The 144179-nt window shown below is 36.0% G+C and overlaps 1 long non-coding RNA gene across 2 annotated transcripts; it reads right to left on the bottom strand.

The window, feature by feature from the left end:
• Positions 1-47407: 47407 nt before the first annotated feature.
• LOC123379616 lies at positions 47408-113948 on the bottom strand. Of its 2 annotated transcripts, none has more exons than XR_006584298.1 (4): positions 113708-113948; positions 56606-56655; positions 48947-49064; positions 47408-47874 (listed from the first exon to the last, which is right to left on the bottom strand). It is a non-coding gene; the product is annotated as an uncharacterized LOC123379616 (long non-coding RNA). The 2 variants fall into 2 exon arrangements; XR_006584295.1 differs by lacking the exon at positions 113708-113948 and adding an exon at positions 70017-70816.
• Positions 113949-144179: the final 30231 nt, after the last annotated feature.

The raw sequence follows: 144179 nt of genomic DNA on the forward strand, positions 1-144179 counted from the left end.
AAAAAAAAAATTAAAAGAAAACCAACACTATCTAATAGTGTCTGTTTATATATTTATTACAGAATTATTTTGAGATCATTTTTCTTTATTGTTTGCTGTTGTTTCTCCTCTTTTCTATCTTGCAATAAGAGTAACCTTACAGCATCTCAAACTTCAAAAAATACAAACATACAATTCGGTCACTGCCAGACTTCAGGGCATCTACAGATAAAATTATTCTTTCCTTGTGGGTTTTTATTAAATAAGCAGTGTGCCCATGTTCTGCATTTTGAATTTCATTGGTGTCATTTTATCCAATGTTCTTTTAAGTTAATCCAATTGATCAAGTTCTGACAATGGATCTTGAAAATGAATTGTGGCCTGCATCTTTAGGTACTCTGTCCAGGAAATTTTCATACTACCATGGTCAAAATGCTGAAATTTTACAGGACGCATTTGGAGTCTTCACTAAATTTAAATTTGTAGGCCCCATCTCTGCTTGACTTCAGTCAGTAACATTTCTAGACTTTTTAATGGCTTAAAAAACAGTGTAAGGTGTTTTTTCATAGGGAATATTCTGACATAAGGTAAGTAAATCAAACTCTATCTCTCTTGAAAACATGTACACTATATAGATAGTCCTCATCCATGAATTCTTGTCCTTGGCCATTCAAACATGTCTTTGGGGCATTTTACAGCCCTCCTCTCATACTCTCTTTGGAAAAGATTCCAGTCATTCCTGATGTTAACTGATGTCATTAGTCAGAATCTTTTCCTGACCAACCTGTGACCAACCTAGATCTTTTTTTCCTCCAGTGACAATGACTTTTCTTCCTTTGAAAACATCAGGACAACTTCCTCCAAATGTACACAGTGTTTACTGGAAAGCACATATTTAACAACAAACAATACTTAAAAGAGTGAGGAATAGAACTTTCATACACTGTCTGTGGGAATGTAAAACAGTAACCCAGCAAAACCATTTCTAAGTATAAATCCAAGAGAAATAAAAACATGCATCCACCAAAATCATGTACTTGAGTGCATTATTTACAACACCCAAAAAAGTGGAAACAATCCAAATGTCCATTAACTGAGAATGAATAAATAAAATGTGGTCATATATTTGGCCATAAAGAGTAAATAAAGTATGGATACATGCTGTACCTGGAATGAAACTGGCAAATACTACACTAAGTGCAAGAAGCTGGTCACAACAGACAACATACTGTATGACTCCATTTATATGAAATATCCAGAGTAGGTAGATTTACAGAATCACAAAGTAGATTAGTGGTTCCCTAGGAAAGGGGGACTGAGAAGGGGTAGGAATGAGAAGTGACTGCTAATGGAAAGGGACTTTCTTTTTAGAGTGATGAAAATATCCTAAAATTGACTGTGGCAATGGCTGTGCAAGTCAGTGAAGATACTTTGAATTGTATACTTTAAAAATGAGTGAACTATATGATAATTAAATCATATGTCAAGCTGCTACATTTTTAAAAAAAGAGTATAATCATAGTATGAGATATATATGTACATATATACATACATATTCTATTACCTAAAATAACCAGCTTGAATATTTATTTATCCAACAAACATTAATCAAGTACATAGAAAAACCAGAGGAAATACTAAACATTAAATAATGGTAGAAATAATAAAGGAAATAATGAGATTTTAAAAAATGAAATAAATAAAATCCAAGTAAATCTAGAGAGTAGAAAGAGATATGGTGGATCTTAGGTCAAATTTTTTTCTATATCAGTTAATAGCATGGTAACCTCAAACTGGACACTTAACCTCCCTCAGCCAAAGGCCACCTGGCTCAGCTAATTCCCTTCAGCACAGCAAAAGCAGTTAGACTGTTCCAACCTGTCTTCCACTCTAGAACATTTGGGTAGTTTTTAATGTTTCTGACAATTATAGTTTTGAGACTAAAATAATAAAACTTTTAGAAATTAAATTTAACCCATTTCATTAGTCTATATATTTTTTAAATATAAAAAGAGAGAATATATAAACATATTTGCCATGCCTGTATACACTACAGTAGAAAAAAAAGAGTGTCTATAGCAGAAGAAGATATAGTGCCAAATTCACAAATTGCATTTCTAACTTTGTTCCTATCACTACTGTTTTAATTAAGATATTTTATTTCAGTCCTGATCAATAACAAATAATTCAAATTTGTTTTTTCCCAGGAGTGTTGAATTCAACAATTCTCTTTTTTTTTCTCTCTCTTATTTTTTTGATTTCAACCCACAAAGCAAACACACCAAGATAAACATTACTCTTCAGTTTGCAGGAAGCCATGCTCTGGAGTTTGACAGACCCAGCCCAAAGCCCAGGTCTGCCTTCCTGTCATTTGTCTTGTGACTCTGAAAAGTTACTTTACCTTAGTCAGTCTTGGTTTCAGTGGCAAATGCTGTAAGTTATCTTCTCAGTGTCTACTCTCCCCTTGTCCTTAGATATAAATGCCAATTCGTTTTGGGTATCAGTGTGCCTAATTAACACTCAACTTCAGCTTTAATCATTGAGAAATAAGAGGAAGTTTCTGTGTGGGACTTCCAAGAAAGCCTTCAAATAGGGGCAGAATCAGCCGGCATTCCATTTTGGTCCTCTGCTTTTCACCCTTCTCCTGTGTAGCTTATCTAGAATCTAGACACAATTCTTGGAGGAGCAGCAGCCCCACTGTGTATGAGGAAGCACATCACACACTAAGGATGGCAGGCAAAGCAGGAAGATGAAAGGATTTCTTACAACACGCAGCAAATGTACCAGCTCTGCACACATACTATAGACTACATCTCACTTGCTTATGCTCTCCTGTTTTCTAGGCTTTCCAATGCTTGCAGAGGAGCACATAGATAATAATTGTACCAATCCTTACGTTTTTTGATTACCACAATGCTTAGCATATGGTAAGTACTAAAAACTATAGACGATTAACGTTATTAGCAGGGATTCTATTATAAACCTTAATTGATAGACATCTCTGAGATACCTAATGTCTGAGGTAAGACATGAGTGGGACAGAGACATGTAATATATGAACCAAACACACAGATATATATTTTAAAATCTGACTGGTTTCTAGTTACACCTTCATTCAGCTAGGGAAGGCTTCTATAGTATACACTTAACCTTGGAGGTACTGCCATTTTCCCATGGTTGCAAAGAAGTCAATAAGTAATTGATAAATTTTCTGTCACTGTGAGCAATTAATAGGAGTTACACAGCATCAGTTACATCAATTTTCCTGTATCTGAGGAGCAAAAAATTGATTTCACAAACTTACTGGTGCATATTGATTCAATGCCTATCCCTAGGCCATTTCTATTTAACGCTTTTGTGCAGCCATTGAAAAAAGGCTCAGGACTGTCAAATAAAATCTAGTTCTGTGGAGTTTTTATCTATTACTCTGCTTTGCAAGTATATTTGGTATCAGTAATGCTTTCAAGCTGAGGGATGTGGATATTCTCTCTTTTAAATATTTTCACATCTTGAAAATAAAATAGGAAATAGCAAAAAAAAGTATTCATTTAAATCTGAACTCTCAAGTGACACATTCACAAAGGTATTAGAGTTTATGTTTTTTGGAAAATAATAGAATTTGTGGGTTTTAAGCCTCTCCTTTTGGTTTCAATAAGTGTGTTGAGATAAAGGAATACAAGTACATTTCCAACACTATTTTGGGGGTACTATACTTCTTCATCTTCCCAAGGAGACTTAGAATGACATCCTAAGAGAAGGAAGGTATGCAAACATATATCTAAATATATGTTAGATTCTGTAATAATAGATGCTAAAGATAGTCTGGAATTTTCTGTATTCAAATATTTCCCTGTGGAAGAAGTTTCCATTCTGTGTTAGGTATATTCTTGGGGACAATTGTGTGAACAAGACAGACAGAATTCCTGCCTTCACACAGCTTATGTTCAAGAAAAGTACAGATAGATGGAGAGGGGAAAGATGGAAAAAAATAAGTAAACAATATAACTTCAAATAGTGTTAATGCTGTGAGGAAAGGCAATGAAATCTAGCAATGGAAGAGAGAATAAGTGGTGGGAATTTTATATCTAAATAGAGTAGTAAAAAAAAAAAAGTCTTTTTTCAAAGGAGGATCTATTTGAGCTAAAACCTGAATGACTAGGACTGAGCTATAGAAGAAGTGGATGTAGAACATTCTAGAAAGACTAGCTTGTCCAAAGGCCTTAAGGAAGGAAAAAATTTGTGTTGTTCAGGACTGGGCAGAAAAGCTAATGGCTAAACGAGCAAGGGGTGAATGGTAGAGGGTAAAATGAGAGTTATCAATAGATGTCAGATGACGAAAATCTTCATACTTAGAGACGGTGATAAACACATGTCAATTATGTGATGTAGTTGCCACTACAGGGTACCAGGCACAGGAGTTACTGGACCTGACTCATATTTTGCTTTAATTCTAATGGCTTCATTAATCCTTTATTTCATAGGAACCATTTAAGATTACTTACAAATATAAAGGATATAATTGCTTGTTAATTCTCTCAAAATTCAAAAGCTGTTAACCTTTTTTGTAAACAGTGGTTTTCACCTGGGGGAGATTTTGTCCCCGAGGGCCATTTGGCAACATCTGGAGATATTTTGAGTTATTGCCATTTCAGGGTACTGGCAAGAGGAGGATAGAGGCCAGAGATGCTTCTAAACATCATACAATGCACAGCCACCCCCACAGAAATGCCTCATCTGGCCCAAATGCTAACAGTGCCAATGCTGAGAAACCCTGCTTATTGCAAATAACTAAAAAAACATTTACAGCATTTTTGTCTAAAAATAAGAAGTGCTGTTTGTTTGACTTGATATTGGCCTCACAGCTTTACTCAAAGTTCCAACACCTCTCTCACACACACACACACACACACACACACACACACACACACACAGAGAGAGAGAGAGAGAGAGAGAGAGAGAGAGAGAGAGAAATACAACAAAAGCAACCAATTCTTAGTGTTAAGGACTGAACTGTGTCCCTCCAAATTCATATTTTGAAGCTGTAACCCCCCAATATGACCAGATCAAAAGACAGAACATTTAGAAGGTAATTAAGTTTAAATAAGGTCATAAGAATGGAGTCTGAATTTGATAGGACTATGAAAGCACAGTCTGTTTCCCCTATGTGAAGGCACAGCAAGAAGGTAAGCCCTGAAAGAGAAAAACCTTGATATTGGACCTTTCATCCTTCAGTACTGTGAGAAAATACATTTCTGTTGCTTAATCTATACAGTCTGTGGTATTTTGTTATGACAGTCCAAGCCTGCTAAGATATTTGGATATGAGCTTTCCAAACAGTGATCAACGTAGAGAGAAGAGCTTAAGAAACACTAACCCCTGTGACACATTTCAAAGTCATAGTGACTTTCAACCCAATGCTTATCAAAACATTCAATTTGATAGATAGTCAAGAAATTGTTTTCCTAACTTTGCCCTAGGATAGAAAATCTACAGTGTATACAATCCTTGACTTATTCACAGCAGTACTGTCCTGAAACCAGTTATCTCCTTCATGATGAGGTAAACATTCAAACATATGGCTGCATTCAATAAAGTAACAGTCATGCTAGGTATATTTTCATTTTAGAACAATCAAATTTATAGTGTGGGATTTATTCTCTAATTGAAATTTACAATCATTTCTTCCTGAGACATTTTTTCCTAAAGATGTAAAAGCATTTTATGTTTCAGCAATTGCAATTTTATTCCTCATAATTAATAACAAAATCGCTGTGTATTTCTCATTTTGATGCATTACAAGAGATTTGACACTTGGAAGAGATTGCAAAATGTGTTATGTTGTGTTGCTTAACACCTTACTAGGAAAACTGTCTTGCCTCCAAGTTAGTTCCGTTTGCTACATTACAATGAAACTGTAAGTTACTTTGACAGGGAAACAGGAAAAGGAAGCCTATACTTATAAATATAAATAAGAGCCCAGACAAAAGAGAAAATGTAAAATTATTCCATAGCTGCATGATGATTGAGAATTCTGATCGGCGTAAACATAAAACTCAAACACAAGGCTATTTTCCTTTTCCTCTGATATCTTTATGAACATAATCAAGACTTTGATACAGTCCTTACTAGCGAATATTATAAACACTGTTAATGTTTGTGAATATACAAAACTCATTTTTGTTTTTAGCACTTACATATCCCAAAATGAAGTGCCCTATAATTATGCTCAACTTATATATTGTTAAGAATCTACCATAACCTGTTCTCCTCTGTAAGAATAACAAAATAAACTTATTTCATTGTTATGTGTGATTACTTTAGTGTAAAATATTCATAAAATTGATTGTAACATAGGACTCTCTTCTTCAACATGCAGTGTAAAAACATAAAGAAGATAGGGACAGGAAATTGTTGCTCACAATGGAAATTCATTATTAAACTGAAATAATGGAAAATTAAGCCAGGTATTTTCAGGGCAAGGGAAACAAAACATCCCACTTGCCTGATGAACTGTTACAGTATTGAAGTTAATCAATTTTGTTTGGTGAGTGTTCTTGCAGTACATGCAGAATAAACAATTAATCATCTTCACCCTTGAAAAAGAATCCTTGGTTTCTGCTTCTCCTTTCTCAACAGAAAAAAGAAAGAAGGAAAGGGGGGGAGGAAGGAGAAAAAAGAAATTGAGAAAGAGAGGGAGGGAAGAAAAGAGGGAAGGAAAAAGAAAAAGAGGGGGAAAAAGTAAAGAAAAAAGAAAAACTGAGAGAGCTGGGAAGAAGACTTTGGAGACAAGTTGTAAAAAAAAAGAAGCAAGTAAGTCAGGTTGCTCCCGGGGCAAGAAAAGAAATGAAAGAAATCGCAAAGTCAGACGGCAGTCACACCCTCCCTTTCAGTAATGACTACTGCATCCCATGGTCTGTCAAATCTCACAGCCCCTTGGAAACAATAATTGCATTAGCCATAATCAGATGCATGCCTTATGGGGCCAATCTGCCTGGGGACTTGATAAACTAGGTCTGGATACTCAGCTTCAGGGAGTTTGGATGGCAAAGTAAGATCTTGCTTGCTTACCTATAGTGCCTTTCGAGTATCTTGCATTCCAGCACACTGTGTCACTCTTTATAGATAAAGAAATACCTTCAAGCAATCGTCTTTCATCAATCATTTGGGTCTCCATAGAAATTAAGTTCAAGTCGCCAGTGCCTAGTGTGAATGTTCCTTTATAAACATCCCTGGCCTTCATGCTGCTTATGTGACTACTTACATAATTTATTGCCCCAACATTTGGCTGAGGATTGTAGGAAATCTCTGCCAATGTCTACATTTTGTTCTTTTATTTGCTGAGCATTTACTTTAAAGAGATAATCTTAATAATTCCATGTTTTCACTTTCTTTAAACTGCTTTTTTTGTGTAAGCAAACATTTAGTGCCAAAATAAAAAATAATAGGACTATTCCCCCCTCTCAACTCTTTGTACTTTACTCATCTTGTCATAGTCCCCAAGGTAGGCAAAAAGAAAAAAATTCACATATTCATGTTGCACATTGCTTCTTTTAACCACAGGCTGATTTTTGATCTTCATAGTACAGGACCCCTTAGAGAACAATATGTGTCTTTTTATAGGGAATTACATTCCACCTAACATCCCATGTGCACTTCTCGAATAATCTGTTCTCTTTTAAAAGTACTACGGCTCATTGCCAAACCATTAAGAATTAGAGGAGAAGCTCCAATACATAAAGTGGAGTAGGTTGAAAATTGAGGTGCTGCTAATGGATATGTTGCCTTAGTCCGAACTGCTATAACAAATTATGACAGCCTGGTTGGCTCAAACAACAATCATTTACTTCTCACATTCTGGAGGCTGGAATTCCAACATCCAGGTGCCAGCGTGGCTGGGTTCTCATGGGGGGTGCTCTTCCTGGTTTACAGGAAGTCTTCTTGCTGTGTCCTTATGTCAAAGAAAAAGAGCAAGGTAGCTCTTTGGCCTATGCTTAGAAGAGCACTAATTCCATTCATGAGAGTGGAGCCTCCAAAAGGTCCCATCTCCTGATAATGTCACATTGGACCAAGGTTTCAAAAGACAAATTCTGGAGACACACACACTTTTTGGATAGATGATAGATAGATAGTTAGATAGACAGATAGATAGATAGATAGATGATAGAGACAGACACCTTGATTCCAAGGGCAGTGAGGAATAAAGGCAAAATTATGAAATATCATTAATATGTTTAATATAAAATTTGTAGTCAGGGCCTTTGTGGGGGCTCTACCACTCCTGCCTTAAAGGAAATGTTCTGGTGTTTATTACTATTTTAATTGTATCCTAACAAAATACTTGAAAAAAAAGTAATTAATATCACAAATGAATATACTTCTAGTGGTAGAATTCCCAGTATGTATAAGATGATAGGAGAGAAGATAAAGTTTTTGTAATTCCATAAACTCTCAACTAAAAGTACATGATTTCAATATGCACTTGCCCCATCAATAAACACAATGCAGAATAAAGTTATTAACATGTACTTTTACATTTTATATACTCTTTATATAATTACAGACTTGCACACTGTTGAGATAGGTTAAAAAATTGCTGTTATGTGGCTACTGATATAACAACACATGTGTGTAACCACTAATGTGAGTTAATAGAAGAAACTGTCTTCTTAATATTGATTTTTCTGCTAAGATGTAAAAAATAATAAAGTACCTTAGAAATATAATATTCCATAAGTGCCAAATTGTTGGACTTCTCCAGACATCTGCCACCATGGCACCTTTTATAAAGATAGAAACAAAAATAACAGCAATGGCAAAAGCAAGCTTCCTAAAAACCATCCCTGCAAAAGAGCAAGACCTTATCATTCTCCTCCCAGGGAAAGAAAACATGACCACTGTGGCACGTTTCATCAAGACTCCAGGTAAGTGGTAAAACCAGTTCTAAATCCACAACTCCACTTCAGAACTTCTCATTTAGTATCCTCCTGAACAAACATGGCATATCATATGGTATCTTTCCACTTCCCCTGCTTAGTCCCTTTGAAGAGTTGCACTTGACATTCAGTGACAAATCACCTCCCTTAAGGCTCTTAACTCACCTATCACCTACTGCAGACTTGAAATTTAAGTCCCTAGTAGTGCTATTGCTAGGTCATAGGGTAGCTCTATTTTTAGTTTTTTGGGGAACCTCCACACTGTTTTCAAGAGTGACTGCACCAGTATGTGGTTCTTGAGAAAATGAACAGAAGTCCATGGAGGAAGGTAAGGGGGAAAAAATAGTTACAAACAGAGAGGGAGGGGGCAAACCACAAGAGACTCTTAAATACAGAGAACAAACTGAGGGTTGATGGGAGGGTGGGTGAGAGGGGAAAATGGATGAAGGGCACTGAGGAGGGCACTTGTTGGGATGAGCATTGGGTGTTGCATGTAAGCCAGTTTGACAATAAATTATATTAATAAAAAATATATTAACAATTATATTTTAATTACCAAGAAAATAAAGCAAAAGAAAAAAAGAAAAGGAAAGAAGAAAGAAAAGAAAAGAAGAAAAGAAAAGAAAAAAGAAAAGAAAAGATAAAAGAAAAAAGAAAAGAAACTTAAGTCCCGTGCAAGAATGTCACTCTCTACCAAGCCCAAAATGTGCTATCCAGGAATTCTCACCTCTGCCTCCAAACCTGAGCCCCCCTGCAACTGGCTATCTTGAGAGAGGTCTTTAAAATAAGCATACAATAGCTGTGTTTTCCACCCCAGACCCCAGCCCCATCTCACAGAAGAGTTCAGTATAGCATAGTCTTTAAACTATATTCACAAGGGTTTTCTCATAGAGGGAAAATATATATTAAAATATAAATTTACTATATGTTATTGTCCCTTACAGGAAATGAATTCAAATTAATTGAAACTACAGAAGTCTAACATTCTTTCTAGACAATCGAGGTAAAATTAAAACTCAAGGTGAATACATAGTTCTAGAAAAGAGAGTCATATCAGACACATATTTTGCACATGTAAAGTGGTGGAAGGAAAGGAAATGCTATAATGTAAACTTTTTCTCTGGGGCACCTGGATGGCTCAGTTGGTTGAAAGTCTGACTTTGGCTCAGGTCATGATCTGGTGGCTTGTGAGTTCGAGCTCAGCATCCAGCTCACTGCTGTCAGCGTGGAGCCTGCTTTGGATCTTCTGTCCCCACTTTCTCTTCCCTTTCCCTGCTTGTGTTCTTGTTCTCTCTCAAAATTAAAAAAAAAATCTTTAAAAAAATAAAATAAAATAAACTTCTTCCTCTAATTGCAATTTGAAATGTATAAGCAGTTAGTGGTGTGAATATAATATTTCTAGGGGTTTTGTTTTTGTTATTTTTATTAATGTTCCCCATATTCTTCATAGCATGTGGCTCAGTTAACTTTGTGCCTAAACAACTTCACATGAAAATATCCAATTAATCCAATTATTCCATTGGTAATGTAACACAGGTTGTATAATTTTGTAAGTACAGAAAAATGAACCAACTAAATAATTTAGGTCATAATAGGCATTTACAAAAAAAAAAAAAAATCCAGTGAGGGCCTTTGAAACATAACAGGAGTTTCTGATAGGACTTCTGTCGGCCCCACCTTCTAAATAGGCAAGACTAGGAAAACATTTGTATGATAGAGAGTTCCCAGTTTCTTCATTCGTCTTGCATTTACCACCTTGCTTGATCATCTGTTACAACTTTCCCAAACCAATCTCTTTCTTATTTGTATGTGGCAGGGAGGCATTCCCTAAGGATATATACAAAATTGAGGTATTTTATGGGTGCAGTCAGCATGTAACAGATGACTTATGGCAACCAGCTGAAATGTAGCAATTTTGCATTTTCTAAGTCCATTTACTATACCCCTGCTATACTCTTGAGACATAACCAAGACCCTAAATGTTTCATCATGTCTGGAAGACACTAAGAGATGAACTTTTTATAAAGTAATAAGTTTCCTTGGGCATATCTGTTGCTTCCAGGTAACCGTAACTATGATGGTTATCAATATAGTGGTTGGTGGAAATGTCTTGAATGTCTCAGTTGCAATTAAAATAAATAAAAGGATGCTAGGAGTTGCACATAATCCACCTTAGCCTTTAGGGTAAACTGCTGTCAAGATTTGTCTGGCATGCTTTCTGTCATATACACCTCAGTCTTTGGCAAGATAATTATATATAATAAAGACAGTTTTTAAAAAGAAATTGTTGTTAGCAAAATATAAAAACTTCACATGTATCTAATAGCAGGTAGCTGTAGCTACATTAAAATAATGAAATGTTATTTCAATAGTGTCCTAGCTATTTGTTGTACTTCTGATAACTTCTCTATTTGATTATTAAATTAATCTTCCTAATGCTTAGGATTTATCACCTCCTACTCAGAATCTAATGCTTCCTCACTAGACCCTGGATAAAGTCCAATCTTCTTGCTTAGAACACAAGATTTGACAAGTCAAGCCTACTTACCGCTCTAAATTTATCCTCCATTGCTACACTGGATAAGCTCTCTAAGTCAAATTCTGTACTTATTGTTGCAAGAACAAGATGTCACCGTCGTTTGGGAACTCTGCTTATGCCATTCTTCCTGTCTGTTCACTCCTCTCTTCTGCATTTAGAAGCATCACCCTTTCTTCAAGACTTCCACAGATAGTGTCAGAGTTTGGTGATGGTAATGATATCAGCCTCTCAATACATAGTTATTTTTCTTATTATCTACCAGATACTGTTCTTAGAATATCCTCATTATAGCAGAATCCTCATCCTCATTATTAAAACATCAAATTTTAAAAATAATTTTTAATTTTCATAAATTTCATTATTTTAATCCACATATCAAGCACCTACACTATGGGAATACAATACTGACAGAGGCTGATGTGGACCTTGCCCTCATGGAGGACATTGTGGCGCATGAAGAGGGCCAACAACTATAAAGCAGGCATCATTATTATTCAATGTCACAAGTGAACAAACTCAGGCTTAGAACAGATAAGTAACTTAGCTAATTCCACATACTAAGCAGAGTTGGATTTCATTGTCTATTTCTTCCACTTGTTCCTCATTTCTTTGCCTAACTCCTTTATCTAAAATGTTATCATGCTGTATACATACACCATTTATTCAGCACTTACTATATGTTATTTTGCATTGACATTTAAATTTCCATATGTACATCCCTTTTTCCTAAATAAAGTGTTAAATCTCTTGACAGTAATGACTCCATCATATATGTTTGATATCCTTGAGGCCCAGGGCATGTCTGATCTGAAAAGCAGATACTCAATATGCTTGATGATAATATGAACAGATTTTCATTTGTAGTTAATCTCAACAGATATTACAATGTTTACAATAGTGATATTTAACATGTAGCAAGCATAAAGAATGCCCCCCTAGATACACTGCCAGTTTCAGTCATGTTATTTTAAAGCCTATCAAATATGTTTTAAGACATATCAAATTATTAAAAGATGAAAAATAACAATGAAACAGGACTATTCTCCAACCCACAGACTTTATAGTGATTTTACCAATTATCTTTGTAATAATATTTACAGCAAAAGAATATCCAGGACTACACATTGCATTGTCATGTGACTTCAGTCTCCTTTAATCTGAGAGGTTATTGAGCCTTTATATTTCAAGCCCTTGATATTTTTAAAGAGTCCAATTATTGCAGAATGTCCCTCAATTTGGATTTGTGTGATGTTTTCTCATTCATATTATGGACTGCTGGCAGGAGCATCTCAGAGGTGACAAGGTGATGTAAAGTTCTTAGAACATCAGATCAGGAGGTATATGCTCCTGACTGGTCCCATAACAGGGATGAGTTGGTTAAAGTGGTATCTGAGGTAATTCTCTACTGCAAAGTTAGTTATTTTATCCTTTGTAATTGATAAGTCTCTTATGAGGAGATAAATGTATGTAATACATGTTAATACATTTATCTACATAAATATTGTATTACTCCTTTAACTTTCACCCATTGGTTTTTATATCTGTTAAGAATTCTTGTCTGAGCCAATTGTTATTATTACAATGTCCAAATGATAACTTGCTAATTGTGAGGAGATTCTTCTTTCATTTATTTATTTCTTTATTATCCTAAGTTTGGATTCATGGATTCATGTTATTCAACAGGTTAAAATCCTTTACTGTCATCTTCATTCTTTACGTTGATGCTCAAATTGTCCAAGATTTGGCTAGTAAGTGTCTCTTCAAACTTATACACATCTCTTTTGAAAATATCAATCACCGAGTACACCCTCACTTTCTGCTACATGATATTCCAGGTTCATCTTGTACTCTTTGTATCTGGAATCAGATATTTCTTTCTCTAAGGAGCCCTGGTTTGTTCCTTTTAGTGGAAAATGGTATTTAGAAACCAAGACAAGGCCTGTTTTCTTTTGAAATATCTACAGTTGAGCTTAACAAGAGATGCCATATTGGAAAATCAAATGGTCCTTCTAAATCTTCATCACATATACCCCAGAAGGAGCGTGTGACTGGATGATTCACTCATTTGAAATATGCTTCTTACTTGGCTTCCTAGACAACATTTTCTGAGTCTCTTTTGAGTTCACTGTGTTCCTTCTAGGTCTTGTTTGAAGGGTCTTCTTCATTTTACTGACCTTTGTTTCCTGGATTACCCTAAGAAAATTCTTTAGAGAATCTCACAGGGAAAGCATTACAGCATAATTGTGGAAGTCATTTTACCTGAATTTACATTACAACTGCACCACTTACTAAGTATAAGTGGATTATAGGGGAGAGACATAACCTCCTATGCCTCAACATCCTCATCTATAAAATGGAAATATTAATAATGCCTACCTTATAAGGTTGTTATGAGAATTAAAATTGTTCCTGGTCCACAGTAAACTCTATCATCATCAAGTCTCACATTTTAAATACCATCTTTGTACTTCTCTAGCATCAACCACCCTCATATTCAGAAATATTTTCATCAGCTGGTTATATTATAGTGACTGGCTATCTACCAAAATTTTTCATAAGTCACATATGCAGAACCAAACACTTAACTTTATTCACGATAGCTCACACATATTGCTCCCATAGTCTTCCCCATTTCAGAAAATAAGAGCCAGAGGGATTCATTTAAAAACATAAATCCATCATATTAACTCTCTAGTCAAAATACCCCTAAGGCCTACCTTATTATTAAAAATTAAAACTAAGCCCCTTACCACGATCTATGGGATCCATGTGGCTTTGCCTCATCTACCTCCACACAATCTCACATCACCACTTTGCCCCCTGACTCACTCAGGGCCTACACACTGTTTTCTCCCTGACTTCAGCTATCTTCCTGTCCAGATCCAAAAGTCACATTTGCTCACAGTCTCTGATAGTCAAGGTTCCCCAGAAAAACAGAACTAATAGGATGTATACATAATATGTACAAAATGCTGATTCAAAGACCCCGCAAGGGCCAATATTTCATTTGAGTCTGAAAGCAGGAAAAAAAAAAAAAAAAACATGTCTCAGATTAAAGGCAGTCAGGCATAAGGAGTTCCCCCTTACTTATAGGAAGGTCACCTTTTTGTCCTATTCAGGCCTTCAGTTGAATGAATGAGACCCACCAACATTAGGGAAGGCAATTTGTTTTATTCAAGCTACTAATTCAAATGTTAATCTCATCCAAAAACACTCTCACAGAAACACCCAAAATAATGTTTGCCCAAATATGTAGGCATCCCATGACCCAATCAAGCTGACACAGAAAATTAATCATCACTCCATCTTTCAAAGCTTTGCTGAAATATTATATCTGATAGGACATCTCTAACAATTTATATAAAGTCACAACCATATTCTCTATACCCTTTACTCTTCTTTTTCTTTCTAGCTCTTATCACCAACTGATTTACTGTATGTGTGTTCTCTGTTCATTGTCTCTTCCTTTCTAACCCTTACATTTGATTACAAGCTCCATGAAAGCATGGACTGTTTTATTCACTGCTTTATTCCTAATGCTTAGAACAAAGAGGTGATCATTAAACATTTGCTCTTTGAATGGATGAATACCTTCCTTACCTGCCATATTATTTAAAAGGTAAACTAGGTCATTCTTTTATCACAAATAGGAGTAATAACCATAGAATTTAGCCATCCATGTGTGATAACCTAGAGACAGCCTTCCATAAGGCAGCCATTGGTGACATGTAGAATTTGCTTTTTGTTTTAGAATATACATGTTATGTGGATTATCATCATCACTCAAAAAATAGATGTTTACTTCTCAGTATTCACCAAAGCAGTAGTAGCAAAACCTTCTGATGAGATTTTAAGAGATTAACAAATTCAGCATAATTGTCAGAATTATGGAAGTATTGATTTTTACCTAAAGGTTTTGCTCATTTAAAAAAATTAAATTTCTTAACTGCTCAAATAACAGTTTACACCAAATAGTTATCAATTGAAAAATTGTGATGACTAAATTTGAGTTACAATAAACTAGCACAGTGATCAGTTAACAAAGAGTATATATAATGTGCCTTCAACTCTGATTTCTTGTTGTTTATCCTGACAACCATCTCCATTCTGCTGCCTAGACTCATTTCATAGATAAAAGAAAAACATTTTTCTTTTCCATTTTCCTTCTCCCAGTTGCCCTCTTTCTCTTATTTGATCTCATTTCTATTTTTGACTTCTGTTAGGAGATGGAATTTTCTGCATTCAATCTATAATACCCTGTATCTTCGTCAATTTTGCTTCAATGATACACAAATCTAGAAACTGATAACTGCAGCCTGTCAGAAGGTATTTCTATAATAAGGCAAAAATGTCTATGATTCATTTTTATTGGAGTTTCCTAATGAATTTTTTAAGCATATATTTTTTTCATTCTTAGCATCAAAGTCTATTATTTTCATAAGCAGTTTTGGGAATGGTATATCCACATGTGAAACTTTGATAACATCCTTTATTATGTTCTTAACAAATGTAGAATTTGATTATTTCAAATCTGTTCAATTAATACTCTACTGCTTTTTCACGCTGGTCAGTCAGTCTTTTAAGCTCTTTGCAGAAATAACAGGAGCTTAAACCACATAATACTTGGTGTTTGAGGAGGGGATATGCTTTGAAAGGCTCAATTCTCTAAGCAAAGTAGTTCTGTGAAAACTGTTTTCATTTTCATGATGATAATCCATCAATTTCTACAGTCCTTAAAATAATATAAAGTAGTTAAGCCATGGGGTTTCAAGTCTTACCTACCACTGGAAGTAAGCTTAAGTCCTGTTTGGAAGGATGTAAAAACATTTTTATACAAAGAAAAATTAATAACTTCAAGCATTTGGATAAGGGCAAAATAATCCATATACTCTAATGTTTTGGTTTATTTGGGAAGCCTTCAAAAAGTGTCACAAGGGGAACAAAAACAAATATCTCAAAGATACCTTGAAAAGAAAATTCTAGAACTTAAATCTTTTCCCTCCAGTGACATGTGTATTCAATTATTGTAAAGACAGCTTCAAAGAATCAGAATCAAAATAGAGTGTCCCAGCACAATGATGCCAGCGAAAACTTCTTGGTTTGGTATCTGTAGAAATGATTCAAGAAGCTAGGAAAAAGAGACTGTGATTCTCTTATCCTTTCTTAGAAACTTCAACAAAGTGTGTTTTAAGGCAGCAATAATCATAAGCTTGTAGAGTTGTCAAAGATCAGCAAACTATAGTCCTGGATCAAATCCAGCTAAAGGCATGCTATGGAATGGTCATTACGTATTTAAAGAGTTGTTTAAAAAGAATAAAAAAGTAGGTAAAAGAAGAGGATTATGCAAAAGATACTGTATGTAGCCAGCAAACTCTAAAATGTTTATTACCAGGTGCTGTACAGAAAAAGTTTGCTGATCCCTGTTCTGAAGCATGACCTGAAAATTAAACTTAGTATTTCTCTTTTCTATACCAAGAAACCAACAAACTAGGACACAGAGACCTAGAACCAAGAGAGAGTGAAAATGCCATATCTACCACAGAAACTGTCCATGAATGCTGATTAAGTTGTGGTGATATGCTAGAGCTGGCTCACACTGTCTTCCGAGAACCAATTATTAGTTTTCAGGAAAGTTGAGAGTTAGTTGGTAAACTATCGATAGTTTTGAAATCAGCCATTTGGGAGAGTATTTACACCAAAGAAATTAGCAAGAACTACAAATAGGGCTTTTGGGTTTTCTGTGTATTTATTTCAGTCTCTCTCCCAGCATACCAGTGACTGGGATATCTTCTTTTAATGAATTTTATAGCAAGATTTCTGTCAAAGAATCTCAGAATTGAAAGTAATTTGTTCAACCCTCTATATATTTCCAGTGAAGTGGTCCTTTGCCTTCTGCATATACCTCTTTTGACTAAGAACTTGCTTTATGCAAGGTAGCCCATTTAGTTTGGGATTTATGTAACCATGACCATGGATTTTGACTTCTATAGTATGGTTGACTAAAAATTTTCAGTTATAAATTACAAAGAAATTCTAGAAAAAATATAACAAGCAGTCCTTCAAAAGCATACCTATGTGTATATGTTTTGTACCTGCCTTTGGATCTCCCAGGGACAAAAACTAAAAGAAAACTGGAAAGCAAAGGGACTGGCACATGAGCTGACTCCACAGAAGATGTATGGAGTGTTTCTGTTCTCATCACCAAGACCAAGGGACTGTGGATTTAATGATCATGATGATACAGAAGAAGAAATATTATTATATAGATTCTCAGAAGAAGGCAAGACATTTCAATAGTTACTATATCAGTAAAGTGCTATTAAATGTTACTATTCCACAAATGGAACAAGGAGGTAGAAACAAATTTAAGGTTGAATTATGATGGGAAAGAAAAAAAAAGTCTTCTTTGAAAATTCATAAGCCAGAGGTTCAGATTTAAACTATTTGCTTGATATAGACCCTACCTAGCTGAAATATTAACATTAGAAGGGCAATGATGATCATTACAGGTATTTGAGAGGTAAATAAATGCAAACCTCCTTAAAAGATGAATTATTACAGATAAGGCCTTCTAACATTAAGCCTACATGTAGAACACAAAAGTTGCAGGAAGCTCAAGGAAACAACAGATCATTAATAAAGTCAGCAGCCTCAACAAACACATGAAACTTCACATAATAAAGCTACAGACTTAAATATTTGTGTGTGTGTGTTTTCTTAATCTTTTTAATGTTTACTTATTCTTGAGAGAGAGAGAGAGAGAGAGAGAGAGAGAGAGAGAGAGAGCTAGTAGGGGAGGGGCAGAGAAAGAAAGGGAGACACAGAATCTGAAGCAGGCTCCAGGCTCCAAGCTGTCAGCACAGAGGCTTACGCGGGGCTTGAACTCATGAACCACAAGAGCATGATCTGAGCTGAAGTCAGACGCTTAACTGATGAGCCACCCAGGTGCCCCCAGACTTAAATATATTGAAATAATTATACTCATGACAAAAGAAAACTGAAGGTTTAAGTTACAGTTTTCAAAAAATAGTAAAACAAAACAAAACACCTGGTAAAATTGAAAAAGAAACAAGCTTCTGAAAATAAAATAAAATCACTGAAAACAGATTTAGTAAACCATATAGGTTAAAAAAAATACCTAGGAGTAAGCACACATAAATAGAAGAACATTTGGGGGGTGTCTGGGTGGCTCAGTCACTTAAGCATCAGACTTTGGCTCAGGTCATGATCTCACAGTTAGTGGGTTCAAGCCCTGCGTCAGGCTCTGTGCTGACAGCTCAGAGACTGGAGCCTGTTCTGGATTCTGTCTCTCCCTCTCTCTCTGCCCCTCCCCCACTTGCAGTCTGCCTCTCTCTCTCTCTCAAAAAAAAATAAACATTTTAAAAACTTAAAAAAAAATAGAAGAACATTTGGAAGAAAAGTTAAGAGATATAGAGGATAAAAATGAGAAGGTCTAATACATCTTTAATAGGAGTATACAAAGAATAGAATCCAAAAAAAAAAAAATGGGGAAAGGTGATATATCAAAGATTACAACTGAGAATTTCTCATAACCATAAATGAGTTATTATTACTAAATGTAATAATCTTTAGCCTGAGAAAACATACAAAATACAGTAGAAGAAAAGTAAAACAAAATCCACACTTGGATATACTGACTATAAAAACAAAGAATAAGTCTTAAAAGTGGCAAAAGAGAAAGAAACAGACTACTCTTTAAAAAAATGAGAATTATATCTTTAATAAAATTTTCAGTAGCAACAATTAAGTCCAAAATATATTTAAGTATTAAAATAAATTATGGACAATTTTTACTCTTAATTGTTTTTCTAGAATGAGGAAAAAAATGAAACAATTTTTAGTCAAAAATAAGAGAGAGAGAGCAGGAGAGAACAGTTTACTATAAGAACCATTACAGGATGTACTTCATGGAAGAGGAAGCTAAACTCAGAAGGAATCAGTAGCAGAAAAGGATGAAGAGAGAAGAAAGCCATGTGTGGATTGTTAAATCTAAAGAAGCACGGACTATAGGCATATCATAGAGACACTGTGTGTTTGGTACCAGGTCACCACAATAAAGTAAATATGACAACAAAATGAATTACATGAATTGTCCAGTTGCCCAATGCATATAAAATGTATGCCTACACTATACTGTAGTCCATTAAGTGTGTAATAGCCTTAGGTATAAAAAACAATGTACATACCTTAATTAGAAACATACTACATTGCTAAAAATGCTCCTTATCATCTGAACATTCAGAGAATCACAATCTTTTCGCTGGTGGAGGGTCTTGCCTTAATTTTGATGTCTGCTGACTAGTTAGGGTGGTGGTTGCTGAAGGATGGGTGACTGTGGCAATTTCTTAAAATAAGACAATTAAATTGGTCACATCAATTGACTCTTCCTTTCACAAACCAATTCTCTGTAGCATGCAAAACTGTTTGATAGTGTTTACCCACAGTAAAACTTCTTTCAAAATTGGAGTTCATTCTCTCAAACTGGTGTTGCTTTATCAACTAAGTTTATATAAACATTAATCTCACTGTACAACTCCATCAGAGCTCTTGGATGGCCTGGTGCATTGTCCATGAGCAGTTGTATTTTGAAAGAAATCTTTTCTTCTGAGCAGATCTCAAAAGCAGGTTTAAAATACTGAGTAAAACCATGTTGTCAATGGATATTCTGTTATTCAGGTTTGGTTGTTCCATGTATAGGACAGAGTAGATTTAGCATAATTCTTAAGGGTGCTAGAATTGTCAGAATGATAATGTGTACTGACTTCAACTTAAAGTCAATAGCTGCATTAGCACTTAACAAAAGAGTCAGTCTCATCTTTGAAGCTTTGAAGCCAGGCCTTGACCTCTCTCTAGCTATCAAAGTCCTAGATGTCATCTACTTCTAATAAAAGGCTGTTTGCATCTACATTGAAAATCTGTTGTTTAGTAGGAAAGATGGCGGCATAGGAAGATGCTGGGCTCACTGCATCTGGCTGATGGCTTAGATTCCACCCACATCTGCCTAAGTAACCCAGAAAACTGCCAGTAGACTAGCAGAACGGACTCTCCGGAACCAAGCATAAACAAGAGGCCAACAGATGAGGATAGGAAGGGCATAGAGGTGGTGCACACGACACGGACTGGTAGGAGGGAGCTGAGGCGGTGGAAGGGCAGCCTGCCTGGCAAGGCAGAGCCCCTGAGTCTGGCTCACAAAAATGGAGGGGCCGGACTCCAGGAGTTCTGACAGCCAGCGGGACTGTTAAAAGTCAACAGCTCTGCTCAGAGAATGGGAGGGCGAGAGGACACTGGGAGGGAGAGTTGTTGAGCCCCGGAAGACAGAGCTCAGCTTGGCAGGGGAAAAAAGGTGCTGGGAAGCGGCATCTCCCTCTCCCATCCCCCAGCCGAAATTCCAGAGGGAACCAGTTCTCATCACCGAACTTCCTTGCACTGCGCAAATACCCAAGGCTGTGCTTCTGTGGATCCATCCCTCCGATGGGTCTGCCTCCCTCCAGGTGCTGCAGGGCCCCTCCCACAGGGAACCATCAATGGCAAAGCAAGCTAAGCCTGCCCCTCCCACCCCTGTGCACCTTGCCGATCCACCCTGGCTAATACACCAGATCCCATTGAAGCAGCACCACAATCCTGGCAGTGGGGAAGTAGCCCAGACAGTGGCCACACGACTCCACAGTGAGTCCTACCCCTGGGAGAGGGGAAGGTAAGGTACACACAAGTCTGACTGTGGCCCAGCAGTGGGTTGGGGCAGACATCAGGTCTGACTGCAGCCCCGCCCATGAACACAAGTTACTCTGGACAGCACAGGGGAAGTACCCTGCAGTTTGGAACCACCCCAGGGACTACCCAAAATTACAAAACAGAAGAATTCTCCTCAAAAGAAACTCCAGGAAGTAGCAACAGCTAACGAATTGATCAAAAACGATTTAAGCAATAAAACAGAACAAGAATTTAGAATAATAGTCATAAAATTAATTGCTGGGCTTGAAAAAAGTATAGAGGACAGCAGAGAATCTATTGCTACAGAGATCAAGGGACTAAGAAATAGTCATGAGGAGCTAAAAAATGCTATAAATGAGGTGCAAAATAAAATGAGGCTGCCATAGCACAGATTGAAGAGGCCGAGGAGAGAATAGGTGAATTAGAAGATAAAATTATGGAAACAGAGGAAGCTGAGAAAAAAAGAGATTAAAAAAAATCCAGGAGTATGAGGGGAGAATTAGAGAACTAAGTGATGTAATCAAACAGAACAATATCCGTATAATACAAATTCCAGAAGAGGAAGAGAGAGAGAAAGGGGCTGAAGGTGTACTTGAACAATCAAAGCTGAGAACTTCCCTGATCTAGGGGAGGGAAAAGGCATTGAAATCCAAGAGGCACAGAGAACTCCCTTCAGATGTAACTTGAATCAATCTTCTGCATGACATATCATAGTGAAACTGGCAAAATACAAGGATAAAGAGAAAATTCTGAAAGCAGCTAGGGATAAACAGGCTCCAACCTACAAAGGGAAACCCATAAGACTAGTGGCAGACCTATCTACTGAAACTTGGCAGGCCAGAAAGGAATAGCAGGAAATCTTCAATGTGATGAACAGAAAAAAATATGCAGCTGAGAATCCTTTATCCAGCAAGTCTGTCATTCAGAATAGAAGGAGAAATAAAGGTCTTCCCAAACAAACAAAAACTGAAGGAATTCATCACCACTAAGCCAGCCCTACAAGAGATCCTAAGGGGATTCTGTGAGTGAAATGTTGCAAGGACCACAAAGTACCAGAGACGTCACTACAAGCATGAAACCTACAGACATCACAATGAGTCTAAACCCATATCTTTCAAAAACAACACTGAATGTAAATGGACTAAATGCTCCAACCAAAAGACATAGGGTATCAGAATGGATAAAAAAACAAGACCCATCTATTTGCTGTCTACAGGAGACCCATTTTAGACCTGAGGACATCTTCAGATTGAAAGAGAGGAGATGGAGACCTATCTATCATGCTACTGGAAGCCAAAAGAAAGCTGGAGTAGCCATACTTATATCAGACAAACTAGACTTTAAATTAAAGGCTGTAACAAGAGATGAAGAAGGGCATTATATAATAATTACAGGGCCTATCCATCAGGAAGAGCTAACAATTATAAAGGTCTATGCGCCAAATACAGAAGACTCCAAATATATAAAACAATCACAAATGTAAGCAACCTTATTGATAAGAATGTGGTAACTACAGGGGATTTTAATACTCCACTTACAACAATGGATAGATCATCTAGACACAGGATCAATAAAGAAACAAGGGCTCTGAATGATACATTGGATCAGATGGACTTGACAGATATATTTAGAACGCTGCATCCCAAAGCAACAGAATAGACTTTCTTCCTGAGTGCACATGGAACATTCTCCAAGATAGATCACATACTGGGTCACAAAATAGCCCTTCACAAGTATAAAACAATTGAGATCATACCATGTACACTTTCAGATCATAATGCTATGAAACTTGAAATCAACCACAGGAAAAAGTCTGGAAAAACTCCAAAAGCATGGAGGTTAAAGATCACCCTACTAAAGAATGAATGGGTCAACCAGGCAATTAGAGAAGAAATTAAAAAATACATGGAAACAAATTAAAATGAAAATACCACAATCCAATCACTTTGGGATCCAGTGAAGGAAGTCCTGAGAGGAAAATATATTGCAATCCAGGCCTATGTCAAGATACAAGAAAAATCCCAAGACAAAGTCAAACAGCACACCTAAAGGAAATAGAAGCAGAACAGCAAAGGCAGCCTAAACCCAGCAGAAGAAGAGAAATAATAAGATCAGAGCAGAAATAAACATTATAGAACCCAAAAAACTGTAGAGCAGATCAATGAAACCAAGAGTTGGTTTTTTGAAAAAATAAACAAAATTGATAAACCTCTAGCCAGGCTTCTCAAAAAGAAAAGGGGGATGACCCAAATAGATAAAATCATGAATGCAAATGGAATGATTACAACCAATCCTTCAGAAATACAAGCAAGTATCAGGGAATAGTATAAAAAATTATATGCCAACAAACTGGACAACCTGGAAGAAATGGGCAAATTCGTAAGCACCAACATACTTCCAAAACTCAAACAGGAAGAACTAGAAAACTTTAACAGACCCATAACCAGTGAAGAAATTGAATCAGTTATCAATAATCTCCTAATAAATAAGCGTCCAGAACCAGATGGCTTCCCTGGGTAATTCTATCAGACAGTTAAAGCACAGATAATACCTATCCTTCTCAAGCTGTTCCAAAAAATAGAAAGGGAAGGTAAACTTCCAGGCTTATTCTATGAAGCCAGTATTACTTTGATTCCTAAACCAGACAGAGACCCAGCAAAAACAGAGAACTACAGGCCAATATCCCTGATGAATATGGATGCAAAAATTCTCAATAAGATACTAGCAAATCGAATTCAGCAGCACATAAAAAGAATTATTCACCATGATCAAGTGGGATTCATTCCTGGGATGCAGGGATGGTTTAACATTCGCAAATCAATCAATGTGATACATCACATTAAGAAAAGAAAAGAACCATATGATCCTGTCAATTGATGCAGAAAAAGCATTTGACAAAATTCAGCATTCTTTCTTAATAAAAACCCTCGAGAAAGTCGGGATAGAAGGAACATACTTAAACATCATAAAAGCCATTTATGAAAAGCCCACAGCTAATATCATCCTCAATGGGGAAAAACTGAGAGCTTTCCCCCTGAGATCAGGAACACGACAGGGACGTCCACTCTCACTGCTGTTGTTTAACATAGTGTTGGAAGTTCTAGCATCAGCAGTCAGACAACAAAAGGAAATCAAAGGCATCAAAATTGGCAAAGATGAAGTTAAGCTTTCACTTTTTGCAGATGACATGATATTATACATGGAAAACCCAATAGACTCCACCAAAAGTCTGCCAGAACTGATACATGAATTCAGCAAAGCCGCAGGATACAAAATCAATGCACAGAAATCAGTTGCATTCTTATACACTAATAATGAAGAAACAGAAAGACAAATAAAGAAACTGATCCCAATCACAATTGCACCAAGAAGCATAAAATACCTAGGAATAAACCTAACCGAAGATGTAAAAGATCTGTATGCTAAAAACTATAGAAAGCTTATGAAGGAAATTGAAGAAGATATAAAGAAATGGAAAAACATTCCGTGCTCATGGATTGGAAGAATAAATATTGTTAAAATGTCAATACTACCCAAAGCTATCTACACATTCAATGCAATCCCAATCAAAATTGCACCAGCATTCTTCTTGAAGCTAGAACACGCAATCCTAAAATCTGTATGGAACCACAAAAGGCCCCGAATAGCCAAAGGAATTTTGAAGAAGAGTAAAGCAGGAGGCATCACAATCCCAGACTTTAGCCTCTACTACAAAGCTGTCATCATCAAGACAGCATGGTATTGGCACAAAAACAGACACATAGACCAATGGAATAGAATAGAGACTCCAGAACTGGACCCACATAGTATAGCCAACTAATCTTTGACAAAGCAAGAAAGAATATCCAATGGAAAAAAGACAGTCTCTTTAACAAATGGTGCTGGGAGAACTGGACAGCAACATGCAGAAGGTTGAAACTAGACCACTTTCTCACACCATTCACAAAAACAAACTCAAAATGAATAAAGGACCTGAATGTGAGACAGGAAACCATCAAAACCCTAGAGGAGAAAGCAGGAAAAAAACCTGACCTCAGCCTCAGCAATTTCTTACTTGACACATCTCCAAAGGCAAGGGAATTAAAAGCAAAAATGAACTATTGGGACCTTATGAAGATAAAAAGCTTCTGCACAGCAAAGAAAACAATCAACAAAACTAAAAAGCAACCAACGGAATGGGAAAAGATATTTGCAAATGGCATATCGGACAAAGGGCTAGTATCCAAAATCAATGAAGAACTCACCAAACTCCACACCCAAAAAACAAATAATCCAGTGAAGAAATGGGCAGAAAACACGAATGGACACTTTTCTAAAGAAGACTTCCCGATGGCCCACAGGCACATGAAAAGATGCTCAACATTGCTCCTCATCAGGGAAATATAAATCAAAACCGCACTCAGATACCACCTCAAAACAGTCAGAGCGTCTAAAATGAACAAATCAGGAGACTATAGATGCTGGAGAGGATGTGGAGAAACAGGAACCCCCTGGCACTGTTGGTGGGAATGCAAACTGGTACAGCCACTCTGGAAAACAGTGTGGAGGTTCCTCAAAAAATTAAAAATACATCTACCCTATGACCCAGCAATAGCACTACTAGGAATTTACCCAAGGGATACAGGAGTGTTGATGCATAGGGGCACTTGTACCCCAATGTTTATAGCAACACTCTCAACAATAGCCAAATTATGGAAAGAGCCTAAATGTCCATCAACTGATGAATGGATAAAGAAATTGTGGTTTATATACACAATGGAGTACTACGTAGCAATGAGAAAGAATGAAATCTGGCCTTTTGTAGCAATGTGGATGGAACTGGAGAGTGTCATGCTAAGTGAAATAAGTTATACAGAGAAGGACAGATACCATATGTTTCACTCTTATGTGGATCCTAAGAAATTTAACAGAAGACCATGGAGGAGGGGAAGGGAAAAAAAAAAGTTAGAGAGGGAGGGAGCCAAACCATAAGAGACTCTTAAAAACTGAGAATAAACCGAGGGTTGATAGGGGGGTGGAAGGGAGGGTAATGTGGGTGATGGGCATTGAGAATGGCACCTGTTGGGATGACCACTGGGTGTTGTATGGAAACCAATTTCACAATAATTTTCTTTTTTTTTTTTAACGTTTATTTATTTTTGGGACAGAGAGATACAGAGCATGAATGGGGCAGGGGCAGAGAGAGAGGGAGACACAGAATCAGAAGCAGGCTCCAGGCTCTGAGCCATCAGCCCAGAGCCCGACGCGGGGCTCGAACTCACGGACCATGAGATCGTGACCTGAGCTGAAGTCGGATGCTTAACCGACTGAGCCACCCAGGCGCCCCAATAATTTTCATATTAAAAAAAAGAAAATCTGTTTTTTATGTAGCCACTTTCATCAATTATCTTAGCCATGTCTTCTGGATAACTTGCTGCAGCTTCCACATCAGCACCTGCTTCTTAGCATTGCACTTTTATGTTATAGAACTGACTTCTTTAAATCTTACAATGCAACCTCTACTAGTTTCAAACTTTTCTTCTGCAGCCTCCTCAGCTGTCACATCCTTCACAGAATTGAAGACAGTTAGGTCCTTTCTCTCGATTAGGCTTTGGTCTAAGGGAATGTTGTGGCTGGTATGATGTTCCATCCAGACCTCTAAAACTTTCTTTATAACAGCAATAATAAAAAAGAAAACTGTTTTGCTTTCTTATAATTTGTTTGTTCACCAGAGTAGCTCTTTTAATTTCCTTCAAGAACTTTTCCTTTGCATTCACAACTTGGGAAGCTGGTACAAGAGGCCTTGCTTTTGACCTATCTCAGCTTTTGATAGGTGTCCCTCACTAAACTAAATCATGTCTGCTTCTGATTTAAACTGAGAGACATGCGACTCTTCCTTTCACTTCAACACTTAAGAGGTCACTGTAGGATTATCAACTGGCCTAATATCAATAATGTGTCCCATGGAATAGGAAGACCAGATGAAAGGAAGAAATATGGGAAAACAGCCGTGAGTGGAGCAGTAAATAGATGTTCACTGTCTTACATGGGTGTGGTGTGTGGCATCTCAAAACAATTACAATAGTAGCATCAAAGATCACTGATAAGGGATCACCATAGCAAATATAATAATAAAGAAAAATTCTGAAATATTGCTAGAATTACAAAAATGTGACCCAGAGACAAAAAGTGAGCAAATGCTGTTGGGAAAAGGGCACCAAAAGACTTGCCCGACATGATTACCACAAACATTCCCTTTGTAAAAACAAACAAACAAAAAAATAAAAAAAATAAATGCACTATCTACAAAGCACAATAAAATAAGGAATGCCAGTATATGCATTAGTCTGCTTAGGCTGCCCAAAAAAAATACCACAGACTAGGTGACTTAGACAACAGAAATTTATTTCTCATAGTTCTGAAGGTTGGAAGTCCATGATAAGGAGCTGCTGCATGGCTTTCTGATGAGATCTCTCCTTGGCTTGCAGAAGGCCATCCTCTTTCTGTGTCTTCACATGACCTTTCTCTGTGCGTACATACTAATGAATCAGACTTAGCCCAGAACACCCAATGGCATTCATAAAAGGGAAAACATGCAACCATATAAAGAAGATACTTGAAAAATTACAGAAAACAAGCCATCATAGAGAAAAACGTAATACAAAGTGGATGCACTTAAAGCAGTTTGGTACCAATACAATCTAGGGTTAGACAGAAAAATAAACACAAGAGAATTGAGTCCAATCATTAATTTAAATGCTAATGGAAATTTTTTCATGAGATATTTCATGTAATGAGAGAAAAGCTGAAGTTAATATGGTCCAGTGAGGCAATTGCGTAGTTTAGAAAAATGATTTCTAGAATGATGGAAAATGGTGGCTGAGATGTTTGTTCAGGAATACCTGGATGCTGACATTACTTCTCTTCTTTATGTGATAACATGGACCTAATGACATGGAGCATATACAGGAGGACTGGATGTTTCTATTTATTTCCATATATTGAAACGCCTAGTTGTGTGTTCTCATTTTATGGGAGGGTTCATAAAGGCAGAAAATCAAAAAGACCTAACTTGACAATAACTAAACTTCCCAAATCCAACTAACCCTAACTCTCTTCCCACCCCACTGCCCCCCACCCCCTACATATTCTCCAGTCCACATGATAAGCACATGCAGTTTAGTTTAGGTATTAAAAAATCAACTAGAGCAAGTGCCAGAAACATTTTCTGTAAAAAAGCCAGTAATAAATATTTTTAGGTCTTGTGAACCAAGAGTCAAAATCAAGAACATTAGGGGCACCTGGGTGGCTCAATCGGTTAAGCATCTGACTTTGGCTCAGGTCATAATCTCATGGACCAAGAGTACAAGCCCTGCATCAAGCTCTGTGCTGACAGCTTGAAGCCTGGACCCTGCTTCGGATTCTGTGTGTCTCTCTCTCTGCCCCTCCCCCGCTCATGCTCTGTCTCTCTCTGTCTCAAAAATAAATAAACATTAAAAAAAATTTTAAATATCAAGAACATTATGTGGGTAGTAATATAATAAGAGAAATTTTTTCATATTTTTTTACAAAATTCAAAACAGAAAAATTATTATGTATATTTTTTTATTAATAGAGATATACAAAAGGAAAGAATGGAATTCTTATGAGGGAGAGATAATGTTTCACTTAAAGGGTGTTCAAAGTTGGCATCTCTATAATAAAAATCAGTTGCAAATATTTATCTACTAATGCTGATCTGTAATGATATTTTACCGATTTCATCTTTAAAAATGTCTTTTTGCACAGATAGGTATTTTCAAATATCTATACTAATTCATGAGCATATAATTTTGAGGATATTTGTTATCTCAAAGACATTTATAAATTCTACTAGATACTTCTCTTGGTATTGTTTTTCAGCATGTCATGACAGTGCAGATTAGTCACTCCAATCAAATGTGAAACAGAAGCTCCTCAGTTGTCCATTTAAATGGATTTTGCAATATGGAAATTCTCTCTTCACTTGCAGTGAAGTCCAAAACCTGCTACTAGATGTTTGGTTTGGGCTTGAAAAGTCTATCTGTTGTAAATGTGTGTGGAATTGAATATCTTACTTCTTGTTTTGATTCTTCATAGTATAAGAAGTATATAAAGAGCTTGACATGTGACTCAATGTTAGTTACTGTCAAAATACCTTTATGGCAGTATATATTTCAAATGTTAGTGCTGCTTTGCTTTATAATTTTAGCTTTAATTCATTATACAAATTGTCAAGTCTTCACCAAAAGCAAATTAATTTCCAAAATGTGTAGGGTTCCCTAACAACTGAAGATGGTTCTCCTTATTTAAAAAAAACTCATTTTCAGTTTTAAGCTCAAGCAATTGCAATGAAACTTTACCCCTGATAAGTCACCAGACTTAACCTGCTGAGTGGTAGGGCAAACCAATTAAAAAAAAAAAAAAACTGATGATGAGTAAGAGTGAATAAAGTTCACCACTGATACTACCAGTTCAGTAACACATAATACATTAAAATATTTTTGGCAAAGTACCTGCCAATGAATAACATGATGAGTAACTATGGGCTTTAAACACTTCATATTTTTACAAGCTTTGCCCAACTAAACCTACTCCTACTATACACATATTTTTGTCACCTTCAGTTATAACACATCTTTGCAGATTCCACTTAAGGAGGTACTGAATTAAAGTCTTTGAAAAAATTCTTATCTATAAATAAATGTTCCATACTGACTAATTCTTCAGTCTCTTCAAACTTAGTGCTAGCTCCTCAAAGAAACAACTGAGCAATATGGTAACAGCTGTCAACTCACCAATAATCACAGAAGTTCATTCAAAATTATTTGTCTTGTTTTATAATTGACTATTTACATTGTTCCAAGTGTTCTCAACTCTTTAAGCAACAGTTCTTGCTGAAAAACTAACAGTCTTATACAAATTTTCTCTGAATACATTTCTTTGTTTCAATCAAACATAATTTACTTAACTCTCTATAAATAAGTGACTTTTCTTGCTTAGTTAACAAGTGGGCTATTCAAAATTTTATTTAGTTTGCAGCTTCTTGTTTAGTTATCACTGTTGTAAAGAATTTCTGATGAGATGAGATACACTCATAAATTTTTAAAATTTTCCTGCCCATAGCTTTCTTGTGCATTGGGGATATTGTGATGTGTGCTTATTCTGGTAATCTCACCATTTATTCTAACAGTCTTTTAGCAATCTATATTGTCACTGCATAATATAAACAATGTGGGGCATCTATTCAATAATAAAGTAACTCATACTCCACTGTGCTTTAAAAGTATGATATTCTGGGGGCACCTGGATGGCTCAGTTGGTTAAGTGCCCAGCTTTGGCTCAGGTCATGATCTCATGGTTCGTGAGTCAATGCCCTGCATCAGGCTCTCTGCTATCAGCACAGAGCCTGCATTCAATCTTCTGTTTTCCTCTCTCTGCCCCTCCCCACCTTTCTTTCAAAAATAAATAAAACCTTTTAAAATGTGCTATTCTAATACTCTGTTTTTTCTTCAGATCACATAAATCTTTCGCCTTTTTTAAAATGTGATATTCTATATTAGTTTCCTGTGGCCACTCTAACAAATCACCACAAATTAAGTGCCTTAAGACAACACAACTTACTCTCTTATAGTTCTGGAGGGAAAAAGCCTGAAATAAGTCTTACAAAGCACTAAAATCAAGATATCACCAGAGCCAGTTCTTTTTGGAAGCTTTGGGAAAGAATCCACTCCTTGCTTCTTCCAGCTTCCAGAGTTGGCTGGAATTTCTTGGCTTGTGACTTACAACATTCCAGTATCTCCTTCTGTCACTACATCACCTTCTATGTCTGACTATGTCTACATCATTCCTATAAGGACTCTCATAATTATACTGGACACACCCAGATAATCTAGGATAATCTCTCCATCTCAAACTTCTTAATGTGATCACATCTACAGAATTCTTTTTGCCACATGAGGTAACATACAGGTTTCGGAAATTAGGACATGACACCTTTGAGATATTCAACCTACTGCACAAAATCCATTTTTGCTTTCTCATTTTGATATAATGAGTATGCACTGATAATAAAAAAAAGTAAGTAAGACAGTATGTAATAATGTGCATTTTGAAATGCTGTCAAGTTATAACAGCCTCATTGCAAATTGTAGTAACTGAACATGATGATGAAATGGTCTTTCTTGCAAATACTCAACTCTGCTCTTGTAGCATAAAAGCAGCCAGTAACAATATGTAAACGAATAAGCATGGCTGTATCACACATTACAATTTAAATTTCATATAATTTTCACATCTGAAGTATTAATCTTCTTTTGATGTTTTCAACCATTAATAAAATGTAAAAAACACTCCTATCAGGACATGCATAATTAAATGGGAGGCTGGATTTGGCCCTTAAGCAAAATTTGCTGACTCCTGGAATAAACCAGTGGATAACACAACAACCAGATAAAATCTACAGAAATACTTTGGATCAAATGGTTAAAAAAATAATAATAATCTTACATTCAAACTTCAAATTCACATAAAAACTTTATTTTCTCTCTCCTCTTATAAAATCTGAAGATCTGGCAACACCAGGCCCATACGACAAAATTCCCACAATGAAATAATTTGCTACCTTAGATAGAATGTGGGCTCTCGGGGTGCCTGGGTGGTTCAGTCGGTTGAGCATCCGACTTTGGCTCAGGTCATGATCTCGCGGTTTGTGAGTTCGAGCCCTCTGTTGGGCTCTGTGCTGACAGCTCAGAGCCTGGAGTCTGCGTCTCCCTCTCTCTCTGCCCCTCCCCCGCTCATGCTCTGTCTCTGTCTCCGTCAAAAATAAATAAACATTAAAAAAAAATGTGGGCTCTCATTTGGTCTACTTCAATCTTACATTCCTTTAAGTATGAGACCTAGGTGTCTTATCCTCCTAAATTTCTTCTTAAATTCTTTTAACAATTCTTTCTGGGTTGTAATTTCTCAACCTTCTACCATCTCAACTCCTTTTACTTGTACTAGCTCCATTCTCTCCTAAAATATGGCATCCATTAGAAAATTTAATACTTAGCACAGACCCTAGTAGTAGGTGGTTCTTAATCCAGGCTATGCATTAAAATAAACTGAGAAGGGCGCTTGGGTGGCTGATGGCCCAGAGCCTGCTTTGGATCCTCTGTCTCCCTCTCTCTCTGCCCCTCCCTCATTTACACTCTCTCTGTCTCTCAAAAATAAACATTAAAAAAATAAATAAACTGGGAATATTTTGGGAGACAATTCCAATGCTTGGGTCCTACCTAAAACCAATTAAATCAGAATTGCTGGGACTAGGACCCAAGTGGAAGTATATAAAACACTCCAGATGATGTTTTTAAATGTTTACTTATTTATTTTTGAGAGACAGAGACTGAGTGCACAGGAGGTCCAGAGAGAGGGGGAGAGAGAGAATCCCAAGCAGGCTCCTCATTGTCAGTGCAGAGCCCAACTCGGGGTTCGAACTCACAACTGTGAGAACATGACCTAAGCCAAAATCAAGAGTTAGAAGCTTAAGTGACTGGGCCACCCAGGCACCCCACACTCCAGGTGATTTTAATGTTAAAAGCAAAATCCATACGTACTGAATTAGAGCAAAAACACAATCATTTTATCTTAATATGGGGTTTACGCATTCAAACCACTGTTGAGATTGTAATCTTAAAAACAAAGCAAGTAAACTTCTATTTATCTAGAATAGTTAGAAAGTATGGGCCATTTCTGTTTAATTTTTTCCATTGCAATCATTCTTTCATTCAACAAGAATTTATTAAGCACCTACAACTTTCTGCACAGTAGAAACTGTCTACCTTCATTAGACAGTTACAGTGAGTACAGGTTGGTAATTCTCATTTCAACTTGTTGACCTGAACTGAATTTAGACTACATTAAGAACTACCAACTTGCCCATGTGGCAGACTTGACACCAGGCACCTCTTGTGGATTTCTCAGTTTGCTCTCACAGCGACATACTGCTGTACACAGTATACTCTTACTATCTCCAAAAGACAAATATTGATTCTGAGACTTGATGGGATTAGAAACATTTCCATGGTTTCACAACTCATAATTTATGCACTCTGGAATCTGAACCAAGACTCTAGAACCAAACTGTCTACTACTCCACTAAACTCCATTACACGATGTGATAAACTGTACCACACACTAAATATAATGTAATAGTTTTAAGAATATAAAGTACTTCAGGGTCACTGCACTGCTGCAGGCTCAACTCTAAAAACTAATCATTATTTGTAGGGAGACCATACATTTTAGTTTGCCTGTGATACACCTGGTTTAGACCTATTTTTGGGGGGGGAAGGGACAAATATATTAATAGACCTACCTTAACCCTAAAAGGTATCCTAGTTTAGACAATAAAGTATATAGTCACCTAGTTTTATAAGACTATAGCCAAGTATAGTGCCAATAAACTCTAGGCACTCAAAATGTGTTGTTCAATATCTTAAAAATGATGGTGAAGCCAAGAACCCATGCCCTGCCTATAGCTTGACAAGTTTATGTTTAAGGAAAGTCACCCACAGCAATGTATATCATATGCTGCTCTGAAAAATTCAGTATAAGAACATTCTAAGTATTTGCACATTCAGAAAAATAAGGTTTTACAATTAAGAGTTACGTTAGTTACTATGATTGCTTCTGTCAATGAAATAAAAGTTATTGACTAGTACTACATTTTAAATACTGCTAGTTTTAGAAGCTTTTTGAACTCTGAGTACACTTATGCTGTTTCTAGAATTTCCCCATGTGAGAAAAGGGACTTAAGTACATGTCTCCTTTCCATGTAGCAGTCAAAGAGACAACTTAGTAGGAATGGGAGTTCTTCCACTTACAAGAGGCCTTCTGTCCTGGGCCATATCTAACATCTCCACTTTATGTATGTATGTATGTATGTATGTATGTATGTATGTATGTTTATTTGGTTTTGTTTTCCCTTTTTATATTTATTTATTTATTTATTTATTTATTTATTTATTTATTTATTTATTTTTTACTTAAATTCAAGTTAGTTAACACACAGAGTAGTAGTATCAGTTTTAGGACTAGTATTTAGTGGTTCATCACATCCATATAACACCCAGTGCTCACCCCAAAAAGTGCCCTCCTTAATGTCCATCACCCATTTAGACCATCTCCCCACCCACCTCCCCTCCAGCAAACCTCACTTTGTTCCCTCTATTTAAGAGTCTCTTATGGTTTGCCTCCCTCTCTGTTTTTATCTTATTTTGTTTTTTCATCCCTTTCCCTATGTTCATCTGTTTTGTTTCTTAAATTCCACACGAGTGAAATCATATGACACTTGTCTTTCTCTGATTGACTTATATCACTTAGTCTAGTACACTCTAGTTCCATCCACATTGTTGCAAATGGTAAGATTCCAATCTTTTTGATCACTGAGTAATATTCCATTAGTATGTTCCATTATATATATATATATATATATATATATATATATATATATATATATATATCTCACCTCTTCTTTATCCATTCATCAGGTGTTGGACATTTGGGTTCTTTCCATAATCTGGCTATTGTTGATAGCGTGGCTATAAACATTAGGGTGCATGTGCTCCTTCCAATCAGCATTTTTGTATCTTTTGGATAAAAGGTAGTGCAATTGCTGGGTTGTAAGGTAGTTCTATTTTTAAATTTTTGAAAAACCTCCATACTGTTTTCCAGAGTGGCTGCACAAGTTTGCATTCCCACCAAGAGTGTAATAGGGTTCCCCTTTCTCCGCATCCTTGCCAACATCTGTTGTTTTGTGAGTTGTTAATTTTAGCCATTCTGACAGGTGTGAGGTGGTATCTTATTATGGTGTTGATTTGTATCTCTCTGATGATGAGTGATGTTGAGCATCTTTTCATGTGTCTGTCAGCCTTCTCAATGTCTTCTTTGGAAAAGTATCTATTCATGTCTTCTGCGCATTTCCTCACTGGATTATTTGTCTTTTGGGTATTGCATTTGATAAGTTCTTTATAGATTTTGGATATTAGCCTTTTATCTGATATGTCATTTGCAAGTATCTTCTCCCATTTCCTTGGATGCCTTTTAGTTTTGTTCACTGTTTCCTTCAGAAGTTTTTATCTTGAGGAGTTCCCAATAATACATTTTTGCTTTTGTTTCCCCTGCCTCCAGAGACATGTCTAATAAGAAGTTGCTGTGGCCAAGGTCAAAGAGGTTGATACCTGTGTTCTCCTCTAGGATTTTGACAGTTTTCTGTCCCACATTTAGGTCTTTCATCCATTTTGAATTTATTTTTGTGTATGGTTTAAGAAAGTGGTCCAGTTTCATTCTTCTGCATGTCACTGTCCAGTTTTCCCAGCACCATTTGCTAAAGACACTGTCTTACTTCCATTGGATATTATTTCCTGCTTTGTCAAAGATTATGTGGCCAAATGTTTGTAGGTCCATTTGTGGGTCCTCTACTCTGTTTCATTGATTTATGTGTCTGTTTTTGTGCCCATACCATACTGTCTTAATGATTACAGCTTTGTAATACAGCTTGAAATCCAGAATTGAAATGCCTCCAGGTTTGGTTTTCTTTTTTCAGGATTGCTTTGGCTATTTGGGGTCTTTTCTGGTTCCATACAAATTTTAGAATTGTTTGTTCTAGCTCTATGAAGAATGCCAGTGTCATTTTTATTGGAATTGCACTGAATTTGTAGATTGCTTTGGGTAGTAACAACATTTTAACAATATTTGTTCTTCTAATCCATGAGTATGGAATGTTTTTCCACTTCTTTGTGTCTTCTTCAATTTCTTTCATAAGCATTCTATAGTCTTCAGCATACATATCTTTCACCTCTTTGGTTAGGTTTCTTCTTATGTATAGATCTTGGTGCAATTGTAAATGGAATCAGTTCCTTGATTTCTATTTCTGCTGCTTCATTATGGATCTATAGAAAGGCAACAGATTTATGTACATTGATTTTATATCCTGTGGCTTTGCTGATTTCATGGATCAGTTCTAGCAGTGTTTTGGTGGAGTCTCAAGTTTTCCATGTAGAATGTAGAATGTCATCTGCAAAGAGTGAATGTTTGACTCAGTCCTTGACAACTTTGATGCCTTTTATTTATTTTTCTTGTAATTGCTGATTCTAGAACTTCCAGTAACATGTTGAACAACAGTGGTGAGAGTGGATCTGGCTGTCACGTTCCTGACCTTAGAGGGAAAGCTCTCTCTCGGTCTTTCCCCATTGAGGATGATATTAGCTGTGGTTCTTTCATAGATAGCCTTTATGATGCTGAGGTATGTTCCTCCTATCCCTACTTTCTTAAGGGTTTTTTATCAAGAAAGGACACTGTATTCTATCAAATGCTTTTTCTGCATCTAGTGAGAGGATCATGTTGTTCTTATCCTTTCTTTTGTTAATGTGATGTATCACATTGACTGATTTGCAGATAGTGAACCACCTCTGCAGCCCACAAATAAATCCCACTTGATCATGGTGAATAATTCTTTTAATGTATTGTTAAATTTGATTTGCTAGTATCTTGTTGAGAATTTTGCATCCATGTTCATAAGGGAGACTGATCTGTAATCCTCCTTTTTAGTGGGTTTTTTTGTTTTGGAATCAAGGCAATGCTGCCTCATAAAATAAATTTGGAAGTATTCCTGCCATTTCCATTTTTTGGAACAGTGTCAAAAGAAAAGGTATTAACTCTTATTTAAATGTTTGTTAGAATTCCCCTTGGAAGCCATTTGGACGTGGACTCTTGTTTTTTGCCAGATTTTTTGGTTACCAATTCAGTTTCTTTACTGATTATGGGTCTATTCAATTTTTTTTTATTTCTTCCTGTTTCAGTTTTGGTAGTTTATATGTTTCTAGGAATTTGTCCATCTCTTCCAGATTGCCCAATTTGTTGGCATATAATTGCTCATAATATTCTCTTATTATTGTTTGTATCACTGTGTGTTGGTTGTTAGTTCTCTCTCATTCATGGTTTTATTTATTTGTGTCTTTTCCTTTTTCTTTTTGATAAATCTGGCTAGGGATGTGTCAATTTTGTTAATTCTTTCAAAGAACCAGCTTCCAGTTTCATTGATCTGTTCTTTTTTTTTTTTTTTTTTTTTGATATCATTGATTTCTGCTCTAATCTATATTATTTCCTTCTTCTGCTGGTTTGGGGCTTTATTTGCTGCTCTTTTTCCAGCTCTTTACATAACACCTCCATTTTAATGTGAGATGTGGTCCAGCCTAGGGGTGTAAGCTCACAACCGCAAGCTAAAGATATCTGCTATTGATTGCTTTAATTACTCCTAAATCATCCTACATGCTACTGGACCATTTATGAAGGCTGACAAAAAATCACTATCAGGTGTTTTTAAATTCATAAGGAGGTGAGAGAGGAGATGAATCTACCTATCAGTCTCCATTACTCATGTTGTAGATGTTTGTTATGTAATGAGATGGTGCACTTTTGCAGAATTCTAAGAATGCAATTGATGCAAATTTTTTTCTCACATTATATTTCTTTCCCCAAAACTGCCCATACTCTTATTTGACTTGTATTTTCTACTCTATGACTATAATTACATCATATATTAAAAAGTAATAAAAAAAATGTTCCCACTTGAAAAAAATACAGAAAGTTACGTTTCTCTAGTCACTTCTGATTAGCTCTAATCTGGCTCTCCAGAGGGAAAGGACACGACATTGAACATTGAGTTTCTCTATTCAGAAAGCCGATCCTTAATAGCACTGAGAAAAAAAAAAAGATTCTTTTGATCTTGTATTTTAATCTTAAATTTTAATTTGCACTATACAATTTTAATAACTGTCCTCTAGGTTTCAAAGTGAATAGAATTAAGTATTTTGCGCACGTTGCATATTACACATGTAACTTCAGATTCCTTTGTATCTGCAAGAGCTTTGAAGACTGCTTATTAAATTAGTAATGACCACCAGTCAAGGGCTGTCAACCTCTTTTGTACACTCATGAGCCTTGGCCACAAATCAAGAATAGATGTTGAACTCCTTTTTTGTTCCCAAGCATAATGTAATGATATGGCCTATGATTAATAAACTCATGTTTCACACAGGATTGTAAATAACCCTATCTTTTGCTTTTTCCAAGCCATGTTTAATACATACAAATGAATAAAGATATCAATCGATGCTTATACCACCCAAGAGTCTGATCATCAAACTCTAACATTAACAAAAATAGTACCACTTCTGAGCAGTATACTCCTATCCTTACCATCCTAAACTAAAGCAAAGTTAATGTTCTAACAATGCAAAGACAAAGTGGCTATTTCACTTTTCTGTTGTAGTTTCTTGTTTTGCTCTTGAAGATGAGACAGTGTTTAAAATTAAAGAATACATGTTTAAGAAATTACATCCTATACTCCTTGAATGCATGTGAGAGAATATGAGTCTAAGTTTATTTGGAAGCCAGCATTAAAAACACAAAGGTGTGCCATATGATTGACAAACATTTTATATTTTTCCAAGAAAGTATGTTTCCGTTCTTTAGTTCGCTAAAGGAAAATACACTGAAAACTCACTATATGTTATACACTGTACTAGGAGCTGAGGAGATACAACATTTTATAAAACAGTAAGTTTCGTGTAGTAATTCACTGTTCACTAGGAAGTGTCATAAGTGAAAGAAGAGCAGTAGACTAGAACAAAGGTGATTGGGCATTACCCTGAGGGGCAGAAAGCTTCAGTGAGGACAGAAAGCCTGACTTGGAGCTTAAAACATAAAGAGGAACTCACCAGACAGGTAAGTGGAGCAAGGGCATTCTAGGCTGCCCTCGAGTGAGGATAAGATACAGAGGCATGAAATTTAAGGCCTATTAAGGGCCTTTGAATTATTAGTATTACACGAGGACAAGAGAAGAAATAGGAGATGATGCTGGAGAGGAAATCAGGATTCTATTGTGTGTGTGTGTATGCGTGTGGGTGTGTTCATGCACATGAGTGTGGACATAGGTTAGAATTAAAGTGGCTAACTAAACCATGTGTATATCTAAAACATAATCCTGTATGAAAAGAGAATGATTGCCATTATGTTCCCCTCCAATAGTCAAGGCCTCAATGCACCCACTCCCAATATAAGGAAATGCAAAATGGTCCAGAATAAGGTATTCAATGAGTACAATCCATTTCTATTAATGATGGTAAAATACAAATTATAATAGGTTTATTATCATGATGATTAACACTAATGTCAACTCAACAAATTGTTTGATACACTTTGTTTATTGAGTTACAACTTACACATTGTAAAATCAGATCTTTTTAGTGTGAGGGTCTATGAGTTTGAAAAAAAGCTACAGTTGTATAACTATCCTGACAATCAAAATATGGTACAGCTCCACCACCCCTCCCAAAAAAAAATTTCCTTACAACCATTTTAATCACTTTCTTCCCTACGCTTCCACAGCCCCTAAATCAGAGCAACAACTAATCTGTTTTTGTCTCTTTAGTTTTACCTTTTCCAGAATGTAGTATGAATAGAATCACACAGATCGCAGTATTTTGAGTCTGGCTTCTTTCATTTAGCCTAATGCATGTGAGATTTGTTCACTTATGATGCACATGGACACATGCATCAGATCATTTGTTTTTGTTGCTGAGTAATTTTCCACTGTATGGATGCACCACACAGTTTGTTTATACACTCATCAGTTTAAAGATAGTGGTTTAGGTCCAGATTTTGTCAAATATTAATAAAGCCACTATAACCATTATATAAAGGTTTATGGGTGAACATAAGTTTTAATTCTTCTTAGGTAAATATTTTGGAGTAGGATTGCTGGGCCATATGTTTTTAACTATGTAAGTTACTGGCAGTTTTCCAAAGTGTTCCATTTTGCATTCCCACCAGTAATGTATCAGAAGTCCAATTGCTCTGATCCCCACCAGCACTGGGTTTTGTCATATATGATTTTTTAAAGCCATTTTAATAGGTATATAGTGTCACAACATAGTTTTATCTGCACTTCCCTAATAACTAATGATATTGAACATATTTTCATGTCCTTTTTCACATGCATTTATCTTCTTTGGTGAAGTGTCTGTGCAAAACCTCTGCCCATATTTTCAAATGGGCTGTTTTCTTACTATCATAATTTTAAAGTTCTTCATACATTCTGAATATATATCTTTTATCAGGTATGTGTTTTGCAAATATTCCTTTTAGCCCACAGATTTGCATTCTTTTAATAATGTCTTTCAAAGAGCAGACATTTTTAATTTTGAGGAAGTCCAAATTATTTTTTCTTTTTTATGGTTGTCATTAATGTCATATCTAGGAAATATTTGCCTATTCCAAAACCACAAAGATTTTATTCTATATTTTCTTCTAAATATTTTATAATTTTAGGTTTTAGGTTTAGGAAAATTTTTAAGGTAATTTGCATGAAAGATGCAATGTATAGGTCTAGATTCACTTTTTAGAAATGGATCTCCTATTTCCAACACAATATTTTTGAAAAAAACATTTCCTTCTCCACTGAATTTCCTTTGCACCTTTAACTAAAATTAATTGGCCACTCTAGAGAAGAGTATGGAGGTTTCTCAAAAAAAACTAAAAACAGAACTACTCTGAAATCCAGCAACTGCACTATTAGGTATTTTCCCAAAAGATACAAAAATACAGATTCAAAAGGATACATACACTCCAATGGTTATAGCAGCATTATCAACAATAGCCAAACTATGGAGGGAGACCAAATGTCCATCGATTGATGAATGGATAAAGAAGATACGGTATACATATACAATGGAGTATTACTCAACCACTAATAAGAATGAAATCTTGCCATTTGCAACAATGTGGATGGAGCTAGACTGTGTTATGCTAAGCAAGATAAGTCAATCAGAGAAAGACAAATACCAAATGATTTCACTTATATATGAAATTTAAGAAAAAAAAAACAGATGAACATACAAACCACAAAAGACTCTTAACAAATGAGAATAAATTGAGGGTTGATGGTGGCAGGTGGGTGGCAGATGGTCTAGATAATGATGGGGACTAAGTGGGGCACTCACTGTGTTTAGCATTGGGTATTGTATGTAAGTGATGAATCACTGAATTCTACTCCTGAAACCAATATTGCAGTGTATGTTGGGTAACTAAAATATAAATGAATGAATGAATAAATAAATAAATAAATTTAATTGTCCATATAGAAAGAGCTGTTTTGGAATTCTTTAATAATACTTTTTTAAATAAAACTCATAAAATGATGGAATTTACTACAGTTCTACTAAGCAAGCTACCTAAAATACACATGAAAAATGAGAAGCCCAAACAAATACATGAGGAGACGGGGAGAGAGAGGCTTGACAGAACACTGATGGCTCTACAAACCTGAGATGCCCTATATAGTAACACAGAGCCACTCTTCTTTGTTAAATGACTATTTCCACTGGGCCATTTTTCTTTATTAGAAATATCAGGTTGGACTCTTTTCCCATGAATTCACACACTTAAATCAAAGCTGACATATCACCCAGGAAAGCAGCAGAGACAACAATTTGACCCATGGTGGGTAAATTCATTAGGAACCAGCACATCTCAGTACCATAGGATGAGTAAAGAACAACTTTTCACAGCTGTGCACAGATCTTGCAAGATTTTTTTTTCTTTCTCCTGACTCACTTTACATACACTTGTAGCACAGTCTCTCAGAGAACATTCCAATGAAAGGAGACTTCTCAGATGCAAAGCCTTTGTTCTTAGGTAACAGTTAGTCATGTCTTAAGTATCCAAATCCAAATCCAAATCCAAATCCTCATCCAACATCTACTTGTATGCCATGCTCCTTTGTGTGATTAAAGGACATAATTCATACAAAAGTTATCTCTGTTTTACAGGCTGTAATTCTCACTTAATTAGAATATAATTAAAACCAAATAAGGAAACATGCAGATGAATAACTTTATAAGTTATTTTTTCTTTGATAATCAGCCTAAACTTGGAAAATGGTTTTGAGAATTTTGATAGTAAGCCACTGTTGTGTGTGTGTGTGTGTGTGTGTGTGTGTGTGTGTGTGTGTGTGTCTTCCCCTGAAAGGCACTCATACAGAGAGCATTTTAATTTTCCATGGTATTGCTATTTTGACCTCTGAGACCTTGCAAAGTAAAGTATTTATGATCCTGGGCTTTTTTATGGTATTGTTTCAATATTTTTGTAACATTTGTATTTCTTGCTGATGTTTTTGGCATTAAAAATCACTCAAGCTGTGCTGAAATATAATGGTATTCACTGAACCCTACCATGGAAGGATAATTCAGTTCAGTGAGGTTATTCTAGCTCATCATGTACACAAAGGATTGAAAGAAATTGTAGAAGATTCTCAGTTCTCTACATGGGCAGCATTGAGTGGTTTTTTTTTTCCCTCTAATAACTTGACATAGAAAAACCTTCACTTGAATATAAAAATATCCAGCTTTAAGTCTTTAGAGCAAACCAAAGGAACAATACAATGGCATAAGTATAAGGAAGCAAAGTACTGGTGAACAGTTGCTCTGGATCACTAATTTCATCTTAGTCAGACAAAAATCAAACCTCAACAAATGGCCTTCATTCCCAGTTTCAACACATCCCTATCAAGTCCCCTAAATGACTAGTCTCAAACTCCATTAGAGTGGTGGAATGTGCCGTTATAAGTATAAACCAGGATGTATACTTAAGTTGTTCCTAACTATAGATATTCATAATGCCTGAGTTTGACTGTTATGCTTATACCATTTTGTATCTACTTTGCAATTTCTATCCCAAGAATAGAGCAATGCTTTCTGTCTTTTGCCACTCAGCTTCAGATATCAATTACATATCACCCAATATTATTTGACTTTTTATATATTTTTCTCTTTTGATTGGTTCATCATTCAAGTTTGGCATTGATTATACAACATTAACTTCTAAGGGATAAATACAAAAGCTGACTGGTCAAAGCACTAATATTTGTATGTCTAAAGACAGAGAGATAGATAATCTTTAATAGACATATCTTTTTCTTCAATTACCCAAGACAAATACATTTTGAAATACAAATGAATGAGACCTTAAATTGAGTGTACATATCTGGTAGAAGCCATAAATTCCTACTGAAGATGAAAACCAGATCTTCCAAGGTTTACTCCCTGTAGGTAAGTAAAAGTAAATACCGTTGCAATATTCAAATACAGGAGACTGCTTAAACACATGGGCTCTTGGATCTGACAAAGCTAAGTTCAAGTGATGTCCTGCTATGTGTCTGCTTGGTGACTCTGGGCAAGTTTCTCAGTCCCTTTAAAGCTCAATTCTGTCATCTGTAAAATGGGTATAGTAATAGTTTGGTTTCTGGTTCAGTTGCTATAGCAGACTATAAAATAATACTGACTCAAACAAAATAAAAGTTTCTCTCAAATGACAAGCTAAGCATTACACGCTAATACAACAGCTTTATGGTGCCAGGGACAGGGCTCATTCTGTCATATGGCTCTGCCATCCTCAATATTTCAGCAAAAAAAAAAAATTGCTGCTTATGCTCTTATCATTTCCATGTATCAGCCAGTGAAAAGTGAATAAATAGGAGGTGGACTCCAAGGTGCATTTTTGTAGGTACACTACAAAAATAATCATCATTCTCCACTCTTCCCATATCTATGCCTCTTCACAAGGTGACTTTGTAGTAACTTCAGAAAGTAGTTTATTTTTCTACTCCTTGAATGCATGAGTGCCTTGAGTCTTACTTTATAACCAAAAGAATGCATCAAAAATGAGTTCTGGATCTAGATTTCAACAGGTCTCATTGCTCTCTTGGTGCCCTGACAGGCACTGTGTAAATGTGCCCAGATTAGCCTGGAATAAAGAAAGACATGTAGCCTCAGCTGATAGTCATTGCCTCAGGTGATGGGCAGCCTCACCTGATCTGATAGCTAATCACAGATGTGAACTCAGATAACACCACAATACTCCATTAGCTGAGCCCAGCCCAAATTGCCAACCTGCAGAATTATGAGTAACAGTAAATTATTGTTGTTTAAAGTCACTAAATTTGGAGGTGGCTTTTTTGGCAGCAAGTGATAAAAGAAAAAAAGAAAGCTTTCCTTTTAATGCTATGACTCAGAATCTGCACATATCACTTCTACTATTGTTAGTCAAATGGCCATAGTAGCTGCAAGGGAAGCTGAGAAATGCAGCTACAGCTAGGTTACTCTTACTAAAGGAAGAAAAGAGGAATGTAGAGAATTTATACTGGCAGACAACTAGTTCTTTAGCCCGTTAAGATAAAAATGCAATGTGAAATTAAGTGTAACAGTCTTGTCTCAATAACCAGAACCTAGAAAGGGTCCAATAAAGGTTTGATGTCATTTATATTCAGAATCGTAAATAATTGACATTTGTTTAAAGGGTCACAAAGAATAGTCAGGAATGTCAAATTGTCTGTACCTATATCTGGTTTCTCCATTATCTTCCAGCAACCCTTCTCTTGTTCCAAACTAAGTTCAAGAATCACAATGGAAGAAGATCCATAGAGAGAATATGAAGAGTGACGTTGAAACACTGCATCTACTACTGATGTGATATGGACAAAGTCTAGATGTCTATTAGAAAAGATTAGATAGAGCTTATGGCATAAAGCCAGGGGATAGGACTGAAGGAAGTCCTTTCAATTTCATCATCTGTCACTGTACAACAAATAGAGAATGTCACTGGGCAATTGTCAGAACTCAGAGTGAAAAGGGCTTTTCTGTTTTTCCTTTTTTTTTTTTTTTTTTGGCCGTTTTGCTTGCTGTTATTGGAGTTTTGTTAAATAAATTTTTTAAAAAGGTAGTGGGTGTGGTAGTAAACTATCTTGGCCTTGGGGAGAGAAATAAAATAGGTGTCCATTTCCTACATCCAATTTATGTGTCTTTTTACAGTTGTAATGGAAAAGAAATGAACGATAAGAGCAGAATGGGAGATGGGCTGTGAGAAACTGACAGAAAAGAAATCTAAAAATAAAGCCTTTGAAAGAGTTTGATGGATGTGTACAAACCCCACCCCCCATAAAAGATGATCACTTATTAACCAGCTACATGATTACCTAATGGTAAGTGTAGAACAAGTGAGAATACATTTAAAAAAAACTTTAGTTAAGAGCACATATTCACCTGTATTTTGAAATCCGATGTTTTGAGTTATCCCCCAGACTACTGGCTAACCTCACTGTTGGTAAACAGTTATTATTGTGTGAATCACCTCTCTCTCCTTCTAGAGTTTCTACAAATTCAGAATTTGCTATTTTAAGTCAAATGCTGAAACAACCTGAAAAAGTATAACTAAGGGACCCTAGATAGAAGAAAGATTAAATAATCAATAAGTAAAGTGACACATGCACAAAAGAATGAGACAGCAGTGAGATGCAGGGCATGCATGGGCCATCTTGTGAGTGGCAGTATTTACAGAATATGTCCAACTGAAACACAAGGAAGGGTTTAAGGTCAACAACTAGAAAAACAGAAAGCCAGAAGAAAGAAGGCTTTGTCAGGAGTCATATATGGATAAGGCCTAAAAGCTGAGAGTGGTGTGTTGAAAGGTGAGCCAGAGAATATAAAGGACATTCCAAAGAAGAATAACTTCAGAAATCGGAGAAGGATCATAGACCAAGACAACGGCAGAGAGAAAAGGAAGATGAATAGCTCCAAAGCACATCTTTAGGAATATTTGTTTTATTCACAATGATTAAGAAGCAAATACCTATGTCACCTACAGCAGTTGGTACTTTAAAATATGAGACACTGTTGGTATAACTATGAAAGGATTAGGAAGTTGTAATATACAGCATAAGAGGAACCCAATCAAAGATTAAAGCATGATACCCAAAAGATATAAGTCATCATTTCCAGAGAATATTCAAAGGATTACTAGTCTCTCCTGAGGGTAATAGATATTACATAAAAACAATATAAAACACATCCAGGTTATATGTGGTTCTAGAAGTGTCTTTCCTGCAGAGAATATTGAGAGCTAACATGCCTTGTGATACTCCAAAAGGGAAGTGTGTGGTAAATACCTGTTCTTTGTTCCTCATCATCACCTGGTCACTTTTCATTTGGGGAGCAAAATGGTTGCTTGCATTGGGATTTTCCATGGGAGTGCTCAGGTTACATCCCCTCTCCCAAACTAGTGGACACGTGACCAAGTCAAGGCTAATCAGGTTCTCCCTCCTAAAAATGTGCTGCTTTAACAGATGGACATAAGGATAAAAAATTGCCCTGAAGCATCATTGCTCTATTCCTACTAATGGACTCTCCCTTCTTTGCAAGGTCTAGTGATTCAGGTTTCCTTAGAGGTTCTGAGCTTTCCCAAATTCTTCTATGAATTCCACTCAGGCTTGACAGTCAGAGTTCTTTTTTTGAAACTAACTCACTCTGAGGGGAGCAGTTTGCAACACTTTACAGATACACTTGACTCCGGATTTTTTTTTCCTTTTTGGCAAAATAGCACACTACATGGGTTATCTTCAGAATACATAATGCTGTAGATAATAACAGAGGGCTTTTGGAACATATTAGGGGAAGATAAACTGTACTCCATGCTTATATTCATTCATCACCAAGCAAGGAGTACCAACACATCCCTCTCATCATATTCTTGCCACAGAAAGCTTTATTAAAATGGCGATAATTATGGTGAAATCATCACACAAAGATACTATATTGGCATCAGGATCATCAAAGGTCAGATGACTCCTAGTCTGAGGAGAAAGGTAATGTCCTCAGCTAAGTATAGGATTTACCAGGGTATGATATTTAAAAATGACTATAGAGGGAGCCCTGAGCTTACCACAAGGCAGGACCTTCCTAGAGAATAATAAGCCTAGGGGAAGTACCTCTCACAAGTCTCCTCCCAAAACCTAGTAATGTGGAAGAATTTCAGGAAAAAAAAAACCTTCTTAAGGATATTCACTTATGAAAAGCAAAATTTCCCTAATATAGGGCACAACAAAGAAATATTCCCCAGATAAGAAAATAGGGGGAAGAAGAGGGTCCAAATGGAAAGAAAGAATAAAAAGGTACCACAAGAATATACCCAAATCATATTAACGCTGTATTTCTACAAAAACATGTCTAGAAACAACAATAGTATTCATAATGTTCATGGCTATTGCAAATAATATGATTATTATTCATAATATGATTTTGGTTCTATTCCATTTATATTATAAGCCATTAACCCCATTATACAGATAAAAAAATGAGTTGCATTCTATTCTCTTTATACTACAAGCTATCATACCATTACAGAGATGAGAAAACTGAGACAGGAAGGTAGGCTAGCATTCTAAGGACCTACCTCTTTAACCCATTTAAACTTCCCCTCAGTAAATTCTCTTTCCCTAATTGTTTTCCTCTCTATCCCACAAAAAATGCAAATCATCCGTAGCAATAATGATGGTAAAAGGAAATTGTATATAGATATGTAGGCATAATATGCCTACACATATATACATACTCAAACTTATTCAAAAGAATGCCTGAGAAGAGTAGAGTGAGGCCCTGAAAGGGATAGGAAGAAGAAATGAAAAAATAGTCTTGAAGAGCACCAAGAAACATATCTTTCTCTGTCTGGATAACAGTAAAATTAGATATGTTTTGTGGTAGGTATTGAGAATTTTGAGGAAATGCAAGCTTGAAGAAGTTCTTGGAGAAGTACGCAGAGTCACTGGAAAGAAAAAAACAACAACATGTTTTCTGTTTACTGAGTCTTCTGACCTGGACTAGGATCCCCTTTTCTACTAACTCATCTTTTATCCATGTAGGATAGAGATATTTGTCTCTGATGGAAATGAAATGAATGCTCTTAGGGCAAATCAGTTATGTGCGGTTGCACTGTGTTCACATAAATTCTAACAACTCTTCCCAGCTCTCACAAGAATACTTTTTGCAATTTAAAATTTTTACAATTTTATCATGAACTTTCAGTTTGGTCAGGCTTTGTCAGGACTTCCAATGTCTTTATTTTACCTTTATTCTAAATTAATGAAGACTGTTTCAAAATTAGAAGTCGTCTTCATCAGGTACCTCAAACTCAGATGACACCAGAATCTAGGCAAATGGCATAAGTGAATGAAGCAATCTATGTGTGAAAAAAAAATTGTATGGTCATCTTGGTCTGCCTACCATTTGCCCACTTTTCAGAATGGCCTGGAGGCAGAAACCAATCTCCCAAAGAAATGTTACCACAAAAGTGCAATGATAATGACAAAAAACAACACTGGTCTTGATCTCAGAGAGATAATAAAGCATGGGTAGGTACTGTCACAAACTGACAAATACTTGATCATCTAAAGCTGGCAGCTGCTACCCAGCCTTACCTATATGTGCCATGCCTGAAGTGTAGATTCCAATACTGTCAGATGTTCTGAATTTTTAAGCAAAATGTGGTGGATACCAAAAATATCCCTGCTTCCTGTGTCTATGCCCTTTGGCTTATAACTATATAATGTCTTCATACTCGAACTATGGGATTTCCTATGTCCTTCTTTTGACCAACAGAATAAAGTACAAGTGACAGTAATGCCAGAGTTTCTAAACCTAGAGCTTAAAGTCTTACACATTTCTGCATACTCTTATTTTATTTTTACCATCAGCATGAGAACACATATTTAAGAGTCAAGGATACAGAGAAAAGACAAATTGCCCTAGCTGAAAGCCAGATGTGTGAGCCCACCAAGATCAAGGAAGCCACATAACTAAACCTCAATTTATCCTAGACACATGAGTAATAAACTTACTTTTTGCATGCCACCAAAGCTTTGTGGTTGTTTGCTCTGCAGCATTATCATGGTAGTAGATAACTGATACACAAATCCAGGTTCCTAGGTGAAATCTTCTGACTTTCACGATTTGTACCTGAAAGAAGTTCTTGAAAAACCATCATGCTGAGTTACCTGGGGGGGGGGGGGGGGGGGGGGGGATGTTTTCCATCTATTTATTACGTTTCTTGGCCTCCACTAGCTTTCCTTTTCTAACAACCTTTCCTTTATCCATGTAGGGTATAGGTATTTCGCCTATGATGAAAGTTTTTTTTTTTTTACATTAGCAACAAATTCATGGTTTTTAAACAATGCAACACAATTCAAACACAATGTTCTGTGAATTGAACCCAGACCACACACCATTATTTAGCGGTCTCTATTACAGTCTAATCCCTTCATTTTACAGTTAAGGAAAAGGCATCCCTATTTTGGAAAATATCTTTTCCAACATGAAGTAGCTGGACCTCAGATGAGTTGATTCACCTAATTTGATCACTTTTTAAAAAGCATCTTAGTGTCTTCCTTTGAGTGCATGGGTATTTCCAAAATCACTCAGGTCTTCCTTCCCCATCATTTCTGCAACTTTGTTTTTGTCCAGAGGCTAGATCCACATCAAGAATCTAAACTACAGTCATCTCTACAAACTTCATCTGAGCACTGTCAGCTACTATGTTCTGAGCAGGGGTTTGAATTCTCTTTTTTCCCAGGAAAGGTAATACTTCTAAAAATGTGCTTGAGGCCACAAACTTAGTATATTCTTTCAGCATTAAACTCACACCACCTCTCTCCACAATACAAATGAATAAATGATGCTTCTACTTTAAAATGGAATAATTTTTACACAATGCTGACTAAGGCAAAATTCCCATGAAATCTGGTTAATGCTGGTCTTGGCCAAGCAAAAAACAAACTTAGGATAAGAGCAGACAGGCAAATTGTAATAAGGTATGTGTCCATTCATTTAGAAAAAAGTTTCTCTTTTACAGAACTACTGAAGGAGAACCCAATTGAAAGTTGTTGATTATTGTTTTAGCCAGGATTCATAAAGAGACTGAACAGCTGCACACTTTATTAGATCTAATCTAAATACCTGCTCCTTGTATTTTGTGCTGGGAGATATTTATGTTATCAATTCAACTTTATACTAACCATCAGGAAGAATACTCCCCATAGCTCTGCCGACTCAAAATAATGACTTGTAAGGGAGCCCTAATGACAGAACAAGGGGCAATTATAGACCCAGCATGAGACTTAGAATAACTGTGTGATGTATTTTGTGCACTTGATTGACCTCATGTTCAAGTTCGTTTGTGCCTCACTGTTGTAGATACTGCCTATGCCTCAGGGTATATGCCTTGTTAATTTCAATATAAAAAGACAGAACAGATTAGATCAGATGGCTCAAACAAAAAACAAAGGGCACCAGTGCTTGGCGGAGGAAAAGTGATGGCACATTGGGGTCTACCAGAAAGAACCATCAAATATCTTTCAGGGAAGAATGAGAAGTTAGAATAATCAATATGGAATGTTAATTCATTTCCACTCTTGAGAGAACTAAAACAATGTACATCTTCTTGTGTCTACATAATTGTGGTGGCTCCGGGAGGACTTAAAATTTATTGTAAAATGAGAGGGATAGGAAAACAAAGAGAACAAGAATTCAATATAAAATAAGGTTACTGTGAGATGTCCGTAGATTATATTGCCTTACAGCAAAATCATTTGGCACTGTCTTCTGTATATGTTACTTTGAAATACATTCCTGCTGTGCTGTAATTCACTGAATGACAGAGTGAGGAAGGGAGTCTCTTTTCCCAAGGGGTTGTTTATAAACCTAATTCTAAACATGCTTACTTAAATGGGAGGAGGCATTAAAAGAAGAGATGCAGTAGAAACTGTTGTTTGTTTTATCAATGTTAGTGTTTAGACAAGAAGAAGAAGAAGAAGAAGAAGAAGAAGAAGAAGAAGAAGACGACGACGAGGAGGAAGAAAGAGGAGGAGGAGAAGGAGAAGAAGAAGAAATCCTCTTGATTTGTTGTGTACAAAATTATAGAGGGAGTTCAAGCACATAACGATATTACAGACTGACTTGAAAACAACATAGAATAACTGGCACTTATGCAATTTCTCAGAAACATAGCTTTGATTCTAAATTGGTTGAAAAGAGGCATTCCAAAATAGTCATTTCATCAGTCTTGGTTGTTTGTTAATAGTACCATCTAGCTAACTCCGCCTACCCTTTCAAAGTGGTTATTAGAAAAACCTTACAAAAGCCTTGGTGAAAACTTGAAATCAATGTTTTCTAAATGATACTGGGAACCACATCTTTTCTCTTCTATTGTTAGCCATTCAATCTTTGAGAAAATGCATAACTAATAAGTAATATTGAAGGAGGAAGCTCCTAACTCAGAATATACAAATAAACTGCCAACCTAGTGAGGAATACAGACACATACTGCCAAGTGATTACAAACTGGAACATGGGAATCTATTCCATATTTATCCAGCCTGAAAAATTTAGACTAGAAATGGTTTATAACTAAAACCATAGGAATTTGAGAGCTATTATAGAAAAAGACAATATGTTGATATTTCCCACACCTATTTTTACCTCAAATGTTAGGAAAAGAGTAGGAAATGTAGGTTCAAACATGCAGTACTTTTTTTAAAAGTTGATTTTCAATAGGCTGCCAAATTTTAAAAAACAAATATTAGTAAGCTCTCTTCAAAACAGTAGTCAGATAAAATATACTGATTTTAAATAGAATGTAGAATGGATTTTCAGATTTCCCTGAGAAAATAGATTTCTGACTGAAAGCTCTTGATTTAGGAAAGATATTTCTTCTCCACTGAGGCAATATCCTCTGTTAACACAGAGTAACTAATAAGATGCAGGCAATCCTAATAAAACAAACATAGCACATGTGACTGATTCATTAATTTTAGACCACTGCCTTTCAATTTTACTTTAACAACACTGGCACCACTATTCCCCCCAATTAAACCAAAGAGAAAACTCTCAGAAATAAGACAGATAATGATATTATTTTATAGTGGATGTCTTTAAAGAAATATAAATGCACTGATTTAAAGTCATTAAGTTAGAAAAATAAAGCTATTTTCATGATATCAACAATTAGAAAGTCCAAATGCAGACACAAGCCTTGTCATATAACAGCCTTTGATTTGCCCTCTTTCAGCATTTCATTCAACTAAAGTTGAAGAAAGTTGGATTAAAAAAAGTCTGTGATTTGGACATATTTTGGCCAGAAAGCATCTATTCATCATTCATCCAGTAAGGTGATTTTCCTCTGGAAGATGCCTCCCCAATTTCTAGTTCACACATTTGGGGATATTTGTAGTTCCACCCATGGCATGTGACTCAATTCTGGCCAATCAGACTTCTTTATTTTTCCTGGCAAGAATTGCTTCGAAACAGAGTATCTGACACAGTTGAGATTCACAAAAGAAGCAAATTCTGAACATTTTCTTGCGATTATTGGGAGAGTCACTGGATTTGAATCTGGAAGAATTTGGTCTGGAGCTAGTCGCAGCCATCTTAATATTATATAGAACCCTGAGAATGATTCCACCAAAATAGAAGACATCTCTATAAGATAAAGTGAAAATAAATTCTGATACATTCGTTTACTAATTTATTTATTCAGCAAATATTTATTGGACATTTATTATGGGCCATAAAAGTTACGGATAAGGTAAAAAATAAAATAACAAATACTCTTGCCCACATGATGGATGGCTTACTTTGTAGTGGGACTAATAGTAATTTAAAAAAAAAATAATAATTTCAGAGTGATGTGAGGCCCTGTAAGAAACAAAGCATAGTAAGAAAGCTCATGACGAAGTGGAAGTGCTATGTTGTCTAATGCCAACTACTACATGTCTTAGATCATATCTGTTCTTTACATTTTTTAAGGATTGTTAAAGAGATAGAGAATATACAACATTAGCAACATGTGGCTATAAAAGCCTAAAATATTTACTGTGTGGCCCTTCATGGAATAAGTTGCTAGTCTCTACGAAAGTAGTTCACAAGAATTCCTTTGGTCCCTCTACATGCCTGACACTGAATTCTATCAAAATGTAGAGTCTATTTTTCCCCTCTTTGTACCTTGGCTGAGCTTGTAAGTATTTTTGGCCAACAGAACGATGCAGAAGTAACATTCTGAGAAACTCCCAAGCCTCCGTCTTAAGAGGCCTTGTAGCTTTTCCTTTTAGTCTTGGAAATGAGACCCCACGTAAAGAAATCTAGACTATCCTGCTATAGAGAAAGGCCTTAAAGAGAGAGAGTATCTGAACAATGAGAGACCACATGAGAAAAAAAAAGCTATAGAGAGGAGAAATGAAGCCTCACAGGCCATACTAAGGCCCTCAACCAATTAGTGAAGCTATGTTTGATCCTCTGACCCCAATCAAGATACTCTGGCCAACAGCTACCATGCGAAAGGAACAGAGATAAACCATCCTCACGAAACCTTACTGGAATTCCTGACTCACAGAATCATGGATGAAAAAATAATTATTGATTTAAGCTGCTAAGTTTTGGAGTGCTTTGTTTTGCAGCAATAGTAAGGGAAACAGAAATTAGAACCAGAACTAGAGTGCTGCTTTGACAAAAACCTGGAACACACAGCATTGCCTTTGCAACTAGGTGACAGACAGAGGCTTGAAGAAAGCTGAGAACTACTAAGGAGATTTGAAAAGCATTGGAAAAATGCTATTAAGGACTGGGGACAGGATGACCTATGATCCACAAACGTGAAACATTTGGCAACACTTGTGACTCTAGCTAAGGTTTTTAGATGTAAGTCTGAAAGTGCCAATCAGTTTCCTGTTGTGTTATGCATGATCAAGTACAGCAGAGAGACAAACTAAAGAAGAATTGCTACATATATAAGCATAGTTTAGAGGAAATATAGAGGACCCAGGACAGTTTTTTCAGTCAGAAACATGTTCTCAAAGTAAGAAATGGCCTCCAGATGAAAATAAAATCAAGAGTGTAGCCATAAGATCCTTTGTTTAAAACTCAGAAGAATTAGAGTTATGTTTATTACACCCTTCAGTGAAATTAAAACAAGTATAAATAAGAATCTTAAGGCATTGCCCTAAATCAACCTGGTATGCCCAAAGTGGAGGGGAAAAAAAGTTATCAATGTGACTTTGGCACACAGAGTGAATCCCTATAAGATATATGAAAAGTCCACAAATATTCTAAGAGATCTATACTGGTAGGAGTACTACTATCTTGGATTGAATGGGATTGAGATAGATGAAAATGAAAGAGGCCTATGGGCCCTCAAATTTATGCAGATAGACAGCAGGAGGTGGGAGCTGTTAAACTGCAAACAGAAATTCTCAAGGCACAAAGCCATGCGTCAAGGAAAACTGCACTAGAGAACCCCTGTCAGGGAGCAGAAAAACTAGGCTCTACTAAAGAAACATTGTCTTGATTAGGGAAACAGGTGACATGTGACTAGATGGTTTTAGAATGGTTATGGACCAGTGACTGCTACGTGTCTTCCTTTCTCCCACTGTTGAATGGGAGTGTCTACCATAGTTAGCCTGCTCCTGTATTGCATTTGGTGTGGGAGAGGATATCTTGACTTTTAGTTCACAAAACTACCATCAAGAAGAACTACATTCATAGAGACTTTTCCTCTCCAGAGCAGTTGTATATTACAAGACACTGTATGTTGGGCCCGATGCTATATTTGGATAGGGGTTGGAGGTCTTGAGGGGATGAGGATATTTTACATGTGAAACAAATGAGAAAGGGTATAGCCATAAGGTGGACTGTGGTTGCTTATCTACAAAAATCATCACCAACAATTATCTAATCCCTGTACACATGACAGAACTCCGAACAAACAGGGAGTCTATTTTACCACCACTTGAATACATGGTAATCTTATGACTTGTTTTGACCCAACTACGAATGAGGTGAAAATGGCATTCTGGGACTTCTAATCAGCCCTTAAAGGCCTGATAGCTTCAGCTTTCACTCTTAGAAGAAAGCTATTATATAGCAAAGCCCCGTGAAGCCACATGGAAAGAGAAGTTCCAAAAGATGAGAGAATTTATGAGGAGAGAAGCCAAGTGGGGAAGATTTGAGGCACCTAATCTGACAGCCTACACCAAGGCTCCAGACTAGTGAGAGAAGGAATATTGGTTCTCTAGCTCCAAACAACCCACCCAGCCAACACTACATAGAGGGAAAGACAAGCTACTCACTGAGTCTTACTTGATTCTGACACAGAGAATCATGGGCAATTGATAGTTGTTTTAAGACACTAAGATTTATGGTAGTCTGTTATGAAGTAATAGATAAAAGACACATAGTCTATTTCATATGGGTTGGCCAAAGAAGTTCACTGAAGAAATGGCATTTCAACTGAGGTCAAAATGATATGAATAAGAAAACCAAAAGATCGAACATTCCAAGAAAACAGACAAACTATTCTAGAAACTTCATGAAGTTTACTGAAGCTAGAGTGGTGTAAAAAAACAAGGAGTAGAAAGAAATGAGATGAGTAAATGGGAAGAAACTAGAAAAAAAATCAGATATTGTTAGACATTTTAGTTCACAGAACAGAATTTGAAATTTATTCTAAACCCATGTTAGAGTTCCTGAATCAAGCATACTACTTTCAGAAATTTTAAGTTTAATAAACTAATAAGTTATTTTTTTCTGTCTTTCTAAATTTGTTGTATTTACATCTCAAGGAGTCTTAACTAAACAATTTGATTCACTGAGATGACTGACTGTATCGTAACAGTATTTTAAAATCTTATACTTAAATCTTAGGATAGTATTACCAACTATAAAAAGTAAGATACCTAATTTCTGCACAAAAATGAGATACCCTGAAAGTAACAACATACTACTGATCTCCAGTGTGTTCAGATTTGGCAGATTACTTATGCAGGTGCTTTCAGAATGTATTTTAATTAAGTTTTAAGACATACTTGTATTTACTTCTGTGGCTACCATTAACAAATTACCACAAACTATGCTGTTTAAAACAATAAAACTTTATCCTCTCACAGTCTTGGCAGCCAGAAGTCCCAAATTGGTTTTTTTGGTGGGGACACCATTCAACCCAATAAAATGCTAAAAAAATATTTTTTTAAGTCAATGGAAAAAAGTAAAACACTGTGGAATTCCTGAAGCACCAATGGAAGGAACCAAGTTTGAAAATCATGACTTTAATTTTAAACGCATATGGTACTTCATTTTATTTTTAATGTTACAATTTCATAGGATGATTAATTTAGTTTAAGAGGGACCAACAGTTGAAGAAATCATCTTATACTTTAGGTATTGCATACCCACAGAAGCAACCTACTTAAAACATTTGAAATTGAAAAAAATCATTTTGAGAGTCTCAATACTACAGATGCCGACCTCTATCTCCACACACAAGAAATACTTATTTTCATCTTACTTTCACTGGAACCATCCTCACTCCATTTACAATGTGAATTACAACTTATATTGCTACCCTCCACGCCTGAAAGTGACTCAGTAGGGAACAGAAAAGTGAATCACTGTAATATAGACAAGCTTGGTGATATCTGTGAAGCAAACAAAAAGAGCATCCTGTGAATACTTACTGTCTCCTTTTTTTAGGCTTCATCCAGTTGAACAGTTGAATCAAAAATTACTGTAGAGAAACAGAGATTAAAAATAACATTGAAAAGCAGTATGATATGATTATGCTAATTTAAAACTATATTTAATAGCAATTTCATTTCTGGCTACAAATACAAATAATGGGTCCATACTTCCAACACAAGGAATGTTGGCATATCCTTTATGTTTGCACATTTCTAATTCTCACGTCTAAGAATACAGAGTTGTTCAGAATGATTTCTGTTCCAAGTGACAGAAAATGCAACTCAAATTGGATTTGGGGGAAAAAAGCAAAAACAAAACAAACAACAAAAAAATGTAGTAACTTAATTAAAGAGTCCAGAGTTTCAATTATAGATGGAATTAGATCCCTAAATGATCAGGTCCCTAAATAACCTCCCTCCATATCTTAAATTTATTTTCCTATATATTGGCTTTATTCTCAAAAAAAGGCTCCTTCCATGATGTATTCCTGCAAATCGGGGTTACAGTCTTTCCGGTTCTCACTGTTAACTATGATGTTATTTGAACACTTCAGCAGAAGTCTTAGGTTTATTCTGGTAGGAACATGTGTCCAATCTTGAACCAATCCCTGGAGGTGCAAAGATAAAATGCTCTGATTGGTCGGGAGTAATATATATGCCAACCCTGGAAACTTCAGTAAAGTCAACCATCACTGGTGAAATTTAGGTTTTTCCCTTTCATTTTCATTATAATGAAAATGTCATTATCATCTTATTTTCATAATTTTCATCATATTTAATTCCTCTTCAAGGAATATCCTTTCTTATATATATCTCTGTATTGTTTTCTGATTATTTTGATAGAATAAATTCATAGAAATAGTAATGTTGTGTTAACATATATACATAAATTTTGAGACTTTTAAAAAATATATACAAAATTGCTTCACAGGAAGTTGTATCAATTTCAATGAGTAGTGTATGAATTTGCCTTCACATGGTCTTAATGTATTTGGATGTTATCATTTTTACTAATCTTTCCTACAATAGAAAATAAAATTAATTAATTCATATTTATACATCATTGAGCACACATATGTTTTTTGCTGAAACTTGTGAATTTGCAAATATGAAAACACTTTACCTCAACATACTTCACCAAATATCTTTTATATAACTACAATACCATAATCATAACCAAGAGATTTAATTTTGATATTATTTAATAAAAAGTCCACAAATATTTCCAATTGGCCCCAAATATCCTTTATAGCTTTAAAAAAATCAAGATTTCAGTTAAAATCACACCATAAGATATAATTACTCTTTATTTCTTCCTCCCCCAAACAGGTAACTTTTCTTTTTCTTGTATTGCATTAGCTAGGACTTCCAGTATTACATTGAAAAGAACTGGTAAGAGGAAACAGTCAAGAGAAAGCTTCTAGTTTCTCACTGTTAAGTATGATGTTAGCTGTAGGTTTTTACAGATGTTCTTTATCAAGTTGAGGAAGTTACCCTCTATAACTAGTTTACTGAGAATTTTTGTCATGAATGCATACTGGATTTTGCCAAATGCTTTCTCTGTATCTGTTCATAGGATTGTGTGATTTTTCTTCTTCAGCATGTTGATGGGACAGATTACATTAAACTGATTTCTGAATGTTGAGCCAGCCTTGCATATCTAAGAAAAATCTCACTTGGTCCTGATATATATCATTCTTTTTAAATGTTGTTAAATTTCTGTTTATGGATTGCTCAATTTGCTAATATTTTGTTGAGGATTCTTGCATCTATGTTGATGAAAGATATTACTCTGTAGTTTACTTTTCTTCTAATGTCTTTATATGGTTTGGGTTAAGTAATGCTGGCCTCCTTGAATGAGTTAGGAAGTATGTTCTCTGTTTCTATCTCCTGAAGGAGACTTTAGAGAATTGTTATAACTTCTGCCTTAAATGTTAGTAGAACAGGGAACCAATCTGGGCCTAGGGCCATTTGGAAAATTATTCATTATTGATTCAATTTCTTTATATACTAGAGAGAGAGACAGAGAGACAGAATTATTCACATTGTCTATTTCTTCTTCTGTGAGTTTTGGCTGATCATGTCTTTCAAGGAATTGGTCCATTTCATCTATGTCACTGAATTTGTGGGAAGAAAGTTGTTCATTATATTCCTTTAGTATCCTGTCAATGACCTTAAGATCTTTAGTAATTATATTATTTTAATACAATTTCTTTAATTTTTATTAAAGTCAATTTAATTTCTATTATTAGTGATTTGTGCTATTTCTTTTCTTAACCTTGCTAGAAGCTTATAAATTTTATTAGTCTTTTCAAAGAAACAGATTTTAGTTTTGTTAATTTTCTAAACAACTTTCTGCTTTCAATTTCATTGATCTAGTCTCTAATTTTTACTATGTCTTGTCTTCTGCTTTCTGTAGATTTAATTTGATATTCTTTTTCTAGTTTCCAAAGGTGGAGGCTTAGATTAATGATTCTTGATCTTTCATCTTTTCAATATATGCATTCAATGCTCTAAATTTCTCTCCAATGCAGTATTGCTTTTACTGCATCACACAAATTTTGATGTTGTATTTTCATTGCTTCAAATTTTTTTTTATTTTCACTTGAGATTTCTCTTTGACCTATGTCTTAAAAGTGTATTTTCATTTCCAAGTATTTTGGGATTTTCCAGCTATCTTTCTGTTATTGATTTCTACTTCAATTCCACTGCAGTCTGAAAAGAAACATAGATTTTCTACTTTTTTTAAATTTAAGGTGTGCTTTATGACACCGAATGTGGTCTTTCTTGGTTAATGTACTATAGGAGCTAAAGAAGAATGTGTATTCTGCTGCTGATGGATGAAATACTCAATACATGTCAATTATATTCAGTTAAATGATGGTACTGTTGAGTTCAACTATGCCCTTACTGATTTTCTGCCTGCTGGACCTGTCCATTTCTGATAGAAGGATGTTAAAGACTCCAACTATAATAGCAGCTTCATATACTTCTCCTTACAGTGATCTCAGTTTTTGCCTCATTTTGACACTCTATTGTTAGGTTCACACACACTAAGAATTATGTCTTCTTGGAGAATTATCCCATTATCATTATGTAATGCCTATCTTTATCCACAATAAATCTCCTTGTTCTGAAGTCTGCTTTGTCTGAAATTAATATAGCTCCTCTCTCTTTAATTAAAGTTAGCATAGTATATCTATCTTTCTCCATCCACTTACTTCTAATCTATTTGTGTATTTATTTTTAAAGTGGATTTATTTTATACAACACATATTTGCAACTTCCACACACACACACACACACACACACACACACAAAACATCTTGGGTTTTTTAATTTACTCTGACATTTGGTCCTGAATTTATTATTTTTTATTGAAGTGTGATTAACATACAGTATTATATTAGTTTCATGTATACAATATAATGATTCAACATTCCTATATATTACTCAGTGCTCATCATGATAAATTTACTCTTAATTCTCTTTATTATATCCACCTCTCCTTGGGAAGCCACCAGTTTTGCTCTTTGTATTTAAAGTCTGTGGGGCTTTTTATTGCTTTCTTTCTTTGTTTTGTTTCTTAAATTCCACACATGAGTGAAACCATATGGTATCTATCTTTTCTGACTTGTTTTACTTAGCATTATATCCTCTAGATGCATCCATGTTGTTGAAAAGAGCAGGATTTCTCACAGACTGTAAGTCTGAGTTCTCTCTTGTCCAGCAAGAGAATGGACCCAGAATTAAATACAAGAGAGGCTAATGTCTGGGAGGAGACAAGAGCACCAAACAGAGGTTTTGTCACCATATTTATTGAGTTTACAAGATAATACCCACATGTTGAACATGAAGAAAACAAGATCTTACATAGGTAAACATGGAGAAAACAATCAGACAGCTATCATTAACTTGTGTTTGTAAGAAGCAAAGGGTCTGGGGGGCAAGTGGAGTTCATAATCAAAGTAAAATAGTATATTGGTGTCAGATGGAAAGTAATTTTCTGCAGGTTATATAACAAGTTACTCGTGACCCCATTACAATACCTTGCTAGCTAACTCCATGTGCTCTCACCCTGTGGTGGCAGCTTTCACCTTAAACTTTTTTCTAATCCATTTATGTAAGTAGAACCTATTTCCACACAAGGATTCATTCATTTTATGGCTGAATAATATTCCTCTGTGTGTGTGTGTGTGTGTGTGTGTATGTACACACATCTTCTTTATCCACTTGTCTATTAATGGACACTTGGGTTGCCTCCATGTCTTGGCTATTATTGTAAATAATGCCGTAGTAAACAGAGTGATGCATATATCTTTTTGAATTAGTAAACATCCGGAAGTGGAATTACTGAATTATATGATAATTCCATTTTTAATTTTTGAAGGATATCCATACAATTTTCCAGAGGAGCTCCACCAATTTGCATTCCCATCAACAGTGCACAAGGGTTCCTTTTCACCCCCCCATAGTCTTACCATACTTGTTATTTCTTGTCCTTTTGAGTGTAGCCATTCTACAGATGTAAAGTGATACTCTGACAATCTATGGCTTTTAGTCCATGTATTCAGACTACTGATGTTCAAAGTGATTATTGATATAGTTTGATTAACATTTATCATATTGTTATTGTTTTCTATTCATTGTCCTTGTTCTCTGTTCCTATTTTTTTGTCCTCCACTCTTTTCTGCCTTTTGTCATTTTAACAGAGCATTGTATATGATTCCATTTTCTCTCCTTGTTAGCATATCAATTATATTTTTTAAACTTTTTAAAGCATTTCCTCTGGAGTTTCCAATACATATTTATGATAAATCCAAGTCCACTTTCAAATAACACTATACCTCTTCACAGGTTAGTGCAAGTACTTCATAATAATAAATGATCCTAATTTTTTCCTCCCACTATCCCTTGTATCATTGCTGTCATTCATTTTACTTACATATAAGGACACATGAGTAGATAATCAAATACACTGTTGCTATTACTACTTTGACAAATTATCTGGTAGATCAATTAAGAATAAGAAAAATAAGGAGGGGCCAAGATGGCACAACAGCATGGGAGGTTTTTTTTGCCCTTCTCATCCCTGAAAGGCAGCCAGATCGACACCAAACCATCTTACATACCTAGAAAACTGATTTGAGGATTAACAAAACAATCTGTACAACCTGAACCACAGAACTCAGCAGGTACATAGCAGAGAGGTGAACTGTGGGACAGAGAAGCCGCAGAGGGCAAGGAGCTATTTTTGCCTGTGGTGAGAGGATGGAGACAGGGAGAGAGTATGGGAAAAGCACCCCCCACCCCAAAAGCAGCTGGAGAAAAAGGGGAATAATGGAAACAGCTACAAGGGATTGAACAAAAAAAGGGATAAAGGAGAAAGGAGAGGGTTTAAATTCCATTAAGACTATAAACAGGGGGAGCACAGAGTCTGAAACTCTGCAGCTTAATATCTAGTAGTGCTCTGGTGGGAAAGGAGAATCCCCAGGAGCAGAGACTGAGGTTCAAAAGGTCAGGTCACAAGGGGAGAAGTGGTTCACCCCTGCTGGGAGGACATTTGGTAGAAGCTGTGTGGCCTCCCCACAAAGGTCCCAGCTGACTCCAAAGAGGAGCCACATTCGCTCGTGTTGGAACAAGGATGTCAAGGGTGAAGCCTGGTGCCAGATGTGTGTTGTGATTTAACATAATCCCTAAAACACTGCTGCTACATGATCACGTGAACTTTTTCTGGGGAGGGCTGGCACCCAACCACAGTCTCTGGGCATCTGCAGGAAAATGGTTGCAACAATGTTCCTGGGGGGTGGGCCAACACCCCCCAGCCATTGCTTGGTGATACTCTACCCCAAGGGTCTGAGCTGGTCAAAGCTGCAGTCCCTCAGAAGTGAGGGTTTGGGAAACACAGTCGCATCTGAGATAAAACTCAGGAGGGAGGAACCACTTGACAGTCTGACAGCTTGGTCTAAGACAGTGCAAAAGCAGGGAGAGGATGGAAGCAGGAGACAAATGAGGGGTGCTTGATTGCCTGTTGGAGAGAGCACAAAGTTCTGATACTTCAGACTGCATAGCTAGGTGATGCCATTTTCACCCCTCCCACATGTGTGCATAAATGCCTACAAGTACCACAACAATCCACCCCAGTAAGCTAATCAGTGCCATCTAGTAGAGAATGGAGCTGTTACACTATGCTCTGCCCAAGTGGGCCAACCATGCTCTTAAGGAACACCACAACTCTCTCCATCTGCTTAGTTTACAGACTATAAAGTACTTCATAGTTTGACTCCTAGAAGAAACTGGATATAATTTCAATCATATTTCATTCTGTTTGGTGATCTTTCTATTTAATTTTTGTTTCTTTTTCTTTTCTTATTCTTCAATACAGAAAAAAAAATACTTTTATTTTCCATTTCTATAAAACAGATTTTTAATTTTTCCTATTATATGTTTTACTTTTTTGTAAAATTTTACAATTCTATTTAACATTCATCATTTCATTTTATTCTATTTTATTGTATTCTTTTTTATCAAATATTCAAACATTTTCCTTTTCTTTTATTTCCCTTTTTTTCTCTAATCTATCAAGCTTCTTTCAACAACCAAACCAAAACACACTTAGGATCTAGCAACGTGTCTTTTCTTTTTGGTGTTGTTTTTAGTTTAATTTTTATGTTTTTTAGTTTATTAATTCATTTTCTTACTACAAAATGATGAAATGAAGGAATTTGCCCCAAAAGAAAGAACAGAAAGAAATGATAGCCAGAGACTTAACACAGATACAAGCAAGAAGCCTGAACCATAATTTAGAATAATGATAATAAGAACACTAGCTAGTTGAAAATAGCATAGAATGGCTTTCTACAGAGATAAAAGAAGTAAAAGCTAGTCAGGATGAAATTAAAAATGTTGTAACTGAGATGCAATCTTGAATGATGCCACGACAGCCAGGATGGATGAAGCAGAGCCGCAAATGAGTGATACAGTGGACAAACTTATGGAGAACAATGAAGCAGAAAAAAAGAATAAGACTATAAAAGAGCATGATATAAGAATTAGAGAACTCAGTGACTCATTACAAAGGAATAACATCCAAAACATAGGGGTCCCAGAAGATGAAGAGAGAGAAAAATGGGTAGAAGGGTTATGTGAGCAAATCATAGCAGAAAACTTTCCTAACCTGGGGAAAGACTCAGATATCAAAATCCAGGAAGCACAGAGAACTCCCATGAGATTCAACAAAAACCGACCACCAACAAGGCATATCATAGTCCAATTCACAAAATACTCAGGCAAGGAAAGAATCATGAAAGCAGCAAGGGGAAAAAAGTCCTTACCCTACAAGGGAAGACAGATCAGATCTGCAGCAGACCTATCCACAGAAACCTGGAATGTCAGAAAGGAGTGGCAGAATATATTCAATGTGTTGAATTGGAAAAATATGCAGCCAAGAATTTTTGATCCAGCAAAGCTGTCATTCAAAATAGAAGGAGTGATAAAAAGTTAACCAGACAAGAACTAAAGGAGTTCATGACCACTAAACCAGCCCTGCAAGAAATTTTAAGTGGGACTCTCTAAAGGGAGGAAAAAACGGGAAAAAAAAGAAGAAGAAGAAAAGCCACAAATACTAGAAAGGACCAGAGAACACCACCAGAAACTCCAACCCTACAGGCAACGTAATGGCAATAAATTCATATCTTTCAGTACTAACTCTAGATGTCAATGGACTAAATGCTCCAATCAAAAGACACAGGGTAATAAAATGTATAAGAAAACAAGATCCATCTATATGCTGTTTACAAGAAACCCATTTTATACCTAATGACACCTTCAGATTGAAAGTAAGGGAATGGAGAACCATCTATCATGCTATGGTCACCAAAAGAAAGCCAGAGTAGCCATACTTATATCATACAATCTAGATTTTAAAATAAAGACTGTAACAAGAGATGAAAAAGGGCATTATATCATAATTAAGGGTTCCATCCACCAAGATCTAACAATTGTAAACATTTATGCTCTAAATATGAGAGCACCCAAATATATAAATCAATTAATCACAAACATAAAGAAACTCATTGATAGTAATACCATAATAGTAGGGGACTTCAACACCCCACTTACAACATTGGACAGATCATCTAAACAGAAAATCAACAAGGAAACAATGACTTTGACACACTGAACTGGATGGACCTAACAGATATATTCAGAACATTTCATCGTAAAGCAGCAGAATACACATTCTTCTTGAGTGCACATGGAACATTCTCCAGAACAGATCACATGCAGGGACATAAATCAGCCCTCAGCACGTACAAAAACACTGAGATCATACTGTACATATTTTCAGACCACAATGCACTGAAACTCAAAATCAACCACAAGGATAAACTTGGAAAGACAACAAATACTTCAAGACTAAAGAACATCCTACTAAAGAATGAATGGGCTAACCAAGAAGTTAAAGAAGAAATTAAAAAGTACATGGAAGGCAATGAAAGTGAAAATACCACAGCCCAAAGCCTCTGAGATGCAACAAAGCATTTAGCAATCCAGTCCCTACTAAAGAAGGAAAAAAGGCCTCAGATACACAACCTAAGCTTACATCTTAATGAGCTGGAAAAAGAAGAGCAAATAAAGCCCCAAAACAGCAGAAGAGGGGAAATAATAAAGATTAGAGCAGAAATCAATGCTATCAAAACCAAAAACAATAGAACAGATCAATTAAACCAGGAGCTGGTTCTCTGAAAGAATTAACAAAATTGAAAAACCCCTAGGCAGTTTGATCAAAAAGAAAAAGGGAAAGACCCAAATAAGTAAAATCAAGAATGAAAGAGGAGACGTCACAACAAACACTGCAGAAATACAAGCCATAGTAAGAGAATATTATGAGTAATTATATATCAATAAATTGGGCAATCTGGAGAAACAAACAAATTCCTAGAAACACATAAACTTTCAAAACTGAAACCAGAAGAAATAGAAAATTTGAACAGTAAAGAAATTAGTAAAGAAATCAAATTTGTAATCAAACACCTACCAAAAAACAACAGTCCAGGGCTGGATGGCTTTCCAGGGGAGTTCTACCAAACATTTAAAGAGTTAACACCTATTCTTTTGAAACTGTTTCAAAAAATAGAAATGGAAGGAAAACTTACAAACTCATTCTATGAAGCCAGCATTACCTTGATTCCAATACCAGACAAAGACCCCACTACAAAGGAAAACTACAGACCAATTTCCCTGATGAGCACGGATGCAAAAATCCTCAACAAGATACTAGCCAACCAGATCCAACAATACATTAAAAGAATTATTCACTATGACCAAGTGGGTTTATACCTGGGATGCAGGACTGGTTCAACATCTGCAAAGCAGTCAATGTGATACATCACACCAATAAAAGAAAGGACAAGAACAACATGATCTTCTCAAAAGATGCAAGGAAAGCATTTGACAAAATATGATAAAAACCCTCAAGAAAGTAGGGATAGAAGGATCATACCTCAAGATCATAAAAGCCATATATGAAAGACCCACCACTAATATCATCCTTAATAGGGAAAAACAGAGAGGTTTCTCCCTAAGGTCAGGAACACAACAAGGACATCCACTCTTGCCAGTGTTATTCAACATACTATTGGAAGTCTTAGCCTCAAAAATCAGACAATACAAAGGAATAAAAGGCATCCAAATCGGCAAGGAGGAAGTCAAACTTTCACTCTTCACAAATGACATGATACTCTATATGAAAAATCCAAAAGATTCCACTGAAAAACTGCTAGACCTTATCCATAAAGTCAGCAAAGTTGCAGGATATAAAATCAATGCAAAGAAATTGGTTGCATTCCTATACACCAATAATGAAGCAACCGAAAGAGAAATCAAGGAATTAATCCCATTTACAATTGCACCGGGAACCATTTAGGTTTAGGAATAAACCTAACCAAAGAAGGAAAAACCTATACACTGAACACTACAGAAACCTTATGAAAGAAATTGAAGAAGACACAAAAAGTAGAAAATATTCCATGATCCTGAATTGGAAGAACAAATATTGTTAAAATGTCAATACTACCTAAAGGAATCTACACATTCAATGCAATCCCTGTCAAAATAACACCAGCATTCTTCACAGGGCTAGAAAAAACTATACTAAAATCTGTATGGAACTAGAAAAGATCCTGAATAGCCAAAGCCAAGTTGAAAAAGAAATCCAAAGCCAGAGACATCACAATTCTGGACTTCAAGCTGTCTTACAAAGCTGTAATCATGAAGACAGTATGGTACTCGCACAAAACAGATACATAGATCAATGAAACAGAATAGAGAACACAGAAATTGACCTACAAATGAATGGCCAATTAATCTTCAACAAAGCAGCAGCAAACAATATCCAATGGAAAGAAGACAGTCTCTTCAGCAAATGGTGTTGTGAAAACTGCACAGCAATATGCAGAAGAATGAATCTAGACCACTTTTCTAACACCATACACAAAAATAAACTGAAAATGGATGAAAGACAGGAAGCCGTCAAAATCCTAGTGGAGAAAACAAGCAACAACCTCTTTGATCTCGGCCACAGAAACTTTTTACTAGACTTGTCTCCGGAGGCAAGGGAAACAGAAACTATTATTCTCTATATTTGTCTGCCTGTCTCTCCAAATGTTGGGGGCAGAAGTTTGCCCTGTGACCTCATTTCTCTGGAAAATCTAAGAAAAGGTGCTGATTTTTCAGTTCATTCACCATTTTACTTGTTAGGACAAAGCTTGTTAGACTTGTTAGACTTCAAAGGTCTTTACATGTCAGACTGGAAATCACGAGTCCCCATTTTTTCCCTCTAGTTTACCAGTTCCTTCAATTCTAATATCATCCTGTGGCTCAAAGAAGATCCAGAATATGCTCAGCTGCTTCCATAATATGTCCCCCATTGGCACACAGCTCCTGAAACAATCCATGAGTTTGCTTACACTTATCTAACATCCACATATTAGAGTTCTCTTTTTGTTCTCTTATAACAGAGTACTTACCATAACTTTCAGCATTTTGGTGAAGTCTTTTCCATACATCACCAAAACTGATTAAATAATAGAAAATCTAAAAAGCAGTTGGATTATATAGTCTACCTATATTCAAATCAATAATCCTTTTAGCTAAATTTGTGTTCAAGGCAATATGGAGAATAAAGATAGTTTGTGGCCTGCTACTTTCCTTATAGCAGACGTGCCTTTACACATGACAGACATTTCTGTTTCTTCAATAATGTCTGCCTTGTTGCAAGTCCAGGATTTGCTGGTATTCTGGAAAGTTATCACCAATCTCTGATGAGAATCCATTCTCTTAGTTGTGGTGAGAAGCTTCAAGAACTATCATCCCCTATATGCTCTCCTCATATCGTCAGAGCATATTGGATCTCAGCTGTAGATAACAGAAAGCCTAAATCAAATGTTCTTATGCCAAAGGGAATTTATTGGCTCTTGTGAATGGAGAGCTTAGAATAGTAGCACTCATTTCAGAGACAGTCTGATAGTACACAATCTTCTGACCCATCTCTGCACTCTTCTGTGCTCTTGCTTTGTTCTCAAACCACTCTTTTTTGTGCGTGTTTCTATGAAGACTACTGCATCGAATGCAAACCTTCTCTTCTCAACCACCTCAAGTCCAGGAGGAAAGAATGACCTATCTTCCAGGATTTCCAGAAAGGTTTCATTGAATTATTGGTTCTTTATGGTTCTGAATAGGCAGAGGGCCCACCCCTGATCCAATCACAGTTGCCCAGGGAATGTGAGATGCTGGTTAGTTATGGCCCAAATCAGGTAATCAATCCACCCATGAACAAAGAATGAGCCAACTCCCCCAGAAACCCTTGGATAGAAACCTGGGGACGATAGGTAGCTCAGAGTAGAAAAGCAATACAATTAATAGAATATGGATGAATGGGTACCAAGCAGCCAGATCAACATCTATTGTCTAGCTTGGAAAATTAGACTTAATCTGTGGTTATTCACATCAGCAGGTCTTGGATGAACAACTCAAAAGTAAATTTTACAGTTTGTGGCAATTTACTTTTTCTCTTTTTCTTCAGATCATATTTACATGATTATAGTACTAAGATTTTGGTATTTATGATATTGTTACTTTATTGTTGGTACTTAATCTAATGTTTTGCTTATAATTTCACAATTAATTTAGTTACTTTGAAGGAGATTTTGATACCATGAACTAAAGATTATTTACTGGTAAAAAAATAAATAGCAGGAACTAAAAAGAGAAAATAAAGGTCCTGGTTCTGTGAAAATGTTCTTTCTACTTCATATAATAATGAGTGAGACTAAAAAATAAATTTTAAATATGATTTGTGATTTTTTTGGTATCATTATTTTTAAACACAAACACAAACACACACACACACACACACACACACACACACACACACACTCTTCTTCATCTCCCAATGGAGGATATGCACATGGTTGTCATAACAGTTAATGATAATTCATCAATGTTGAATTGCTATGAGTTTCATTTATACAATTATTATTATTATTAATGCAAAATAATAAATACGAAGTTGCTTTATATGTTTACAATTGTACAAGACAAATCACAGAGTTGATTAAATCAAAAGTAAATTTGACCAGTCATGTACTCTGTACATGTACATATACATGTAACTGTGGTGGTATGCACAAGGCAAAGACTAAAGACCATCAATTAGAATTCTGGTCAAAAGGGTGAGGGGCAATAAGCTCCATTAAAAGGCTTCTTACATTCAATATCACTGACATGCCTGTAAGTTACAGAAATGATAGAGTACAACAGAAACCATATCAGACAAAGGAAGTCCTGAGTAGGGGGTCATTAGTGTTAAATAAATATTCAACACTCACTTTCCACAGTACTGAAATGCTGGCAGGCTGAATCCCAAGGCCCCCACAGACCTAACTCTCACAGCAATGTGGTTTTGAATTAACAAACTTTGGAGCTCAGTAAACGTACTTTAGTCCTCATGCCCCGGAGCTATATGAGGAAAAGGGGGAGATATGCTGAAATGTAAAGTATTGTTCCTGTTCTCACACCACCCAACAAAGAAAGATGTAAAAATCACATGGTATCCTCTATAAGCCAATGAACTACGTGCACTTCACAAATATTTACCGAGCTCCTAATAAACGTCAGGTGCAATTTCCAAATGTGGTTTACAGATTGAATTCTCAGCTCACTGCAATCTCCAAGATCTTAGAATGAATCTCTGGATAATTCTCATTACAAGACATTAGCTTGACCACAGGGAAAGAAGGAAAGGGAAAAAAGCAGCTTTAGCTCTCGAGGGAAGTCTTCTCTAAATAACCAGAATCCCAGTGTATTGTACTGAAACAGAAAGACTGACATCTGAAATTAAGCAGACCTGAATATGTCTTGACACCCACCAATGGCAGACTGTGGACATTGGTCAACTTGCTGAATTTCTTTGAGCTTGAGTATAATCATCCATAAATGGGTAATCACTACAACTTCACAGGTTTGCTTAGAGCAAACACTCTTCATCTAAATTTTGGGGCGATTTCTTCATTGACCTGAAATTATGTAGAAAAAAGAAATCCGCGTATGTATTATTTTGTGTGGTTAGCTATAACATTAGTCTTATTAGTATACTACTGTCAAGCAGTGCCATACACTAGTGTATTTAATCTTGTATATTTTTAGATTTTATTTTATTTAAATTATGTATATATCTATCCCTCTGTTTTCAGAAAAGAAAAAGACCATAAATTTACTCTCACTAAGCTTTCAAAAAATTCCACATATCTCTGAGTTTCTCTATCCGTTACGGATTTCGAGCATAGGATTTCCAGGAAGCATCTTGCTTTACCTCAGCACCCAAGAGATTATTTTCACTATGTCTAAAATACCTTATCCAGTAAGGACGAGAGGGAAAAGAAACTTTTCCATTTAATTGCTTCTTTGATTTGTATCAGCTGCCTTAGCTTTGTTGCTGATGCCAAGCATACTTAGAAGAGTTGGAAGGTGAGAGATAACAGAAGAGTAGCTTCTGTGTGGCTTACAAATGCAAAGCAAAGCATCTTTATTGATATTCTGTTTAAAGAGTTCACTGAGGTGCAGCTCACAGTTGTCGAATGGAATGGAAAACAGAAATCCCTTTGAAAATAAGAGATAGAATTCAAGGTCAGTCTCCCACAAGCCAGTATTCCCTCTACCCTCACCTTTTTTGGAAACGGTAAATCATTTATCTGGGTTTGTTCACTGCATGCTGATGGTATCACACCTTATCACTGTCTAAAAGAACACTTCACTAGCATATTTTAAAAACAACAATTTATCTTCTCTTGTCCCCTAAGCTAATTTGAACCCCAAAAGTCTCACTGGAAAAAAAACTTGTAAGTTGCAATGCTTCTGATAAAAGTTAAAACTTTCTTAGATCTGTCATTCAAAGTTAATGAATAGTAGATATATCCTTAGCAGATACATCTTCTCTTAGATGGGCTCAATGTGTCTACTCTAATGACAAATTTCGGAAAACATTCACATCATTTAAGACAAAAGGAGAATTCTTATATTATTCTTTTGTGGATGACAATGTGTTTCTGGTCATCTTTTCGGCACTTCTTTTATTCTGGACCTCTCAAGAGAGAAAAGATTGGCAATGAGTCGCTGACAACATCATATTACCAAAGCAAAAGATACCTAAGCCAGAAGTACTCAAACTTGAGCTCCACCCACATTTCAGGAGGTCAGGGCTGAGGCTCAAGAATATGTATTTCTAAGTTTGCCAAGTGACACGCTGCTGGCCTGGGGACTGCACTATGACAATCATTGGCTTCAACCATAGCAAGATAAATTCACAATCATTAGCATTAGGACTTTAAAGTATTACTTGATTGCTGGTTAAGTGATTTCTAAAAACGTGAACTGTAAAAATGCTGAATAAAGACAGCGAAATCTGTATCACATCTATGACAAAATCAGTTTAGCAGGCATGATATTCTGAGACTACTAAAATACAGGTGTGCTACAAAATGTAAAATTATATTTTCTGCTAATGGACAAATAAGATGCAAATTATGTTCAGTCATGCAAAAATAAATTATGTTTTCCTACACACCTAAGTTATGAGGCATAAAACATTATTAAAAGGTAAACTGAGGCACGTTAAAGTGTTTTCTTTCCAAGAGTTTCTTTGAGCATACATGGATTGAAACTGGGCAGCACAAAACCCAAGGCGGTTAAAAGCATTCCACTGAGAGAAGCTCGGGGAACAGGTTTTATAAAGAAGATATGGAAGCAAAGCAAGAAAATTATTTGACTGGACACAGCTTAAGCAGTTGGCGTATTTGGGAGAGTGTAGTTGGCTATTTGTGATTGGTTGTTTTAAGTTTCATTTTCTCAGACTTGAGCGCACTCACTCTGGCTTAGGTTCTGGTTTACATAGGTAGGCTACCAAGGCATCAGAGCCATCCCAATCTAGTGGCCTCCTCATTAAATTACTTTTAACAACATTACAACTGTTTTATTCATTTTGAGGGGCCAGATATTTCCTGGTGCTTTCTTGCTGATGGCTGTGCCAAATTTAATTAGCATGTGAATTTTATATTTCCTTTGTCAAATATTGATCCAGGTATAAATTTTACATTTTCTACAACTTGAATGTTCATATTATTAGATAATTTTGAATGTTCCTCTGACAATAGAGACCAGAGTACATTTTTCTTCAAAGAATATATAAGAAACATGAAACTTCAAGCCAGGGCCAAAAGATAAACAACAACAAAAACAACAAAAAGAGCTCATGTTTAAGGAACATAGAAAGGCTCTGTATCATTGGTGTGCATGAACAAGCCACACTGGCAGTAAATAGTTCTCCTCCAAAAGGAAATGTCCTAAAGAACAACCAAGAAAAGAAAATGATTCCTCAGGATGTTTTTTGTTTGTTTGTTTGTTTGTTTATTTTTGAGACAGAGAGAGAGCAAGTGGGGAAGGAGCAGAGAGAGTGAGAGAGAGAGAAAGAGAGAGAGAGAGAGAGAGAGAGAGAGAGAGAGAGAGAGAGAGAGAGAATACCAAGCAGGCTCTGAGCTGTCAGTGCAGAGCCCAGTGTGGGGCTTGAGCTCACAAACTGTGAGATCATGACCTGAGCTGACACCAAGAGTCGGACACTTAACTGACTGAGCCTCCCAGGTGTCCCTGATTCCTCAGGATGTTTAAATTAAAATCAGGACAAAAAGAAATGATGAATATATCTTCTGCAGTAATACTTTAATATTTTGAGTCTTCTAAGCTTGCCTCTCCCCAAAATCTAGTATTATTCAAAAGTGCCCAAAGAACCTAAGAACACATAGAAAACACAAACTATAGACCTATAATTGAATTGCTCAATTTATTTAAACAAAACAAGAAGGGTAAAGCAGCTATCCTTCAACTTTGGTGAGTATAGCTTGTGAAAACTAAAGATCCTTGCACTTTACTCCCAAAGAATTTGATACATTAATTTGAGCGGGCCCAGGAATCTGTATTTACAAATGATTACGACAAAGACCAAGGTGGAAAACTCTGAAAGCAATGGTAATCCTTGAAGCATTCTTTCCTCTTCTATGCCTTGTTTCTTACCCTGCTGTGGTTCACTTCCCCACCCAGGATTGCCCACAAGGACTCACCAATAGTCACCAAACTTCAATTAGCTATGTTACCGAAATTAAATGTTACATTCTAATATACTTTTGTACACACTCTACCAATGCAAATAACTAAACATCAACTTCTTATTGAATAGTGTCTTTAAAAATAAGACATATAAAGACATAAACAGTTCAAAATGTCCCTTTCTTTGAAAACCTTAGCATTATGCCAAAGTTTGCCCAAGACTTTCCAGTTTAAACACTATAAACCCTATGGCCCAGGAACCCCTTAATCCTAGGAAAATCAGGCCAGTTGGTAAACCCACCAATTAATCTGTAATGGAATGTTCATGTTTCACTCCCATATGCCTATATAGTAGCCGAAGCAATGAAAACAAAGCAAAACAAAAACGAAACAAACAACAACAAAAAACCCACCTTTAATCTAGAGGTTTTTTCTTCTTTTTCAATTGCACTCTTGCTCCTATTATGCTGATACTCTTCACTTATTTTTCAGAACAAGAAACAAGACATCAAATAGCCATCCAATCCATGAATGACTTGAGGGCAAGTACAGCATCATATCCAACTTTTTATCCCCATTGTCTAATCTAGTGCCCGACACTTTGAAAGACATTCAATAAAGTTTTGGTGAATAAGAGAAGTTGGACTTCAAAATATTGCTTTCCATATGCAAGAAAGAAGTCTTTTACTTCTGTGAATATGCTCAAAGGCAGGTGTCGTCACCCCCAAGTACCAACAAATGCATGGTGCCATTTGCAAACCAGGAATATGCTCCATTTGCAAACTAGCCTTTTTCCTCCAAAAGCTTTTCAGAAAGTAGTGGCTCTCAAATTTATCTGTCAGAAGAACTGCTGAAGTGCCAGAGAAAAAATCTGTTATCTGTTGTGAAGTCTGCTTTAAGGAAATAAAGAAATGCATATATTTGTACAACCAAAGGCTAGGACATTCATCCCAGACCTTTTAATGTCCATCACTAAAGATGCCAGGAAAGTCAGATTAAGTTCAGATGCATTTCTCCTGATTCCTAGTGACAGCTGGGAGGCATCTGACAGCCATCTGACTGACAGTGGAAAAGTTTCTTCCTATGAGGGAGAAAATTGTAGGACCAACTATCAAACTAGGACACCAAAGTGAACACTTGAAAGCTTTCCAGAGATTCAATCAAGAGGCTTAGAAATTCTGACTCTTATTTGAAACATGTATCACAAAAACATCAGCAAAAATCAAAAATTCAGAAATCAATAAACCCACTATCATCATTTCACATCAACTGAAGTTATGAAGATTCCCAAATATCACAGAGACAGTCTGTGTGTGTGTGTGTGTGTGTGTGTGTGTGTGTGTATACACCTGACCAGGTGTGTGTAGGTCTGAGAAGAAAATATAACAGGACTGTGAAGAAGATACAGATTTCACACAAAGAACAAGTGATTTGGTAGCTGGCAGTTCACACTCATATAGCTAATTTGAAAACTCTGTATATAAATAACTTTTCTATCCAAATCTTAATCTTTACCTTTGCACTAATCACTTCTTTACACATTTCAGTCACCCATTAACAATCAAAAGCCCCTGAAAAACAACCTTTGACCCATAACCTTTCAACATGGTCTTTCAATATTCTCTTGTCTCTGACCACACCACTCATACTTTCCTATTACCTCTACCTGAAACAACAAGTTCAAGGCTTTTCCTCCCCGCCCCCTCCCACCTAAGCTCCATTATTTTGATGCCTTTCCTTTAGCATCCTAGCTCCTCTTACACTGACAAACAGACTGATGAAGGACAGAAGCACACAGCTTTTACAAAGTCTTTTCACTTAGGCAGTATAGGATGATGTGGCTCAGTCAAATTCTTCCAAAGAATTCAATAGGCACTGAGAATATTTGTTATTTCTTCCATTTCACACTCTTTCTCTCTGGGGTTTCTGTGCTGACAGCTGACTTTGACAGTATGTTCCATTCTGATGTCACCCCAGGCATGTAATAGTTAGGTCGAAGCTTTAACAAGAGTAATTCAATCCAGATGAAGAGGAAACACGTAGGTAATAAAATTGTGGGTGTATTTATCATAGCCTAAGATGACGGAGGCATTTATTTTTAAACCCAAACAATTATTTCCATAATGACTTCTACCATTAAGAGTTTTACATTTGTTTTATTTTGCTTGGTGTTGGGGGGGGAGGGTAGGTGGGGGGACTTCTAATTTTGTTTGGTTTCGCTTTGCTTTTGGCTTTAGCGCTTTTTTTTGCAATTTCTTTGGAGGATACTAACATGACCCACTAGAATTGCTCCATAGATTATTTCTAAAGTTTCTCCTGAAAAATATGCAATTTGACCTCTCTTGGGCATTCCCAAGGTGAATAGTTTGGGTTAAATAAATAAAGATTATATATATTCTGCAAAAGACACTGTACTTGTACATATTATTTAATGATAAGTCAATAATTCTTTACTGTTAGAAAGATAAAATCATCACAGAATAAGAAACAATCTTACTTATCACACATCTTATGTAGGTTATAGGCTTGTGTGAGTCATGAATTTTTATAGATTTAGGCATGAAACCTTTTATGCCTTCATGCAGACTGGTTTAGGAAAACAGAAAATGTCAGATCACATAAAGAAGTCATTGCCATGGGTGAAAGGAGATATAGAATTTTGGAATCTGCATGTTCAGTCCTTACCATTCCCCCTCTAACTCCTGTGCAAATTCAAGCTTCTTCACTCCTGGGTCAAGATGAAAAGTGACAAAGACTCTCCTTGGCCAAACTCTATCCAGGTTCCTCTAAGCTCTTTTTGACTAGGTCAAAATGACTGGGTCATTTAGGGAGGGAGAAAAGAAGGAAAATAGATGTAAGGAAATACTCACATATACTATAATTATAGTATAGAGTGACAGTATAGAGTGACAATGTTCATATATTTGAAGTACATATGCATATGTATGTAAATAAATATATACATACATATATACACACATATATATGAAATATACCCACACATGTATGCATGTGTGTGTGTGTCCCATTCAAAAAGTCATGAAACATGGGGGAATTAAAATGTATTATAAAAAGTCTTTTCTATCACACAAAAAATTTATGCATTATAACTTTTAAATGGTCTTTTTGCTGATTTTTTTAAGACTTTTATAAGTCCCCTATAATCTCTCTGTCATTAGGGAAAATGAAAGAAGAAGTCATGGTCCTTGATCTATTGAGTAGAAAAATATACACATATAAAATAATTGAAGAATAAAACAAGTTGAAGTTTCTATGATACAAAGCTCAGAAGTGTGCATAATTGTATTCCATAATGACCCCTCACTTTGTCAAAGTCATTATACAGAGGATTTGACTTGGCTGTCTAGAGGGCAGTCCAAGTAAGAGACACCATATATATAAAGGCACAGAAGAGGCAGAAGTAAGCGTGCACATTTCAATATACTATTGTATAGTATAGAAGCAGTATAATAAAGATGCAGAGGCCTGGTGAAGAAATAGTAAGAGAGAAAGCTGAGAAGGAAGGAGAATTGATATCTATATCTATATATTAAACATATTAAAACTAAAAATTAGGTTGAAATCTTTTCATAAATTTCTACCCAATTTAGAAGCATGCATATCAGTTTGTCATTTGTTTGCAGAATTTACCATTTCCAATTGTGATTTTGTTTTTCTATCTTCATTTAGCTTAATCTATGCTGAGGACCCCCAAACCAAAGAATGTGGTATATTCTTTCTTTGTTTTAATCATTTAACTGACAGCTAACATAATGCTCCCATTTCTAAAGAAATGAAAGAGCAAAGTTGTCTATGCTTGCTCTGATTCTACAGTCAAAAGCAGCTGGAGTTTATACAAAGGTTCGTTCAGACAGTTCAGACCCAATTGGAGCAGGTTATTTTCTTTTCCACTTCTGACTGTGAAAGACCTGGTGCCAGGTTATCATTTCCAGAAAACACCTATGCCAGAAAAACCTGCAGATAGAGACTTTTTTTTTCCTTTCTGAATTGTTAGCTGGTCTCGCAGCACATTTTGAATGTAACCTTTTTAATCCCTGCATTTGCAATTAGAGATTAAAATTCCATTCCAAGCGCCATTCGGCAGATGGCAAAGCATGAAAAAACTGAAGGTAGTTTAAAATTGTATTTATACAGAACACCAGATGAATTTGCCAGGCTGTTTCTTCCTGAGTTTATATATTCACTTGTGAAAATTGATTGTTTAAGATGTAGATTTCATTCGCAGGGATTTAGCATTTTTATAGGATTTTTAAAGCATCAATTAATCCATCTCTTTTGTTCAGCACAGTTGCTTTAAATATGGAAGTAAAATCTATATTTAAAGCAACTGCTTCTGAAAAAGATTAAGTCACCTGTACAGGGTCACCAAGGTAGGTTCAGAAAGGCCACATGATAATGAAATGGACAGGCCACTGAACCAAAGCATCTATTAAGTGGAAACCCCATTACATCTTAGGCCATGTAGGCAGTTTGATTCTTAATTAAGATTTTTTTCCTTTAAAATCCTCCAAAAGCTTTTTAAAAAATCCTTATAGCTTTTAAATGTTTACTGACATACAACAGATTCAGAAAAGTTCACACGTCATAAATATATAGCTTAAGGAATTTTTAACATGAGAATACCCACGTAAAAACCTCCCAGAACAAGAAATTAAAAATTACTCCCAACCCAGAAGTCACCCTTGTGCTCCTTCCCAAGTTATTTCTTCTCCGAAAAATCACTATTCTAATTCTAGCACCAAAGATTAAACTATATCTTAGTGAAATTCACATAAGTAGACACATACAGTATTTACTAATTTGTGTCTGGCTTCATTCACACATTTTATTTAAGACTCATCCATTCTACTGCATGCAGGGATATTTGTTCACTGTCACTGCTGCATGTAAGTATATTTTATAAATATTTCACAATTTATCCAATTTACAATTGATGAGCTTTTGGGATTTTTCCAGTTTGGAAGGATCACAAATAGTGCTTCTATGATCATTTTTAATATGTTGGTGAACATACGTGTGCATGTCCAAAAGAACTAGACCTATTTGTAGAATTGGTCACAGATCTCAACAGCACTGGACATTACTGGTCTTTTTCATGTTAGCAATCTGGTGAGGATATAGTTGCTTTGTATTGTAATTTTAATTTGCACCTTCCTGATAACTAATTGAGCACACTTCCATATTTATCAGTGATTTGTAAAGTGTTTGTTGAAGTCATTGGGCCATTACTAATTCATCTTTTTTACAAAATTTCCAGTGGATGCAAATCTCTCATGAGATAAATGTCTTGCGAATAATTTCTACCCTGGGGTTTGCTTTTCCACTCTCTGGGGTCCTTAACAGGTTCTTAATTTTGAAAAATTCAATTCAGCAATAATTTTTTTTCTGTATGCCTAGTGCTTTTTATGTTTTGTTTTATCAATCATTGCCTCTCTTAAATTCCCAAAGTGAACCATGCTATATTCTAAAATCTCTATTGTTTCAACTTTTAAATTGAGTCAACAGTCCAAATTTATTTTTGTACATTGTGCCAATAGGGATTAAAGTCATTATGTTCCATTTAGATATGCCATTGATCCAACACCTTTTATTGGAAAGACTACCCTTACCCCTTAACTATTGACGCACTGCAGTGACATCTTCTTCACAAATCAATTGATCATATATATGTGGTTCTATTTCTGGACCCTATATTCTACTTTTTGTCAATAGTATACCATTTATTGTGTAGCTTTGTAAGTCTCAATAGCGGGTGGAATAAGTCTTCCAATTTTGTTCTCAGTCAATAATTCCTTGACTATTTTGGTCCTCTGCCTTTCCAGATAAAGAATTATGAATTTCTATAAAAAAGTATAACCTACAGGGATTTTGACCAAAATTACATTGCAAATAGGTTATTTTGGTGAAAACTGACATTATTGTAATATTGGTTTTCATTGCATTATTATGATATATCCATCTATTTATTGATGACTCTAATTTCTCTAAATAACATTTTGTTATTTTCTGTGTAAATATACATAATTTAATAGTCTTATTTCTAATTATTTGCTTTGTTTTGGAATTATGCTATAGTTTCAAATTTTTATTTTCTGATTGTTTACTGCTGACATTTAAAAGTGTGTGTGTGTGTGTGTGTGTGTGTGTGTGTGTGTTGACTGATTTCAGAGAATTTGCTAAGCCTATTTATTAACTCTAATGGTTTGCCAGTAGATATTTATGGGTATTCCAAGTATAGAATCGTATTTGTAAATAATGACTTTTTTTTTCTTTCTTTCATAAATTGATACCTATTATTTCCTTTTCTTTCATTATTGCCACTGGCTAGAACTTCCAATAAAATGTTTGAGAGAAGTGGTCATTGGGGATATTTTTGTTTTATTTTGGATCTCAGGGGAAAATAGTTCAATAATTCATTCTAAATTAAGACATTTACCGTAGGCTTTTTTATATTCTATAAAATTGTGTTATTTCCCTTTTACTCCTTTTACTTATGTTGAGATTTTATCATGCCTATGTGTTTGCATTTATTAAATTCTGTATTTTTGTATTTATTGTGATAATCACATATTTGTTTTCTCTTTAACTCTATTAATGTGATGAAGATCAGTGATTATTTTTGAAATATTATATCTTGTATTCTTGAATTAAATACTATTTCATGATACTAGGTAATACTTTATATATTGCATGTTTTGGTTTTCTAATATTTTTATCGCATTTTTCAGTTATGTCACATAATAAGGTTTGATCCATAATTTTGCTATCCTGTAATGCCCCTGACAAGTTTTGATACCATGACTATGCTAGTTTTATAAAATGAGTTGATAAAAATTCTTTTTCTATCCTATGGATAAAGCTGGTGTTCTCTCTTTCTTAAATTTTTTGGAAGAATTTGCTAGTGAAAATCTATACGTCTAATGCTCTCTTTTATAAAATTTTAGTATTAATTTATGCATGTATTTATTTTTGTGGGTTCATGATTTTCCTTTGATGTAGAAACAATTAAAAATATCAATTTCTTCTTCTTTCACTTTTGATAACTGTGTTTTTAGAGGTTTTACCCATTTCACATAAATTATAATATGTATTGTTAAAGCTTTTTGTTTGTAAGCTCTATGCCCAATGTGGGGACTTGAACTCATGACCCCAAGATCAAGAGTTGCATGCTATACTGACTGAGCCAGCCAGGCATCCCTAAGTTATTTTATTTTCTTTTTTATATCTTTTTTTATATTTTGATGTCTGTAGGCTCCAAAGTACTTTAATTTTCTTTATCGCTGATACTGACAATTTGTGCTTTCTTTTTGTTTTTTAATTAATAAATTCAGTTTTTTAATGCTCATCTTTTCTTTGAGAGACAGAGCATTGAGACAGAGCGTGAGCGGGGCAGGGGCAGAGAGAGGGAGACACAGACTCTGAAGAAGGTTCCAGGCTCTGAGCTCTCAGCACAGAGCCCGACATGGGGCTCAAACTCACAGACCACAAGATCATGACCTGCGCCGAAGTTGGTCACTCAACCAATGGAGCCACCCAGGTACCCCTGTGTTGTCTTTCTTGATTAAAGGTATTTTAATCATATTAGTTTTCAAAAAAAGATGACTAGCTTCTCTGACTTTTCCCTATACAAATTTATTATTTTATTACCTTTTCTCATCTATTATTTTCTTTCCTTTATTTTAGTTTATTTCCTATTTTCTTTTATCATTTTAATTAGATAATAAAATTATTCTTCTCAACTTTTTTTCTCTTCCAATATATACATTTAAGGCTATATATTTTCCTAGAAGTATGGCTACAGCTGTATCTCACATGCTTTCATAAGTAGTACTTTTTATCACTTAGTTTGTAATTGTAATTGGAATTCTAATCTTTGGAACTTGTAAAGATTTGTTTTAGGAACCAACATATGGTCTGTACATTTGAAATGAATGAACCCTGTAGTTGTTGATATGGTGTTCTATAGATATCAATTATATCATGTCATGCACTGAGAAAATTTTATGTATTTCTATGAATTTTCTATTATATGTATTGAGACAGGCTTGTCAAAATCTTCAACTGCTGGGTGTGAAGTAGACTAATTTTTAATGCTTTTATTTTTTTATGTTATTGTATACACAAAGAGAGAATTGTTATATTTTTCTACTAGATTGATCTTTCTGTAATTATAAAATGTCTGTAGATCCAACAATTTTTTTTTACGGTCTACTTTTTCTGATGTTGTATAATTATGACAGCATTCTATTATATATGGTTTGCTTTTTCTATTTTATTCTAATACTTTTATTTCACTATTTCTCTACCCTTATATTTATGGTATATTCCTTACAAATAGTATACAGTCAGGGCTTGCTCTTTATCTAGACTGACAATGTTTTTTACTTGGGTCATTCAGTCCACCTGCATTTAATATGACTATTAGTATGTTTGGGCTTATTTTACTTCCTAATTCTTTTTTTTAAGTTTATTTATTTATTTTGAGAGAGAGTGAGAAAGCATGTGCAAGTGGGGAGGGGCAGAGACAGAGAGAAAGAGAGAATCCCAGGCAGGCTCTAAGCTCAGGGTGGAGCCTGATGCATGACCCCAAGATCACCAGTGGAGCCGGTATCAAGAGATGGACGCTTAGACGACTGAGCCACCCAGGTGCCCCTATGCCCTTATTCTTTGTTTTTCAATGGCCCGATCTGGTTTTTTGTTATTTTTTTTCTTCCTTCCTGTTTTCTTGTAAAGTAACTAACCATATTTTATTTCATTTTCACCCACCATTAGCTTTAAGTTATATGTTATCATTTTTAAAAAGTTACCTTAAAGAAAATAAAACAAATGAACAATAGGAAAAAAGTGAGGGGGGAGGCAAACCAAGAAACAGTTATTCTCTTAACTATAGAGAATAAACTGATGGTTAGCAGAGGGGAGGTAGGTAGGGGGGTAGGGGAAATAGGTACAGGGATTAAGGAGTGCACTTGTTGTGATGAACAGAGGGTATTATATGGAAGTGCTGAATTGCTATATTGTACACCTGAAACCAATATTACACTGTATGTTAATTAACAGAAATCTAAATAAAGAGTATTTGAAAATTACTTTAAAGATTATACTACCATTTTGACATATTAAATTCTACTAAAAGTTAGTACTTTTACCACTACCAGGGCAATGCAAGAATATTAGAACTCTTTAAATCCATTTACTCCTCTCCACTATTTCATATAATTGTCATCTATTTTTATTCCAATTACATTTATTGCTTTGTAGTCAATATAGATTTATATTTACCCACATATTTACTTTTATTGCTCTTCATTACTTACTGAATTTTCACACTTTTATAAGAGATAATTTTCCTTCTCCTTGAACAACTCCCCTAAAATTTTCTTTCACTTTAAGTGTGCTGACAATAAATTCCATTTTTTCCAGATAATATTTTTCTTCACTTTTTTTCTTCCACGTTTTTACTTAAATTCCAGTTAGTTAACATAAAGTGTAATAAATACTAGCTGCAGTTGTAGAATTTAGTGATTCATCACTTATATACAATACCCAGTGCTCATCACAAGTGCCTTCCTTAATACCCATCACCTATTTAACCCATCCCCCTGCCCACCTCCCCTCCAGTAACCCTCAGTTTGTTCTCTATAGTTAAGAGTCTGTTTTCTGGTATGCCTCTCTTTTTATCCCCCTATGTTCATCTGTTTTGTTTCTTAAGTTTTCTCCACTTTTGATTTTTAAGACGAGAAGTTTTTTCCTTTCACTACTTGAAAGATATTATCTTAATGTCTTCTGGCTTCCATCACCTATGCTAAATATCTATTCATTACTCTTACTGTTGTAACTTTGGAATTTTATCCTAGCTATTCTTGAGATATTTTCTTAATCTTTGATTAGAATATAATGAACCCAGGTATGTATATGTATGTGTGTGTTTGGTTTTTATTTTGAAAATTTATACTGCTGGGGTGTTGAGAAAAAAAACTTCCTAAATCTGCATTGATATACCTCATCAGATTTGGAAAAACCATGGCCATTCTACCTCTAAAGACTGCTTGTATCTTATTCAATTCTCTCTTCTCCTTTTAGAACTCTATATATTTGATAGACCTTTTTGTACTATCCCATGTATCTCAAATGTTCTTTTATATTTTCCCTAATAGTTTCTATCTGAACATTTTCAATTCATCTGTCTGTAGTAAATAGTTTTATTTTCTGCTATTAAACCTACTAGGTTTATAATTGTCATTTAATTTTTTTTAATTCTAAAATTTCCATTTGATTCTTTATTATTGATTCTAATGTTTTATTCCCCACATTCTTATTTATTTTCTTAAACATAACAATGAGCAATTTTAAATCCTTGAACTACAAATTTTTGTATTGCTAAAATCAGGATTCTGATAAAAACTCTGCTTAGATTTTTAGCCTCCATTCCTTTATGCTTGGCTTTTTAGCCTTCTGCTCTACCCAGAATGTTTCCACTGGGAAAGAACCATAGAACGTCAGGTCCATTGGGGTGTTGTTTTCTTCTCTAGAAACTTGGCCTCTCAAGTGCTGACTTCCTTTATAGCCCTGAACTCCATCTGTTATCAATTCAACCCCCGAAGACATGTAAAAGGTCTGAGCCACTGCTCTCTACCCATACCACTTATAAACTAGAGAACATTTTTAAGAAGTGGAAGAGAATGTTAGGTTTATCTCACCCTTTTCTTCACTATCTGTAAACCTCAAGCCCTGGGTGTTTTGGTTACTTTAAAATGCCTTTTGCATTTTTTTCATTCCACCTTTATGACAATTCTCCATAAAGGATTGGTCACATACAACCTATTCTATCATAGCCAAAGGCAGAAATCTTCTATCTTAGACTTTTGTAAAACTTCAAAGTTTGAAGCTGTAAGGTAGACTAGAAGAATAATTGAAAAAAAAATGATATTACAGATGCAAATATAAGTTGAAATACTGTTAATTGCAAACTGATAATGGATATGGGGGGATGAATTATAATATGTGGAATAAAATACCTATTTTTAAATCCCAGTAATAAGACTCAATAGCTCTAATGCTAGAGCTAGTCACATAAACTTTCTGACTATTGGTTTTCATCTGTATATAAGAATAAAAATTAATAAGATTAAATGATGTTTTAAGATGAAAATCATTTGTGAGTTGAAATGCAAGATACTAAGGAAATTCAGAAAATTCCAGGTACTTACTTTTAAATGAAAAGGATCAGAATGTGACACATAATAATCTGCTCCACAGATAAGAGCTCTTTGTGGGTTCTGAGAAGTTATTTTTCAATGGGTTTTTACTTACTCAAAACAAACCTAACTAAAATATGATGCATAACAAAAGAAAATAGAAAAATGAACAGACTATGACAAGTAAAGAGATTAAAATAGGAATTAAAAAAATCCTCCCCCCCCCACACACACACACACAAAGCCCAACTAGAGATAATTTCGCTGGTGATCTGACAAAACACTTAACGAATCTAAAAGACACAACAAGAAAACCATGGACCATTTTCTCTTATGCATACAGACCCAAAAATCTTCGATAGAATACTAGCATACCAAATCCAAAAATATATGAAAAAAGATTATGCACAATGATCAAATGGAATTTATCTCAGGAATGCAAGGTTGGTTTAATATGGAAAAATCTATTAATGTAATAGACCATATCAACAGATAAAATTAAAACCCCAAACCATATACTCAACACTAAATTGCACAAAAAGCAATTGACAAAATCCAACACCATTTCACGATTAAAAAAATATCTAGGCATAGAAGGAAACTTGCTCAACACAATAAAGATCATCTATGAAAAATCACAAGCAACATCCACTTAATTTTGAAGAACTGGATATTTCCTCTAGAGGTCAGCAACAAAACAAGGATGTCTACTCTCTTTACTTTTACTAAACATTGTACTGGGAGTTGTAGCCAGGGCATTAGGACAAGTAAATAAAATAAAAATATACCTAAATTAGAAAAAAGAAATAAAATTATCTCTATTCACAAATGACATGATCTTGCACAGAGAAAGTTGTAATCTACTGTTAGAAAAGAAATTATTTCAGCAAAGTTGCAGGATACAAAAATCAATATAAAAAACCAATCATGGGGCACCTGGGTGGCTCAGTTGGTTGAGCGGCTGACTTTGGCTCAGGTCATGATCTCACAGTCCATGAGTTCAAGCCCCCCCGCATCGGGCTCTATGCTGACAACTCGGAGCCTGAGGCCTGCTTCAGATTCTGTGTCTCCCTTTCTCTGGCCCTCCCCCGTTCATGCTATGTCTCTCTCTGTCTCAAAAATAAATAAACATTTTAAAAAATCATATTCTTGTTATCTACCGATAAACAATATAAACATAAAGTTAACAAAACAATTCAACTTACAAAAGCATCAAGGTGAATAAAGGGCTGCTTAGAAATAAATGTAACAAAAGAAGTATATTATTCATATCCTGAAAACTGCAATACACTGCTCATGGAAATTAAAGAAACTCTAAATGAATAGAAAGACATCTCACAGTCATGTTCAGAAGACTTAATGTTGTTAACATAGCAAGACTTTCCAAATTGATTTACAGATTCAATGCAATTTCTATGAATCCCAATAGCTCCTTTGCAGAAATGAACAAGTTGATACTAAAAAAATATATACAAACTCAAAGAACTCAGAATAGCCAAAACAATATTGAAAACAAAGTTAGAGGATTCATACTTCTGATTGTAAAAGTTACTACAAAGCAACTATAATGAAGGCAGCATTGTCCTGGCACAGGATAGACATATAAATGAAAAGAATACAAGTGAGTGTCCAGAAATAACCTCTGGATTTGGCAGAGGTTCATAGGCATGAAACTGAGCACAGGCAACACAAGTAAGAGCAGATAAATTAAACTTCACCATAACTGAAAACATCTATGCTATGCTTCAACGAACACTAGGAGGAAAGTGAAAAAACACAACTCACAGAATGGAAGGAAATATTTGCAAGTCATATATCTAACAAGGTACTTGTATCTAGAATACATAAAGAACTCCCACAACTCAAAAATTTTAAAGAAAAGATAATCCAATGACAAATTGGTGAAGGATTAAATAGACAGACATGTCTCCAAAGAAGATATAAAAACAACCAATAAGCCCATAAAAAGATGCTCAGTATTATTAGTTATTAGGGAAATGCAAATCAAAACCGCAATGACATACCACTTTAACCCACTAATATGGTTAGAATCAAAAAGTCAGACAACGGGAATTTATAAGGATGTAGAAAAAACTGAAACCTTTATACAAGGTTTGTGGGAATTTAAAATGGTGCAGCTGCTTTGGAAAACAGTTTGGCAATTCCTCAAAAATGTAAATATACAATTACTATCTTACCAAGCAATTTTACTCCTAGGTTTATACCAAAGACAAACACATGCATCCACAGAAAAACTTATTCCCAAATGCAGCACTATTCATAATATCCAAAATGTGAAAACCACCGCAATGTTCACGAACATGTGGTATATGTGAAGAAACAAAATGTGGTACATCCAGGAAATGAAATATTATTCAACAATAAAAAGGAATAGAACACTGCTTCAAAATGGAATACTGTTGAAAACACTATGCTAAATAAAAGAATTTGGTCATAGAAGATCATGCATTATTTGATCCCATTTTTATGAAATGTACAGAATAGTCAAATCTATAAAGACAGAAATTAGTGATTGTGTAGGGATGAGGGGAGGCGTAGGGATTGGAGGGTGATAGCTAAAGGGTATAGGGTTTGTTTTAGGGGCAATTACAATGTTCCAATATTGTGGTGATGCTTGCATCACTCTGTGAATATACTAGAAACCACTGTCATCATATAGTTTAAACAGGTAACTTGTATGGTATGTCAATTATTTCTTACTAAAGCTGCTAACCCATCCCCACCCAAAATAGAGGGTATATATATTCAGCACTGGCACTAGGTACTATAAGAATTTAAAATATATTAATTCCTCATTTTCATAAATATAAGATCTATAGAAAGAAGACACAAATATATATATATATATTTTTTTTAATTAAACACCACACCAACAAATACACATTTGCCTCATTTTTAGACCCTAAATTTCAGTGGCTTTTAAAATGTTTACATGACAGAGTGGCTAAAATGAACAAGTCAGGAGACGATAGATGCTGGAGAGGATGTGGAGAAATGAGAACCCTCTTGCACTCTTGGTGGGAATACAAACTGGTGCAGCCACTCTAGAAAACAGTGTGAAGGTTCCTCAAAAAATTAAAAATGCATCTACCCTACGACCCAGCAATAGCACTACTGTGGATTTACTCAAGGGATACAGGAGTGTTGATGCATAGGGGCACTTGTACCACAATGTTTATAGCAGCACTTTCAACAGCCAAATTATGGAAAGAGACTAAATGTTCATCAACTGATGAATGGATAAAGAAGATATGGTTTATATATACAATGGACTACTACTTGGCAATGAGAAAGAATGAAATCTGGCTATTTCTAGAAACATGGATGGAACTGGAGAGTATTAGGCTAAGTGAAATAAGTCAGGCAGAGAAAGACAGATACCATAGGTTTTCACTCGTATGTGGATCCTGAGAAACTTAATATAGGACCATGGAGGAAGGGAAGGGGTAAAAAAAAAAAAGTTACAGAGAGGGAAGGAGGCAAACCATAAGATACTCTTGAATACTGAGAACAAACTGAGGGTTAATGGGGGGTGAGGGAGAGGGGAAAGTAGGTGATGGTCACTGAGGAGGGCACCTGTTGGGATGAGCACTGGGTATTGTATGGAAACCAATTTGACAATAAATTTTATACGTGTGTGTGTGTGTGTGTGTGTGTGTGTGTATCAAGAATTAAATAAAAATTTGGCATAAAACTGGGGAAAATATATATATATATACATATACTAGTTCTGAACTTCTTTCTGTTAACAATGAAAGGATCCTTCATTTAAAAAAATCATTTGTATAAAGTGGAATAATGTTGAAGTGATCAAACTATCTTTTTGAGAGGGAGGCATTGAAACTCTGTATCTGAATAAAAAACTGGGGAAAATGAAAAAAATAAATAGATCAAATGTTTACATGAATAAAAGTAGGATATATCTTAAAATCAAGGTATAATTTGATGTAGGCTACTACTCCTCATAACAACTATTATTTACCCTTCCTCAGTAACTTGGAATCAAATAAAATATAATGGAAAACAATTTGTATTCCACATGTCAAAAAGCACATTACAAATTCATGCAAGAAGTCTCATACTACTGAGATCTGAAATGGTCACAGAAGCCTTTATCAAGATTTGGGCTCAAAGAAATCTTTGAAGAATGGGCAATGTGCAGATTGTGAGAAAAAGCAAGAAAAAAAACTTTCAGGCACTTTTTATGGAATTTCTGCAGATGCCTTATACTTTCATTCCCCTTTGCTTCTACTTCTATGCCCTTGTTTTTAAACATACCAGACACACACATTGGCTGCATATAATCATCCAGTAAAGAATGAGGTCCATGTATTTTTTTATAAGTCACACATACTACCAATACAAATACTTTACACAATTCAAGAAAAAAATAGGTAAAAATAACGCATTGTTTAATAAAAGATGAGGGAGTTATAATGATTCTCTGATAGTCTACTGTCTTACTCATACAAAAGCAACAATTGTGTTTATAGGAAATCTAAATTCATATGGTGATTTTACATTTTACATAATTTATCTTCCTCAAATATTGTATCACCAGCTACTCAACTAACTAATCCCACAAAACAACACAGGATAAGCCAAGGCATTATTTCTTTTAAAAACCAGACAAATCCTGGGGCGCCCAGGTGGCCCAGTCAGTTAAGCATCTGACTCTTGATTTCATTCAGGTCATGATCTCAGGGTTCTTGAGGTTGAGCCCTGAGTCAGACTCCAAACTGACACCAGAGAGCCTGCTTGGAATTCTCTTTCCCTCTTTCTCTCTCTTCCCCTCCCCTCTCTCTCAAAATAAATAAACTTAAAAAAAAATAGACAAATAGTGTAATTGTTAAGAACTTGGACTGGTCTCAAAGCCAAAATCCTCTCATTACTACCTGTAAGACCTTGTGCATGTTCCCTAATCTCTGAGTCTCAATTTCCTCATCTTAAAGTGAGAACAATATCATCTAGCTATGGAAAAAGTGGATTTTTTTCATGGTCCTCATATGAACTGAATATCAGAACTACCCAAATAAAAGACCATTAAACCAGAGTCGAGGTAGATTTCAAGGCAATGGATTTATGTAGTTGAAGAAAACCAAAGAAAGCTGTAAATCTACTTTCTGCTTCCAGATAAGAATACAGGTTTACTATTATTAAGTTTGGTTTCAGAATCATGAGTGTCCCATTATTGTAAATATTCCCTTAAAAGGTAATATAGATATTGTTTGTGCAACTTTCTGAATAGTGACACAAAATTGACTGTGGCATAGCAAAGATGATACTCTCCGGTCTAGCAAAATCCTTCTTGTCAGTACATCTGGGTGATCTCTGAGTAAAAGCTATGCAAAGATGTGCTGAAACTGGTCCTGCGGTCTCTCAGCATGCACCTCACTTACACAAAGACTTTGCATCCTTGACTCATTAACTCAGGATCACAATCTAACCTACAGAGAATGTTTGTGTAAGTGCCAGATCTTCCCAGGATCCATAACCTCATAGGCTGTTGTGCACACATAACTATATAATGCATTTAAAATGCTCAGCAGGATGCCTGTTACAGAGCATCCCTAAATAAACACTAGTTAAGACTATGATGAAGGTGGTAACAATGATTAAATGAACAGATGCATAGGTGATGCATTCTATTCTGGCAGATGACCAGTAAGACAGGGGCGATGCTTCTTTTACTCCTCAGAAAGGTAGGGAAAGAATAAGGATTTTATTTTATTTTACTTTATTTTACTTCATTATATTTTTAAATTTGTTTTAATGTGTATTTATTTTTGAGACAGAGACAGAGCAAGAGCAGGGGAGAGGCAGAGAGAGAGGGAGACACAGAATCTGAAACAGGCTCCAGGCTCTGAGCTGTCAGCACAGAACCCAATGTGGGGGGGTTCAAACCCAGAAAAAGTGAGATCATGACCTGAGCCGAAGGCAGACACTTAACAGACTGAGCCACCCAGATGCCCCAGGATTTTAATTAATCTAACCTTCCTTCTCATTTTAAAGAATTTCAAAGATAATTAAAGGCAATATGGTGATCTAGAGAGTGTATCATTGAACACTTTTTCCTCTGCCTTTAAACTAAAAACTGAGTGATGGATATTAAGCTAAGCTGGACTCTGATATTCCAAAAGTGGTAATTTTTGTGATTCAGAGCAAGTCTGTGTTCAATATTTAATATAACAGTGGTTCACTCATTTAGTAGACAGCCCTACAAGATCATGCAGAAGATACAGATCCAAAATCTAAAGGCCCCTCAGAGTGAAAGTAATACATAGGGATGAGTTACTGCAGGACTCTGCCTCTGTCTCCTCTTACACTAAGGTTCTGCTGTTACCAGCTCTGTGGTCTCAAGGAAAATACTTAATCTCTCTCTGTCTCATTACACTCGTGAAATGAGGAAAGTAGAGGCTACCTCATAAATTGTGTGGGATTATGATTATCATTTCATCATCATAAGCATTATCAAAATGTCTTAATTTAAAATGATGTAAGGAAAGGAAGTCAAGATTATTCAGAAGCCCTGACATTCTATCTTCCTATCTTTATCTGTAAAATAGCCCTCAAGTCTTCCTATACTTTAGATACATCAAAATATTAATTTTCTACTTAATTACACCCTAATTCATTCATTCTCAAACATTAGTTAAGCACCTACTACCTTTCAGAACTCTGAAATACAACAATGAAACAACATGGACTCTGTTCTCAGGGAATTTACAATCTGATAAAAAGCCACTATTATACCATTAGTGGCTTTGCTGCACTAATCTAAACATAATTTTTTACTACCATCCTGAATGGATTAAGGAAACAGCTTCCAATACACTGAAAAATCTGGATCTGCCCTCCTTCTCTTGTTACAATTTTTTTAACCTTGAATACAGTGTTTAAAACACTGGGTCTTTAAAATTAGTTGTATAAATGGTAAATTCCATTATGGAAAGCATGGTGTCTTTTTTATATAGGGTCTATGTCTGTTTATCCAACAGCACTACCAAGCTATAACTATCACCAGACATTATATATAAATATACATGCGCATAATAATAATACCCATATTTTTCTTTGGAATTTTCTATTTTCAAAATACTTCCTCACACATCTCTTCTTTTAACCTCGCAGTAACTTCTAAAATGTGTAACTATGAAAGAAAAGAAGACCTCTTTAATGAGTTGCCAAAAGACAGAGCTGTGAGTCTAGAACAAAAGACTTCCCACTCTAGTTCCAGGGATTTTTCTACCATGATCCCAAGACCTTCTAAGATATATCCTACAATTTGTCAATTTTCAGATGGGCTTTGAAGAAACAAGCAGGTTGGAAGTTAGAAATGAGAAAGATTAGGAGAAGGAAAGATTTACTACTTTCTTAAAAAGGATAAAAAGCTATTCTTAGCAAATGACAAGTCTAAATTCAAAAGACAACTCCAAATCTATAACCTGTGGTACTATTTCCCTACTAAAATATAACTAAGGTCAAAACATTTTCACCTGTGGGAGATGCCAACATTTTTTACTTTGTATCCATAGCACTAAGGTTCATAGCTATGTTCATCTCCCAAGAATAAACCATATGATATTGGTTACGGTACTAATAAAAGATATGGTTGGTATCCTTACATATGCATGTATATACCCATATATGTGTACATGTGTGTATAACCTTGTCACTTTGCAGAAGTACTAGACAAGCTTCTAATTCATAAAGCTCTCTCACAAATATTCTACACTTGCAACATTGCGATTCTCACTGACAAAAAGGGCAACTTAGCCTGGAACTTATGAACTATCATCTTAGATCCAGTAAATTCTTTCTGTCATCTAATCTTTTACTTTTGAAAAATTAGATGCAATCTAAACAGTTATTTTTCAACATGTATGCTTGAACATTCTGGTCAATGCTGGTACTAGAAATGTATGCTTACAGTGGCATTTGGGTTATAATTGTCTAAAACAGACTATGTTGAAATCATCATGCCCCTACATTCTCGAAGACTAACAGACATAAGACTTTCCTGATATCTATCAACATCTGTTCTTTTACCTAGCCACTACCTCCATGGTCATTTGGACAAGCTCACATATTGAAGCAAGAACTTTCCACTGATGGTGAGCTTATCACTTTCTTCTAAACTTCAGGATTGACAGAGTCAATAGTATTTTCTCTGTGTAAAAAAAAAAAAAAATTAATGCCTACACAGCTGCCAGGTTGGGGGATAGGGAGGAAGAGACAAGAAGATAAATTTTAAAGCAAGAAGATACTCCTATCTGTTGGAAATTTGCTAGGCTTAAAATGTAGCCCCTATACCTGTTGGGATGAGCACTGGGTGATGTATGGAAACCAATCTGACAATACATTTCATATTAAAAATAAGTAAATAAATAAATAAATAAATAAATAAATAAATAAATAAAATGTAGCCCCTACACACTAAACGTTGCCATTTATTCTAACGCCACAACTTTGGACACACACTTTCTAAAATAATCTTAGTCTCCAGGCATTTTTTCCAAGTTCTCTCAAGTTTTAATTATCTATTCACATAGGTCTAAAGCAAGTGTAGAACCAAATTTATTGCAGTGTGGACAAGGATCTAGACATAAAATATCAACCCTGTCAGCTAACTGGCAGTTCTCTTTGTTTGTATACTCCTGCAATTACTTCCAGGTCATTAGGCCCATCGTGAGTAGATATTTTACTGTCATTAAGAAAAGTAGTGTAATGACATTCAGTGATTATGAAATTATAGCAATAAAAGAGGGGAGAAGTGAGGCCAACAAGTTATAATCATTGAATTTTAGCTAAATTTTGAAAAATTGGGGCAAAAATTTTTAAGAAATAAATATTAAGAAGAAAGCCAACATTTCCTTACTTTAATTATCAGATTTGTCTTATTCAACAAAAGTATACTGAGGGCCTCTAGTGAGCCAGACACTGTAGCAGGTGCTAAAGGATAGCGCTTTGGATAAAATGAACAAGATCCTCAGTTCACAGAATTTATTTCTAAGTGAGATGAAACAGACAGGTGAACACACATACCAGAAGCTATTTGATAGTTGTAAGTGCTATGAAGAAATAAAACTAGGTGATACAATAGACGTAATATAGAAGTTCTTCCTGAGGTCTCACACTAAAACTTAGACCTAAATGACAAAAAGAACTCAGTAATTTGGAAATCAAGCAAAATTTGGGACATCTGGAACAAAGGCTATGAGACCAGAATAAATTTAGCAAGTTTTAGGAATAGCAACAACAAAAGGTCAATGTGGTTAGAAAATATTGACCAACAGGAAGGGACTGGAGAAAGAGTCAGAGACTAGATTGTATAACACCTGATAGACCCACATACTGTAATAAATACTTATTGAAAACCTAGTGTGTGCCAGGCACTATTCTTTATTCTTAACTCTGGGATTATATGAGTAAACAAAAAGGGCAAATTCCTTGACCATAGGAAGCTTACTTTCTAGTTGTAAGAGACAGATGTTAAAGTTTAAAAATATAAATGCTATGGAGAAAAATAGAATGGGATAAAGAAAATAAGTTGTATGTGGTGGGGGGGAGGCATGCTATATTATATAGAGTAGTGTGGTAGATGAAGGATGACTGAAAGTTCTTTGCTACTCCTTATACTTTAATGTTGAATCTGATTCCCTTACCTCTGAACCTGAGTCAGCTTAGATCACTTACTTCACCAGCAGGATACAGAGAAAGTGGTTTTCTTATGTGGCTAGAACATAATAATCCTCGTAGCTACTGTCTCTTGGAACATTCTCTCTGGGAACCCTGAAAGCACCATGCTGGAGATATCAAGTGTTAAGTTCCTGGTTGTCGTATGCAGCATATCAAATGGCTCTCAATGAGCACAACTTCCTAATATTCATATCCTTGTGTATTCCCCTTCCCTTGAGTCTGAATCGGACCTAGTGACTCACTTCAGAGGGAATACCATAAACATGTTGGAATGTCACTCTCAACTATGTCTTCTTTCTGGCTTGATCTCTCTGCTCTCTCTTCCTCCAGATCACTACAGGGAACTCAAATTGCTATGCTATCATCAATCAGTGAAGGGGCCCATGGAGAATGTCTGTGACCAACTACCAAAAGGACTTAAGACATGCTAACAGCTGCATGAATTTTAAAGCTGTTCCTCCCCAGCTGACTCTTGAGACAAAACTCCAGAAAACACCGTGACTGCAAATTTGTAAGAAACCCTGAGACAGAGAACTCAACTAAGTTCCACCTGAATTTTTAACCCACTTAAACTGTGAATTAATATTCATTATTTTAAGCCACCTTGTTTTCGGATAGTTTGTTACACAGCAACAGCTAACATACTAGAAGACAATCTTAGTTGATGCCAGCCTTCGGTTCATCCCTGCCAAAGTGCCAGACACATGAATGAAGTCTCCCTGTGAGTGCATACTCCAACAAAACACCACTAGATGATCTCCGTCAATGACAATTACAATAGAAAATTCCTTCAGCCTGGCCCTGCCCAAATTCCTGACCCACAAAATTATAAGCTAATTAAAATGGTGATTGTTTTAAGCCACTATGTTTTGGGGTAGTTTAATATGCAACAATAGAGAACTGGAATAAGTGGTCAGGAGTACCTCTTTGATATAGTGACATCCGAAGAAATATCTGAAAGAAACAAGGGAGTGAGAAATGCCAGCATCAGCCAAAGGGAATAACTATGAAAAGACCTACATGATGGCATACTAGACACATTCAAAGAACATCAATTGGCCCTCTGGCTAAAGTGGAGTAAGTAAAGAATAGAGGAGATGAGGTGGTAGGAGATGAGCTCAGAGAAGAAGCAGGTTGGCAGATCATGAAGGTCATTTAAAGGATTGGCACTTACTGTGAGTGAATTGTGGAGTTTTGAGCACTAGCTCAAAGTTTTCAGAAGAATATTCCATCATGAGATTCTGTCTCTTAGTCCTTCTCCCTTCACTTATAATAGCCATGTCCAAATGGTGAGAGCCACAGCCTACATCAGACACCCTTCATAGTATCAAGCACCCAAAAACAACCAGTCATTTTCAAACTTGTCCTCAGAGAATGGCTTATGGACTCCGGAGTCTGTGTGTGGCCTGTGCCTTCACTTCCTCCCATCCTTCTTCTTTGCCTGGTCAGATACAGCACCGGTGCTTTCATTTTTGAAGTGTTTACATTAACTTGAAGTTGTTAACCTAGTTGTGTTGCAGAACGTTTCAGACAGTGCCAGAGGCTATAAATAAATAACAGTTATTTCAGGTCTGCCTGGCAAACAAGCGCCTGGATTTTGCTAAGACCCCAGAGACTATGACTGCTGCAGTGCTGAATACCTCAAACAGGGCTAAAAGCAGGTATTCTCAAGGAATACTAAGCAGACATACTCCAGGTGACACAGTTATGTCGCCCAGCCACATACATCTTCTGATTGCCACCGAAACCAATAAATAGACCTCTCTGTCATATGCACTTGGAATAAACTGCAGCAAAACAGAGCCCAATTATTTCATATTACCAACCAGATTTCTAATCTCTCCTCAAACTTCAGCAACTGACAAATGACCAAAATAAAGTCTTCCAATTATTTTTTTTTAATTTATGCTGTCATCTAGAGCAGTGGGCCCCAAATTTTTCAGTAAGGAAGACCTATTTTTTAACACCTCATTAATTACCAATATCTAGCTATATGCACTTGGACCAGGTAATTCATCTCCCAATGCCTTGGTTTCTATACTTGTAAAATGGAAATGAAACTACCTATATAATGCTTAGGAAAATACCTGACTTGTTTTTAACAGTCAACAAATATTAGTTCATTATCATTTACAAATAGTACTGACTAACCCACATAGTAGTTATAATCAGGTTTTCCAAGAAAAACTGTCTTGACCATGTTACCATAAATTCAATAGCACTTATAAGCGAATTTGTAATTCATTATCCATTGAAGAATCACATACACTTAAAATACAGTACATATTTGAAAAAGACACAGTGATGACTGAGTTAGTTAAGCCTCAAGAATATGCAATCATCATAGAGTCTAGGAATCTCTGGCCCAGGGAACAGAGCACTTTTACTTCCATCCACTTTATCATTTATAGTGCTAGCATTATATAATGAAAATTATTGTTCAGAACTGTGATACCGTGCCCCAGAAACAGTAGCAGTTACCAAAGAACATAATTTTAAAAATATAGTCATGCGTTTTAAGAGAAAGGGGCAGGTAATTTGAATTTGAACTCTCAAGCAACAAAATTGAAAAACAAAAACATCCTTCTGATTTATTTTGAATTATGTAGAAAATTCAACTAATCAGAATTCCTCTTTCTTTGGTAATTTAGCTAGTTAAAATTTTATAACAATGCCAATTCACTGCACTACCTCAGTATGCAAACTAGCAACCCACTGATTGGTCTATATAATTTTTATTGTATGCAACTCCAATTTCTGTCAAAAGATCACCTAATATATAGACTACAAGACATGGAAAATGGCTAAGGGTGGTTTATTTTCTCCTCTTACAGATTTCTGATCTCCTTATAACTAAAAAAACTACTCATGGAAAAATAACATCTCTCTAACTGTGAGTTTTTACATTAATTTCAAATAAAAGTAAAAGTCCTATTTTCTGATTTACTAAACATTTACTATGTTCCCATATGGAAGGGAAAGAAGAGGAGACAGAGGGCAGAAAATGCCACCTAACCATACTCACAAGTTTAGCAGTAAAATTACATAATATACTGTAAATCCAAATCATGACAAAGTTTTAGTTACTAAACAATAATTGCCTGTATCTATTTTAACTTGATTAACATGGTTTGGACTTTACATAGTAAGAGTGAGAAATATTCTCCAACAAACTACAACAAAACAAGTTTGTAAAGGAGTAAAATACAGTATTTCAGAGTAAAGGAAAAGAGAATAAACTAATATGGTTTGAGTGTGGGAAGTATTCATGGTATTATTAATGAATCTACCCATCTTTAATAATTTTTCCTTCATAACCATTTTCACATTTGCCTTTGTTAGAAACATAAAGAGATTCCTTATAGATAAGCCAAAGTGCAAAATTAAATGCTATCGTGACATCTAATCACTAAGACTAATTCTGTCTTATGAACAAGAGAACATATTCTTGCTAATCTTTAGTACTGAACCTGGATCAAAAGGTTGACTATTTTTCTTCCTCAAATTAGCTGCTCACACCCGGTTAAAGCCCCTGTCTATTCTCATGCGTGTATTAGAATTCTAGTTGTATTTGTAGGCTGCTATTTGCAGGCTGACAATGACTAGGGATGCCTCACCTAGGTATTTCCTCCCAGAAACTCTTGACAGTATGAGTTAAGTATCTCTCATCTCACCTCCCATTGAAGTACAAACTTCCAAAATTATATACAAACTTGTGAGGGAAGTTTTCTTCCCTCACAAATATGTGTTTCTAGCCTAATGCACGTTCCAAACAACTGGCTGCCATGGTGACAAGGTACCTTGTAGAGAGTGTCTCAGAGTGAGTAAAAATCATTAAAAATGAGTAATTAGCCATCAGACAGGAAGTTGCCATTTTCATGTCCAGGTGAGAACCAGAATTCTCCTTGCAGGCTTCATATACACACACATAAAATGGAAGAGAGGTGACAGTTGAACACAACGTTTTCCTTTAACCTTTCTCCCTGATCAAAACGCTATTTCAAAAGCATACTGTAGACTACAAAACTTGCTTGATCCTTTTAGTTTCCTGAGTACCAATTACTGCTGCCTTTCTAGAATATCCATCCAGTATCTGTCCTTTCATGGGTCAGTTGTTTGTGATGTATATGAAGAATGTAGTCATTGGCACTTTAGCCATAATTAGATTCTGCTACTTCTCTCACCAAATCAAAACTCATGATTGTATTTCCAGAGAAATGTTTCTAAGCACAAGGTCATAAAGACACTACCAATTTCAGTTTAACCTGTCTCTTCAACTGACTACTTAAACTGACAACTCTAATTGTCCACTAGTGGACACATTTATGCATTAAAATGTCTGGTTACATTGTCCTAAACCAAAGGATAATCTGACTTCAATAATCAGGTCTGAATTTAGAGGCTAATTGCACATCATCCTTTAACCTTTAAAATGAGTTGCCCTTATAATTTAGCAGAATCTTCTGCACATTTGCCTAAAACTAAGGATTCTAAAGGGATGAAAATGAGATTACGCTCTTTGACTAAAAAGTGACAAAGCAATGACACCCCAAGTCTTCAATTTCAAAAGGGTTATGAAATCTATGTTCATATTGCATACTTGCTTGACTTCTAATTCGTTCATTGCCCATTGCTTTCATTTGCATGAGGAAAGGAGGGAAAGGTCAATATGTTCCTTTTAAAGTGTCTAAACTTCAATTGAAGAATGCACTACTTAATGGATGGTATCTCTTTTACTCTCTCCTTCCCTCTCTACCTCTACCTCTTTCCCAAAGTCACAACCTCATGATGTAGATTAGTGTTTGATTCCAGAAAAATCTGAGTCTTGATCCTAACTCTACCCTAAGAAGACAAATAACACAGAGAAAAGTCCATCTTTTTTTTTCCACTCCAGTTTGTTCTGGGAGTGTAGATCATTTTAAAACTTACTCAGTTACTAGCAGTATCTTGCATATGTTTAACAGACAGTCACTGGATAATTGCTTGTTTGCATATCACTAGGTACATTTATAAAAAGCCAAACAGAAATGAAGAAAATTATACATGTTTATTAGGGACAGTAGTCTCCATCTTTAAAGAGATTATAACCAGGGTTCCTGGGTGGCTTAGTTGGTTGAGCATCTGACTTTGGCTCAGGTCATGATCTCGTGGTCTGTGAGTTCGAGCCCCGCATCAGGCTCTGTGCTCACAGCTCAGAGCCTGGAGCCTGTTTTGGATTCTGTGTCTCCCTCTCTCTCTGCCCCTCCCCCACTCATGCTCTGCTTCTCTCTGTCAAAAATAAACAAACATCAAAAAAAATTTTAATAAAAAAATAAAGAGATTACAACCATATACCTACCCAGCTTAAGGAAACAATAAATATGTGTCCTCCATAGGTCATTATCAGTTGTTATTAGGTGTTTAGATGTCCCCATTACTCATCTATGCCGCTATACCAAAGAAATAATAACTCACATGCTTTTCTTCTGATTCCTGTACTAAATCTAAATTATAGATTCTATCATTTATTCTGATTCCACAAGCAACACGCTTTCAATTAGGTAATACTAGTGAAAAAATAATTATAAGTACAGTACAAATATGTCTACTTATGCCTATTTGATTAGACCAGTGAACTGACTGTGCTTTTTTAAATTTGTGATATTTATGCCTATTTGAATTGTATGAAGGGAATCCCCATTCTCTAATTAGAAGTGCTTTCTCAAATGTTTAGGAAAACTGAGGGGGATATATGCTGCTGTTCAATAGGTATAAAGTTTCAGTCATGTAAGATGAAAAAGTAATACAGATATATTGTACACATTTATACTTATAGTTAACAATATTATACTGTACACTCAAATTTTTAAGAAGGTAGATCTCATATTGTGTTTTTCACTACAATTAAAAAACTCAAAGTCTAGAAAAATCTTTACTTCATGGATGATGAAGAAACCATTGGGATTGAAAAAACATTTGAATAATCAACTATTTACCACTAATAGATTCAAAAATAATCTGCTGACTTCCATTAGGGAAAATGCTATTATTTTTGGTGTCCCACGGTGAGCAGACTGACTAGGTCTGTTTGTTTGACATGCAGTTTCCAGTACTTCCACAGATTCTAATACAGTAGGTCAGTTTTATCATTTCCAAATTTGTATTTTTAACAGAAGTGGTGTTTCTTTAAGTATTCATAGGCAGAGGTCTACAGATCACACTTTAAGAAGCCTGGGGTGGCATGCCCCCTTTTCCCAAAATGCTGAAGATGATTTGGTCATTCATTTATAATGCCTTTTCTGGTTTCTGTTGAAACATGCAATTCAAAAACACTGGCAAAAGTCTAAAATACTGTGTATTAAGGGTTCATTCCGGAAATAAAATCCATGACGCTGGCACTATTAATGCCAACAAATGGTTGCCATCATAATAGGAACTATAGTCAAACACCTCATATAGAAAGTAAATTTCATTAAAAACGACTAACACACCATGAATAAGAAATTTACTAAAATAGCTGTAATTCATGGTCAAGTTAGCCTAAATAAAGGAAGAAACAGAGAGGGAAAAAAAGTGGTCTGGAATGTCAAATATCAGAGCCTGTATTTTTTTTAAAGCTCCTTAAAAATACATGGGGTGCCTGGGTGGCTCAGTCTGTTAAGCGTCTGACCTCAGCTCAGGTCATGATCTCAAGGATTGTGAGTTCCAGCCCTGCATCAGACTCTATGCTGACAGCTAAGAGCCTGGAGCCTGCTTTGGACTCTGTGTCTCCCTCTCTCTCTGCCCCTCCCCTGTTTGTGCTCTCTCCCTCTCTCTCTCTCTATCTCTCAATAAATAAATAAACAAACAAACAAACAAACAAACAAACATACATTACAATAAAAATACAGTGAGACATCTGAATGTTGATGCCACAATGTTAGCCACTCATTTGGCTCCTTTCAGTGTAGCACCACTAACTTCGATTAGAATATTAAAATTCCATGAGTTATTGTAATTTTAAAAAACATTAAAGGCAGACTTATGATAACAAAGACATGGATAAAATAAACCATTAGTCCACAAGACATCTCAAGATTACAATTCTCTTCCTTTTTCTTTTATTAGAATGAAAACCTTTTTCCACTCAAAAATCTTTAAACTGCCTTCATGACATCTTGGTATTCTTGGAATATCTTTCTTTTCTATATAAGGTCCAATGGTTATAAATCGAAACCATCAAATAGGATCATACTCCCAGACAATAATTTCCTGGATAACTAACCTTGTATATTTTAAGATGTCTTAGAATATGTAAAAATCTTCTTTCCCTAATCAGACCTGCTTCAGCAGAAGTCTAGGAAAGTCTTTCATACCATGGGTGATTAAGAAACCGTTGGAATGTGAAGGGAGGATTTAAATAACACAATCTCTCTAATGCGGGAAAGTTGTCAAATCATTCACAGATCGCTTGCATTTGTATTCTTTTTTCTTTGCACGTGTAAGCTTCAACAACATTCACAAGACCAAGTTATCAATTAAAAAAATCAGTCTCAAGCAAAATTTAAATCTAGACATTGATGGATACACTAGACTGATTAATTCAGATCTCTCAGCCATTAAAAAAGTTTGTTGTAGTTTTTTACTTGTCAAAAATACAAAATGCCATCCAAAGAGAAGTTGCATATCATATATATTGTAAATGAGTCCAAATCCCATATCCCATCTTTGCAATCCAAAGAAATGATTTCACACTAAAGGAAACAATTTGAATTTTAAAAATTTGTTTCCATTAATGTAGCAGTCACTGATGAGGTGAACATGAATCTTAGACCACATGTTACACAATAGAGACATGAAGATAAACCAGTGCACCCTGAAGAAGTCTGCATTCCAGCAGGCCTGACCATCCCAGTGCTAGTTTCAGCCCAAATGACAAGACTCACAATCCAGGTATTCAAAAATTATGTGGGAACATAGCTAAATTTAAGAGTGGCTCTCTGTTTAGAGCAGTCACTATTTAGTGACACAATTATTTCACAAATCCCACTCTGCCCCACAAGCAAGAGTAGATCTTGGGCAAATAAAATAGAACAAAATACAGAGGGGCATTTGTGAGAGAGAAACAATACATGTCTAATGCATGAACTGCTTCACAGGGTTGAAAGATGGAGTAAATGGTGGGCAATGGCAGGAGAGAAGAATGGAAAAATCTTTCCAATCAAATGGGTTTAAAACAAGTTTGTCTCTCCTTGCAATTCACCAGCTTTCTCCGAAGGCCATCCATACTCCTTTCCAACTGTTCCATGTTATAATACACATGCACAAATGAAAATAGGTGTATGGCACACTGAAGTAAAAGTCCCTTCCAGGACTGAAGGGAGCAAAACTTCAGCACACCTGAAACATTTTCATCACACTGATGAGAAGTTCCAAATCAGAGAAGAACATGCGTTGTTAAGATTTGGACTTCTCTGAACTAAACTCTCTAGATTCAAATCCTGATTCACTAGCTGTATGAGCTTGCAGAAGTTTCTTAACCTAGCAAAACTTCTGTGTCTCTACCTATAAATTGGAGTTGATAATATTTACTTAACCATGTTGTCAGAATTGAATAGATTATGGAAGCGAGTAACAAAACATATCTAACAGCTCACCAAATGACAGCTACTCAATTCATCATTACTTCTTACCATAGGGAATACTAAAGAAATAATAACAATAACAATAATAGCTATTATACATTGAACTACTAAGAGCCAAGGGCTGTTTAATCTTCCTGACATCCTAATGAGGAAGGCACTATTATCATTTCTGCTTTAAAGATAAGAAAACTCTCTAGCACAGAGAAATGAAATAATTGCAGAGGGCTGCGCAACCAACAAGTGAAAGTCATCTGAAACATGTTAGGAAAATTGTCTTCCCAGGGAGCTCTCTAGCTCGTAGGATCAACTTGTTCTCTTCTTTAACAAACAAAAAATAATAGTGTATTCCCAGCTTCTCTTAAGAGGCATCATGCCATTTCTAAATTTGTTTAAACTCTCTTAATGTTCATTTATGTCTTCTGCCTCAGCTATCTTCTAGTGATTTATAGTGCTTTCTTTCATTTTTTTCCACACTTACTTCACTCAAATTACACATAATATTTCCTTGGGCTGATATTTCCAGATTTAGACAGAAAGTCAATTTGCTCCTTCCAGTAATGGCTCTAACTCTAGCTTTGTGCAGTAACCCCTTGTCCCAGTCCTTTACTAGTTCATTTTTTAAGTGGTATTCTTTTTGAGAAGTTATGACTAGAATTACACCCAGTATTTCAGGATAATTTGGAAGGTGTGTTGAGTCTGGTTTTTAGTACCTTTTTTTGTTTTTAAATAAGGTTCTCAAGAACCTTCGAATATAGGCAAGAAGAGACATTAATACATTGACATAATGCTTGCTGAATGATATAAATGTATTTTATGCTGTTCCCAAACCCACAATACCCTTCCTTTTTCCCTACTTACCTAAATGCCATACATTCTTCCTGTGGGATGAACAAGATTTTCAAAGAAAGCAGTGGAAAAAGTTAGTGAATATTATAGACCATGGAACGGCATGAAACTGTGCATCTAGAAGTGGCTGACTGCTCATCATTGTCTTGCAGGCTGTTAATGAGGGTGCTACAAACATCCTGTAGTTCAAACATGCTGAATAAAGGCTAAATTCAACAGAGTAAAAGGGTTTTTTTACATTGTTGTTGTTTTTTTAACACGACAGGAATTTTCAGAGCTTTCAGTATGCTGCTGCATGTTGTGAAACTCCAAGGAGGGAAAGGTATAACATTTCACAAACATATGTGACCATGGAATTCTAGTTCATACATTCTAGTTCATACATATTCTATAGTATGCTATAGAATAAGTGTGGAAACACTTAAAAAATCATCCATGGAGGTAAAACAAGCATTATTTGTTTAGTGGAAAAAAGAAAATCAGCAAAGCTTAATTAGAGCATCTATCATGAGGATCCCTAGATTCTGACAGGTGGAGGGTAGGGAGTAAGACCCAGCAAAGGGATTTAATCTCAATGTCATATGAACTAAGAGTTAATTTTCATGGAGTATACTATTATAAGTATTCAGTCATGTAAAGATAAATGAGTTTAGCTATAGTACAAAATTCACATTCAAGATCGGCTTTGCTTAGCAAAATAGAGCTGCTAGCATACAACTATTGCTTTGCATGGTACAAACACAAAATAAAAAACATGAGCCTTATGCCATCATTAATTTCCTACTTTGCACAAAATTCTATAAATTAAATTGACACCCAGAAAAAAAAACTGGTTGTCTGTTCAATGGAAATTTACATTATGACTTTATTCAGAAAGGTTGAGGTATAAATTAAGTTTTCAAATCATCAAATGATTACTTTTTATTGTTTTCTGAAAATGAACCAAAAAGACATGTATGACAGAAAACTTTCCAAGTTGTCATCCTTAGTGTAAGTTTATCATTCCAAAATCAAAAAAAAAAAAAAAATAGGTATGTAAGATAATCTTGTTATTTAAAGACTTGGAGTTAAATCTCATATGAAATAGCTAAAGTGGAGAATGGAAAATGATGTAGGGGCAGGAAGCTGGTAGGGAAGGTGCAGGGAACAGCTATTTCTAGCTGTCTTTTAGTAGTGTTTGATGTTTGAATACTTGTGTAAATTACTTTGTCAAAAAAATCAAATACTTTTTACAAAGAGTACATACCTTTGCCACTTAATGCTCACTTACTAAAATAAACAAGTGCAGAAATAAATATTTAACTGGAGGATAATAAGGCTACAAATAATGGCTAACACTGATGTGGAGCCTACTTAAAGTTTGATTACTAATAAAATATCCACACTCTATTTACCAAGCAAAGTAGAGAGTTTAAAATAAAGTTGATGAAAGTAGTCTGTTTAATGAGGAAAATTTTAAAACCGAATCACTTCAAATGAGTTTTTTTCCCCTTCAATTTGAAAATATAATTTACTTTCTTCCTCCATATAGCATTTATTATCTGTATTATTTATCAATTAATCTTTTACACCTAGTCCATAAATTCTTTGATGAGAGGTCCGTATTTTCTTCAGTTTTTATCTCATATGATCATTTCACACAGAAGATACATGATGAAGGAAGAAAGGAGGGAGGGCAGTAAGTTAAAAGAAATAAAGCAGGAAATTCTTATGCAGGGTTTTTACAAAATAAAGTATTTTAAAACCATCTTGAACTCTAGCAGTACTGCTTTTCTGTTCTTTGGGTGTTTTTATTTAATTACACAAGAATGATTTCAGAAGCTCCTGGTTTAAATTTATCTGATAGAGAAAGCTAGAGAATTACCCTTCATAATATTTAATTAAACATTTCTATCAATTACATTGAATAAATATACAGTCATGACTACCACTGGCTCAACAGGCATTTAAGAAGACGGCATTTAAGAAGATGGCATATATTAAGTTTGGCGATACAGCACATTAGATTCGGTTAGCACACACAGCAATTGTTTTTCCTAAGAAAATTGTTCCTTTTAATTAAAGCATTTGCTCTTCTCTCAGCACTTTACAATGCGTGATGCAGAATAAACATAAAATAGTTACCGCAGATTTTTTCTCAGCTTTCTCAGTCCAGAATCAGAATAAATTGACTCAGAATAATTTCTTAAAGTGTTTATTTACTTAGAGTGGGAGAAAAAAATACTACCTACAATCTTGGTAATCAGCAAAACTACTTTATCAATACTACTTTACCATACTACTTAGAAAACCCCTATAGAAAACACGATGAGATAGAATGATTGAGATCTTACACCTCCTTTTCACTAAATGACTAACAAATGAAATCTCTAGCTATGTATTGAGATGTACACTGAAAAGAAATTGAGTCACACGGGAAAATGATTGTTTCAAACACTGAACATCAGGTAGAAATAAAGACTATGGATCTTGAGCCTAAGGTAATTTATCAGAGCTGGGTGGGTTTTTTTCTCTTTGAAATAGTGCAATTAAGTAAGAAGAGACAGCTACTTTTGTTTCGATTTTTCTTAACTAATCTCTGATTATAATATACACTGACCTATTCTTCAATTACAGTTTAGAGATGTTGCAATGCTTTTGTTCCTCTCTTTTTAAAAACAAGCATTAGATGAAAACTGTTCATCTAGTATGCTCAAATCATCAAAGAAAAACTGATTCTGATGGATTTTCTCTTCCAGTGAATGTTAACAGAGATTTTAGAAGCTCTAGAATCAGTTCCTCCTACTAGAACCATTTCCAATGGAAACTAAGTATAGAATTGTCAATCTATACACACACATGTATGATTCAACTTTTTAAAGAAAAATTCAATGAAATCATTTTGTGGTCCCCAAGTGGTGCCAAATACAAGTGTCACTTTTTAATCATACTTAGAATTGAGAGGGTTTTTTTTGTTAACTATGGCTGAAAGAAACAAAAGCCCATCCACTCCCCAAAAGTGTCTGTGTGTGTGTGCGTGCATACGTGAAAGTTAAAAAAGTATGTCACAAAACCAGAGTCACAGTTCATACTTCCTCATGAGAACAAAGAACTAGGAATTAGAACCAGAAACTATGTCCTCCACCCTTCCCTTATAGGTATAAACATGCCCACCACCTGCCTCATATCTTTGTCCCTTTCCCCACATTCTGACTTTCCTCTCTTCCCCTTCTACTCATTAAAAGTAGAATCTCTTTTTATTCTGAGCTATGCCCCTACTTTCCCTCCCTCATTTAGAAAAAACAGAAAATTAAAACGTCAAGAGTTTGTTTTATCTACTAGAAAATCTGTCAAAACTCTGATGGAATTGACTAAGTCAGGAAACTTTGTGGGACCCAGTTTACAGTAATTTCAACAAGGACTGGGTGATGTATTCTGGTCCTTTCAGGAACGAATGTCCTGCAGATGCGGGTATATAGGAAAGGTGACCAGGTACTATTATCCACAGAGCAGTGCCCCAAATCCTAAACATACTCCGCAAACAAAGAAATAAGGGTGTTTATGGATATAAAACACTACAACAGAAAGAAAACAACAGGAATCCAGTGTGAGAAAAGAGAATTATCTTTGAAACTGAAACACTTTGGATTCAGTTTCTGACTGAATTACGATTAGTCACGTAACCTGGGCAAAATAATTGACCTTCCATGAGTGCCTATTTCCACATCTATAAAATTGAGATAATATTATCTACTTGGTAGTGTTTGAGAAGTAATGAGATAATGCGTAAAGTTTGTGACAGAGTGACAGTATTTACAAAGTATGTGTGGCTCAGAGAGTGGGAAAGGTAGGTAATCAAATGTATTTCAAAGATATATGTAGAAAAGTATCTGCTATTCCCTAATCTGGTCATGGCCTTCTATATTGTCTTCATCCCTAAAATTTCTTCTCCTAAAGTGTAGAGTGCCAAAATAAAGGAACTAGTGCAATGGGCAGCTTATAAAGACTGCATGGAACATGTGTCCTCATCACTGACACCACTGGCTAACCTCTATTCATCCTCTCATTCTTTTTCTTTTTTTGTGTATAAACTCATATCACTTGACTTCCACAAATCTTTATTATTATTTTTTATTTTTATTTTTTTTAATTTTTTTTAACATTTATTTATTTTTGAGACAGACAGCATGAACAGGGGAGGGTCAGAGAAAGAGGGAGACACAGAATCTGAAACAGGCTCCAGGCTCTGAGCTGTCAGCACAGAGCCCGACGCAGGGCTCGAACCTACGGACCGCGAGATCATGACCTGAGCTGAAGTTGGACACTTAACCGACTGAGCCACCCAGGCGCCCCTTATTTTTTATTTTTTAATTTACATCTAAGTTAGTTATATATAGTGCAATAATGATTTCAGGAGTAGATTCCAGTTTCATTCCTTATGTAGAACACCCAGTGCTCATCCCAAAAAGTGTCTTCCTTAATGCCTCTTACCCAATGGCCCATCCCCCCATCCACAAACCCTCCAGCAATACTTAGTTTGTTCTCTATAATTAAGAGTCTCTTATGTTCTGTCCCATCCCTTTTTTTATATTACTTTTGCTTCCCTTCCCTTATGTTCATTTGTTTTGTACCTTGAATTCCACATATTAATGAAGTCATATGCTATTTCTCTTTCTCTAATTTCCCTTAGCATAATACCTTCTAGTTCCATCCATGTTGTTGCAAATGGCAAGATTTCATTCTTTTTTATTGCTGCATAACTCTCCATTGTGTGTGTGTGTGTGTGTGCATGTGGGTGTGTGTGTGCGTGTGTGTATACACCACATATATACCATATATTCTTTATCCATTCATCTATTGATAGACTTTTGGGCTCTTTCCATACTTTGGCTATTGTCAAGAGCACTGCTATAAATATTGGAGTACATGTGCCCCTTTGAGTCAGCACACCTGTATCCTTTGGATAAATACCTAGCAGTGCAATTGATGGGTCGTAGGGTAGTTCTATTTTAACTTTTTGTGGAAGCTCCATACTGTTTTCCATAGTGGCTGCACCAGTTTGCATTCCCACCAACAGTGGAAAAGAGATCCTCTTTCTCCACATCCTTGCCAACATCTGTTGTTGCCTGAGTTGTTAATTTTAGTCATTCTGACTGATGTGAGGCGGTATCTCATTGTGGTTTTAATTTGTATTTCCCTAATGATAAGTAATGGTGAGCATTATTCCATGTGTCTATTAACCATTTGGATGTCTTCTTTGGAGATTATCTATTCATGTCTTTTGCCCATTTCTTCACTGGATTATTTGTTTTTCGGGGTGTTGAGTTTGGTAAGTTCTTTATAGATTTTGGATACTAACTAACCCTTTATCTGATATGCCATTTACAAATATCTCTTACCATTCTGTTGGTTGCCTTTTGGTTTTGCTGATTGTTTCCTTCACCATGCAGAAGCTTTTTATTTTGATGAGGTCCCAATAGTTCATTTTTGCTTTTGTGCCCCTTCTCTATGGAGCTGTGTTGAGTAAGAAGTTGCTGTCAAAGAGGTGGCCAAGGTCAAAGAGGTTTTTGCTGGCTTTCTCCTCAAGGATTTTTATGGCTTCCTGTCTTACATTGAGGTCTTTCATCCATTTTGAGTTTATTTTTGTGTATGGTGTAATAAAGTGGTCCAGGTTCATTCTGCATGCCACTGTCCAGTTTTCCCAACACCATTTGCTACAGAGACTGTCTTTTTTCCATTGGATATTCTTTTATGCTTTGTCAAAGATTAGTTGGCATACATTTGAGGGTCCATTTCTGGATTTTCTATTTTGTTCCATTGATCTAAGTGTCTGTTTTTGTGCCAGTACCATACTGTCTTCATGATTACAGCTTTGTAAGACAGCTTGAAGTCCAAGATTGTGATGCTTCCTGGTTTGGTTTCTTTTCAGGATTTCTTTGGTTATTCAGGGTCTTTTCTGATTCCATACACATTTTAGGATTGTTTGTTCTAGCTGTGTGAAGAATGCTGGTGTTATTTTCATCAGGATTGCATTAAATATGTAGATTCCTTTAGGTTGTATCGACAGTTTAACAATATTTGTTCTTCCAATCCAGGATCATGGAATATTTTCCATTGTTTTGTGTCTTCTTCAATTTCTTTCATAAGGTTTCTATAGTGTTCAGTGTATAGATTTTTCACCTTTTTGGTTAGGTTTATCTGTAAACCTTAATGGTTCTTGGTGCAACTGTAAATGGGATTGAGTCCTTGATTTCCCTTTCTGTTGCTTCATTATCAGTGTATAGGAATTCAACCAATTTCTTTGCATTGATTTTATATCCTGCAACTTTCCTGAATTCATGGATAAGTTCTAGCAGTTTTTTGGTGGAACCTTTTGGGTTTTCCATATAGAGTATCATGTCATCTGCAAAGAGTGAAAGTTTGACTTCCTCTTTGCTGATTTGGATGCCTTTTATTCCTTTGTGTTGTCTGATTACTGAAGCTAGAACTTCCAATATTATGTTGAATAACAGAGGCAAGAGTGGAAATCCCTGTCATGTTCCTGACCTTGGGGGGAAAGCTCTCAGTTTTTCCCCATTGAGGATATTAGCGGTGAGTCTTTTGTATATGGACTTTATGATTGTGAGGTATGATCCTTCTATACAATGTAAGAGTATATAATATACTTCTATACCTTCTATACCATATAAGAGGTTTTTTTTCAGGAAAGGATGCTGTATTTTGTCAAATGCTTTCTATGCATCTACTAAGAGGATCATGTTGTTCATGTCCTTTCTTTTACTGATATGATGTATCATATTGATTGTTTTGTGGATATTGAACCAGCCCTGCATCCCAGGTATAAGTACCACTTGGTCGTGGTGAATAATTCTCTTAATGTATTGTTGGATATGGTTGGCTAGTATCTTTTTGAGGATTTTGCACCCATGTTCATCAGGAAAATTGGTCTGTAGTTCTCCTTTGTAGTGGGGTCTTTAGTCCTGGAGTCAAAGTATTGCTGGCTTCATAGAATGGGTTTGCAAGTTTTCCTTCCATATTTATTTTTTTGGAACAGCTTCAAAAGAATAGGTGTTAACTCTTCTTTAAATGTTTGGTAGAATTCCCCTGGAAAACCATCCAGCACTGGACTCTAGTTTTCTGGGAGATATTTGATTATTAATTTGATTTCTTTATTGGTTATGGGTCTGTTCAAATTTTCTATTTCTTCCTGTTTCAGTTTTTGTAGTTTATATGTTTCTAGGAATTTGTCCATTTCTTCCAGATTGCCCAATTTATTGCTGTATAATTGCTCATAATATTCTCTTACTATTGCTTGTATTTCTGCAGTGTGGGTTGTGATGTCTTCTCTTTCATTCTTGATTTTATTTATTTGGGTCCTTTCCTTTTTCTTTTTTTTTTTTTATTTTTTTTCAACGTTTTTATTTATTTTTGGGACAGAGAGAGACAGAGCATGAACGGGGGAGGGGCAGAGAGAGAGGGAGACACAGAATCGGAAGCAGGCTCCAGGCTCCGAGCCATCAGCCCAGAGCCTGATGCGGGGCTCGAACTCACGGACCGCAAGATCGTGACCTGGCTGAAGTCGGACGCTTAACCGACTGCGCCACCCAGGCGCCCCTAGTCATTTCCTTTTTCTTTTTGATCACACTGTCTAGGGGTTTATCAATTTTGTTGATTCTTTCAAAGAACCAGCCCCTGGTTTCATTGATCTGTTCTACTGTTTGTTTTTTGTTTGCGTTTTGGTTTCAATAGCAATGATTTCTGCTCTCATCTTTACTCTTGTATTCTGGTGGTTTGGGGTTTTATTTGCTATTCTTTTCCAGCTCTCTAAGGTGTAAGGTTAGGATACGTATCTGAGACCTTTCTTCCTTCTTTAGGAAGGCCTTGATTGTTATATACTTCCCTCTTATGACCACCTTTGCTGTGTCCCAGAGGTTTTGGCCTGTGGTATTCTCATTTTCATTGCCTTCCATGTACTTTTTCATATACTCTTTACTTCTTGGTTAGCCCATTCATTCTTTAGTAGGATGTTCTTTAGTGTCCAAGTATTTGCTGTCCTTCCAAATTTTTTCTTGTGGTTGATTTCAAGTTTCATAGTGTTGTGGTCTGAAAACATGCACGGTATTATATCAATATTTTTGTACTTTCTGAGGGTTGATTTGTGTGCCAGTATGTGATCTATTCCGGAGAATGTTCCATGTGTATTTGAGAAGAATGTGTATTCTGCTGCTTTAGGATGAAATGTTCTGAATATATTGGGTTAAGTCCATCTGCTCCAGTGAATTGTTCAAAGCCAATGATTTTCTGTTTAGATGATCCATTGCTATAAGTGGGGTGTTGAAGTCCCCTATTATTATGGTATTATTATCAATGAGTTTCTTTATGTTTGTGACTAATTGACATAAATATTTGGGTGCTGCCACATGTGTAGCATAAATGTTTATAATTGTTACATCTTCTTGGTGGATGGACACCTTAATTATGATATAATGCCCTTCTTCATCTCTTGTTATAGTTTATTTTAAAATCTAGATTGTCTGATATAAGTATGGCTACTCTGGCTTTCTTTCAGCAACCATTAGCATGATAGATGGTTATCCATCCCCTTACTTTCAATCTGAAAGTGTCTTTAGGTCTAAAATGGGTTTCTTGTAAACAGCATATAGATGAATCTTGCTTTCCTATACATTTTTTTACCCTATGTCTTTTGATTGGAACATTTAGCCCATTGACATTTAGAGTGAGTACTGAAAGATATGAATTTATTACCATTATGTTGCCTGTAGAGTTGGAGTTTCTGGTGGTGTTCTCTGGTCCCTTCTAGTCCTCAGAGAGTCCCGCTTAAAATTTCTTGCAAAGCTGGTTTAGTAGTCACAAACCCCTTTTGTCTTTGTTTGTCTGGGAAACTTTTTATCTCTCCTATTTGAATGACAGCCTTGCTGGATAAAGAATTCTTGGCTGCATATTTTTATGATCTAGCACCTTGAGTATATCCTGCCACTCCTTTCTGGCCTGCCAGGTTTCTGTGGATAGGTCTGCTGCAAACTTGATCTGTCTTCCCTTGTAGGTTAAGGACTTTTTTCCCTTGCTGCTTTCATGATTCTTTCCTTGTCTGAGTATTTTATGAATTTGTCTATGATATGCCTTGTTGGTGGTCAGTTTTTGTTGAATCTAATGGGAGTTCTCTGTGCTTCATGGATTTTGGTATCTGAGTCTTTCCCCAGGTTAGGAATGTTTTCCATTATGATTTGCTCACATAAACCTTCTACCCCCTTTTCTCTCTCTTCATCTTCTAAGACCCCTATAATTTGGCTGTTATTCCTTTTTAATGAGTCACTGAGTTCTCTAATTCTTATATCGTGCTCTTTTGCTTTAGTCTCGCTCATTTTTTCTGCTTCATTATTCTCCATAAGTTTGTTCTCTATATCGCTCATTTGCTGCTCTGCTTCATCCATCCTTACCACCATGGCATCCATTCGAGATTGCTTCTCAGTTATAGCATTTTTAATTTTGTCCTGACTAGCTTTTACTTCTTTTATCTCCACTTATCCTTTCATTTTTAGCTTAAATGCTCTAAGAAGCTTTTATCCTACTGACTGCTGTGACTCCCAAAGCCCTCTAGTTGGTCCAGGAGCTATGCCCTGTGCTATAATATGAGTCACTATTACATCTTTATCACACAGGGAGATTCTTCATAGCAGAAAGGATTTCTTCTTCCCTACTGATTGAGTCTCTAACAATGAATACAGAAAGTGGCCAGAGTTAACATTGTCATTTATTTTTTAGTAGTCCAGCATCCAAACACTATTCTGACTTTTGGTGAAACCTCTCATACATGAGTCTTGATAACAGTCAGGGCTCATATGGTACCAGAAATTCTCATTTTCTGACACCTGAAAGTTAAGGCTTAAGCATGAGTCATAGACATGGCCAACTGGACACCCTAACCCAGTACTCTGTATCCACAGGAAAGAAAACAAAACATATGACATGGAGATTATTCAGAGCAGCGTGTGTGCTACAGTAGTTTAGTATTGGCAATCTTAGTCATAAAAAGACCATAGACAAGCTCTGGCACCTACCTGGCTGTAGTCTGTGTTGTCATTTGCCTTGTGTCCTCAGTCCAGGTTTCTGATGCTATGAACTGCAGTTTTCCACAAATAATTTTCTTCTTAGTCAGTTAGTGATTTCTGTTTTTATAACCAAGACATTTAAATAATAATTCAAAATTGTAATAAATGGATGGTGAGATGGACTGATCCACAAATAATTCTGCCAACAAATGAATAAAACAAGAAAAGAAACAATTTCCATGGTATTTGCCATTCTTTCTCTCCCTTCTCCCACGACTTGGCCTCTCAATCTTTTCCTTAGGAACAACTAATGTTTAAAACAAATAAACACTCCAGTTTCCTAGAATCCTTTAGGGTTCTTACATAAATGATAATAGTGATTCCTAAGATATTGGTTTAAGTATTCAACAAGACTGCAAACTGGTTGAAGTTCACTGGTTGTGAACTGTATCCTCTCCTTTAAAGTCATTTAGTTTTTTGAAATTAAGAAAGAGATTAGAAGTAAGGAAACAAGCATCTTTTCATTTAGAGAAACTAGCTGAGCTTATTACTATATTAAAGCTTGAGATTCAATAAATAATTCTACTCATGACTCTAAACAGCAATTAGAGATCTTCCTGTAAATATCCCTTGGGTATCTTAAATTCAACAAGTCTTTAAAAATTAATTTCCCTTTTTAATTCTAAACATGGCTTAAAACTTTGTTTGTTCTTCATGTTTCAGATGAAAACATGGCACATACATAGACCTCCACCACTTTTTACTTTCAAATTTCCTTAAAATTAAGAAATACAGAATAAATCTGTATTACTACTGAGAAAAAAATTAAACTGTCCCAGCAAAAGCTTAGATATTTTGAGGCAATTCTTTAATAATGGAAGGAATAAAGAATGGAATTTTCATCATGCCAAGGAAATGCCAAGATGGGGACTGAGTGAAGGAGACCCCAACAGAACTATCATCAGACCTCATATTCAGTGAAGCAAATGAGCACAGAGAAAACAAAACATATCCTATTAGAGCAGGTTTGTAACATGGCAGAAAATTTATTAACACTTCTCCCTCTCATTAAGATGATGAAATCTATGAAGTCTCCTTTTTAATTAGCATGGGCTTATGAATGTCTTGACCAATAGAGCACAGCAGATACGGCTCTATGACTTCCAAAACTTTTAAAGAGTTAAAACACCATGTAGCCTATGCTCTGTTCAATGGAACACTCAATAATGGAGCCCTGAGGCTCCATGTAAAAAGTCTTACTGTTCCAAGAAGCCCATGTTGGGGAAGCCATATGTAGGCACTCTTGTCAACACTCCCAGCTAAGTGCAGGTTCCAGCCACCCATGCCAAGGTGCCAGATATGTAATTCAAGCCAATATTCATAACCAGCCTTTTTGCCAGCAGAATGTCATGGAGTGACCTCTATCAATGTCCCCTTCATCTGAAGAAAAATCAAGTCAATGCCTAACCCAGAAATTTAAGAGATACAATAAAATGGCTGGTAGTTTAAACCCCTATGTTTTGCAGTAGTTTTGTATGCAGCAACAGAATTGATAAAAAGAAGTGGTAAAACTAAAGGTACGTGTGGCATGGATTTAGGGAAAAGGCAATAAATGAAAGCATGATGACAAATGGCTATCAAAGGGCTTAATGGAAAGTGAAAAACAATTTTTTTGGAAGCTGGAGGAAAAGAAATTCTTGTTATTCAGTGGCAGAAAGTTTGTCAACACTATCACCTGGGATACTATAAGGAGCAGGAAGTATAGTTCATGAATTCAATGACCTACCTAAGGAGATTACTGGACAGTCCTGGAGATACCATCTGACCTGTTCTCAATGCCTATAATAAAATGAAAGAGGGAGCAATGAATCAAAGAATGAACTCCTCAGTTTTTGAATAGAATTTGGAGGAAATGTAAAGAGCCTAGGATATGCATTCCAAGCAACCCAGAATTCTCAAAGATATATAGCCTTAGGGAAAAGATCAAATTCAGAGTACTGCAAATAAAACACAGCCTCAAGGAATCCAAGTTTTGGCTGTAAGATCCTTTCTTAAGATGTGAGAGATTCAAGTCAGCACCTCAAACACCCTTTCATTTATACAGAGAGGCTTCTAAGAACATTAAAAGCATGACTCATAGTCCCTCTCAATGAGACAACATTGCTTCTAAGACTCATAAGAACCCCCAATTCTACAGACAGAACAGACTAAGAAAGTTTCTTAGCTGTAATATTGGCTATGCTTTAGGGAAGTACTACAGAGAGGGCAGAACCAAGAGTTGCAAAGAATCCTTCACAGAGACCAGGACTGAGCCCTAGTAATGAAAGTGACAACATGTACACAGCTGAATTTCTGAACTGCTCTTACTAGTAACCACTACATACCTGCCATTTCCCCCCTTTCTGAACAGGAGTATCTAGTATGTCTTTTCCCCATCATTGTATCTCGCCTGGATGTGTGTGCTGGGAAAGGGAAGGAGGCAAGGCATTATTTAAGTTCATAATACATCAGAACAAGAGGAATTGTGCCCACGCAATTGAACTCTAACAGCTTCATCTGCTGCTAGAGATGATTTAAATGAGATCCTGTACTTCAAGGCAGATTGTGGTAGCTTTAAAATGTGGATGCAAAATCTGTGATACTTCTCTCATCAAAGGTGATGCATACATACCCTCCCCTTGAACCAAGGGAAGCTACTGGATGCTTCAACCAATAGGATATAGTATCAGTGTGCTAAATGATTTCTGGAAATAGCTCATAACAGACCATGCAGCTTCTGTCTTATTCAATGGGAGTCTGACCATTGTGAGGCTGCCATGCTGGACAGACCATCTGTTAGCACTTTGATTGACAGTTCCAGCTGAGATCAGCCTTCCAATCATTCTCACCAAGGCTCTGGAATATCAGTGAACCCACTCTGGAGGTGCTGGGGCAGTCCTAAACCGGGTGAATACCATGGTACCTTTATCCATACCACATAGAAAAATCACCCAGCTGAACCTTGCCTGAAGTGGTAGAGTAAAATGTTTGTTGTTTTAAACTAACAGAGTGTGGGTTATTTGTTATGTAACCACAGATACGTGAAACACTTACTGAAGTTTCCAGAGTATTTACCAGCCACTTCAGGCCAAATATCAGGAATCCACTGTGTGGAGGTTACAACTGGTACCTCTTATAAAAACTAATGTGGGGGCTGTGGCTGCTGATGCCACAAAAAGGAGTTGGTTTCAGCTAATTTCAGCAAGCCACAGAAGAAAAAATCCTTTCTCTTTAAAGGATTACTCCCTGACAGATATTTCCAGCCAGCCACAATATCCTCCTTAGTCTTCACCAAGCTTCAAGCTGGGAAAACTAAATTACAGTGACTTTTTCTCCCCATCTCTTCCCGTTTTATTGTCTTTCTCTAGAATGTATGTATAGGTACTCAAAAAATCTAGCAGGATTGAGCTTAAATCTCAATTCTAGACAAACATAAATATAAGTAAACAGAGAATAACCTCTGGGTATATAGAAAATTTTAGAAATTGAAAACAAAGGGAATAACCTTCTCTGATCATACTTGACTAGCTTGCTTTGGACAAGGCGTCCTACTAGGAACAACTAGAAATCTGGATAAAATTTTTATCCAAAGTAAAACATTCAATGTCACTTATCCAATCACCTCAATCAAGAGGTTAAGAAACCAAAAAGCTGAGTAGAAGTTTTTGTAGTCAACTCCTTTATCTATCCATATAGAAAAATTTGATGAATCATAAAGTTAAAATGTAAAAAAGAAAAAAAAAACCTTCTAGAAGAAAATGTAGAATAATATTTCTGTGATCAGAGGATAGGCTTGAACAGGACACAAATAATACTGGGGGGGCAGGGAATGATAAATTGGACTTCAACAAAATATCTGCCCACACCAATTAAGAAAATGAAGAAACAAGCTGTAGACTTGGGAAAATATTTGCAGTGTATCTATCTGACAAAGAACTTGTATTCAGAATAAAGAACTCCCACAAATTACCAATAAAAAATACCCTAAATTCCCAATTTAAAAAATGGATACAAGAATTAAACAGACTCTTTACAAGAAAATATATTTAATTGGTCAAGAAAAACAAGAAAATGTACTCAGCATTATTTTTACTAAGGAAAAGCAAATTAAAAACCACAATGAGATACTACTTCAAGGGTGATAGATGGCAAAAAAACAAAACGTTGGTGTGGATATGGAACAACCAGAATTATTATTCTTTGGTGGTTGGAAATGTGAATGACACAACCATTTTGTAGGACTGTGGACAGTTTTTGATAAATAAAACACAGATCTACATTATAATCCAGCACAACTACTCTCAGGCATCTCTTTGAGAGAAATGAAAACATATGTATATACAATAACATGTACAAGAATGTTTACAGCATTCTTATTCATAATAACCAAATACTTATTCATAATAACCAACCTTATTCATAATAACCAAATACTAAAATAACCCAAATGTCTATGAACAAGACAATAGATAAACAAATTGTAGTTTAGCCACACAATGGAATACAACTTACCAATAAAAGATGAATTAAGTATTGATATATAAATACCCTTTTTTCCATAAATTCAATTTCTAGAAGTTGCAAAGAAAATGAATTAGGAAGGTGTGTACAATTTAACTACAAGATAGTCATTAAGAACATGTCTAATAGCAAATAATTAAATCAATCAAAGTTGCTCAATTGGAAATAGGTTAAATATCTGTAGTTTACACATATAATGAGAAGATATCAAAAATTAAAACTGGAATACAGCTTCATGGAAAACTAATCACGATGTATTAATTGAACAAACCAGCTTACAGTATAATAATATAGTATAATGATATATAGTATGTTATAGACAATGGATGTCCATATAAACTTATATTCATCATATATGTATATCATATATCATAATGTGTGTATATATTGTACTTATGATAATATTTACATGTTTGCATATATGTGTACACTTGTATGATGTGTGTGTATACCAAACATATGCATCAGAGTGTATGCACCTACAGAGAGACTAAGTGGTAGAGACAAGAAAAAGTCAGGCAGAAACAGGGTTCTAGAACGTCTTTCTTCAATGACATTGCTGACTCTTATTTTGTTTTTCATAGATATTAATCACTAATTAAAAAAACCATGAACCAATAAAAATTTAGTGTTCAAATCAAATAATATGCTTATTTGTATTCTTTTTATATAACCTAATCATCAAAATGAATCATACTTTTCATCAGATGGTTTTCATACAGTCCGTGTACAATTGTCATTTCTCTTAAATCTGATGTGATGCTAACCCATATTTCTATTGAGAAACACCAAAAGGAACAAGTCACAGATTTGCTTTTTATTTGTTTTTCAATTTTTTTAAATATTTATTTATTTATTTATTTTTCAACGTTTATTTATTTTTGGGACAGAGAGAGACAGAGCATGAACGGGCGAGGGGCAGAGAGAGAGGGAGACACAGAATCGGAAACAGGCTCCAGGCTCTGAGCCATCAGCCCAGAGCCCGACGCGGGGCTTGAACTCACGGTCCGCGAGATCGTGACCTGGCTGAAGTCGGACGCTTAACCGACTGCGCCACCCAGGCGCCCCAAATATTTATTTATTTTTGAGACAGAGTACGAGCAGGGGAGGGGCAGAGAGAGAGGGAGATAGAATCTGAAGCAGGCTCCAGGCCCTGAGCTGTTAGCTATCAGCCATGTGAGGCTCAAACTCACAAATCACGAGGTCATGACCTGAGCCAAATCCGGACACCCAACCAACTGAGCCACCTAGACACCCCTGGATTTGCTTTTTAATGGATTGTGAAACTATGTAACTAAATTCTAAGATACCATGCCCAAGACCCTCCTTCCCATGCCCCAAACCTTCTTAGGTATAACAGGCAGAAGGAAGAAGGGAGTGTTTCCATTGACTGAACTCTCCTTAGAACACTTTTAAAATCACTTTTTCCTTACATGAACCTAAGTAAACATTTTCTGTAAAGAGCAATATAGTAAATAATTTTGACTTACTGGCTATTGGTCTCTATCACAACTATAAAATCTGCCGTTGGACTGTAAAAGGACCCAAAACAATACATAAATAAATGATTGTGGCTATGTTCCAATAAAACCTCATTCACAAAAACAGGCAGTGGGCCAATGTAGCATAAAGATCACTGCCCTATATAATACTGATGTCTGCCCTATATAATAAAAAAAAATCATTAATAATGATACAAATGTAACGAAAATCTGGAGTAAATAGAATAGAAATAGTATGGACAAGGTAAGGCAAGGATTAATAAATTAAATAGATTTTATGCACTGAATACTGATTTTGCTGATCTGAACTATTTTGCCAAAATGTTACTAATATGTCCTTCTCTATATGAATATACAACCTCTAACAAGTATTTAAAATATTTAAGTTAAGAAGAATCTTGTAGTGAAAGGAAGAATTACATTTTAAGACCTTTTTTTCTTTTTTTTTTTTTTAACAGATATATATCACGGCAAAGGTATACACCAAGTTACTGATGGCAATTATCTCTGATGGTTAAACTGATGAGTTGAGTGACCATGTCACTGGGAAAACTTGGGAAACAAACCAAAGCTAAAATAATTAAAATATATGCCTTTGGAAATATGTGTTTATTGACCAACAATTTTGTTTCATTATATTGTTAGATTTACAAAACAGTTCTATTCAAAACTTAATGACAAAAAATGAATAAAATTATTTCCTTTTTTAATATTTATTTATTTTTGAGAGAGAGAGAGAGAGAGAGAGAGAGAGAGCGAGCGAGCGAGCAGGGGCAGGGGAGGGCCAGAGAGAGAGGGAGAGACACAGAACTCGAAGTGGGCTCCAGGCTCTGTGCTGTCAATACAGAGCCCGATGCGGGGCTTGAACTAACAAACTGTGAGATCATGACCTGAGCTGAAGTCGGATGCTTAACCAACTGAGCCACCCAGGTGCCTGTGAATAAAATTATTTCTAATAATAAAACATGTACACATGTTCATTCAAGCAATTTTTTTCTACGAATTAACTGTATATTTAAAAGTAGCAGAAGAGGGGTCCCTGGGTGGCTCAGTTGGGCATCCGACTTTGGCTCAGGTCACGATCTCCCAGATCATGAGATCAAGTCCCATATCAGGCTGTGTGATGACAGTTTGGCGCCTGCTTGGGATTCTCTCTCTCATTCTCATTCTCTCTCTCTCTCTCTCTCTCTCTCTCTCTCTCTCTCTCTCTCCCTCCCTCTCCCTCTCTCTCTGCCCCTCTCCTGCTCTCTCTCTCTCTCTCAAAATAAATAAATAAACTTAAAAAAATTTTTCCCACAGTTTTAATTATTCTGAAGTGTAATTATAGCATTTCAAATTTAAATCCTATCATTTAAAGAATATTTCATTTGTTCTGGTCTTTTATAGGGATGCACTGAAACAGTTTCCTGTTCATAAATTTTGTTTTGAACAACTGTCATTTGCTAAAAAGCAACAAGAGCTGATATTTCTTGGTGCTCCATTTATAAATACATTAAATATTTCCAACTGATTTTGAACAAAGTGTAAGAAAAAAGTGAGATGGTTCGTTATCAAAAAAAAAAAAAGCTCAATATCATAATAGAGCAGTTAGGTTTCTTTCCAAAGTTTTCAGAGCCTAAAACATTTCTATCTGATGGTGGGCAGCAAAAATGGAAAGCACATCTGCCAGCTAAAATTCTTTTTTTTGTCATATTTTTTTGTTTTTATTCTCACATTAAAATTGTGTTGTTCAGTTACTCTAAAGTGTGTGTGTGTTTAAGCTGTATAAATTTGACAGTTTATGCTTCTGCTACCATTGATAGAATAGGAACAATGATAAATTATGTGCTCAGCATGATGAATACCAAGCACATTGCTCAAGTTTTCTTAATTTAATAATACTGTTTTCCAGTGATTCTATGCTCCACTATTTTTAGTAATACCACAAACCAAGTAATTTCACTTTGAATAGTAAAACTTTTAACTGAATTTTACAAAAGCATCCACCAGAATATCAGATATTTCACATTTTACAGAATGAACACCCAAAACCTTTACTTTGATTCCACAGATTGGATGGGGGAAGAAATTGATCCACTATTACAATTAACTAGTTTTCTTTTTGAAGGATGTGAACATTCTGATATAAACCTGCCATCATTTAGCAATTGGAGATAGTCTTCTGCTAATACAGCCAAAAACATTCACAGCTATTGCTTAAGTTTTCATACATGCACAAGAAATTCTGGATAAAAACTGAATAAGAGCTATTTTAAAGTCATTTTATCTAAATGATAAATGATATTTCACAGAGTGATATGTAAACATACCATCTGCAGCTGCATATTAAATCAGTCTTCAGGCACATTCTTCTTCATATAATTATTAACTTCTGAAGTAAATTCTGATGCTTCCTCAGCCTATTTGTCTTCTGTTTCCTATGTAGTCATTGATATCACTATGGTCCCTGTGGCAGGTAGTAATTGTCAACAAATATTTTGCATAAGCAAGATTTCTCCATCAACTTTTTTGACAAAAAGAAATTTAGTGCTTAATTTTAAGTACGCAACTCCAGTTTTTGAGCTCATCACACCCAAAAGGAATTCAGTCCAAAATTAAATATATCACCCAATAAAGCATATCTTTGTATATTTATCTATATAATAAATATCAGTATCACTGTAGCAATAATGTTCAGAATACTTTCAATATTCTCGGGATCTCTTTCCTGCTATTTCACATACATTTAACTTATAAATGTCCATGTTACACACTTTCTCCTCCAACTGGTTACCTGACAACTTTATGCATCTCACTGGCCACAGCATAATGTCTGTCTGGCACATCAAGTAGGGAAAACAATGAATATTTTCTTCCACTGACACCAAATAACGACTTACCAGTGCCTGGTCATTTTATAGTTGTTATCAAGTAAATGAAGAGGATAAAAAACATAAACAGATCACAACTGAGTATTCTGTTTTACTTTGTTTCCCAGGTTTAATCATGTGATAAAGTGAAACCTCTGATCAACGCATGGAAGGAGTTGGAAGGTCAGCATGGAGGTCTACAAAACCTTAATAGGTGAACTCTTCCAACAGACAAGTGGAAATTGGAATTAGCAAAGTAATACCATATGCAACAGCATCAAAACATGAAATACTCAGGGATAACTTAAACAGGATATGTGCAAAAGGACTGTACACAAAATCTACCAAGCCTGGAATCTCCAGCAGTTAAATGGCCACTCTCTCTAATGTGGTTCTAACCTCATGGTTACTCCTCCAGGTTAAACTCACTGATGTTCCAGTCTGTTCTCCCACCAGGTTGTGTGCTCTTTGAGGGGTTTTACCCCAAAGCTGCATCCTCACACTTAAAGTCACATCTAACATAAAGATAATTTAAAAAATGTTGGGAGTGGCAAAGAAAAAAAGAATGGAAGAAGAGGAAAAGACACCCTTTTCATTAGTGTTTTCTTCTGTCATTCTGTAAACACCAAAGCTAGTCTTCATTATCAAAAATTCCTGGATTTATGTTATTAAAGGAACCAGGGATTTTTGTTTTCATTCAAATACGGTGAGGTCAACAGATGAGGAGATGATTGCCATTGAAAAGACAGTTTGTTACCCACAGTTCCCAAGAGGAGGGGCATGCCATGTTTCACAGGGCCACACAGAAAAGGAGCAGCATCAGTCAGGAGGCAAAAGGAGTGAGGGAAAGGGGTGGGCAAAAAAGCCTTTATTGTGGTTTTCATGAGAAAGAATGGGCAAGGCAGAGTAAGCAGCTGAATGGGTTTAGGATTGGATTGTTTGAATAACTTCAGTGGACTCTGGGGTACAGGGGTGACCTCTAGTCTTCCAGCACCTGGTCTTGGGGTGATTTAGGACAACGGAATTATGTCTCAGACTTCAGGAGCCTGATAAAATAAGGCAGAAGGGGATATGGCCTCAAGATTGGTTGCTTTGCATACTAAAGGCATGCTCACAGACCAGTATTTGCTATCTCCAAGAATGAGGCTATCTCTCTCCCCCTCTGACTCCCACACCCTCCACCCCCAACCCCTAACAGTGAAGCCCCACACGCCTTATATAAGAAAGAAAAGAAAAAAAGTAAGAAAGTATAGTTAGAAAAAGTAAGAAAATATAGTTAATGCAATTTATATGGTACCTTTCCTGTATATATTATAGTTTATTCTGTAACCTCACAATAAAACTGGGTGTGCACTGCTGGTTATCTAGGTATAATCGCTATTTTTAGTCTATAAAATCAATCTAACATTTTGCTAAATATCAAGTGAAAAATTGCTTAGATGATGTGCTGAGGCATATTCCTCTATATTCTGCAATAAGCACTATGTAAACATTGAGAGAGAGATTTAATTTGTGTATGGAAAGATGGATTACACAGTCAACTTCTTTAACTTTTATTTCCTACTGTGAATCAACAAAAGCCATGCTTTAGTGCCTCCCGAGATAAGTAATAGAAAATGCCACAGACACAAACTGCTGAGTTATCTTCACCCTTGTTCTTTTATTTAATATTATGTCCATGTTATTTCATTTAATAAACGATACAAGGGCTGAGAAAACACAATAGTGTGTCTGTCCATGTAAAGATATAGGAGAAATCAATTACAACATAATAGAAAGCATTATATTTTATAACATACATTTTGTTTAAAGTATTAGGAAAAGACCACACTATATTAGACTCCAAAATATATTTACCTTAACACAAAATCCACTCTAACAAAAGAACAAAGCATTTATCACTGCTCTGATATCACTATTAGGTTTTCATTTCTGATGCTTCTCCCGCATGTCTGATTTTGGCATTTTTCAGGGTTAAACTCAGGAACAACAATAATTAAATATAAGACCATGAAATACTTGCATCATAATGTTCTCAACTGCTGGGTAAATGCACAAAACAAAATATTCATTTAGGAAATTGTGTTTTTGTGTCTCAAATGGCCTCTCTCAATTGCCCTCTCACTTCCAAGAATATAAACATCGGCTAGCTCAAAAAAGGGTTTTTAAACATAACCTATAATAACAATAGTAATATTAAACACCTAATATTTGAAATCTTACTATGTGCTTATTAAGTATTTGACATACATGATTCCATTCATTCCTCCAAACAACGTGAGGGATGTATTTATGCCATTCATTGGCAGATGGGAAAACTGGTCGACAGAGAAATTCAGAAACTCGATCAGTCACTCAGTAAGTAGTAAACCTTGGATTTAAATTCAGGGCTCTCTGACTCTGAATCTATACTTTTAACCACTCTATTATGTTGGATCTCAAGTATACACTGCTTGGTTGGAGCATTTTCCCCTAGAAACCATGTTACATTGTTTATAGTCCTATGAGTACCCACAAAAGCATATCGCGTTCATATAAAATGTGAATACTGTTATGCAGAATCTGACCATAATTGGAAAGTTTCCTCTGTGAGACAACACATTCTATGATTTCTGTTCCCGGATAGCAAGAATAGATTTTTTTTTGTATTTATGTAATTGGACTATGCAATCTCTCCTCTTTCCCCTGTGTCCTCTTAAACCTGAATACAGTAGATTATGTGGAGTTTTGTGATGTAATAAGGGAGTAAAATAAGAATCATTTTCACTATTGGGGGGGACACAGGTGGGTAATTAGACAAAGACTAAAATGATTATAATGGGTACAGTAGAAGAGGAGACTCTGTTCCAAGTTTGTTTAAGGGAATACACTCCTATCATATATTATGCACCTATATTTTCCAAGAACTTGCTAGATGTTTTAAAGATATTACCTCTAACCCTCACAGCAGCGTTATGAGGTACATATATTCTTATTTTATAGTTAGGGTCAGTTGAAACTAAAAGTGGTGCACACAACCAGGGAAGCAGTAGACTCAGCTTCTGATTTTAGAAGAATCTGAATTTCTGGTATTCCAGATCCCAAGTCTCCACTACAACGTGGTCATTGCTGATAACAGATGTCTGAGAGGGCAGTAAACTATCAGCCTAAAGGTTAAGGTTGTTCCACAGCTGTATTTTACTTGGGGCACCAAGTGTTTTAAATAATTTTTAACTTAAGTTCCTTCCCTCACCAATTTGTTACAGTTCCCCCCAGACACCATCTCTTACACTTAGCTTCCAACACAGTTATATTAATTTAATGACTCCTGAAAGAATTTAAGAAGCCTAGTAGAAGATGAGGAGGAGGACATCAAGATATTAACACCAAAGGTCTTCACTAAATGCTTTACACGTGTTATCCCAAATCTAATCATAACCACCCAATCTGTTAGATATGGGTATTCCCATTTTACAGATAAAGACGTTTATTAATTTTCCTAAGGTCATATACTCTCTAGTGGTAGAGCTTGGATTTGAATCCAAGTCTATACTACTCAAATTATGTGTTCCTATCTACTATTGTATTGATTCTACAAGAGTACTATTGTGGCAAATGTTGCAAATGTTTCTATCAAAAGCAACTCCTGAACAATAGCTAATATCATCAGAATGCGCTCTAAGAACCAGCAAAGGAAGCTGATTAACTTGTTCATCAGTGGACTCTCCCTTTAAAAAAGAACTAGCCAATTCAATTGCAAACACCTTCTACTGAGAAAACCTTCAGCCTAAGAGGTTGAATTAATTGTCCAGAGGATTTGAGGCTAAATAGTGTGTCCTTTGATCCCACTCTTGAATCAATGGCCCTCATGTCCTTCTGTCAATGTGAAGACTACAACTTCTCATCCCTAGACAGCAGAAGAGCAAATGTGCTAGAAGGGAGGCTTGCTGATGTATTAAAGAGAACTGCAACCTGGGCGGAGGATTGATGGTGGCTTCACAAGAATGTGCTCTCCCATCCACTCACAAGTGTAATTTAAAGAGGATTTTTCAAGGCATGGATAGACACCATTACTCACATCAGTTCCCACTGCCTTCTCCCTCTATAACTCTTTACCAATTCTGGTCCACAGCTACTCTGCCCTGTTTAATCAACAGCATGCATTTCAGAAGTATTCTCTAGCATCCCCAAATGAATTTCTTATAACGCAAATTGAATGAAGTGGTGAAAATGATAAATATGTCTGCAGTGTAACATATTTGTTTCAAGCTGTAGGATCTGCCTGAGGGTAAAAGGGACTCCCCAAACAAACTATGCCAACTTCAGATTTGAAATGATCTATTTGACCGTGATCTTACTCTGTTTGTATCCCATGATTTTTTTTTTTTTTTGCTGTGAAAGTTTTCATCTACAATGTTTTATGACATTGAGGTCAATTCTCTGCTTTGAAATCAAATATATAAGTAAGTTCAAGGACATGAATCTTTTCAGGACAAATATTTCATAAATTTAAATGCGTATTTGATTCATAATGCTTTTCTAACCCTTTCCCCATATTATAATTGTAGGCAGAACAGTGTATCTCCAAAAAGGTCCTTGTCGTAGTCCCTAGAACCTGGGAATATGTTATGTTACAGGTCAAGGTTGCAGATGGAATTAAGGTTGTCAATCAGGTGATCTTGAGATGGAGAGATTATTCTGGATTATCTGAGTGGGCTCAATGTAATCACAAAGGTCCTTATAAGAAAAAGAGAGAGGCAAGGAGTTGCATGTCAGAGGGATTTGATGTGAGAAAGGAAGTGGCCATGAGCCAAAGAAGATGAGCAGCCTCCAGAAGCTGGAAAAGGCAAGAAAACAGATTCTCCCTTGGAGTCTCCAAGGCAATGCACTCCTGCCAACACCTTGATACCAAGTGAGATCCTTTTAGTGTTCTGACCTTCAAAACCGTAAGATAACAAATCTGTGATGTTTTGTTAACTACTAAATTTGTGGTAATCTATTAAACCTGCAAAAGGAAACTGAATACAGATATTGGTAACTGCAAGTGGGATGATGCTGATAATCATCTAAAAATGTGCAAATGGTTGTGTAAATTGGGAAATGGAAAGAAGATAGAAGAAATCTAGGGATCATAACAAAAAAGCCTATGTTGCCTCAAGCAGAGTGTTAGAAACATGGATGCTAATGACTCTGATAATGAGGAATCAGAAGGAAATGAAGAGAATGGTAGAGAAAATATATATTATGTCTCAGAAAATACCTAAATTGTCGTGAACAGACTATTGGCAATGAAGCTGCATTAGTTTGTTACATGCCCATCAAACCTGGGAAATAACTCAGATACATACTCTATATATATAACCTCATTAATTCTTTCTAAGAATTATGGAGAAGCCAACAGGAATATTGGTGAAAACTTAAAAAAAATAGAGGTAAACATCTTCACAGGTAAGTAACCACAGGCATAACTAAAAAAAAAAAAAAAAACAGGTATGTTGCATTATAGAACTCCAACTGATTTTAAAGAAAAGGCCTCCCCCACACTCCAAATCCAGATGGGTTTAGGTGTGGCAGGTTGGGACAGATACTTGGGAGAGAAGAACTGATCTGTGTAGCTCTGGGTGAAAATAAGTTGGGAACTGTAGAGACTTCAGAACATGGGCCAGCAAGGTAGGGCACTGCATGGGAACAGGGGCAAGATGTGAAAGACCTTGAGATAGAACAGCCCAAAAGAGATTTTAGTAAATAAAAATAATGAAAAATGGAAAACTTTTATCTACACAGCCAATATAAATATTAAATGGTGCTAGACCTCAATACTCATCAGGAAAATGAAAATGAAAATCAGAACTACGTATCACCGCACCAGGTAAAAAGGGTGAGGATAGAAGGGTTAACAAGAATGTGGAACAATGGCAATTCTTACAAGCTACTTTAAAGAAGTAAATTGCACAACTCTGACCTAGAAATTTCACTCCTAAGTATGTATCCCAGGGCAGCATTATATACCCTAGCTCTAACCTGGAAACAACCAGAATGTTCATCAACAGTGGAACAGATACGCCATTTGCGTTATGTTCATACAATGTAATATTATGCAGCAATAAAAATGAGTGAGCTACAACTACACACAACTTGGATACTGAACATATACTCACAAACATAGAGCTAAAGAACCCTGACACAAAATAATATATGGTTTGTCCACATAAAGTTGGAAAACAGAAAAAAAGCTATCCTATAGAGTTTAGAGATGCCTATGTAGGCATGAACTTAAAAGGAAAAGTAAGGCAGTAATTGTCGTAAAAATCAGGATGGTGGGAACCGTTGAACACACTGGAATTATAGGAAGGGGGGTTCAGGCATGCTGATGATGGTCAATTCCTTGATCTGAGGAGTGGTAACATAGATACTCATCTTTGTTTTGTGGATTTTTATGCATGCAGATTACATTTCACAACAATAATGGCAAAGGGTAAATTCAAAGCTGCAAGTAGGAAAACCACGGTGCTAAAGTTCCTCAAAATCACCACAAACAATTCTGTTTACATCTTACTTGCCTTTCCAAAACAACATGTTTATGAGTTCAAGTCATGATTTTTACCCCATGGATATAAATCATTACCATTGGGCATGACAATACATTTGAAATTACTTTCCATAAACGTGCACATATGTCTCTTTGTCTCCTTTTAAAATCTTTAATTCAGAGAGCATTTCACACTTGCAAACAGCAGAGAAGAATAACAAAATTATAAAAACACATCACTGTGTCCATTATCTCTGTGATATTGGACTTGGCCACTGCAGTTACAAACCCCTACCTACATTAGGGAGGGAGGAAAAGAATATGTTTTTTAAGTAACAGCACTTCCACATATAGTGTATGAGAATAAAGGAATAATTATTGACTAACGGTTTCATACTTATTTGTCCTAAAAGTTACTACAACTAATTCTTTAAGCAAATGAATATTACATGATCATTATTATGTCTAGTAGCACTTTCAGGTGCCAAAAGCCTAACCCTCTGATGAGACCTTTAGACATATTTCCTTGGTACAAGGGAATGCAGTATCAGTATTCCATGTGTAAATAAGTTCAATTAACAACGAGTTATAATTGCACAGGGAGATGAAAATTAGTTTAAACAAGTCAATTAAATCATAAACATTTCAGAAATAAGAGGATGTGTTTGTAATCCAATTAGTGTGTTAATATACTAATAAATTTACTGATTTGAATAGTATCTTAATTGTATAGTAAAGCACCAGAAGAAAAAAAAACAGTATATCTTAATTGTCATAAAGGGAGCTTTGGCTACAGTCTGACTACATAAGTTTTGAGAAAATTATCCATGTTAATGAGATCAAAATGCTTCTATCTAGAATAATAAATAAGGTTACTTGATGGTTTGGCTAATAAAAATGCATCCAAGGGACAGGGGAAATGACTGAACACAGTGTTGTCTGCCAGATGCTAATTATACTAAGTTCCTGATGGGAGAGAATGGGACATTTTATACTGTGACCAAAAAAAAAAAAAAAAAAAACCACTTCCATAGTTTGAACACTCACATAATCATGGGAATAAAATATTCCAGGGATAATTCTTTATTGCTACCTCAATTACCACAAATTAAGCTGATATTAATATACTTTACTGCTGCTCAGCCTTAAGTGAAATCAGTAGCACTTCACAGATAACTCAAGGGAATGAACTGATCTCCTATTTCTGCGTAATTACCTGTAATTTATGGAACACAGAGAGACCATGAGCAGCCTAGTCAAGGTCACCGAAGAAGGGTGAATTGCACTGTTTTCAATCACCATCTGTGATCTGGGCTGAGGCTGCCACTTCCCCAACTGCCACAAGAGGAAGGAACCCCTCCCCAGCACAAGGGTCATAGGACCAAATCCTCAGGCCAAGGGGCAGAATAATCATGAGCTTTAAACAGAGTGTTCACTTTAATGAGTACATGGCATTTGGATGAAAACGCTGGCTTTATAAGTGATTAATCCACTACTTTTGCTACATATTTATCTCACTACTGGAATTTTTACTTTCCTGTTTTCTTGTTACTAATCAGTACCTTTTCTTTTCAGCTTAAAGAAGTCCCTTTTAGGGGCTCCTGGGTGGCTCAATGGGTTACGTGTCCAACTGGCTCAGGTCATGATCTCACGTTTTGTGAGTTTGAGCCCCATATTAGGCTCTGTGCTGACAGCTTGGAGCCTCAGGTCTGCATCAGATTCTGTGTCTCCCTCTCTCTCTCTGCCCCTCCCCTACCCCCTCTCATAAATAAATAAACAAACAAACAAACATTAAAAGAATTTTTTAAAAAAGAAGTCCCTTTTAACATCTCTTGTAAAGCCAGTTTAGTGGTGATGAGCTCCTTTGGTTTTGCTTATCTAAAAACTCTTTTTATCTCATTTTCAGTTCTGAATGATAATCTTTCTGGGGAGAGTATTCTTGGTTGCAAGTTTTTTCCTTTCAGCACGTTGACTATATCATTCCACTCCCTTCTGGACTGTACGGTTTCTGCTGAAAAATCTGCTACTTGTCTTATGGAGTTCCTTTTATTGAACAAGTTGTTCTTCTTTTGCTGCTGTTAAGATTCTCTACCTTTAACTTTTCACATTTTAATTATGTGTCTTGGTGTGGCTCTCTTAGGTTCATTTTATTTGGAACTCTATGGGCTTCCTAGACCTGGATGTCTGTTTCCTTCCCCAGGTTAAGGAAGTTTTCAGCCATTGTTTCATCAAGTAAGGTTTTTGTCTCTTTCTCTATATCCTCTTCTTCTAGGAACCCTATAATGTCAATACTACTTTGCCTGATGTTGTACCACAGAACCTATACACCACCTGCACATTTTGAGTTTTTTTTTTTCTTTTTGCTACTATTTGAGTGAGTTCTACTACTCTGTCCTCTAGATCACTGACCCATTCTTCTGCTTTCTCCAGTCTGCTATCCAACCACTCTAGTCTACTTTTCAGGTCAGTTTTATTCTTCAGCTTCTGTTTGGTACTTCCTTATATTTTCTATCTCTGTTGAAATTCTCACTCTGTTCATCCACTTTTTTCCCGACTTCCATTAGCATCTTTATAACCATTATTTTGAGCTTTTTATCAGGTAGATTACTTACTTCCATTTTACTGAGATATTTTTCTGAGGTCTGACCTTGTTCTTTTGTTTGGAACATATTCCCTCTTTCCTCACTTTGCTTCACTGTCTGTGTTTGTTTCTATGTATTAGGCAAAACATTTACTTCTTCTAATCTTGAAGAAGTGGCCTTACCTAGATGATGAACCTTATAGTTCAACCTTCCTGTAGCTCTTGATTGTCCCTTGAACCTCTGTGGTTTTCTAAACAGCTTGATTTATTCTTGGTAGGTCCTCATTGTTGAGAATGTGCCAAGACCTATCAGTGTTCCAAAGGGATAGATTTCAGCACCTAGTTTCAGGCTGATTGGAAGCCAAACCCTCAGGCAACAGCTTTAAAAATATGCAAATATACACAGGTCTGTGGGGCCACAATTATAAACTCTGCTGGCCTCCAGACCAGCAGATCTTAAGGTGTCCCCTGGGCAACAGGTGCAAACATTAGGGCTCCAAATGGGTGTATAAGCTCTTTTCTGGGGAGCACTGGCCAGCTATAGAGAGGCCAGGGGAAAGCCAAAGACGGTATCTCCCTGCCTGTGTTTCTAAGAGCTCCTCCATGGTCTCTAGATGTGTGACAAACCTGAAACCTGTCCCTCAAGCTAAAGCTCCAGGACAAGTAAAAAGGCCTTTTTCACAGGAAGACTCAGAGTGTGTTTCAGAGTACTGTCTGTGCAATGCCCTGGGGGTAGGAGCCTGCCAAGAACAGACTTTCTGATTGATACAGTCCTGAGCAGCCCAGAAACTCAAGCCCCCTGACCACAAGGGCCAGGCAATCAAGGTACATCCCCTGAGTGGACCACACATGCCTGCTGGCTTTACCAATGCAGCTGCAGAGCACAGAAGGTGGGAACTGCCCACCAGCTTTAGCAAGGCAGTGGGATAATTCCTTGGCTACACATACTTGCCAGCTTTAGCAGGGCGGCTTTAGCTTTAGTGAGGAGGGGAAGGGAAGGCATGCCCACCAGCTTTAGCAAGGCAGAGAGAAAGTGCCTTGGCTGTGTGCCCACCAGCTTCGGTGAGGCAGCAATAAAGTGCCATGTCTGCACATGCCTGTGACTTCTACAAAGCAGTAGGAAAAGGCCATAACCATTTGTCCCCACTGACCTTAGCAAGGAAACAGGAGAGTGCCACATCCACACATACCACCTACACTGGAAGGGTAGAGGAAGAGTGCTAAAATAGCAAAAACAATAGCATTTTTTAAGCAAATGTCAGGAAACGAAGAGAGAGAATAATCTCATATTAATTAATTTAACAGATATGTAACAACTACTTGCTTTGTACTGACCACCAAAACACAAGGTCCCAGGGGCCTGGGGTTCACAATTCCAGACTTATTGCTTGGAAGACAAATGGTAAAAAACAAATGAAAGTAAATGTAAAAAAAATGATAAATGAGGAGGAAACTATGGCAAGATAAGGAAGGAAAAGTGGCAGAGAGAGGGGAGAAAGTTTATTTGTAGCAATAAAAGAAGGTTTATCTAATAAGATATATTTGACCACAAGCAAGAAAGAGAAAGCCACATGACTACTGGAGAAGGAATGTTTCAAGCAGAAGGTAGAATAGGTGAGATTGTGCCAAGACACGGAGGTGTGTGCTTGATATGTTTGGGAAGAGGAAAAGGCTAGGAAGAGGGTTTGGGAAGGAAACCCTCCCAAAGGAAAAGGTTTGGGAAGAGGCTGAAGTTCAGGAAGCACAGGAGAAAGTTGCAGTACAGGATATCTGAGAAATCACAAAGAGCCAGATATCAAAAGGTGTTATGAGCCATTATAACAAATTTCCTTTTACTCTGAATGATATTCCCAATTCACTGGGAGCCACCATAAGATGATGTGATCTGACATGTTTTAAAAAAAACATTTTGACTACTGCTTGTAAATAGATGTTAGTATGTTAGCAACAATCCAGGTAAGAAATTGAGGTTGTTGAATCAGGAAGAAAGCAGTAGAGGTAGTTAGAAATTATCAGAATTTGGTATATACGTTAAAGGAAAAGACAAGAAGAAACAGGCTGGGACAGAGGGAAGAACTGACGGTTAAACTGTAGGCATATTAAGCGTGGGATGCCAGTTTGAAACTGTTGAGAGAGCCAGATGAGTTCATACTGGTCCAGGCTGGAGATGCAAATGTAGAAGTCATCAGTTTTTCTTTTTAAATAGTTTTTAAAAGCAAAAGTCTAGATGAGATTACTCTGAAGAGATAGTAAATAGAGAAGGAAAGATCCAAGGACTAAGATGGGGAGATGAGAAAACACTAGCAAAGGAGATGAAGAGGAATTATCTAGCTTCTAGAAGGAAAACAGTCACCCAGATCCAAGTATTATATCTAAGGTCAAGACAGATGAAGACTAACACGTGGCCATCGAATTAGCCACGTGAAAGTTACTGGTGATTTCTGACAAGTGTTTCCAGTGGAGAGGTGGCAGTAAAAACTGATCTGAGTATGTTCAAGGGAATACAAGGACAAGCAAACAGACACCTATTTCAAGGTACTCTGCTGGAAAGAGGGTCATGAAAACAGAATAGAACTGCAGGAAAATGTGAAATCATGATTATTTTTTCAAATGTGAGAAATTACAGCATACTTGCATGTTGTAAGAATAAGTGAGTAAAAAATGGAGTGGGAGAGGATTGTTGGAGAACAAGTGTTGAGTTTGGCATTAGACAGAAACACAGAGATTTCATGGGTATGTTTTTAAGTAGACTGGCATTATGTCAGAGTGGGACCACACAGAAGTTTTCTTTTACGTGCTTCTACTTTTTCAGTGAAATAGGAAGCAAAGTTATCAAATGAGAATGAAGATGAGAAAGCATGTGTTAAAAGTTTGGTGAAAATGAGAAGAAAAGGCAATAGTCATCTAAGAGAGTAAAAGAATGAACAGGCTAAGAAAATGAGACAGGGTGACTTAACAGCAGACAGGCCTATGTAAAGATAGTCGTCATGAATTTCAAGCAAGGCTGTTCAGCATGGCTTTGTTTTTCTCTGGTCATGTTCAACTATATAGGTCCGGAAGTAAAGTAGAGAGTTGGATTCAACCAGAGTTCAGTGGTACCAGATAAATACAGTGATGGAACAGAGGAAGAAAGGGCAATGTAGTTGAGAGTATATGCAGGGAAGGGGTTAAAATGACAGATGTGGTAAAAAAAAAAAAAAATTACCAAACACCAAAAATATCAAAGATAAAGTGATTAGTCTGGCAGAAAGGGAAAGTCACTCTGGAGTGTATAGTGAGTTTCTCTGAGTGTGAAGTCTGAAGCTGGATATACTGCAAGAAGGAAGAATTTCTATCAAATAGGATAGGATTCTGAAAGGCACTTCTTTATTATAGAGGAGGGTAATGAAAATCTTTCTTAGGACTGGTAACTAGCTTAAAGATTGGTCATCATCTCGGGGGAGCCTGGGTGGCTCAGTCGGTTAAAGTTCTGACCGGCTCAGGTCATGATCTCATGGTTTGTGAGTTCAAGCCCTGTGTCGGGCTCTGTGCTGACAGCTCAGAGCCTGGAGTCTGCTTTGGATTCTGTGTCTCCTTCTCTCTCTGCCCCTTCCCTACTTGTGCTCTGTCTCTGTCTCTCAAAAATAAATAAATGTAAAAAAATTAAAAAAAAAAAAGATCGGTCATCATCTCATCGTATCTGGTCATTTGTGCGGGTATAAAACAGCGTCTGATTCTCAATGAGATGAGATAAAGTAACACAGTGTCAAACTGGTTTAGGGTTAAGAGCAATACAGTCCTTATGAGCAGATGCAAGAATGTCTAAGATGTAGGGGCAAGCAAAGATCAAATCTTTAAGGGCTAGTACAAGGTATGAGCAAAGATATTTCAAAATTAGACCAGAGAACTCAAGATAAGAAAGATACGTTGAAGATAAGAGCAGTGAAAATGTGAGATTCAAGTAAAACCAATGGAGTCAAAGGACTGTTTGCAAGCATATTTGAAGAAGTGAACTAGAAAGATAAGAGATGGTGGTTGGAAAATGAGATGCTTCAAATGATGGAATGGGTATTATTTTAGAGAATCTCAAAGTCTGAGGCTCACCTAAGGGAGTATATGGCTGTATTAAGGTAGAGACAAGATTCTTAGGAGAGAAAGACTTAAAAATCACGGTGGTTGGAAGAGTTACTAACATATAAACTAAAATCAGTCACAATGCTGATGTTGGAGAAAATGACAGTGAGCTAGGAGCTAAAATGTTCATGAAATGAGGAAGTAATGTATCTGTGAAGACTGCAACAAAAGATGGGTAAGCAGTAGTCTGACCCTTTGGGTTTCAAGACTGGAGACTTTTGGGGAAGACACAGAGACAATGATCTCTAACTGACAATGATAATGACACTACATCTTTAGGAAGAGAACAAGCCAAAGAGGAGGAAGATGAGGTCAGATTGGGGATGTGCAGAGCCAAATGAAGATGAGAGCCCAGGTCATGAAAGATGACCTTGTAAAATCGTAGGCGTCTTGAAGAGGCTGAAGCATATTGGAATGAAGGACATATGGGATTCTTTCTGGTGGATTCCAAGTCAAATTGCAGAAGAGCAACGTGAGTGTGGAGGAAGAGAGAGAAATGGAGCTCTTGCCAGGAGCTCACTGAGCTCTGGAGCTTCATTATGGTGCCTTTTAGCTCTTCTCTTTTAGCTTTCTACATTAGCCCTGGAAAAATGATGATATGCTTTAAGAGTTTCCCATAGTGCTTGGCAACCATCCCCTGCTTTAAGAAAACCTTTGCATAACATACCTGGTCCTTCTGTTCAATCAGATGCCATATATTGTCAACCAAAGCCTGAATTACATACCACTTTTGTCCAGAGCCCTCAAATATGCATTATGGAAGAAGTTTCATGTTATTATAAACATACATTTTGCAATGAGGCAAGATGAAGTGTTCAGCTAAGATGTGAAGCTATAACTTTGAGTCGTCTGCCTTTCCCTTGGTCAGTATTCAACCAATTCTCAACCAAACTTTCCATTTCATTTCTGTCTCTTAAACCCTGTCCCTAGTTTATCACCTCCTTGAATTGGTTCCTTCTTTCATTAAAAGATATCAAGTACCCATGAAGTGTTATGTGCAACAGGAGATACAAAGATAAATAAGATGCATTTCTGCCCTGGAGGAGTTCAAAGCCTTGGGTAAGAAGCAAACATGCAAATAATACACCACTTTCTGGAATGTGGCCTTAACAGTGGGATGTACAAAACATAGTGTTGTGTCCAGACTCTAGAATCCACTTTAGAATTTTAATCAGAGTTCTTATTTTGGTTTTTTAACCTGTTGGCAATTTTCTGAGTCAGTACTGAAGAGATGACTTGCTTCTTTTTTGTATTCAAAGTCTTGTTTAACTTAATCAAGACTTCAGAGCTCTCACTGCCCCAACTTTCCTTCTAAGACTACATGTCAGCAACTGCCACCCATCCAGTTCCTTCATGCAGATATGAACCCTTGCAGAAAAACACAGGAGGGCAATTGAAAACAGAGGACTTCAACCAAGAATCCTTCTTTATGTAGTAATTCATTCACTCCTTTATTCATTCATTCATTCATTCACTCATTTATTCAGTATGAATACTGATTAAATAAAACCTAACTGGTGGGCACTGAACAAGTTTCTGCTTAGTATCTGATGAGAACAAATCAGGGGACAATTCAGATGACTTCTCATACTTTCTTGGGACAATATCCCCAAGCAGAAAGACAATGGGGATAGGATGACGCTTTATCTATCCCCTAATAATTCAGTGCAGAGGGAAAAGAATGTGACAGTTTGGAAACAGACAAATGAGCTTACTTTATTCCTAGGTCAGTCTGAAATGAAGTATCCTTGTAAGAGATGCTTCAGCACCAGCTTAAGGTTCTACACAGGAAGAGGTTTTTCCCTTGTCTGTTATTGGGGATTTAGCCACATAAACAATGTTATTTGTTGTCTTCATGACATGAACACTAAGGATTCTAGGTTTAAGGATGGAAATTAGTGGGAATTTCCACTGGGCGACTTCTATTTTCTCACTGTAATCACTTATACAAAAATAATAAATGACCTTTCTGCTCTTAAATCCAATGCTCACTTGCTATCCTTGTCTTCTTTAAGCTTTTAGCACCATATGACATGTAGATTGTTCCCTGTTTCTCAAAATGTTGTCTCTTGGCTTCTCTGACAATTCACTCTGCTAGATATTCTGTTGTAGTTTTTCTTTTTCCAAAATTGGTGTGCCAATTAAAACTACAATGAAGTCCAATGCACACATCTAGAATAGCCAAAATTAAAAAGAAGAACACAGTACATTGTTGGTGAGGATGTGGAACAGCTAGAATTCTCAGATACTACTGTGGGGTGGGGGGTGATGTAAAATGGTACATTTACTTGGAAAAGTTCAGCAGCTTCTTCGAATTAAAACACACATGTGACTTACTTAGCAATTCTACTTATAGGTATTTACCCAAAAAGAAATAAAAATACTGGTCCATAAAATGATTTGTACCCAAAAACTCATAGCAGCTTTATGCATAATAGTGAAAAAAAAGTGAAGAAGAGAAAGTCATTAACACGTGAATGAAAAACATGGTACATCCATACTATGGAATACTACCCAGCAATCCAAAGAAATAAATCACTAATATCTGATTTATGCAACAATATGAATCAATCTCAGAAACATGCTAAGCAAAAGAAGGAATACACCAAAGAGTATATTATTCCATTTATATGAAACTCTAGAACAGGCAAAACCAACTTAGAATGATGGAAAGAAAATCAATGGTTGCTTGGGGACAAGGATAGGGGTATGCAGGAAAGCGCCTGAGGGAACTTTAGAAGAGGCTGTATGATCAGTTTTGTGCTTGTAAATGTTTCACAGCCAACTCTCTGAAAAAAGCATGTATATATATACATATACAAGTTTGTATAAGTTTTACTAATAAAAAAATATATAGCACATAATTTACAATAATAAAAAATATAATACACTATACTATATATTCCACATAACCAATTAATTCTCACAGAATGTTTTCATTGATTTTTCCCAAACTCTTACATGCTTAAATTACCTATGTTTCCAGTTCGAACAAATTTTCACAAATAAAATTGCATCCCAATTCTCTAATTCTTCTACCAATAAATTTATTTTCATTATATCTGATAGTGACACATTCTTTCTCATTCTCTTGAAAATTACATTTACTAAGCTTCGGCACTATATATGTTGGAACCTAACCTGTTCATCAACGACATGAGTAATTTCTTTCCTGAACCAGATAATAGTTTTCAAAAATAGGAAGAATATATCCTCAAATACACCCAATTTTTTGTGCTACTCATAAAGTAACAGGTTCAGATATGGCCTGTTTAAATTTAACCTACATTGCTGACATTCTACTCTTCACTTACTTGAGACAACTAAAAAGTAAGTTCCTGATTTATAGTGTTTGCCAAATTCTATAGTGTAAATACTCTTACCATGGCTGCATTCAAGTTACCAACATGACACCACTGAATACATACCAATATATATGATTTCCTCCATTTAAATAAAACACATGTAAAAACCCCCAAGATCATAGATAGTATTACATACAGTAAATAAGTAGGAAGTGTTAAATTTCTGAACATGTTTTGTTTTTAATGTAATTTATTTAATTATAACATCATATAATTTTAAACTAATGGCTGTATTTAATAACTAGCATCCAAAATTCCAAAAAAATTAAATAATCAGAACCTGCAAGCCAGATCCAACACAACACTAGATAATTTCTGTATCTTGATTAGTATACTGGTTACAGGGTTGTATGCATTTGTAACTATCACTGAAATGTTTACTTAAAATTCATGCACTTTGTTGCATATAAAGCATACTTCAATAGAGATGATTTAGAGAAAAATAATTCATATCCCTTATAGTTTTATGTTAGGCCTCCTTTTCACTCTACTTGTTCTCACTAGGCCCGTTTATCTCCTCCCCTTGTATCAACATCCATACCTTGATGGCTTCCGATTGTGTATCTCCATGTTTCTCTCTCTCCTGACTGCCACTTTCTTATAATCAATCTCCACTAGGATGTTACAAAGACATTCCAAACTCAGTGCATCTAAAACTGTACTCAACATCAAACATTACTCACCCTGTTCTCCTCCACGGCCCCCCATTACAGAAAGTTCTTCTACCCACTGAGGTGCACAAGCCAAACATCAATAATGAAACTTAAATCGGGGCACTTGGGTGACTCAGTCAGTTAAGCGTCCGGCTTCAGCTCAGGTGATGATCTCACGGTTCGTGAGTTCAAGCCCGTGTTGGGCTCTGTGCTGACAGTTACAGAGCCTGGAGCCTGCTTCAGACTCTGTGTCTCCCTCTCTCTCTCTCTCTCTGCCCCTCCCCCACTCACATTCTGTCTCTCTATCAAAAATAATAAACATTAAAATTTTTTTAAAAATGAAACTTAAATCTCTCCCACTTCCTAAGGCCACACCTGTAATCAATCCACACCTCTCAAATCTACTCCTAAATATCTCTTATGTTCACTGGTCTCTAGCTCCCTGTTCTCACTACTCCAGCTCAGACCACAATTATCTCTCATCTGGATTACCCCCCAAAGCCTCTTAATGACCTCTCAGCATTTACTACTGGCCCTCAAATCATTCTGCAAACTACATACAGAAAGGTTTTTATACTCGCAATTCTGACCTCACTATTTAGCTTACAAGCACCTACATGATTGGCCCCTGATTATGTCTCCTACATATTTCCTTGACATTTACCCCCCAACCTTGCTGAATTTTACTTTCCAACCCCACTGAATTTTTTTTTACTTTCTCTACACAAAATAATCTTTTCTCCTCCTTTATGTAACTATTTTACATTCATCCTTCAGATATCAGCTTATGCATTACATCCTTGGGGAAGCCCTCTCCAACCCCTTGCAATGGATGCCCATCTGTATAGTCCCATAGCTTGTTTCACATCAAAATACTGCACACATAATTTTCTGCCTCCCATACTAGACCATATGCTCCTTTAGGTCAGGGACCATTTTTATTGTGATTGTTGTTGAAAGACTAATGCCTAGCAAGATGCCTGGAAAACAATTCATCACTTAATATTTACTGAATGGATCTTAGTAATACTGCAGACTGAAACGTTATTGTCAAGTACTGCTAACCCTTCTCCTTGTCTCATACACAACAGATTTCAGGCCTTGTCACCTTAAGTTATACTATAAAATTCTTTGATAGGTTGAGGGTTCTGCTTTAAATTTACTAAAACCCACATAACCTTCCTACAGCACTAATCATAATTCACTCAATGCCTGATCAATTATGTGGATTCTTATTTATTCCCAAAACCCAAATTCTTACCAAATTCTCAAGGTGACATAAAAGACCTTATCAAGAAAATATGTGCATGTTTTGAACATTCTTCCTAAAACATATGTTGTTTTTTTTAGCCTATTTTCAAATATATTCCCTCCTCACTTACCCCTAGTTCACTCTGTTTCCTTCCTTCCCTCTCCCCACCCATGGCCTCTGCTTACTCTGTTGCCTCTATCTTGAATATCATCATCTCTTGCACTTCATTTCTCTTAGTATCTTCAAAGGATCACTTCAGTTCTTAGCTTTTCCCTGTCTTCTGTCCTTTGCTTTAAGAACATTTTTCAACTCTCTCTGTTCAATGAATAGCAGTAGGTGGTGAAAAAAATTAAGTGATAGACTCTACTATGCAGAGCTTACATGCTGGGAGATGGGAGTGGCTGGCATTTAAATACAGTTTTCATATAAGGTACTAAAGGTACTATAGAAGGCACTGAGGCAGCTTCAAGAAAGGAACACTTTCTGACTGAGCATGGCATGGGAAACAACAGGATAAATCATTTAAAAAATTGTATCTCTTTCTCTAGATTCACAAAATAAAATACCATGTCACATTCATTCCAGAATTTTCTGTGGCTAACATCTTTTAAGCATAACCATTATTTCATTTAATTCTCATTAAAACTCTAGGTGTTAGAATGACATAGATACTATTATGGTCAGCACTTTATAGCTGAGAAAACAGACTTAGAGATGCTAGGTCAAGACCCACGCTCTTAACCATTATGTGGCAAATCTTCAATCTTTGGTGGGTGATATAAAATACACTGGGGGCAAGGGGATGGGTTACATGTGTCACATGAATCCTAGGACAGTACCAGGCACACAGTAAATTGCTGGCAAGGATTTTTTTTATTGCATATATACTGGACCAAGGACAATCTTTTTATCAAGTTCAGGGACAGAAATGAAATCCATAGCTGCTAACCCTCCACTCCAATATGGTGGACACATCAGAGCTAGAATTTCTTTTGAATTGGGGCTGGGCATATGTTTATTTAATGGAAAAAAAGTCTCTCAGGAAGAAGCAAAAAGAAATACCACAATACCAGCTCCTAGGAAATAAGCCCAGGTATGAGAATTTGCCATCATTTTCCCCATTTTTTAATTAGAAAAGGGGTCTCTCTCTTACAATTCCCAGTGTAGACACTGAGGGAGTCAGGCCAACCCACAGATTCCCATCCTCTGTGCACACGACCAGGTAAGGCTAGTGTCCAACTGCCCTTCTGATAACTTCTCTCGCTGTTTGCATGAAAGAAAAGCTTGAAATAAAATTTACTCTTTGCTCTCGGCAAGAACTAATACTTATCAAATGCCCTGGTCAAACACAATAAAATCATACTGTGTAAGGAAATTGCTTTTGTAATTGATTTACTAGTTTTCATAGAGGAAAAAACATTTCAGTAGCATTTTCATTAAATCGCTTGTCTACAACAACCAAAAAATATCTAGTTTTCAGTTTTTAAAGACTCAGTATCGCTCTCATTTAGATTTTTTTTAAAAAGTAATAGAATGAGGAAAAATACTAAAACTAATGGTACACTGTATAGTAAATAAAAGATACAGACATGTCCTTCATTGCAGAAAAGTATAGAAGTACAGGTTATATATAGGGAAGACAGTGCTTTTGTTTTTGCTATCTTGGGTTGGGAGACAGAAAAATAAAGGGAGAAAGGAGTAGTTTGGCTTTGCTTATATTCAAAAACGCCTTATCCCACTCCCCTGAGCCTCAAAGGGGGGTCCAGCAGGCAAAGAACAAATCCAACTGCTCAGATTCTGCTCCCTGGGATTCTATATGTCATTCCAGGCCTCATAATGAGCCCATAAGCGCCAACAAAAAGCTTTTATCTCTGAAAATACACTTGGTCAAAAGAGATCAAGGTAATAAACTGCACTGGTGAAATTACTTGACATAAAACCAAAACACTGAGCCTTTGGCTAAAAATCTGTATTTTGTTATTGCCATATTAAATTGTAAGCACCATAAGGACAAGGTCTGTGTGTGTCTGCAGCTGTGTCCCAAGAGCCAAGCACAGAATGCAGCTCACAACTAATATATGCCTTTGGAATAAATAAATGAATTTTAATTTCCCACTGAATCAAAAAGTATCTCTGAATGGATGTCAAAACAATATCTTTCACCATTAGCTTTTCAGGGCAGAAATCTTCCCAAGCTCCCACTTGATCTCCCATATGTAGAGTGTATCAAAGGAAGAGGAACAGATTTGGGAGCAGGGCAGAAAAATGGGAGTAGTAGAAAGAGAAGCTATAAGAAATTTAAAAATCTCACTTGACATAATCTGATCAAAAGCTTGAGCTCCAAATTCCAAATGGCAATCTTTGCTTCCCTATCAACATAAATACTGTTGATTAAGTTGTGGCTACTTTTTGTGGGCACTGTAAAAAACTAAGCAAAGTAAAAAAAAAAAAAATTCCCTTAGACAAACTAGAGTATTCCAAGAAACTTACCTGACACAGACACAACTTGAGATCATTCATTTATCCAACAAATATTTAGAGACCTGCTAATTGCTAAAGCACTATGCAAGTTGCTATGGATTCAACAGTGAACCTGCTATGCACATCTGAGAATTTTTTTGAAGGTCCCAGATAAATTTAAGAATCTGATATATAAACCCTCCCCCAGAGGGATGGCTGGGGGGAAGCACATTCAAACCATGTACATGTTTTGCATATAATCTCAGGAAAGTTGGAGACGTAGGGTAGATGTATGCATCAATCCTACAGATTCCATTCCCCCCCGCCCACGCAGTAATCTAACATGCTGCTGTATTTTGTCTTCTTGATTTAAATTAAAGTCAGGTTATGTTCTAGACAGAATTGAGTTCTTGATTAGAACTCTACAAAGGAAGCTCCCAAAGGTAGGGCAACATGTCAAGTCATCTCAGCCCCCTCCCAATCTTAGAGAGCTTCCTGAATTAACTCATAGAAATTAGGTAAGTCATTTTCATTTAGTTTTTAGAAACCTTCCCTAACTAGATTAATCAACTCAGAGCACTTTCTGTTTAAAAGGTTTTACTCATTTAAAATACTTTTGCATTTTCAATATGTAGACA

Source organism: Felis catus, chromosome A1 (genome assembly GCF_018350175.1).
Source record: "Felis catus isolate Fca126 chromosome A1, F.catus_Fca126_mat1.0, whole genome shotgun sequence".
NCBI lineage: Eukaryota > Metazoa > Chordata > Mammalia > Carnivora > Felidae > Felis > Felis catus.